The sequence below is a fragment of the Ascaphus truei genome, chromosome 2 (genome assembly GCF_040206685.1).
Source record: "Ascaphus truei isolate aAscTru1 chromosome 2, aAscTru1.hap1, whole genome shotgun sequence".
In the NCBI taxonomy this organism is placed as follows: domain Eukaryota; kingdom Metazoa; phylum Chordata; class Amphibia; order Anura; family Ascaphidae; genus Ascaphus; species Ascaphus truei.
This window is the reverse complement of record NC_134484.1, coordinates 398218215-398362393: the sequence shown is the minus strand read 5'-3', so window position 1 is coordinate 398362393 and position 144179 is coordinate 398218215. Positions and strand designations below refer to the sequence as shown.

At 43.0% G+C, this 144179-nt stretch overlaps 1 protein-coding gene across 4 annotated transcripts; it reads left to right on the top strand.

Annotated features, from left to right (window-relative positions):
• The first annotated feature begins 42312 nt into the window (after positions 1 to 42312).
• SDHAF3 (succinate dehydrogenase complex assembly factor 3) lies at positions 42313 to 134917 on the top strand. Of its 4 annotated transcripts, none has more exons than XM_075587290.1 (4): positions 42372 to 42396; positions 43502 to 43532; positions 43843 to 44035; positions 134301 to 134917. In XM_075587290.1, exons 3-4 carry the CDS (start codon positions 43856 to 43858, stop codon positions 134502 to 134504), a joined length of 384 nt encoding a protein of 127 aa, XP_075443405.1. In that variant the 5' UTR covers positions 42372 to 42396; positions 43502 to 43532; positions 43843 to 43855; the 3' UTR covers positions 134505 to 134917. The 4 variants fall into 4 exon arrangements, with proteins under 4 accessions (XP_075443403.1, XP_075443405.1, XP_075443404.1 ...); XM_075587289.1 differs by lacking the exon at positions 42372 to 42396 and adding an exon at positions 43331 to 43420; XM_075587288.1 differs by lacking the exon at positions 43502 to 43532 and having other exon boundaries at positions 42313 to 42396.
• The last annotated feature ends 9262 nt before the right edge of the window (positions 134918 to 144179 follow it).

The following is a 144179-nucleotide window of genomic DNA, read 5'->3' as shown; positions in this document are numbered from 1 at the left end:
TTCTGATTACATCTTGATTGATACCTGATTGCTGGAGAATTGCTTTTTGATACTTCTTCATTCCAACCCCCTAAGTAAGTGTTTCCTTCTTGTCTTTTAATTGTACTATATTGCTGTGTTCACCTATCTAAGGAATAAATATACTTTATTATATCTAAGCCTCGTTCAGTTCAACCCAGTTATTTGGTGTATATTATATCTTGTCATAAGTTACCGTGACAAGCTCTATAATAACTGGTGTCAATGGGGGGATTGAACTGGACCTGTAATACAGTGTACTGCAGGACTCTGTAATACAGTGGGAACTCGAGGTGAATTGCGAGTTCCTGGGACTAAAGATATTGAACACACAGTAGTGCAAGATTTAACACAAGTGGTAACACCACCTCACTGCTACGACCGAACCTCTACCAACCATGAACCATGAGCGAGGCTGAAGGCTCATCCAATATCCGGACCTGAGCTCTGCTGAAAGACAAGTGCCGTGAATATGGACTGCTCTGGGAGAACCAAGAGGTCGCGCAGATGATAGAGGCAATCAGAGACCATGAAGCCCGGCTTGCAGAGCCTCAGGATACGGCTCAGCTTGCCCTTGTGCAGCTGCCTGGAGATCAGGGAAGGAACCCAGTGCCGGGGCGGCAGAATCCCGGGGAGGGAACGAGCGCACCTCCCGGCAGCAGTGCATCAGGAGGGGTACTCGTTTCTGCGGCTACCAGTCCGTTCACCCCTGAAATTATGGCACTGATTTCTGCGTGGAGTGACAGAGGGACACCAGAGGAGCGGCTGCAGTTTATCACTATGGCAGTGAACAGACCCGCTTATTGCCCCCCTGCACATCACGACAAAGATGCTCTCAAACTGGACCATCACAGTCTCACCAAGTTCGTGGAAGGTACTGATCAGATTGACAGTTTCTTAAAGAACTTTGAAACACAGTGCCGGCGGTACCAAGTACTGCCCCAGCACCGGGTCGCACGCTTGGACCCCTTGCTGTCCGGCTTGGCTAAGCAGACAATGATGGCGCTTCCAGAGGAGTATGCTGATGACTATGATCACCTGAAAGAACTTTTGTTATTTCAATACGGTTTTACCCCTGAAACCTACCGGGGTAAATTCCGCCTGGAATAGAGACAGTCACTGGAGACCTATGTCACCTATGCGACCCGCATGGCTTTGTACGGGATCCGATGGGTGGAGGGCTATGAGGCACAGACTTACCAATGCCTGCTGGACCTCATCTTTCAGGAGCAGCTCATGCAGCAGTGCCCGCCGGCCGTGAGGGCTTGGGTGTATGACAAAAAGCCCAAGACTTACCAGGAGGCGGCGAGGCTCGCAGATGACTATGTGGCCAGCAAAGCACTGATGCCCGCCAAAGCAGTAGCCAAGGCGGCGGCGGCCCCAGCCAAAAAGGCGGCAAGTACTCCCCATTGGACTCAGAAGCCGCCTGCGGGCAGCAGTCCACCAAAGGCGGAAGAGCTCCGACATGAGCGCCGGTGCTACAACTGTAACCGCACTGGTCACATCAGACCAGATTGCCCAGAACTCCTGCGTTCCAGCAGACCCCATCAGAAGCAACGCACCCCAGCTGCGAAGCTGGTAGCCCGCGTGCGGGTGGCTTCCACCAAAGTCTTCGGACCAGTCATGGAAACAGCTCCCAGCGAGACGTCCCATGCAACGCCTGTCCCGGTTTCATCGGTGCCTACAGCCAGGAGCAGAGGATAGATCAGCACAGCTCTGCAGCAGATGGACGGCCGGAGCAGACATCTCACCCCGGTCAAAGTCGGTGACCGGCAAGCCGTCGGCCTGATGGATTCAGGGGCTGCAGTGACCCTGGTCCGAACTGATATGGTCCGGCCAGAGGAATTGCTCCGAGGCCTGGGATGCAGATCACTGTGGCCGATGGAGAGCCACGTTTCTTGCAGATTGCCAGGATCTTTTTGGATTGGGGGGAGGGACAGGGTGTGCGGGAGGTGGGGGTTTTGCCCGGTTTGGATGCTGAGGTTCTTCTAGGCAATGATCTGGAACCGATGACCTGCACCTACGACCGGGTACCCAGACCAGCTGCAGTGGTGCCGGTTACCCGGAGCCAGACAGCGGCAATGGCGGCAGCGCCAGTCCCCCTGCCTTTGGGACCAACGATAGCGGAGGGCACTGAGGAGCCAGGGGAGGTAAGCCAGAATCAGTTGCAACCACAGACTGACTTACTGTTCCCCCTCCCCCTTCCCCATTCTCCTGACAATGACATGCTCGGGGGGTGGCCAGAATTAGGAGCCCAGTTTAGGGAGGCAGTGAAGGCAGACCCTACCCTGGCCGGCGTGATATTCCGAGTGTCCGAGTCTCAGGCAGGGGAGGGCACTGAGCATTGCATATGGCATAAGGGACTTCTGTATTGAGAAGAAGGGAATCCAGGGATAGAGGAGGGATTGACGGTAAGCGACAGCTAGTAGTACCCCAGGGGTACCGACAGCAACTGTTACGGGTAGCTCACTCTATTCCATTAGCGGGGCATCAGGGGGTCAACAGAACGCGAGCCCGGTTATTACAGCGTTACTACTGGCCGGGGGCATCTCAAAATATGGGCACTTTCTGCAGCTCTTGTGATGCCTGCCAGGCAGTAGGTAAGGCGGGTGACCGTGTGAAGGCACCCTTGAAACCCCTACCGGTAATAGGGGAACCCTTCCAGAAAGTAGCGATGGACCTTGTAGGACCCCTTATGATTCCTAGCAGGTCAGGGAAGCGCTACATCCTCACGGTGGTGGATTTTGCCACCCGGTACCCTGAGGCAGTAGCGCTTGGCACTATAGATGCCAAGACAGTAGCAGCAGCGTTGCTGAACATTTTTAGAGTTTCCCTAGTGAGATCCTAACCGATCAAGGGTCGCAGTTCATGAGTGAACTGTTACATTGTCTCTGGGAAGCCTGCGGTGTACAGCACCGGTGCACTACCCCTTACCATCCCCAGACAAACGGATTATGTGAGAGGTTTAACGGTACCCTGAAGCAGATGCTTCGGACCTTTATAGAGGCGGAGGGGAAAGACTGGGAGATTCATTTGCAGCACTTGCTGTTTGCCTACCGAGAGGTAAAACAGGAATCTACAGGCTTCTCCCCCTTTGAGCTACTATATGGCCGCAGGGTAAGTGGACCTCTGGACCTATTCCGTGAGGGATGGGAAGGGGAGGCTACTGCTATTGATGCTTCAGTGATCCAGTATGTAGTAGATCTACGAGACCGGTTAGAGATGCTCATGGGGGTGGCCCAGGACCACCTCAGGGCCGCTCAGACCAAGCAGAAGCAATGGTATGACTGGAATGCCCGTAGCAGAGAATTCATCCCAAGACAGCAGGTGCTTGTTCTCAAACCCACTCGGGAGAACAAGTTGATGGCTGCCTGGTCGGGACCATACCCAGTCATCCGCAAGGTGAATGAGTACAACTATGTTGTACAGGTAGAGCCTGAGAGGCATAAGACATATCAAATTAATATGTTGAAGGAATACAGAGCACCGAGTATTGGAGCAGTAATGGCCATTTGTAGCCTACTGCTGGAGGATCCAGCGAGCAATGCTCTGCCTGAGCTCCTAGGGGAGGCTAGGCAGGGAAACACTGTGGAACAGGTAGAGATAGGGGCACAGTTAAGTGTTAGACAGAAGGGGGAAGCCAGAGACATGCTACCTAGGTACAGGGCTCTCTTTACTGACATGCCAGGGAACACCCATCTCACAAAACCCCCAGTGCACACAGGGGACCTGCAGCCTCTGCATAAGCATGCTTATAGAGTGTCAGCAGAGGTCAAGACCAGTATGGAGAGGGAGATAGAGGAGATGCTGACCCTAGGGGTAATTACTCCATCCCAGAGTCCTTGGGCAAGTCCGGTAGTTCTAGTCCCTAAAAAGGACAAGACCACCCGGTTTTGTGTGGACTACCGCTTGCTCAACGCTGGGACGGTGTCAGATGCCTATCCCATGCCCCGGATGGATGAGTTACGGGATGAACTCGTGGGGGAAAAGTATCTGACCACCATGGATTTGAGCAAAGGCTATTGGCAAATCCCACTGACCCTGGAGGCTAGGGAGAAGTCAGCATTCATCAATCCAAGTGGCCTCTATGAGTTTTTAGTGATGCCATTTGGGATGAAGAATGCCCCGGCTACCTTCCAACTCCTGGTCAATCGGTTACTGGAAGGGATGCAGAGCTATGCCAGGGCTTACTTAGATGACATTGCTGTCTTTAGTAATTCCTGGGAATCCCACTTAGGACATGTAGCTGCGGTGCTGGATAGGATTAGGGAAGCTAGGCTGACCTTGAAACCTACAAAGTGTATGGTAGGGATGGCAGAGGTCCTGTACTTAGGGCACAGGGTGGGTGGAGGGCACCTCAAACCAGAGCCAGTCAAGGCAGAAGCCATAGTTCAGTGACCAGTTCCAAAAACCAAGAAACAGGTCATGGCATTTTTGGGCACCGCAGGGTACTATAGGAAATTTGACCCACAGTACAGCGCCGTGGCCAAACCCCTGACTGATTTGACCAGAAAGCAACTGCCTGTGCTTATTACCTGGACTCCTGCCTGTGAAACTACATTTCCGGCACTGAAAACTGCGCTTGCTGGGGCCCCCATACTGGCTGCCCCGGACTATACCAAACATTTTCTTATACAGACTGATGCCTCGGACTATGGCATTGGGGCTGTGTTGAGCCAGGTGGGGGAAGACGGCAGAGAGCACCCTGTGGTGTACCTTAGCCACAAACTACTCCCCAGGGAGGTGGCATATGCCACCATTGAGGAGTGCTTGGCCATTGTGTGGGCACTCAAAAAGCTCCAGCCCTATGTGTATGGGAGGGCTTTCACGGTCCTCACAGACCACAACCCCCTGAGTTGGCTGCAAAGGGCCTCAGGGGAAAATGCCATGTTTCTAAGGTGGAGCTTGGCCCTGCAAGAATTTGAGTTCACCATTCAGCATAAAAAGGGTAGTGAAAACAGCAATGCTGATGGACTTTCACGTCAGGACTATCCCTCTGAGACTGAATTCATTAATGGTGCCAGCAGTGTCCCACTCCCCGTGAGGGCCAGTGGGCCACAGGCCACCCATTAAGAAGGGGAGGTGTAGAGGGAGAGGGGGATTGGCCCAGTATTAAAGGGGTTGCACCCCATTTGGCCACCCCCTGACCTCACCAGGGAGGCAAGGGGTTAACTGGGCTGCGGTCCAGGAATGTGGTTTTAACCTTGCTATTACATGAAAATGTGTGTTCCCCTGTTCCACTGTATTATCATCATGTAAGTGTCTGCACCACACAAACACTGGGATCCATCCTGGAGGGCAAGTGTTAATAGTTGAATAGTGATTATAGCCCTTTGTTTAATTTTCCCGCCTTTTCAGGCACCATTTTGCAGAGTCCCATAGGCCGCCATTGGAGCTCCATTCATTTCAATGGCAGATCTAGCTGTTTTGGACCTGTTTCCCTCGAAGACCAGCAGGTGGCGTCCGAGAGGAGGAGCGGCGGTTTCCTATTGTAAGTCAATGGGCCCATTGACGTCAATAGAGATTCCTCGACGGCGATCTCCAGGAATAGGTTGGCAGCCGTCCAAACCGCAAAACCGCAAAGCGGATACATTATCTGAAAAAGAGCTTTCATCACTGTTAGTTCAAGTTCAAAGACAAGTGGCGTGGGAATCTTAGGTTCTAGGGCACCCAGGAATAAAATTCTTTTTGCCCCTAGCTCCTAGGCCTCCCCTCACTTGACCACCACCGGGTCCAAGAATCCAGGACCCCTGAAAAGGGTCATGCTGGCTTAGCGGGTCGCACCATAGGTTTCAATGGCGGCAGCAGAAGCAGCACGAGAAAACGGCTAAGTCCGCAATAAGGTAAACCATAAGCCCATATCTCCGGTTCTGGAGGGTTCAGAGGGCCGGGGTTTGGGGTGCCTGCAGTCACTGCTCCGGCATGACCGCAGATCCATTCCCGACCCTCTTGGACCAACTCGACGGAGTATGGACCACCATAAAGGTTCGTAAGTTTTTCCCATAGGCTTCAATGGCGACGATGCCCCATTGAAAGTCAATGGCGGCAGACTCCCATAGCCGCCAATGGCGGAGTTTCACCATTGAAAGCCTATGGCGGCGGAGCCCGTTGTTTTCAATGGGGAATGAGTGAAAAACCAAGATTTATTTTACAGCGGAGAATTTTGTGATAAACTAAGAAACGGTTTATGTGGTGTTTGCATATCTCCGGTTCTGAAAGTCGCAGCGGGCTGAAACTTGGACCCTATAGTGCCCCACTTCCGGCATTAAGGCCTGGGTAGATTGGACCCACTGGACCTAACAGAACTGGTCATTTTAATATGTTTGTGTATTAACAATCATACTGTATTTCAAAGCGGGGACAAATGCCCGCGAAGATTCCTGCCTACTAAGGAATGCAAATGGTCAGGAGAGCGACCAAATGTCTAGGAAGCAGACCCCTGATCAACGACTCAGCCCCTCTAACTGTTTACATGAGGGTGGAGAGGCATGAAGCTGGAGTGGTTTGTGGGTGTTATAACTCACACTTACAAACAAAGAGTATCCTGCCAGATATCCCATCTGGTAGACTGCCCGGCGCCCCTTATTTAGATGTGGGGGCTACAGAAATGAGACCCTCAGAGTCCCAGTACGCATGGGCCAACTAGCTGGGGGGCAGGGGTTAAACTGTGTTCCCATGTTAGAGATTGGGTACAGGTAATTGTTCTCCAATAGCCTGTATTCAATGTTAAGAATAGGGTTACAAAGATATATAAACTGTTGTCAACCCTACAGTCTTTGTCTTCTGATTACATCTTGATTGATACCTGATTGCTGGAGAATTGCTTTTTGATACTTCTTCATTCCAACCCCCTAAGTAAGTGTTACCTTCTTGTCTGTTAATTGTACTATCTTGCTGTGTTCACCTATCTAAGGAATAAATATACTTTATATATCTAAGCCTCGTTCAGTTCAACCCAGTTATTTGGTGTATATTATATCTTGTCATAAGTTACCATGACAACCAGCTCTGGAGATCTCAAGCCCCAGGGTTGAGTCCAGTGACCATCCAGAGGAAGGGACAGAGAGTTGTACCAGTTGTATGCTGATACCCTGTTGGTGTGAGAATAAAGTTCCAGTTCTTTTATATACTCCTACCTGAGACTACAATCTATCAGTGGGCGTATCAGAGGGTTCCCCTGCAGGGATTGACTCCAGCATCTGTGGAGACTGCAAGAGATGGAGGCGCTGACCCACCGAGAAAAGGACTAACCATGACCCTAAAAGCCTTTCCTGTTTTCCCCATACTACCGGTGCAAAGCTCAGCATCCTGTGAACCAGCAGGTAAACAGCACTGCACACCCTGTAATAGGCAGATCTCCAAGAGGGTGGGGGAAAACACGTTACAGTACATAAGGTATAAGACATTTCTAAGAAAATGGACAGCAATATTTTTCTCTGAACAAAAGCTATTTTACATAAATATTTATTCAAATATTTGAGAATTAGTCAGCAAATGATAGGGTGAAAATGAAAATCTAGACGTAATTTCTGCTACAAAAATAAAACGAACCCAACTGAAGATGGGGTTCAGAGAGAGATATTTTTTCCGGCTGTTCACTACAGTTTAGCATGAAGTTGCAATACTGAAACAATATTCTCATTATTTTAGCCCCTTTTTAATAATAAACTTAAAATGTCTCCCTCTGGTATAGGGTGTCTAGACCTCTGACTGAGCAGCTTGTTTACTTCATGGCAAAATAGTTCTTCTTGCATTTGTACTTGTTAATGGAGCGTGATTAGATGACATTCAATAAAATAACTTTACCATAAATGTATTGTAAATGAGATTGCCCACTATAATTTGTGCTGATCACTTTCGGTTGTGCCTTAGCAAATAAAAATATCCCTTATGAGCACTTTCTCATGTATCAGACAGGTCTGCAACCCTGTTTTTTTTTTCATTATCAAGGTTGTACCTTCAAAATTGTTACAAATAAATGTATATATGCAGCAAGTCTATATACAATTGCTCTATATTTTGCTTCCGGTTCTTTGAGGTCAGAATGACAAATAAATGTATCAAGGGACAGGTCACAAACGAACACCCATTTCGATTTGCTGTATCTGGGAAATCAGTTAGTTCAAGAAGCTTGGGAGGACAGAGACAATATTCTGCAAAATTAGGTAAGACATTAAAGGCCTAGAATTCTGACCTCTTGCAAACCCAGATAACGCAAGATAGAGTTAAATGCAGCTATTACAGCTTTCACTAAAGATATGTGCCTTAGGGCTTAAAGAGAACAAAGACCTGATCATCTACAAATGAACTAAAAATAATACATTGCTTAATACTTTCACTAATCTATAATTACATGTAGTCAGGTCCCCCTCTGTGCTCCCCACGCTTTCCCCTAACCTTCGCTGTAGCTGGGGAGAGCGCGACTAGGCAGGGAGGTGAAGGGTGGTTACGCTGGGTGACCGGGTCGCCGGGTGGTTCGCGGCGCACCCGACAGTGGGGACTGCCATGTTGAATTGGCCGCGCATGCGCAGAAGTATTCGCGCATGCGCAGAAGATATTCTGAGTAGCGGCAGCTATCTTGCTCCACCTCGCACAGGAGCTAGTATTGTGGTGGCCATTACACCCAAAGCCCCGTAGGGGAACTACAAGCCCCAGCAGCCCCTGGGGCAAAGACCACATGGCGCGCAACAGCCAATAGGGCTACCAGGATCTCAGCAACCTAGAAAGATACATTTGACGTGCTTCAGGGACCATGACAGTCGGAGCCAGGATATAGAAGGGGAATGTAGGGTCTGAGTGTCAGGGGCACTCAAATAGGCCAGAGACCCCCCCCCACCCGACCCCCCCACCCGACCCCCCCACCCTTAGGTCCCAGATAGGCCCCATTCGCGTGTAGGTTGTGGCTTCTTCAGGGAAAGGCCCCAGATAGGGACATTTCCTCAGTAGTGATAGGCATCAGTGAAGATGCTGTGCTGTGATTCGCGGCCTGTGGTCTGGGACGAGACCACCTACACACAGAGATTCTTAAAGGTGGGACCCTCCTACTGGAGACCACCCAACACAGAGGCGGACGCCATCGTGGACAGTGACATCGCTGGATCAGCGGATCCCGATCGCTAAGTCTGTACTGGAGTACTCGGCAGGTACCTTAACAAAGTGCACCAACAATTCACGGGGTAGCGCTACTCCATACATTTTGGGTGGGCCTGAAATTGGGAGAAGGACATCAGGGTATTGGTGCTTGGCACCCAATGTACTTTGGGGACACTCCATTGGTGTACTGTATGCCGTGACATATACATATATACTGTGTGTTACAGGGTACTTATCCTGCTAAGTTGGGATCCCCCTCAGGTGGAGGCACTGCACCGAAGCGAACAAATTATCACCCCAGGCTCCCAGTGGCTGAGGGTCAGGCCTTCTGTGAGCCAACAGGTAACGGCAGTACCGGTAGCCCCTTTAGTTATGGGGGAACAAGGGCTACATACATTTTTACACACTTGCTACAGTATTAGTACTAACATGCATATTGGTTTTATATGTAGACTAAGTGGTTGTATTGTGCATTAATATTTCATGCACTGATATCTATTTAGAACTATTACTTAACTTACAAGAGATTTGTGTCACAACTGGAACCAATCCCAGTAAAACAACAACAAAAAAATGGATCCAAAAGAAATAACACTGGGGACCATGGGGGCTATTTTCTGTAAAATTGTTGCACAAAATAGCACCAGATATATCAAAGAAGAGAAACATTGCTTATAACAGGGATTTCTACATGGCTAAATCTGGTTCTATTTTTGTACCATAGTTCTGCAGGAGACATTGGCCTAAAGTCATCAAACTTCACTAAGCCCGAGTTAATATAGCAGCAGTTAAAAATATCAGGTGTTTTTACAATTATATGATTAAAGCCATCAACATTGTGGATTTTTTTTTACTGTGTCTGATATTTTAAGGTGAATCCTGATACGATAATTAACTCCCCCAGTATATACGAGCTATTTACCGCATTGCGATACAATGGGAGAGAGAAATATATAAATGATTACAAACTCTATGGCAGAAAATAACTGCCCACGTTTCCTGTCTATCCAAGTCCTTCTGGAGAAAAATTACATCCTGCTCTGATTCTACCACCTTACACAATTTAGTGTCATCAGCAAAGATGGAGACTTAGTTGTCAATGCCAACATCAAGGTCATTTATAAACAAGTTAGAAAGCAGGGGTTCTTTGCCTTTTGATGTCTGTGGCTATCAATGCATAGCCCAGGCACCAAAGAGGTTAATACTTAACTAAAACCACTCGGCCTATCCTCCTTGTCTACCTAAGCGGCTAGTAAATGTTTTACTAACCACTATAGCAAACATGGGGTTAATCCCTACCACCATCCACCCTGGAGGACATAACCACCCACAGCAGGCCCCTGTGTCAGCCTGCGATGGAGGGTACTAGCTTGCTCCCCACTGATTTAAAAGTCTTATTGAGTGAATTTTTCTTCTTCTTTTCGAATCTTCAGACACCGGATGTGGCCTTTCCATTTACTTTCTGTGTTCTACGAGGGCCCTGACCTTTTATAGTGACTAGGGACATTGCAGAACAGTTGTGCCAGAGTCACATGGAACAGCAACCAATCATAGGCCTCAGTTAGCATGTTAAATGTTAAAGTTCATGACAGTACAATTAGAAAAAGACTGAACAAGTATGGTTTGTTTGGAAGGGTTGCCAGGAGAAATTATCTTCTCTCTAAGAAGAACATGGCAGCACAGCTTAGGTTTGCAAAGTTGCATCTGAACAAACCACAAGACTTCTGGAACAATGTCCTTTGGACAGACGAGACCAAAGTGGAGATGTTTGTCCATAATGCACATAGCCACGTTTGGGAAAACCAAACAGAGCATACCTGCACAAACACCTCATAGTAACTGTCAAGAACGGTGGTGGAGGGGTGATGATATGGGCTTGTTTTTGCAGCCACAGGACCTGGGAACCTTGCAGTCATTGAGTCGACCATGAACTCCTCTGTATACCAAAGTATTCTAGCATCAAATGTGAGGCCATCTGTCCGACAGCTAAAGCTTGGCCGAAATTGGGTCATGCAACAGGACAATGATCACAAGCACACCAGTAAATCTACAACAGAATTGCTGAAAAAGAAAAGAATCAAGGTGTTGCAATGGCCCAATCAAAGTCCAGACCTCAACCCGATTGAAATGCTGTGGCGGGACCTTAAGAGTGCTGTGCATAAACAAATGCCCACAAACCTCAATGAACTGATGCAACGTTGTAAAGAAGAGTGGGCCAAAATTCCCCCACAACGATGTGAGAGTGATAAAGTCATACAGAAAATGATTACTTCAAGTTATTGCTGCTAAAGGTGGTTCTACAAGCTATTGAATCATATGGTGTACTTAGTTTTTCACATATGGCTTCTCCATTTTGGCTTTATTTTTGTTAAATAAATCATGACACTGTGTAATATGTCATGTGTTGTTGTTCATCTGAGGTTGTATTTACCTAATTTTAAGACCTGCTAAGGAACAGATGATTGTTATTATGTCTTGATATGTAAAACCATAGAATTCAAAGAGGGTGTACTTTCTTTTTCAAGTGACTGTAGTTCTTGTTGATCACATTCTCTGTTTTGCGGTTTGCTGTTTTGTATTCAGTACATATACAGAACATATCATCTCTGTTCAGCTACATTACATACACTCAGAGTGTCAACCAAATTAAGCAGGGAACTTACATCGTAATTTGAGTGACATTTCTGTACTAAACTAAAGAAAGATTTAGTAAAGATGGGAAGGACAGGAAGTTTCAGTAGCCACAGTCATTAGTATTAATACTGAACGTGGTTTGACAAACTTAAGTGAAAGATAAAACTTTTGGATCTAGGCACCATGCTTCAAACTACAATTAAATTGAGACTCAATTCACAGACATCCCACTTAAGATTAGTATTTAAAGGCATTTTGCAAGTACAGTACATTGTTTGTAAGTGAGCGCTACGGTGAGTGACAGTGGGGGATGTTAGTGAGAAGTTACACAGCACACATATTATGTCTGGATGTATCGACTTATATGTCGTGTGTTATCATTTTCCTCACTTTGTTTACCACAGAAAACTCCCCTAGTTCTGAGGTGGCATAAAAAACTCCTTGGCTAATAGTACTGCTAAAAAAAAACAACACATCAGGGCCAGTTCATTAAAGACTCTTGGCTACAAAACTTGGATAAAACCAACAGGATTTTCTTATTTAATAAATGTGGTGCATTCATTTTTAGTACCGATTTTGCCCCAGTTTTGCATCTGGGCGACTTTGATAAATGACCCTCTTCATTACCTAGTTAGTTACAATTACTATATTATTTAGACACAAGCAAAGCTGCCCTTTTTAGGAGTTTGATACTTTAAACTCTTTATAGTGTAGGGAATATACATCTATTTGATGAAATAATATTTGTACATTTTTTTTGTTCAAGTCTACTATGCTGCTGATTAATATTAATATGTTCTACATCTTGTATTTCTTCCCTTACAAATAACATGCCCTCTTATGATTTTATTCTCATGTACTGCATTATAAAGTCATTTCATGTGTTACCCACCTGGACTCGAACCCACCCCCACCCCCAAGAAATGGGGTTAATGAAACATGCAAGTACCTATATCACCTCAATTTTTTGCTGACATATTTCTAAACACCGCTAACACTTTGCCTTTTTTTCATAAACTATGACTTTGTGTTGATTCTGCTGAGGTTTTATGGGTGGAAACATGCAGAATTATACAAATACAGTGTTCACTCCTCACCACTGTTTGGATCCATACTTAGAGTTCAGTGTGGGTGGTACATGCTTTAATGCCAGAATGAGGGTGGTAGAGGTTTATTACATAGAGAGCTTTCATGGTTTAACATGTAGGTTTTGAAAACTATAATTAAACCACCAATAAACCCTGTTTACATAATTTATTAGCAATTTCATTCCCTCTTTATTATGATTTACAACCCCCCCACAAATTGTGTCTGTACAAAGTATTTTGGAACTTGATTTGTGTTTTTATTAACAGACAAAGGGGTTGGAATAGATAATGAATTTTGTGTTTCGTCTATATCCTGATCAAGTATGGTAACCCATCTCCTGCAGTATCATACAGACAGCCCCAGAAAATAAAGACTATATGCATGGGATGAAAGAGTAATTTAGCTCATAGGACATGTGGAGTCATAAAAGTCATGAGTAGACAAACTGGAAATTGTACAGAATTTGGGTTTACAATGAATTACAAACAGCAAAAGGGTTAGTAATTGTAATAAATGACCTGCTTAATGCAGCATCAGGGGTTAGGGAGTGCATTAGTAGTTAGTTGCAGCATTAGGGTGTGCATTAGTAGTTATTTGCAGTATTAGGGGTTAGGGTGCGCATTAGTAGTTAGTTGCAGCATTAGGGGTTAGGGTGCGCATTAGGGGTTAGGGTGCGCATTAGTAGTTAGTTGCAGCATTAGGGGTTAGGGTGCGCATTAGTAGTTAGTTGCAGCATTAGAGGTTAGGTTGTGCAACGTAGTTAGTTGCAGCATTAGAGGTTAGGGTGTGCATTAGTAGTTAGTTGCAGCATTAGGGGTTAATGTGCGCATTAGTAGTTAGTTGCAGCATTAGAGGTTAGGTTGTGCAAAGTAGTTAGTTGCAGCATTAGAGGTTAGGGTGTGCATTAGTAGTTAGTTGCAGCATTAGGCCGAGCTCACTCTGCCTATCACTCTAACCCTTAATGCTGCAACTAACTACTAATGTACACCTTAACGGGGGGTTGGGTGTACATTACTAGTTATTTGCAGTGTTAGGGTGTGCATTAGTTGTTAGTTGCAGTGTTAGGGTGTGCATTAGTAGTTAGTTGCAGCGATAGGGTGTGCATTAGTAATTAGTTGCAGTGTTAGGGTGTGCATTAGTAGTTAGTTGCAGCGCTAGGGTGTGCATTAGTAGTTAATGGCAGCGTTAGGGTATTGTATTGTATGTCTTTATTTATATAGCGCCAAAAGTGTACTCAGCGCTTCACAGAGAATACAGTACAGGGAATTATAGTTAGTTGCAGCGTTAGGGTGTGTATTAGTAGTTAGTTGCAGCGTTAGGGTGTGCATTAGTAGTTAGTTGCAGCGTTAGGGTGTGCATTAGTAGTTAGTTGTAGCATTAGGGTGTGCATTAGTAGTTAGTTGCAGCGTTAGGGTGTGTATTAGTAGTTAGTTGCAGCGTTAGGGTGTGTATTAGTAGTTAATGGCAGCGTTAGGGTGTGTATTAGTAGTTAGTTGCAGCGTTAGGGTGTGTATTAGTAGTTAGTTGCAGCGTTAGGGTGTGTATTAGTAGTTAGTTGCAGCGTTAGGGTGTGTATTAGTAGTTAGTTGCAGCGTTAGGGTGTGTATTAGTAGTTAGTTGCAGCGTTAGGGTGTGTATTAGTAGTTAGTTGTAGCATTAGGGTGTGCATTAGTTGTTAGTTGCAGCGTTAGGGTGTGTATTAGTAGTTAATGGCAGCGTTAGGGTGTGTATTAGTAGTTAATGGCAGCGTTAGGGTGTGTATTAGTAGTTAGTTGCGGCGTTAGGGTGTGCATTAGTTGTTAGTTGCAGTGTTAGGGTGTGTATTAGTTGTTAGTTGCAGTGTTAGGGTGTGTATTAGTAGTTAGTTGCAGTGTTAGGGTGTGCATTAGTTGTTAGTTGCGGCGTTAGGGTGTGCATTAGTTGTTAGTTGCAGCATTAGGGTGTGCATTAGTTGTTAGTTGCAGTGTTAGGGTGTGCATTAGTTGTTAGTTGCAGTGTTAGGGTGTGCATTAGTTGTTAGTTGCAGTGTTAGGGTGTGTATTAGTAGTTAGTTGCGGCGTTAGGGTGTGCATTAGTTGTTAGTTGCAGTGTTAGGGTGCGTATTAGTAGTTAGTTGCAGTGTTAGGGTGTGTATTAGTTGTTAGTTGCAGTGTTAGGGTGTGCATTAGTTGTTAGTTGCAGTGTTAGGGTGTGTATTAGTAGTTAATGGCAGCGTTAGGGTGTGTATTAGTAGTTAGTTGCGGCGTTAGGGTGTGCATTAGTTGTTAGTTGCAGTGTTAGAGTGTGCATTAGTTGTTAGTTGCAGTGTTAGGGTGTGTATTAGTAGTTAATGGCAGCGTTAGGGTGTGCATTAGTTGTTAGTTGCAGTGTTAGGGTGTGCATTAGTTGTTAGTTGCAGCGTTAGGGTGTGCATTAGTTGTTAGTTGCAGTGTTAGGGTGTGCATTAGTAGTTAGTTGCAGCGTTGGGGTGGGCATTAGTAGTTAGTTGCAGTGTTAGGGTGTGTATTAGTTGTTAGTTGCGGTGTTAGGGTGTGCATTAGTTGTTAGTTGCAGTGTTAGGGTGTGCATTAGTAGTTAGTTGCAGCGTTTGGGTGGGCATTAGTAGTTAGTTGCAGCGTTGGAGTGGGCATTAGTAGTTAGTTGCAGCGTTGGGGTGGGCATTAGTAGTTTGTTGTTGCCTTAGCATGCATTGGTCACGGTCTAGGACATTTGGTTACAGCCATTTTTTCTGCAACCAAATCTCATCCGGCGTTTAGAAGCCACCAACCTGACCATACAGACATCTCTCCGCCGGCCACTAGACCGCCAAGGTAAACCCTAACCTCACCCCTTACCCTAATCCCCTTAATCGTAAAACCTAACACTAACGCTATACCCTACTCCAAAAACATTAACCCCTTACCCTAAATCCCCCTAATACTAACAATACCCATACCCCAAGTACCTTACCCCTTACCCTAAATCATAAACAAAAGATTTTGTATGTATTTGAATAGTAATTCTATGTGATTTAGCTGGAATTATTCCATCACCAATATTAACATTAATATTAATATTATTACTATAATCAATACCCATGTTATATGAGACATTTGGGTTTGTCCGCTATTTTCTCACTTTTATGAGTTTTGACTGATCATGATGTCCCTTAATGTGGTCAATATTACCTGATTAATTGCTATATATCGTTTGCTATACATCGTGTGCTCTGTTTGTTTTATTCATGTTTATGTTTTATGTCTTGTGGGCATTTGCCTGTTGCTTTAAATGTAAACTAATTGGAAGGCTGTGGATGTCATTTCCCAGGCTATAATGTACCGATCCTATTGGTTAGCTGGCTGTACTTAGTGAGAACCAATAGCTAGGATGGCTACCCCCTGACGAAGTGTCCCACGTGACATGAAACGCGTAGGAGTGCCAGTGCATGCTGGGTAGTTGCATGACGACGCGATACGCCCAACAGCTTCACACCAGTGCAGGAATTTTCACACGGAGATGCCGGTCTGGAGACTCCCCTCAGCTTCACCAACTGCTATCCGGAGAGGGGTTTTTCTGCCTTGATTGCGGACGTCGCGTTCGGGGAATACACTAGCTTGATGTGTTAGGATCTACATGATCTATTTTTATTGTAAGTGTGTACTACTTTTTTAACATATGCTCATATAAATTGATATATTTTTTGCACTTTTTAGTGATCATTTCTCTTCTTTTGCGCCCCCATTCTTTTGTTTATGTGTTTGTGAGTGTTCTCTAGCCCCGCTGATCATGGGAGACGGGGAGCAGCACTGAGGAGAGATTGCCATAGGAGATCTGGGATGGCCAGCGTGCACTTACCTTCCCCCTTACCCTAAATCCCCTTATCCTAATGCCTTACTGTAAACCTTATTCTAATCCCCAACCCTAAAAAAACATTAACCCTTTACCCTAATCCCCTACCCTAAAAACATTAACAATTTATCATGATCCCCTTCCCTAAAAACCCAAACCCCTTCCCCTTAAACCTCTATTCTTAACTCCCTACCCTAACAACAAAAACCCTTTAAATTAACTTACTTAACTTGCAAAATGGCCAGTGGCTGAGTATCCAGCGACAGAGTGGCTGTGGCGTAGGGTCTCTCGCGGCCAAACGCTGGCAGAGAGTTGGATGCGACGAGACGGCCATGATCAAATGTCCCATTCCGGCTTGTTCACAGCAAGTACTACCACTTGTATCCTAGCATTATGAAGTGAATTATGAACTAGGTGAGTTTGCCACAGAGGATTTTTGTGCATATTATGGGCCTCATGCACTAAATTCACCAGGGTTTTTAAATCGCCATTTTTGGCAGTGTTGCTATCATGGTATGGTGAAAGCCCCGAATACCAGTGAGAGCAACATTTTCAAAAATGGTGAGTAGCCGGCGCAGAGATGATCTGTCCTCCGAAAAGGGCTCACCCGGTGAGTTCTATCTCCTGCAGAGAGAGATCCGCCTCTCCCTGCGCAAATCTCGCCAGAAAAAAATCTTTTGACATTTTATTACTAGTGTAGATGATCAAGGGGTCTCTGGAGCAGAACCGCATTGATTTGAGGTCCTGGGACCCCCTGCTTTCTTAGATGCATGCCCCGTTATGGGGTGCCGGTATCGCCTATGCATTGAAATGTCCCGGCCACGTGACGCGGGACGTTTACATGCATAGGAGATACCGGAACCCCAAAACGTGGCCTGTATCTCGGGAAGCAGGGGGTCCCCAAACCTGAAAACAACACGTTTTTGCTCTGGAGACCCCCTGCTACAATACACTAGTAATAACATTTAAATTAAAATATGTAAACCACCGAAACAAAACCCACCCCCTTTTCTCCCACATAAAACCATATTTAATTTTTTTACACACACGATTAATACCACAGGCCGGTGGGGGTCACGGGTGGTCCCGACAGGTGTATGCAGGCCCCACAGTGCACCCCGGGGGGTACCCACGAGTAACTGAGGGCCTTCAGGTGATTCCCGCTAGGCTCCGTGGGCCTCCAGGTGGTCCCGCGGGCCCCAACGGGTGTCTGGGGGCCCTCGTGTGGTTCCCACAGGTGTCTGAGGGCTCTCGGGTTGTTCCCATGGGGGTAAGTGGGTCCTCAGGTGGTCCCCGTGGGCGTCCGGGGGTCCTCGGTTGGTCCCCATGTGTGTGCAAGGGTCCTCGGGTGGTCCCCGCTGGCCTGCGGTACATTCCTGTATTTAAAAAAAATAAAACATGGCCTACATTTCAATAAATACATCCCCCCCCCCCAACAAATACATACAGTACAGTAATGGGCAAAATAACTATTATCCAGATATAGATAATAGATTATTTGCCCATTATTAAACACAACATTAGCCAGCCAGCATAAATAAAGTAAATAAAAACCATTCTACTTACCCCTGCCAATGTGAAAGGCGTCCTCGTCAGCATACTGCAGGGCCATGTCCTCCATTGCCAGAAAAATACATAGCAAAATACATACTAATGTCTCCTAACCCCTTAATCACCTTAGCGGTTAATAACTGCTATAGTAATTAAGGGGTTAACCCACCCTGCCCCGCTACCCACCCGGGAGGCCTAAGCACCCACCCCGGAACCACTATACCCACCCTATACCCATTGAGTGGCATAGTGGTACATCATACCCATATAATAATATGAGCATGATAAGCCACAATAGCACTCAATGGGCACCCTAATAAAAATACATAAATGACCAAAAGACACAATAATAAAACATACAAAAACACCTAAACACCCCAATTCACTAAATAAAAACACTAGCCAACAAATGCAATTAATAAAAGCACTAACCAACACAACAATTAATTAATTGAACCATTAACCAACAAAGCAATGAATTAATAAAAAAAAACTAGGCAACGCAACCATTAAAAGCAGGTCCCAACATAAGACATCATTAATAAAATACGAAAATCAGTCGTACAAAAAATTTAAACTAAGGCAGCAAAATGACAAACAACTACATCCACAGAATAAACACAAATAGAAAAAAAATCACACTCAATGCAAAGCAAGCAATTAAAAACAAATGCTTTGGCTAATAATGTATTGATCTGTACCCTAAAGGTGTACAGATGAATACATTATCAGTCAATGGGCAAAGAAAAAAATAAAAAAAATACATATCTAATCGAAAAACCTGTAAAAAAATACATTTACATAAATTCAATATTTTACTTACCCTTAGTAGCGTTGGCCCTCCGACTCCCGGGGAATCAGGAAGCTCACGTACCGAAAAGGCCTGAAACTCTACCCGATGCCATCAGCCATGAAGATCCGGATCAGGTACCCCAATTCTTCTTTCTTTTCTTTTCAATCAGCTTCTTCTATCTTCTTCTGTAATTATTTCTTAATTTTCTTAATCTTCTGTCTTCATCTGTCAATCCAAAAACCCAATGGTAGATCCACAACACGATTTTGTCTCGTCGGCTTCTTGGGCTCAAATGAGTCGTCACGGTTGGTTGTAGTAGACCATGTGACTCCCTTTGGATGACATCACATCCTTTCCCAAAAATTACTCTGTCACATGGTCTACTACAACCAATCAGATTGGGGATTTAGTTCCCACAATCTGATTGGCTGAAATACCATGTGACGCCGGCCGTCTTGGATTTAGGGACGTCTTCTTAAAGGGAAACTAAGCACAGCCATTCTGATTGGCTGGCTTCATTCCCTTTAAATTATGTAATTGAAAAAAAAGGGCACATGGTTTTAACAGCCAATCAGACGGTTGTTGAACCATTTCCCGCCCAAATGTGATGTCACATGTCACAGGCTGTGACACCTCATTTGAGCCCAAGAAGTGAGTTTGAAAAGCTTGCGATCAGTGGCGAAAAGTGGGTTATCGCCGAGTGGTTGGCGTTTTTTTTTCCGGAAAAAATAACCCGGCAATTTTTTGCTCTTATCGCCAGCTTATCCGGGCTTACTGCATAGCAGTAGGCTTTTTTGGCGATAAGCTGGCTATAAGGGGCTTATCGCTGCTTACAGCACGAGGCCCTAAGTCTCTACACAAAATGTGAAGAGTTGGTTTGTCTGTAAATGTAAGGTACCTGTAGATAATGCTTTTCCCTAGTATACTAAAAGATACTGCATTGTTTTTTCATTGTATGTGACATAAAGCCATATTTACTAAATCGTGCTATTCTACAAATTACCTTCCATTGTTGGCAGATATTTAAAAGCCGACTTAAAGCAGCAATACATTCAAAATCCTATGTGTTTTTATTAATAAATAAGTGGTGTAGTATTAGATAATAATTACTGCATTCCCCCTTACCACTAATTATGCTCTTTTTAATGAGTTTTATTGTATTAAGCTTCCTTGGGTTTGTATAGCAACTATTTTACAAATGCCCAGCACTTCCTCTTTTGAAATAGTCGGCCATATTGTGAACCTGGGGAAGTCACATTTTTACCGATTGATCACGGGAGAAGGGATCGATCGGCAGCTTAGGTAATTACATTTCCCTAAAGCTAAGCAACTGCTGCATCTATAAAAACAAAAACAGAAACGGCAAACTGTATTGCCACTTTAATTACGTGAAAGTGCCAAAGGGTATTTTCTGGCGCACAAAGGTGTTTTGTGGAATACCAATGCTAAGTAAATATGGACCATAATGGATACATGCTGATAAATAGCTTTACTAATTATATATAAACATTGGATACATCTGGATGGTTACTATGTGGCTAATTACTATGATGACCAGAAGTGCCATAAGAAGCTGATCTGCTTTCCAAAGATGACAATCTCCCATTATAAAATTGCCATCATGGGCAACTGTGTATAAAGAGCATCGTCTTTGCTAATCACTCTAAAATGATTTTTTTTTTTAGTCTTTCTTGTTTTTTTTCTTTTCATCATAAGAGTTGTTTCTTGCATATTTCTAAAATGTGTTGTAAATCTAACAATTAATCAACCACTTCTAAGGCCTGGGACATAGACAGTTTGCCCGTGCGGAGGCACGCTGAGGCTCAGGGAAAGCGGTGCTTTCCCTGGCCTTAGACAGCGTGCCGTCCGTGGGCGTGTCGGGGGTGTGTCTGGGGGCGGGCCAGTGACATCACGGAGCTGGTTCGCCCTCATTGGGCGAACCGCTCACGTGACCGGCCCTGCGCTCCGGCGAGTGCCAAATCTGAAAACTTGGTGAGACACACGCTTCCGCAAGCGTGCGGAAGCGTGCGTGAGCCCCTGCTAAAGCCGCTCTCATTGCGGCAGCAGGGGCTCAGTGCTGAACATGAGCGCGCCTCAGCACGGATCAGCAAGGCTAATCCCACTATGTCCCAGGTCTAATGTTGGTCATACTGTATATACGGAAACAGAAACAGTAGGAAGCATCAAACTATATATAACTAAGCTTTATATATTGTCGAGTCTTTATGATTTGACATTTTCCTGATGTTTACTACAGCAGAGTAAAATATAACTATTTTACACTTGAATATTTTTTTTTTAATTATAACAGATTATATTCAAAGGTATTGGGAATGCACAGGAAGCAATTTATGATCAAGCATCATAAAAACGGTATGTGTTCCCAACCCTTTACCACGAGCACTGTTGCCAAAACTAGATAAGCCACACAGAGTGCCTCAGAAACCTAAAGCTTAATTAGGGGAAAGAAGGAAAGAAAATAATACTGTAGAGTATTTACTTAGAGGTACAGCACTGCCAGGGAAACCACATACCTTGTATTTATATGTTCACATACAGTATACAACACATTTAATCAAAGTAGGAGACAGGACAACAACATTTTATTCTAAATAGAAGGTTATGTTGTCTCAGAGTATCCTTTTATTGTTGTTAAAAAAACTCTCTAAGCATGTTTATGAAGCAAGATCATTATGTTATGCGCTCCTTTGTGCTAACAGCAAACAGAATGTATTTATTTTGTGTGTTTTTTTTGTCCGGCAGCTATAAAATGTGGCAATAGTTGATACAACTAGGTTAATTCCCTTCTTCGTTTGACAATGTAACTTCAAGCAGTGGAAGGTAGAGGGCAGTAGTGAGCTGGAAGAAATGTAGAATATATAGGTAGCATTAATTTACTGTGGTACTTGCGCTAGAGAAAGCGTTTCATGTCTATGGAAACAAGATGGTGCTGAGTGCAACGTGAACATCTGTACAAAATTCAGTTCAAACAAGTATTTGAAGTGTATATGTTTATATGCACTTAGCCGGCAGTGTTAGATTAGGCATATAAAAACAGCATGATAGAGATCAGTGAATGGAGTGAAACAGAAACTACACTCTGATCCACATCCACAAAGCTTTGCTAACTCAGTGCTAATAACGGAATGGGATGAAAATCATTAACAGACATTATTCTGCCTCAGGTTAACACATATCCACAAAGCAAAAACAACAACAATTGTATATCTTATTAGCATAGGCTTATCATCATGTTTACTTAGCACTACCTCACATTAGCTTGAAGTAACATGAGATGTGTTAACTATCTCTTACCTAAAGGTGGCGTTACTCCCACTCAGACCCTAAAATATAGGTTTTAGGGAAGGGGAAGAGACAAAGACTCTTCTTTGCTAGAGTGTTAAGTTGCTGCTTATATACCACACCTTTATACAACTTGTGGAGAGACAGAGACACGTGCAAAAAAAAGAGCACACCTGAGATATATTCTAATTTGGATGTGCAAAATTAATTTTAATTACTTAAATTAGCATATTTCACAGGCATCCCACATGTGCTCACATTCACATTTTTTCTATTTCCACTTTTGGTATAGAAAGGCCACTGGGGGTGGAAAGGGATAGGTTCATTAGACGCTACTCCTGATCAAAAGTGTCCACTTACTTTAACCCAGGAGGGAGGGGAAACTAGAAAAAGGTCACCTAGCTCAGGGGTGCGCAAAGTTTTGAACCTGAGCATGCTTACCTCCCGGCTCGCGCCCCCCCCCCTCCTGCTCAGCGTCAAAGCCAAATCCCGAACCTTAGGCCTTACCCTAAAACCTCCTAATCCTCACCCCTAATACTAACGCTACCCCCTGCCCTAAAAACCTTAACCCCTTACCCTAACCGCTAAAAGCCCTACAGTTAAGACCCTTCCCTAACCACTAGACCCATAAAGTTAACCCCCTACTCTGGAATTTACCTTGTCATAGAAGCGGCCAGCGGTGGAGGGTCCAGCAGCAGAGTGGCTGTGTTGGAGGGTCCCTCTGGGGCTAAATGGAGACAGGGACTTGGTCGCAGTGAGACGGCCGCAACCAAATATCCTATTCCGCAAGTGGATCTCTCCATTTACAGCATGGGGGGAGATGCCACAAATTATTATTATTTTTTTAATTTCCTTTAATTGGAGAAGAAACAAAGCAGCTTCCTTGGCTGGCTTCTGAAATAGGATGACTGCCTGAAAAGGGGGCAGCTGCCCCCCATGTTCTATAGAGTGGACGTCCATGATTCTGATGATGGTGTCATGGCAGGGTTTGGATACACAACAGTGACCGTGTCTCCACTATAAGAACCCAACGGCTATAGGAAGTGGGGTACCTGTTGATTATAAGATTTTAAAGCAAATGGAGATGCTTTGATCAAAAGTAACATTATTAGATTAAGTTTAAAGGGCAAACTATGGGGCCTATGCAGAGAGCAGCGCTATTTCAAAACTCGCCATTTTTTGGAGAAAATCGCGCAGAAAACAGCAGAAAATGGCGAGTTACGAAAAACGCGCCAATTTTTTTTTTCTATTTATAAAACTCGCCTCGCGGCTGGCGAGAACCTCCATCTCGCCAGTTTTAAAAATATCCGTATGCAGAGAGGCGCGAACGGCATCTAGCGGCTGTTCGCGCCAATAAAATGGCGCGATTGTCTCCTTTTTGCCTCGCCAGAAAAAACTGGCAAGAAGCTGCCGCTCGCGGCCATAGCAAAGGAAAAAAAAAGGCGCGAATTTTTTTTAACACATTTCTACAGCGCGCATCTCGCCAATTTAAACTCGCCACACGCATTCATGTTAAACATAGCAGAATTCGCACATTTCTGCATATGGAGAATAAAACTCTCCAAAAAAGCTACTTTTTATAAAACTCGCCATTTTTAAAATTCGCTGCTCTCTGCATAGGCCCCTATAACTTTATAAAAATCCCATTTTAAAAAGTTCACTTTTAACTGCCACCTATTTATTTTCTTAAAGGTTTCATTGGTTGCCAGGTTTTAACAAACCTGTGATCTTCTGGGTACTATAGAGGCCATAGGGCCCACCACTTCCTGGAACCATGTATTATTTCTCTTAACTCTGTGCCCAGGACATACGTGAAAACGAGAGGTAACTCTCAATGTATTACTTCCTGGTAAAACATTTTATAAATAAATAAATACATTTCCCAATAAAGTCAGAAGAAATGGACTAGCACCAGGAGTAAGGTCATAGAGATAATTTGTAACATGCGAGAAGGATTCCCTGAAATGTCAGAAGACATTAGTGTGTATTATGAAGGACTCCTATTGCCAGTTGTGCCAAGATGAGTAGCAACTTCTGAAAATCTGACATGCAGCTTTAGGCCTACTTGCATCACAGTTTTAGATGGAGACGTTATCTCGAATGCTGGCCATAATCTAATCACACAAGTTTAGATATGTAGTTCTTACTGACACTTCAGCCATAACAGAATTGTTTCTTGCAGGTAAGTTATTACATGTTTTTTTTCCCCCTTTACCGATACTTCCAAACACCATTTCTAAACAGCTCAACCCATGCCAATAACACAGAATATGCGTATGTATGAAGAGGGCATATAACCAGGTTAAAGCACGTGCATGCCTTCCATCATGGTGCTTTAGCAGACTTAACGAGGATCAATACCTCCATCTAATGGTGGAACTTTTCAGAACAGAAAGTCAAGCCAGTGAAATAAATCCTATTTGTTGTATTACTTATAGTACATATCCTGCACTATTCAAACCTCTGATAGGAGGCACGATTTTGATCATTGTAATTAGTAGGTTAACTTTGCATACTAGATATTATTACACTTGAGTGTTTTTTGTCCTAACTAAACAATAACATGTTGTATGTTCCAGTTATGTTTGACCTGTATTCTCTAATTTATGTGTAGCATGACATATTATCCATGTTACAATTACACTTTGTCTAATAATGATCTCCCGGCTAAGAAACTAATTTGGTCTGAATTCGCATTAAGTTTGGTACACTGAAAATTAGAACCATTGAACTCCACTTTAGGATTATTGTGAATTCTGTGCTAGCTATACCATGCGCAGTAAACCTATTTAAATTAATTAGCTTCGTGGCTGCAGTAAAGTGTAAATAATTTTAAAATACAGTGTCAACTGTGATTTGCTGATTTGGAAGTGCAAGATATGCTTGTAGAGCAGGGGTTACACCTTGATAAAGAGCGCACGCTCGAAACATGTCGGTGGGGGCCTGAGGGCTCTATTTTTTCTGTCAACCATGCTCTGACCATAATAAACCTCTCATTTTGGGAAACACTCTCTAGCATTTTTTTGTAGCTGTGCTCCAATTCTCCTTCTTGATATCTGTAGAGCAGGGGTGGGCAACTCCGGCCCTCAAGGGCCACCAACAGTTTAGGATTTCAGGATATCCCTGATTCAGCACAAGTGACTCAATCAGTGGCTCAGTCAAGGACTGGTATATACAGCCACCTGTGCTGAAGCAGGGATATCCTAAAAACCTGACAGGTTGGTGACCCTTGAGGACTGGAGGTGCCCACCCCTGCAGTAGAGTGATTGACTGCGATTTCTTAACAATCTCTGCCAAAATCTTTGAAGGTTTACCTAAGCTTTTAAATCAAAGAGAAAGGGACATTAGCAGAAGCACTGAGTGGGAAGGAACATATCAATGTGAAAATTCCCATTTACTTACAGGGTCTAACAAGTCATGAGGAATGTATGCAATAAAACACAGTGTATTGCTCAAATGTATTACTAGTTCTTTTATATGTCAATGTACGACTGGAATCGAATAATAATAATAATAATAATAATCTTCATAATAATAAAATAGATATATTTAAGATTTGTTTGTTTTGTGTTGTTGAGAGCCATCACATTCAAGGTACTTAACTGTAATTATATGGTAACTGCATTTATAAAAATCCTAGACAGGTTTAATAAAATCTATAATTAACGTAATAAGGGCAGTCCTTAATATACTTAATATAACATTTCCCTGCTTCAGCACAGACCAGAATAGTAAGACCGGGCAGGGGAATGAATTACATTCAGGTGCCCCGATATTTGCCCGAGAACCCCAGAACCCGGGGGGGGGGGAAGGGGGGTTCAGAGTAAAGTCATTTTTAAGATTATGTGTATAACTGTGGCAGTGTTTTCGTGTAAGCGCGTGAAAGGAAAATGGTTTTAAAACAAGCAGCATAGCAGGCGGCTTTTTGCTAAATTTCACTAGGAAGCTCCTAGCGCCGTGAGATTTGCCGTGAGCGCTGTTGGGTAAAATCATGAAAAAGTATATAGCGCAATTTTTATAAAGTTATTTAAAAATTGATGAATTAAAGTCCCCCTATTTTAATTGTATCAACATATTAGGCATATTGGGATTTTCATTCAGACTCCTGGAACAGAGGGAACAGTTAATTTACAAGTACTGTCGTTTAGAAATGTATGGCAGGACATTCCTGCAAGGTAACGGTGCATATTTAACCCCATGACTTCTAAAGCATCCCGCTAGTTCGAGGCTAGGATGTCTGAAAAAAGTCCGTAGTTGAAAGGCTCCCACTCACCCAAGGTGTTAGTCAGGGAAGGGATCCTCAAATACCCCCATCCTAGTGTAAAGTCCAGGCTAGCCCAGACTCAGCGTCGCCAGGTAAGGGGGTTTGGTCTCATATGCTAAGAGGCAAAGGTGTGAGGTTCGCACATGCCCTTAGCAGAATGAGAAGCCCTTCTGCCAGGTTTCGAAAGTATTGACAACTCCAGGATAGGTGGGTGTGACAGTGAAGGGGTGCCCAGGCCAGTAAATAAAGGTATTTGGCTCTAGAGTGAAGAGAGCTTGGTCTTCATGAGTCTGAGATAGCACATGTCCTACTTTCCAGCGCAGTTCAATCCAGAATCCAGGGCCAGTAGGTATTCAGATGTCCACTTCTTGTTTAACTTCTGTTAAACTCCACAGTGTATCCCACCTAAAACTGGGCCACTATAAAGATGGGATGCTGCTCTCCCCTTGTAGAAAGCCAAGGAACAAACAGGGATAGTCCTCAAAGCCAGGGAGCAAATGGGTAAATAAATCAGTTCACAGGCTGAAAAGGGTCAAAGCAAGGGATGACTTTCCCAGCCTCTGGGAAAGTGGAAAGAGTGTCTGTTCTCCTTCAAGTCAGGTTGGAGAAAGATAAGTCTTGGGTTGCCCCAACGGTTCTGGATCTGGAACCAGCTGGATCTGTAGTATAATAAAAGTAAAGTAAATAAACAATACAACAGCAGTTAGAAGGAAAGGTCACGGATTTACTGATAAACACATACACTGTATAGGGTTGTAACTATGGGTTAGCAAGGCTATCCCCAACCATCACACCTCGTTTATGGATAACATAACCCACCTCCAGCTGCCACCTGACAACCAAACCCAGTAGCTCCAAACATGATGCACATACAGAATGACACTTACAGAGGAGGATGCCCTTCAAGTCAGCCAATACAGCTAAGCCTAGAGCCACCTCCCTTCAGGACCACTTGCCTACCATAGTACAAGTTGGCCTCCTCCACATCCCTATAGGACTGTCTGGCAAAACCCCATGCACCCAGATATCCCAAAATAACCGCAATAGACGATGCCATTTTCGACATTCAATTGGTCTCACCTCCACCAATTTGAGGCCCAATTAATACCGTCCTGCAACCTGGAATTTAAAATGTCCAGCCACAAATCAGACAAATGTACACCGTGAAGCTGGTACAAACCTGCACTAGCATCCTTCAACTCCAGTCTTACTGCAATGCCACCACTCTTCCATAGAAAATCAGCCACTTCCTTGTTGACTTTTAACCAATGCCACTCTATGGCTTTCCAGCTATTAGCATGCTTCCATGCCAAATGAGGCAACATCAACCACAGAATCAAACCCCCCTTCAAATAGAAGGAAAATATATGCAACATCCTCTGTATATGGTATACCATATGTAGCACTGTTTCCCCCCCCTCCCCCCAAGTGGGAGATACAGAGCTTCTGCTACCTGTTGTGTGGTGCGGATACCTCTTAGGGTCAGGAGAGCTGAGTTGGATCTGCATTGGTATGGAGATCAGGAGAGGCTTAGGTTCTTTCTCTGTAGTTCTTCTCTTGGTGGGCAGCGCCTCCAGCTGTAGTGGGCACCAGGGTGTCCAGAGATCAGCCCCCACTATTGCACACGTCTCCCTCCTGCCCAAGGACTGATACTTAGACAGGAGTGTAATGAAAAAGGGTCTTTATTGGCAGGCATTCACTGTAGATGGTTCCATACAGTGGAGCAGAGTCTAAGAGGTCCCAGGCCTCTGGATGGTGATTGCCCCAGCTCTCTTACAGGGCATCTGTGGGTTGGATCAGATGTTCCCCCAGCCACAGGGCTTGGGGTGAGCGAACTCATCCCGCGATGGGAGAGACTTACAGCTCTACTGCTCTCTTACTCCTCCAGAGCAGGCCTGACTAAATTTGCCACTCCCTCCTAGGAGGAACCAGAAGGGCCAGGCTCGTGGTCTATACCTATCCATGATAGGCTTACACAGGTCATGAGTCACCACCACACTTCAGTCACTCATAAGAGGAGCATGAGGGGGTCAAGAGCCCATAGATTAGCCTGTTACAGCCAAGACTACTAGTAGTTACATGACAGGGAGGAGAGATATCCCAAAAGATACAGACCATGTTACACATAAAATAAAGAAAAAAATAAATAATTAGCCCCTGCACAAATGACCAGGATATTCAGAGACCTGGCCACACTATTCCATTTCAGAACCTATGTAAGCACCTGCCTCTGCCTAATGACATGGCACCCATTTCAAAGAATGCGTGCTTGCTGTAGCTGGAGTCAAGCTACCTCTCATAGGGGTGAAAGTCCTCTAGCTTCCCCGTCCAATTAACATAGTAGTCACCGTAAATCCATTACCGCTGGAATAAAACCTGGATAACTTAATTTTTTTTTTAAACAGACACAAATGTCCAATGCACATACCCCTGAGAATATAACTAGTACATTGACTCCCAAACTGGAAGGCCTGGGGTGCACAACACCTTTGCAGGGAGTGGGGTGTGCAGTGTTATTGTATTCAAAGCCAGAGATATGGTCAATCGGAGAAGGAGCGAAACAGGGCAAAGGAAGACAGGATCAATCAAGAGTTAGGAGGTGGGACAGAGGAGGGTAAGGACCAATCAGATTGGGAGCTGGGCTGGACAGAGCAGAAGAGTTTAAAAGACCAAAGATAGAATATCTACAGCTAGAATTACTGACAGGAGTAGACAGACTGGGGGAGAGAGGAGAGAAGAGAGACAAGAGGAAGAAAGATAAAAACAAGGTAGGCACAGAGAGGGACACAGGCCAAGACAAGAGAAGCACAGAGAAGGAGACAGACAGACACAAATAGGAGAGAGACAGAGACACAGAGAGAGAGTGGGAAACAGACTAAATACAACAGTGTCATAGCTAGACAGCAAAACAGAAGCAGAGTAGCATCATCATGGTTATTTAAACAAAAATACACAGAGGTGTCATTGTGTATGTGTGAGTGTTATGTCTAGTATGCATGTGTCAGTGTTTGCAAATTGTGTGCAAATACTGATGAAGCGGCCGTTATTCGAACACATCTCGGCGCCGATTTTGAGTTCTCTGTTGTTCCCCACGCAGCATGAAATGTGGCTAATCGCCCCAGGCACCCGCGCTTATTGCGGATGTTTTGTTTGAATTTCATGGCTTCTGTTTCTTTATTTGCAATAAAATGGATGAATTGTAATGTGTACAGTACTGTGCTACTGTGTCAATTTCATGTTTTTAATAGCCAGAACACTAAAATTCGTTTTTCTGCTCTCGCCGTGCTCGCATCTTAGTGTGGGAAGGCTGGAATTCATCCCGCAGTTTCAAATCGTGATTCTGATGTACATGACGCATGAAGTGTTCGAATAACGGCCGCTACATCAGTATGGGCATGTTGTGTACAGTGTGTCTACTATCTATGTGTGTCTATCTGTGTAAATGTGTTTATACTGTATGTAGACTCTTGACAATTTCTGTCAAAACATTCACCTGCGTCACATATCCAAAATAAAGCCTGCTGTCCTATTTTGTTTTCTTTATTTAATTACCACATTCTACCCCCTCCATGCCTGGTTCCCAAAGGATGGTCACATCAAAGTAAATTTATTTATGTACAGGTGCTCAGTGTCTATGGTTACCATTCTCAGGGGGCTGGCATCCGTGCAGGCTGGTGGAGTAAGTATTGTTGGTAAGGAAGGGCGCCAGGAACTTTATTCAGACAAACATTTCATGATTTACATCTTACATTCTTCTTCCCTGGGTGCTCAGGCAGCATCCCCAGGGAGGCACATGGCTTGTCAATGCAACATTTGTGGATTATGGGCAATGCCTTGGTTTTGGATATGAGGCTTGCCAACAGCCTACCGGGACTCTTTGCAGGGGTGCACCTTCAATCAAAGATCCATATTTTGTCACCCTTTGCCGCACGCTATTAGTCCCTGTTCTGGGGCCCCTACTCTTCTCAGTGTTCATTAATGATCTTCCCACAGCTTGTAAGGAAGCCTCAATACACATGTATGCAGATGACACAATCCTATATGCACACAGCCATAGCCTCTCTGACCTTCAACACATACTTCAGTCTGACTTTTTGAGACTCGAAAACTGGATTTCCCAAAACAAACTGTTTTTAAACACTGACAAGACTGTAACAATGGTATTTGGGACCAAGACTACATTTTTAAAGCTTCCAGTGACTGAGCTCCAGATCAGAACCAACGCTAACGCCACCCTAACACCTGTCACTAGTTTTAAATACCTGGGCATATGGTTTGACTCCCACTTAACATTCGGAATTCACATTGATACCCTGACATCCAAAACCTATGCCAAACTAGGTGTACTTTACAGGAACAAATCCTCCCTAAGTCTGCTGGTCAGAAAGCGTATTGCACAGCAGATGCTAATGCCAATTATCGACTATGGAGACATAGTATATGGCTCGGCACCCCAAACGCACCTTGGCAAACTTGACACCCTCTACAATTCAATTTGTCGTTTCGTTCTCCAATGCAACTACAACACACATCACTGCAAAATGCTCAAAGAACTAGATTGGTCATCACTAGAGTCTAGGCGCAAAGTTCACTTTTCCTGTCTTGCCTTCAAATACTTTCTGGGCAAGCTACCCATATATCTGAACAAGCTCCTCACCCCTACCACATGCAGCACTTATCATCTGAGATCTGACTCCAAAAGACTGTTCATGGTCCCAGGGCTCAACAAAGTATCCGGCCGCTCCTCCTTCTCTTACCGTGCACCCCAAAACTGGAACAACCTACCAGAGACTCTCACACCCACCACCAGTTTAAGTTCTTTCAAAACTAAGGCTGTCTCACATTTTAATCTGGTCTGTAACTGTTTCATACGCCCATAATATACATCTTCTCTAACTGTGCATGCAATGTATTGTATACTGCACCGACACACTTTATTCGAGCAAATACCCAGTATGTACCTGGCAGATACCTGGAATGCGCCACTCCTCACCTCTGACAAGCCCCGTTGCATTTGCCTTCCCAGCCTGGGTTCATGCCTGGCTGACGGGCGGCTGATCTGTTAAATGATGATGATTAGGATTTAATAGGCTGCAATGCTTCGCGTGTCTACCAGATGGCATAAATTCATGAATTGTAATGCAGTATATATATATATACTGTGCAGTATTGCAGCCAGCGGGAATAAAATGCTTCAATCCCTGCCTGGAAAATACCTCAATGCACTCGGGCAGAAAACAGTCACAAACCTCAATACACCCGGGTATACCCGAATTCGTGGGACTAGCCGAGCTCGAATAAAGTGTGTCGCCAGTGTATAATGTATACCCTGTTCATTTATGTAACTGTATTTGTAACCATGTATTATTTGTCATATTAACTATGCCCAGGACATACTTGAAAACGAGAGGTAACTCTCAATGTATAACTTCCTGGTAAAACATTTTATAAATAAATAAATAATTAGTTCATAACTCTTACTTTACAGGTCTCTTTCCTGAGGGTTATGTTGAATTCTTGGTTCCAGGGATGTATTCCTTCTATATAAGATGCATTGTAATATCAGCACTTCCAGGGCCACAGACCGCTTTCCTGGGGCCGTAACTAACATTTCCACCTTGGCCCCCCGTGTCAGTGGCCCTGAAAGCCCCCCCCTCTCCTTCTCGTACTCTCCACCCTCTCTCACTCTCCCTTTCTATCCCCCTTCTCATTTTCACACTCTGCCTTTCTCCCCCCCTCTCTCTGCCTCCCATGTATTTCTCCCTCTCACTCTCCCTCCTTCTTTCCCTCACTCCCCCCTCCTCTCTCACTGAACCCCTCTATTTCACTCAAACCACCTCCTCTCCCTCAATCACCCTCCTCTCTTCGTCACTCACTCTTCCCCCGCTTCTCCGATCTGATGCTGTCAGACGAAAGCCTCATTGAAGTCAATGTGTTTTTTTTTGTTCTGCAGCACCAGATCGGCACTATTTACACTTTACAGAATAAGGGCATTAGATAGATATATCAGTTTATTTTTTGTGTCATATTTTATCAATTATTCTAAAAATAACATACTGTAAGGAATCCACACCTCAGTTTACTGCTTACCTTGCCTCACAGACCTGTGCAGTCCTGGAACACTCCCTCTGGTATCTACTGCAGCTGTGCAAGCTATCACAGGAACCTAGCCTTGTACTCACTCATTGGAGCAGTGCCTTCACACCCTCCTCCGGGGATTGGCCCGCTGGCCTTTAAGTACTGCATCCCCACAATCCTTCTCGGCCGAGCATAACCCTTCCTGGTTATCACAAGTGTTCTGCCACAAGCCCTATGGCTTGGCTCTGTTGTGTTCTATTCCCTAGTTCACGCAGAGTTCTGTTCCTGTCTCCTGTGCTGAAGCGGAGTACTCTCCTTGTTGACTTCAGCTCCATGTTTCCTGAGACAGGCTGCTAGTCTCACGCAGCGGTCAGTTCCTGTCTCCTGTGCTGAAGCGGAGTACTCTCCTTGTTGACTTCAGCTCCTTGTTTCCTGAGACCGGCTGCTAGTCTCATGCAGTGGTCTGTTCCTGTCTCCTGTGCTGAAGCGGAGATTTCCCCAGTGTTGTCTTCAGCTCCCTGGTTCCTGGGGCCTGCTGCTCATTCTCTAGTGCAGATGCCGTGTCCTGATTCCTGCGCTGAAGCGGAGGATTCTCCAGCCCGCTCAGGACTCTTGCACTGAAGCACTGATCTACCACTTCTGCCAGGCGGTGTGCCCACTCCGGTCTACCTCCAGTCCACTCTCCCAGCCCTCACTGAGCTTTGGGAACGCACCTAACTCTCACTGCTCTGACAGCTCTCACCTCTCAACGCACTAAACCCTCTCACCTCTCAACGCACTAAACCCTCACCGGCTGCTACCACCAAAAGGAATCAGGTACAGACTCTCTATATATATTGTGTAAGCACCTGAAAACTGCAGGACACAACACAACTCACCTTCAGCCTCATGAGACACACTCCTTCACCGGTAAACAAAGCCCTCCTGTAGCACGCCAAACACTCACAAAACACTCCCGTGCCACGCAACCACCAACAAAACCCTCCCGTCGCCCACAACAATCCCCCCCCCCCAACCCACGTGCACCGAAAATACAACAAACACCTCCCGTAGGTCAAAATAAAATCCCTCCGGAACCAACCGGAACCAACACAACTCTCCTTCAGCCTCATGCGACACACTGCTTCACCGCAAAAATAAAGCCCTCCTGTCGCCCCAAAATAAATACATATACCGTTTGCACACTCAACTAACACTCCGGTGGCACACAAACCCCCCCCCCCAAATAGCCCAACCACCACTCCACGTAGCCCACTCTCGTGACCACAACCCAGCTGCCATCTCCACAAAAAAAACACGTGCACCGACAATAAAACAAACACCTCCCGTAGGACAAAATAAAATCCCTCCGGAACCAACCGGAACCAACACAACTCTCCTTCAGCCTCATGCGACACACTGCTTCACCGCAAAAATAAAGCCTTCCTGTCGGCCCAAAATAAATTAATATACCGTTTGCACACTCAACTAACACTCCGGTGGCCCACAAACCCCCCCCAATAGCCCAAACACCACTCCACGTAGCCCACTCCCGTGACCACAACCAGGCTGGCATCTCCAAAAAATAAACACGTGCACCGACAATAAAACAAACAACTCCCGTAGGACTAAACAAAATCCCTCCGGAACCAACACAACTCTCCTTCAGCCTCATGCGACACACTGCTTCACCGGAAAAATAAAGCCTTCCTGTCGGCCCCAAATACATAAATATACCATGCAACACAACACTCAACAAACACTCCGGTGGCACACAAATCCCCCCCCCCCCCCGACTCACCTTCAACCTCACATCCCGGGCAACGCCGGGTCTCTCAGCTAGTGGTATATAAACCCCATGTTGGCCAGTGATTGGTGAAACATAAAATCCAATCAGCCTATCATCACACATGGCACGTATCTAACACAGGTGTTCTCAAACTACCACAGTTTAATACACAGATGATATTACCTATATTTAAACTACATTAATAAATGTTATTAAAGACACAATTTAAAATTACAATAAAAGCAACATGTAGCAATTTAAAAAGCCATTGAATTGGACACTGAAATGAGAAAGCAGTGTTAGTAATCATATTGTTACATACAAATACATAACAACTCATACCAAAAAAAAGGGCAAGAAAGTAACAACTAATATAAAACAGATAATGGTTTAGACAAAGAACCGAGTACCAATATAAAACTATAAATACAAAAAATAAGATAAAAAACCAATGGATATAAAAATAACAATACCAAACTAATTAAAAAATAAATAGCACAAATATTATTGCATAAATAAATATGATACCTAATATAAAAAATTATTAAGAAAAAAAATTATATATATATATATAATTGTATATGAATTATCTGATGTTAATTATTCAAACTATAAAATGTATATTATATATCAAAGAACAATAAATACTATACGATTAAAATATCAGTCAATATATATATATATGTAGAAGAGTGACCTAGGCGCAAATAAACAGGGAAAGAAGAAACACAAGAAAAGGGATCATAGGGCAGTATATCAATAATTACACAGACTATATAATGGTGAGAGATGCGCTTACTCAGGTAAGTGGTTTTAAAGCCTGTAATCCTCTATGGGACTCGCGAACACAGCTGCTGCAGCTCTTCCTCTTAACCTCAAGATGTCCAGGATTCTTCCACAGGAACACAGCAGCTGGTTACAGTGGTCACAGGGGGTCTCTGGAAGCAGCCCGTCTCTATAGGTTGATCTCAAAAGGAGGGGGTAGAGGAGGGGGGTGGGGAGGGGGGGGAGGAGGGGGGTTTGGGAAGGTAATAAAGGGAGGGACAGTATATGTGTAAAACCTTTTTTAATCTAATAGAATGCTATAAAAACAAGTAATCAACTCACATTTGGTGAGTAAAAAACAGGCAGTAGAGAGTGATTTTCGAGTCTCTCACACTCGTGTAGTCAGACGCCGATTACCAGTCCTTCGCCTCCTCGCTGTTGCTTCCGCATCACGTGACGCGGCGCGGTATGACGTGGCTCAGCTCTCGCGAGAGTTCGTCACCTTCAATGCAGGGAATCACCGCCGCAGCTCCTAGAGAATCCCTCTCTGCTCAGCTGTTCGGCGTATCTCCTCTACTGCTGTGGAAAGTGCTGGCCCTACGCGTTTCTCCACTCAGGGCTTCGTCAGGGGCTGCTAATGGTTAACTGTCCCTACCAGGGTATTTATAGGTACCTCCCCAGAGTGATTGGCTAAAGCATAATTGAATATTGCCACTTCCAAAATTTCAATAACCATGATGGAACATAATAAAGCTTTTGGTGGACATTGGACATAGAGAACAAACAAGAGAAGTTTATACAGTATTATTCACCTAATGTGTATACACTGCGGTATATAGTTACCATATATCCGTTTTTGGGCACATGGACATTTCGAACATTGGTCTTTTAAATCACTTTGTTGGGCTTAGATATAATATGTCCACAACACTATTACGTTTATAGGATATGTTTTTAAAAAAATCTATCTATTCACATTAATCACTATTTACATTAATTGTTATTTTACTAATACTTCACTGGTCTATATATTGGTACTGACTCCTCAATGTTATTGGTATAGTAAGTGCCATTCCCTATGTATATATATACGTTAGTCTGATATAACTAACGGGTGTATCCTTCATTATATATACACACTCTCCCTTTAATAGATCTCAAATAATCTCTCCGACACCTTTCCTTTAAGGAATCCTCTTCTGACCTGTGATATACTTGGATTATAGGTATATACCAGGCCAATTTCCCTATTCTTTATGCAAATAATCACACACTTTAGCCATTCGATGTAGTAAAGTCAGATGACACCTGATCCAATATCTGGGCTATAGTGTAAAAGTCTACACAATTGTGCAAATCTAAATTGTACCACATACGTTATTACCTAAGGTTAACTAATACCTTATGTCCCTTTATGTTAGATAGGTTATAAATACTCTATTCAATTTGTCAGTACACTTGTGTATACAGATTCTTTAATGATGATATATAATCCGTAGCTATATAATGTTAACAAACTGCAATAATACTGACACAATCTGTTAGGTATATCATTGGGACAATTACCAACAGAATGAGCTCATTAAGACCAATGTTCGAAATGTCCATGTCCCCAAAAATGGATATATGGTAACTCTATACCGCAGTGTATACACATTAGGTGAATAATACTGTATAAACTTCTCTTGTTTGTTCTCTATGTCCAATGTCCACCAAAAGCTTTATTATGTTCCATCATGGTTATTGAAATTTTGGAAGTGGCAATATTCAATTATGCTTTAGCCAATCACTCTGGGGAGGTACCTATAAATACCCTGGTAGGGACAGTTAACCATTAGCAGCCCCTGACGAAGCCCTGAGTGGAGAAACGCGTAGGGCCAGCACTTTCCACAGCAGTAGAGGAGATACGCCGAACAGCTGAGCAGAGAGGGATTCTCTAGGAGCTGCGGCGGTGATTCCCTGCATTGAAGGTGCAGTTGGCTGCAGTTTATAGGGACAGTTGTATTCCAGGGTATGTACCTTATTTAATGCTGGTTTGGCTACTGGTGGTGTGTATATTTTCCCCCCACTCAACATTTGTGTAGTTCTGCGCTGTGTGTCTCTTTTCCATATATATATATATATATATATATATATATATATATATATATATATATATATATATATATATATATATATATATATATATATATATATATGTAAATACAACTGTATGCTCATCTGCATGTCTTAGGCAGGTCTGCAACCCCACCTTTCCCCATTATCACCCAGCACACAGCACTTCCACTGCAGCAAGGGATTCTGGGAAATGACATGCAAATGAGCACACAGTGCCACTTTTTGCTTCAAAAAACATTTTTAACATGGTTCCCTATAGGCTTAAGCTTGCTGCATGGTCACAGTTTTGAGCACAGCCAGGGTTAAGGTGCATACCCAGAAAACCACCCACAGACAGTTGTTTCGACCTTAATGGGTCTCATGTTAAAAATGGTTTTTGAAGCAAAAAGTGGCACTGTGTGCTCATTTGCATGTCATTTCCCAGAATCCCTTGGTGCAGTGGAAGTGCTGTGTGCTGGGTGATAATGGGGAAAGGTGGGGTTGCAGACCTGCCTAAGACATGCAGATGAGCATACAGTTGTATTTACATTTGCATATTTGCTTTGCTGTGGAGGGTTTTTGTCACTTTTTTTACTCACCATAACTTAACTCAGTATTATGGTTGGCCCATCCTTTAGCTTCTTTGCATACCCAGTTAATCAACCCCACACTGATGAGACCCATTAAGGTCGAAACAGCTGTCTGTGGGTGGTTTTCTGGGTATGTACCTTAACCCCGGCTGTGCTCAAAGCTGTGACCATGCAGCAAGCTTAAGCCTATAGGGAACCATGTTGAAATGGGTTTTGAAGCAAAAAGTGGCACTGTGTGCTCATTTGCATGTCATTTCCCAGAATCCCTTGCTCCAGTGGAAGTGCTGTGTGCTGGGTGATAATGGGGAAAGGTGGGGTTGCAGACCTGCCTAAGACATGCAGATGAGCATACAGTTGTATTTACATTTGCATATTTGCTTTGCTGTGGAGGGTTTTTGTCACTTTTTTTACTCACCATAACTTAACTCAGTATATATATATACAGTGGTCGACAAATCACCAAAAAATCTACTCGCCGAACAAAAAAATCTACTCGCCACCTAGTACCAAACGTGTGCTGCTTGGGCCAATAGGAGCTCACCACGATGTTAAATCCACTCGCCTGGGGCGAGCAAATGTATAGGTTTGTCGAACACTGTATATATATATATATATATATATATATATATATATATATATATATATATATATTATTAATGGTGAATGCATCATAAAACTAGTGAAGTGACCACACATCAAGCTCTTCATTGAGGCCCCTTTGGGCCAAAGTCTTCCATTGATAAATCCAAAATGTCTCTTATTTGGATAGAGCCTTTGACCTATCACCCCCTCATCTAATTGGGTGTATTACCTGGATAACGTTGTACCTCATCAAACTAGAATCACTTTGGTGAGAAATCTTAAAGTGACGAGGTACACTGTGTTTGTCCATACCGAGTCTAATGTTCCTTGCATGTTCTAGGATTCTAGTCTTTAGAAAGCGTTTCGTGCGGCCTATATATTGGAGTCCACAAGGACATTCCAACATATAGACTACATACAAAGTTTTGCAGGAAATGCAGTCTTCTATAGGGTATTTAATATTAGTGACAGTAGAGGTGATATATTTCCTGTCACTATGTAGAAGACTGCAAGCCCCACATTTACCACAACTAAAGTTGCCCATAGGATTAGAGACCAACCATGATTTATCAACTGTTTTTGTGACACTCGGTTCTATGTCACTAGGGACCACTGTTTTTTTTTTTTTACATTTTTGGCTTTCCTATAAATAAACCTTGGTTTCATATCTAGATGTGGACCTAAGACTGGGTCATTGGACAAAATAATCCAGTGTTTATTAATTATTTTCTGAATTTGTTTACTTCCTGAATTAAAATGAGTAATAAAAGGTACCCTGACGGTGCTGTCATTAGACCCTTTGGGTTCTAAATTCCTATGTTTACATGTTTATGTCAACAGTAGGGATTTTCTGTCCATTCCCCTGACCTTAGTCAAGGCCGAGGAGAGCAAATCAGCACTGTAACATCTTTGGACAAATTTATCAAATAATTGATCAGACTGGATCTTAAAATCTGCATATAGGCCACAATTTCTTTTAAGGCTAATGAATTGACCTAACGGTATGTTGTCAATCAATGACCTTTTGTGGTTACTAGATGCCAATAACAAATTATTTGTATCCACTTCCTTAAAGAAAGTTTTTGTGGTTACAATATTACCAGGTTTGATCTGTAAATGTAAATCCCAAAAATTTATAACAGAGGCATCTGAAGTATACGTAAATTTAAGGTTACATTGGTTATCATTAAGATGATTAAAAAAAGGCTCTAGAAACTCCTCATCACCGTCCCAGATGTATAATATGTCATCTATGAACCATCACCACATTATTATTTTAGAGGCGAACGGGTTATGGAACCAAATACATTCGTGTTCTCAAAATCCCATGTACAGGTTTGCATAACTGGGGGAAAATTGAGTCCCCATAGCAGTCCCGCAAACCTGCACATAGAACTGGGACAGGAACAAAAAATAATTATGTGAGAGGATACTTAATGGATTTTAAAATAAATTCTCCATTCAGTGGGATGATTACAGCACCAGATGTAAGACACTTTTATCTGGAACAGAGGCTATTGTTTGCAAGGGGTTGTCCACGGAGCAAGTCACCGTTATCCATGAGTGGTAACATGTACCCTAATCATACCCTGTGTTCTACGTTAATTCTTTTTCCATATGCTATATTAATATGCAGATAATTGTTTGCCTTTTTTTTTATTCTTAGTGGGAGTGTATATAATGGCTGACATATTAACTCATACTTTAGTAATGATGAATTGCTCTTATGCTATTTCTAAGGCAAAGAAAACAAAAATTACGCTGGTCTGCAATGTTATTCTGAAAAACCTTTTTGGAGGTGAAGCATATTTAAATATAATTATGCATCTCATTACCATCAAAACAAAGGCTACAAAATGGAGAAAAGCTTAAAACATTTGTTTAGTTTAAGAACTAAGAGCAAGTTATGTGTTTTTGCAGAAAATACTTAAATACATTTCTTAATGTTACAAAATGCACAGATCCGTTAGTTAAAAATATTTATATTCTTTCCAGAAAAAGGTTCTGGTGTACACTAGCTAGAATCAGCACAGACTTCCTAGTTCTGATGTTGAAACAGAATGGATATTACACCGGGATAACACATTTAAATGATTGCAGGGATGCCAACTTCCAAGTAGAGATGCGAAAATCTGCTTCCCGGATTTACTTTCATTTCCCCCCCCAAAATCTATTTCGTGGTGTAAAATCCGTTGACGAATTTGGTTGATTTTAATCCGATCGGATAAATCAAAATCCGCCATTGGATACAATCCGTCCATGGGTTGCGGAATCCGCAGTGTATTGGTAATAATAATGAAAAATCTGCAAAATGCCAATCGTCCTGTTTGAGATTGATCTGCAGAAATCTGCGGACCAAAGGAACCGTACGATCCACTGCGGATTCAGATACGCTAAAAAAAATGTGCCCATTTCTACTTCCAAGGACCTAAATAAGTGAGATATTGAAGTTCTGCATCAAAAACAAATGTAATTGAAAAGTACTGCCTAAACGCACTGATTGAGCTACTTGTGCTGAAGCAGGGATATCCTGACCTCTAATTTTGACAGATTTATTATAAATCATTCTTCCTGGTAATGTACAGGTTATTAAGAATCTATTTTAGTGTTAGGACCCTTGAGACGTGGTCTGCCTTGGAGGGGCTCAAGGGCTTACAACACTTTGGCCAAAGAGTTAAACTAAAAGACCATTTTATTCAAAAGATATCTATATATATATATATATATATATTTAGGCACTGTACCGTGTATTAGTGTCTTTGGATGTAGCACTGAGCTCTGTCTGTGTTTCATGTTCTGTATCTGGTTTTAAATATATATTGCATGCTCAGTAGCACTCCTCTTTGACACTTATACGCATATATATATATACACGCATATATATATATACGCATATATATATATATATATATATATATATATATATATATATATATATATGTTGTGGTTATTTTGGGGGTTCAATATGAGCTTATAGGGGTCCTGTATGTTTTGCAATTGTGGTGAGTGGCTGCAGCACTTTTTGGTGCCAACAACCAGCAACAGTGAGACGCCACGTTATAGAGTGTTGACCAGGTGACCTGTCCTGTTTATTCATTTCCAGTAAATGCACTTGTGATACTGTATTTAACTCAAAAGCAAAGTATTCTTTTAAGAGCAGGTACTGTAAACTGTTCCCACATTTTGGACACTTAGCTGTCGTAAACAGCTTGAGTTAGGTAGGATATTACCAATAAATTCAGGACACTAAAGTCTGTGAGTTTTTGTTTTAAGGCAAAAGTGGAGCAATTCTGGGGCAAAACAACTGCACCACATGTATCAAATAAAAAATACTATTGATTTCAATGGGCCTTTATTCTTTAACACATATAATAGTTATTTTGCCAAAGAATTGCACCACTTTTGCATTGTTAAACAAACAGTGGTAAAAGTAGCTTACAAAAAGTAGTACAGTACATCCCTCTCCCCCCCAAACACTATCACACATTGACCACTGTTGTTGCATAAACCCCCTTCAAGCCTCATGCTAAAATTGATGCAACACTTGGCAGGTCTCTGAGTGGGAATATAATAATGCACATACAATCAACAGCTGATTTTAAATACTGAACATTGATCCTGTATACAAAATGTTTTTAAATATTAGCCGACAGCGCACATCAAAACCATTCCCCACCGCTAGAACTGCCAATGTATTTTCTATAACACTGAACGGATTAGATTCACTGCCATTACCACAGCGCCACCTGCAGCTGACAGGCGGAAGTGCACATACCAGTATGTGAATGTGTGCCCGTAACAAAGATGAATTCTTAACTTCATTTCCGGTCTAGGAGCAGCTAATCAGAAGCAAGGACAGCTGACCACCTGATCGTTTACTTCCCAGGCCAGCAGTACAGTGCCTAGTGAGGTACAAATTTTGCATTTGGCGTTTGAATTTCTGGTAAGTGACCCTGCATTGTAAAAAGCTGTCAAATGCGAAATCCTGTGATAAGTGGTCCGCTTATGTCATTTAGCTAATATACACATGATACAATGTTGTTGTTACACAAGTTTGCTTCCGTAGTTTTATTTAGGACTTTCTATGAGTGCTTATATAATTTGACCCTGTCACTCATGGCTCTATATTTTGGTTATATCTATAACTGTGGCCTCTTCAGTGTGCATTTATTTGTAATATTGTTACATAGTAAGTATTATTATTATTATTATTATTATTTTTAGGGTCTTTGTATGAAGAGCAGAGTGTCTGCTTGGCAATGTTTTGCATTTCACCCATTAGCGTCAAATTAGAGAAACCTGTCAATCAAGTGCGTTGGCCCACTCCTATTCTGCTGGGGCAGTCACCACATTGATCTGTAGGCCGTACAGCACTGACAAGCTTAGACCAGAGAGGTCTGCTTACTACAACCCGAAACAGGGATATTTTGGAGTTCTGGTTTAAAATAATGTCATTCCAATTGAATGGTCTTCAGTGAGAGAGAGAGTTGTTATTGATTGGTGCTAAAATTCAGTGACATTGACCTATTAGCCCGAGTTTTTTTTACCATGCAAGAAATTAAGATTGATTTTTTTTTCTTGCACGGCGAATAGAGAAAGATGAGAGAAAGATGATAGAAAGAGATGCAGAACTTGATAAATGCGGCAATCATACAGGTGCATATACACGAGCCCCTATGTGACGCGATGCAGCAAAATACTCTGATACACTGACAATGTCTTTCTGTTAGATTAATGACCAAATTGTAAATTACACATCTTTATAAATAGTTCCTTACTGATGCAGCTGTCTCGAGATATCATCAAGCCTCCTATACTATTAATGTGTTATAAGTCTATTTTAAAGCTGCAGTTTTTTCCATGGCCTCCCCCCAGCCCCCCCTTTTTTTTTACCAGGATGGGAACCGTGTTTTTTTCAGCTCCCGGACCCCCGGCTGCGATCCGTATTGCCGGTAAAAGTAGCTCTGGTACGCCCTGTTTTTTAGATTCTGTTTGATGTTGTGGCCCACATGATGTGTGAGATTTAAACCGCCATTTTGTTTTCCCAGGAGGAGACTGGAACGTGCTACTTTGACACCGGTAAATATCTTGGGAACCAGGAGGTCCACAGAGATAAAAAAAAAAACAGCGTGTTTAAGCCCTGGGGACACCCTGGTTCCCCTCTAGGTAGAAAAAAGGGTGTTAAATAAACGGCTTTTAAAGTTTTATACAGAATTTTCATTGCAATTACAGTACATACAGACTTTGAGAGTGTCAGGGCAGTGTCTGGGTCCTTCTATTACCGTAGATTGACCATCACTGTTAAATAAACTGGTCCTTTAAATACATTGCACGGTTTCTGTTATCTTGCTAGGTCCAGCTGTTCTGATTATGCTATTTCTCTGTGCAGCTCTGGAGCAGAAATGTCCGTTCCCTCCCTTCACCTGTCCCAGGTGAGGTCCCTCTACAGGAAGATCCTGCTGCTTCATCGGACGTTGCCTCTGCACCTAAAGGCCCTAGGAGACCAGTATGTAAAAGATGAGTTCAGAAGACACAAAAATGCCAGCTCTGGGGAAGCCAAGCTCTTCATGGAGGAATGGGAGGTAAGTGTAAAAAGGGCAAATGTAATTATTAAACATAATTAATTTCCTCCTGTTTGTCAGAATCAGCCAACTTTCAAGCTAAAATTAAATGTGAGAAAACAAGGTCCTGATTTTTGTTGTTGACTTAAATATAATTGGACCAACAAACCTGAGAATGCTTTCAGAAAGGTCCATATTTACTAAACAATGCTGCACCAGAAGACCCCTTATGGCTCATTTACTTGAATGTACAGTAAAGTGTCTTATGGAATCGCATGTTAAATATGGACCTAAACCTATGTAGGATGGACCTGCAGTGTATAGCAGTGCATCTGGAAGTACAGAGATGAACTAATGTTGGTGGTCACACTCATACTGTAACATCCCAATATTTCAGAGAAATTATGAAGCGCAAACGGGCACCGTGAATAATATGTGCAGCACAATACCAGTGAAATTAATGTGTTAAACATCTCAAAACAGTGAATGACTCACATTAGGTGGGTAAATGATAAATTAATCCTTAACAGTAGCTTGGTAATGGATATGCAATGATGATCATGATGAATACATGAAAAGAGAGAAGGCATAGTGTGATACTGTATAGAGTTAAAATACACAAGTCTGTACATGTTACACTCACAATTAGCCCACAGGAGAAGCGCAGATACACCACAAAGGGTCTCACAGAAAGCTGACCGCTCCAGTCCTCTCAGTGCTGTGGATGCACGAGTCCTCTGTTTCGGCTTGTAACGTCACTTCCGGCCGTGACAAGGCAACACCCTGGTCTCGGTCTCTTCCGCGTCTCCACAGGCACCAACCTTCAGTCTCTTAAAGAAGCCCAAAGCTGCGATTTGCAGTGTGTGCGACGGTGCGTGCAGTGCAAACAAAATGCAGCAGCTCTATCGGGCCGGCCATAGTGCGCGCAAGCGGTGAAGAGCGACCGCGCGGCAGAATTTTGAGCCGACAAATAATTTTAGTTTTTTCGCGTGTCACGTGAGCTGTTCAGCCAATGAGGGCGAACGAGCCTGGTGACGTCACGGCCACGCATTCCCCATCGGCTCCATCTAGAGTGCACACATCGCTCGGGCGACAGGTGTGTGCGATGCCATGCACTCCATCGCGCGCTTCTACTACAAACGATGCCTAACGCGTTTCCCCCCTCAGAGCTTCATTAGAGGTTGTAGTGTCTGAAATCTTGCATTTTGTCTTATCATGATCATCATGGCATATCCATTACCAAGCTACTGTTAAGGATTTATTTATCGTTTAATTTCTACTCGCCTAATGCGAGTAGGTCGCCATTCACTGTTTTGAGCACCATCTGTGTTTGACACATTCATTTCACTGCTATTATGCTGCACATATTACTCACTGTGCCTGTTTGCGCTCTGTCATATGTTCTCTTTCTGTCGCAGGAGTTGGAAAACAACTCACATCAGCTACACCAGGCAAATTAGGGATAGCCTTTCTCTGCATTAATTTATTCTCACGTATCTATGTCACTTGATAATTAATTGTCACATATAATAGAATTTTTTGTGCTTTTTGCACTAGCTTTTTCTGCTATTCAATATTTCAGACAGCCTGTAATTTGTCATAAGATTTTTTGTGTGTATTTTGCGCTTCTTTTTTTAATTGACTTGCTTCCCTAAGCTTGACATGGACACTTCATTCTTCTTGGTTCACACAAAAAAACGATGTAATGTTTTTGTACTGCATTGTGAATTTACTAAACGTCATTTTATTTTATGCATTAATTGACACACAGGGGGCCTATTCAAGTAGCTTCGATAAATGTAAAGTAGCTTCGATAAATGCACTTAACAAGTGATTTTGCATGTGTATATATTCAGAACGCTTGTAAACGGCTTTTTTACAAGCGTTATCACTCTTGCAAAAACAAACCATGTGGTAGGTAAAAAAATGCGGAAACTTGCATATTTTTTAACCGTGCTATTCAAGCAGCTCCGAGATGCAAATCGCGTCTTAAATACTCCTATTTTTTTTTTGCTCCACCTAAAGTGTGGTGAGATAGGATTAGCGATTTGCATCAGACGGAGTATAATTTATTTTTACTACATAGGATTGAAGCCGGGGGTCTCCGAACCTGAACCGCATTACTTTCTGGTCCAGGGACCCCATGCTTCCTGAGGTACAGGCCCCAGTATGGTGTGTTTGTATCTCCTGCAAGTTTAAATGTCCCGGTTACGTGGGCCGTGATGCAAGGTAACAATCTGTATGTATTTCAGTCAGTGGACATATGCTGGTCACCTGTACTAGATTATCAGTGATCGCCTCTGCCTGCTCTGGTTTTATCTCTCGCATGAAATGAAACAATCTCAACTGTAAGCCTCTAAACCAGGATTGTTTGATTTGGTGATTATCTGAAACTAACTACCTATTCATATTTGAATTAAAGTATAAACCGAACAAGATTCAGGCTCTCATTCACTAAATCAGGGGTGCACAAAGTGGGGGGTGTGGGATATTTTTTGGGGGCCACGGTGGTTGCAGAGGCCCAGCGCTCTTCCCCGAGGCATTTAAATGAAATGCCAGGGAACCGCGCGAGGCCACTGCAACCTCAACTTACCGGGATTCAGCCGGCTTCAGGACGCGTCACCATTGCAACGCAGTGTCAAATTGGTATAGCGCGTCAAATGCCGCTGCGGGGTCATGTTACGTCACATGACGCCAGTTCACCGGCAAGGGGGCGTGTGAGTGCCGTGGCTGACAGGCAGGGGGGCGCTGCGCAGAAACTTTGCGCACCCTTGCACTAAATGGTCGTTGTTTTTAACATGCAATAACATCATTCACTTCAATGGCAATACTGTTGACAAAACCACCACAGTATTTAATCAAAACGAGGTGCTCAATTAATTAATTCTTGCCAATTTTATATCAACGTAACTGTCATTTATAAATGGGAAGGTCCGAGTATGCCGAGTCTCTAGTAATTACCAATATTGAAGTCCTCCTTGCCTCCAAATACCCTTTTAGAAGTAAGATGATAAATGCAATCCTTGGATGTCCTATGTACTGTGATTAGCAGATCAGAGTTGACTTCTCAAATGTGACTACAGAATAAACACAAAAACCAGCATACATAGCACAGTAAGGTTTAAACACCTATAGATACAATATCTCTTGATGAAAATTACTCACACTCAAAAAAGAAGTGTTGTCCATGGAGCAATGTATCAGACTTGTTAATAGGTGATGTAGCTGCTATGATGGCAGTTCCTTTATGGTCCCAAAAAATCAGGGAGATATGTATTTTTTTCGGTTTTCTAATAGATATGCAATATGTTTTTATGTATATTTCAACATATATTTAATATGTACTAACAGGCAATTATTCTAATTGTTTTATTTTATTGCAGCTATGTATATGTTTATGTAATTTGTTTAGCTTTTTCAGGTTTTCTGTAGTCTTGCCTATCATTTGTTTCTACTTCCTAATTGTTTAAATAGCAATTAGCAAAGATGGACTATTTAAACCGGGACTACATTGTGAGTAGCTAATACCCCTGAGGAAGTGACCGAGGCCAGGAAACACATAGGGCGGAGCTAATCTACGTAACAGTGTGCAGACAAAGGTGGAGGCCGATTGGTGACATCATCCAGGAGAGACTCAGTGTCTCCAGTGCGTTTGCGACGCGAGACAGTGTCTTCACTCCAGTAACTGATGCCAACGCTGACCGCTAGTACCTGCGCATGCTGCGAATGGCGTTTTATGAAGGCACCAACCAAATTGTAAGTGTGCATTTAGTTGGAAGTGCATTTTAAATTGTGCTTTAGTTTTTACACTTGCATATCTCTCCCATTTTTTGGGCCATCACGGAACTGCCATTGATGCATCATAGTGGCTACATCACCTATTAACAAGTCTGATACATTGCTCCATGGACAACACTTCTTTTTTGAGTGTGAGTAATTTTCATCAAGATCAAATCCCGTATCTTACACTCAATTCTACTCCTCACTTTTAAAGCTTTACACTCTTCTGCCCCTCCTTACATCTCAGCCCTAATTTCTCTCTATGCACCATCCCGACTCTTACGTTCCTCTCAAGGATGTCTTCTTTCTACCACCTTTGTATCTAAAGCTCTCTCCCGCCTTAAACCTTTCTCACTTTCTGCCCCGCACCTCTGGAATGCCCTTCCCCTCAATACCCGACTAGCACCCTCTCTATCCACCTTTAAGACCCACCTAAAGACACATTTGCTTAAAAAAGCATATGAATAGCACTGTGGATTATCCTGGACACATGATACATAAAGCTTGTCCCCCTGCAGACACACTTACTAGAATTCCCTCCTACTGTCTCTATATGTTCCCCTACCTACCAATTGGATTGTAAGCTCCTCGGAGCAGGGACTCCTCTTCCTTAATGTTACTTTCATGTCTGAAGCACTTATTCCCATGACCTGTTATATATATTATTTGTTATTTATATGATTACAACATGTATTACTACTGTGAAGCGCTATGTACATTTATGGCGCTATATAAATAAAGACATACAATACAATCGCGCTATTATTGTAACTATAGGTGTTTAAACGTTTCTGTCATATTCTCTAGCCTGCTGTACCCATGCTTGGCCACCGGGACTGCTGCCACTCTCAATGTCTTGTTCTAGCCTGCAGTACCTATACTTGTCCACCGGGATTGCTGCTGCTAAACTAAGGAACATTCCAGACTCTGATACCTGACACCTCTGCACCTGTGCTCCACCTCTCAGCCTGCCTATATAAACCTCCCATTCCTGTTCCTCCCTTGCCTCTGTTTCAAGTCAGACTCCTATGCACATGCCTCTGATCCTGATCTGTTCCTGTACCTGTATTTGAGTCTGTTCGCAGTAAGGCCCTTGCTGGTAATCTGGCTTGTCCCTGTTTGTTCCCGTTCTCAGTCCCTGCTCCCAGACCTGTCCCTGCTCGCCTGTCCTGTTCCAGTCTCCTCGTTGCCGACCTCTGCTTGTTACCTGACTTCGCTACCTGCCGCCTGCCTCGGACCCCTGCTTGTTACCTGACTTCGCTATCTGCCGCCTGCCTTTGATCTCTGCTTGTGACCCCTACTACGCTCCTGCTGTTCTGGCCACCGAGATCCTACCCGCCACAGGAGTCTCCCGTGACAGTTTCTGTGCTATGTATGCTTGTTTTTGTGTTCATTCTGCAGCCATATCTGAGAAGTACCAGCAACTCTGATCTGCTAATCACAGCACATTGGACATCTACATCTAAGGATTGCATTTATCATCTTCTAATAGGTTATTTGGCACCAAGGAGGACTTCAATATTGTTAAGTACTTTTGTCTTTTGGGTTTGGGAGAAGAACCGTATAGGTCTCCAGACCACCTTCCCCCCACTAGGGATATTCTGCCCCACCGCAAGTGGACTGGTCTCAGGACTTATTGTCCTCTACGTTAGTAATTTGTATTAGTTTTTGCACTGCCTCTACTGTATATATTTGGTTTAACACATTGTGTTTGTACTTTTCTTCTTTGAGTCTCTCTAGTAATATTCAACTCTGGGATAGCAGATAATCAATACAGAAAACAAAAAGAGGGCGGGGGGGGGGGTGGATTACATCCACTTGGCCTCCACGCAGGGAGCATACAGTCAGTTGTATACATACAAGTACCTATGTTAGCGTCTTTTCAGCCCGTCTGTTGTACCTGTCATATATTAGGCCAGTGAGTCTCTCCATGGTGATTATATGATTCAGTTGAAATAAGAAATTCAGCGCTCGTGCTGCAGATGTAAAGTTTGCTGGAAGCACTAATCCCCTTGCAGCATGTACAGTATGTGGAGCGTCTCCCCAACTGACTCCTAAAGCAAGGTGACCCCCGGAACGGGGACACCTTGTGATGACAAGAAAAGAATGCACACAATGCGCACCAGGGATTAAAATTGGGTAGAAAATATTTATTAATACAAAAGATAACTGAGGAGATCCAACCCCACCTCAGTACACATACACACTATATCCAAGTAAATATAGCAAAAATACCCACACACAAAATAGGATGTATCTACTTAGACTAGATCTAAACACAGTATTACAATAAATAAATAAATAAAAAGACATGAATGTTCAAAAATAAAGGATACATGGACCCAGATATCTGCTAATAATAGAGCTGAACAACTGCCTGAGTCTGAAAGGGGGAGACGGGAACTTACACTGAAGTGCCGAGCGGGTCCCGCTGGTAAGCGTACAAGGGTCCTCCTGACGAAGCACGTAGTGCGAAACGCGTAGAGGTCACGACAGGTCACTGCGCGTATGCTGTCAGGCTGAGACGGCGCTTGCAGGAAGTTCGTGCGGTGGCGACATTTCTGCGGTGGTGTGGTCCGGACCCTTGTACGCTGTAATGTAATGTTGTGTTTAGATCTAGTCTAAGTAGATACATCCTATTCTGTGTGTGGGTATTTCTGCTTTATTTACCCGGATCTAGTGTGTATGTGTACTGAGGTGGGGTTGGATCCCCTCAGTTATCTTTTGTATTAATAAATATTTTCTACCCAATTTTAATCCCTGGTGCGCATTGTGTGCATTTTTTTCTGATTATATGATTTAGTTTGTGCTTTACTGCTATAAAGGGTGGGGGGTCGTTCGGCTTCCAGTGCTTTGCAACTACTGCCTTTGCTGCCGACAGAATTTGTGTTGCTAAAAGGTTCATGTTCCTCTCCATGTCCTCTATTGGTTTTAAAAGTAGCATGGTTTCCATGTCCCATGGCAGGTCTATTCCTAATAGACCTTTTATTAATCTTCTGATCTTTCCCCAGAAAAGGATTATCTTGGGGCAGGACCACCATTAATGCTTGTACGTGTCTAGCTGGCCACCGTTGCACCAGCACATGGGGACAGCTAGTGGGGGAAAAATAATGTAGGTGCGCAGGTGTTTGGTACCATCTGTGCAGTATTTTTAGGTTAGTTTCTCTAACTGCTGAGCATCGAGAGGCTCTGGCTACCCTTTCATATATGTCTCCCCCGTTTTCGTCTTTGGGGGCCTACCGTTTATCCCTTTCCCAGTCTGAGATGTTTTTGCTTGTTTGCCCGCTAAATTGATGTATTAGGATCTGGTAAAATTGGGCAATTGTCCTCTTATGGTTTTCTCCTGATTGATACAAATTCTCAAAAGTAGTAAGGGATCTATTATAAACATCGCTCGGTTGTAACGAGGAAACATAGTGCTTGAGCTGCAAATAATGAAATAGTTGCGAGTTCGGAATTCCATATTCCTCTCTTGGTTCAGGGAATGTCTTTATCTTGCCTACATTTTGCATGTCTCCAATAGAAGGCAGACCTTTTTGGCCCAACTCTTATAAACATTTGAGTGGTATGCTGGGGGGGAAATCAGGATTGAATCTGATCGGAGTCAGTGGTGATGGAATAGACAAGACCTGTTTATGTTTACAGCTTTTGTCCCAGATGTGTAGGGAGTGTGCTAAGACTGGATGTTCCCTATAGTGTGTTAGCCTGTTTTTCCTTTTTTAGCCACAGAAGTGTTATGTCTCTGGTCCGGGCTTTCAACCTCAATATCCACCCACGGTTTGTACTCAGTGCTACGACCAATAGATTAGTGAACTCATCCTGGCTGCTTCATCGTGTTTAGCCAAGTCCCAGACCCACCTGAGTCAGAGGAAGCACCTTTAACTTTTTCTTGATTCTGAGTTTCCTTCCATTCCAGATAAACGTAGTTATCTCTCTCTCTCTAAATTTCTGATGACTTGTATTGGGACTGTTACTGGTAGTACTTGGAAGAGGTACAGCAGTCTAGGTAATAGATTAATTTTAACCGAAGTGATCCTGCCTGACCATGAAATCTGGTGCCCTGACCAGGTCTATAGATCTTTTTTCAAAGTTTTAATGAGATTTGGGTAGGCTGCGCCAAAGATGCCCTCATGTTTTTGTGATAGACGCTCCAAGATACTTTATCTTGTCTAGCTTCCATTTAATAGGGAATTTCTTTTTCAGATCGTTCTCTATTTCTTTGGGTATATGGAGGTTTAGAGCCTCCGATTTGGTATGGTTAATTTAAAAATTTGACACCTTCCCGAATTCATCTAGTGTTGCAAACAGGCTCTGTAGAGATGTTTTGCGGCTAGTCAGGGGCAGTAAAATGTTGTTTGCGAAAAGGGATACTTTGTATATTTTATCTCCTATGGGGGCTCCCTGTATCTCTGCGTTTGATCTAATTTTTGAGGCCAATGCTTCTATGCAGAGAGCAAGTAGCAGGGGGGATAGTGGGCATCCCTGGCGGGTGCCCTTTGTGACTTTGGGCTGTTGGGTTGGAGTATAGCGCTTTAATGCCATTGATAAAATTTTCATGAAGGCCCACCTCCCTGAGTACCCAGAACATAAAAGGCCAAGCTACTCTGTCGAATTCCTTTTCTGCATCCAACCCCAAGACCAACGTGGGTCTTTGGTTCGTGTTGCTATTGTGTATAATGTTAATGACTCTGCGTATATTGTCTGAGGCTTGATGCTCTGGGGTGAAGCCCACCTGGTCTGGGTGAACAAGAGTGTTTAATTTCCTGTTTAGTCTGTACACCAGAATTTTAGCGAAAAGTTTTATGTTTGTGTATTTCAGGGAAATGGGTCTGTAACAAGGGCATAGCGAGGGGTCTTTCCCTTCTTTCATGATTACAATAGAGTGTCACGAGTGCTCACCACAAACAAGGCGGGACCGCGAGGCTGAGGTGGGGATATTGATAGTTACCGACCAACAACCGAGCAGACACGTCCGGAGTGCAGAGTGGTAGTCGTGAAGCCAGGTCAAGGTAGGAGAGGTCGGGTTAGTTGAGGTACTTGCCATGGTCGAGGAGAGGAGGAGGTTGGATGGTCGTTGATGCAGTGCCGGGGTCCAGGGATAGAGAGATCAGAATAGTCCAGTCCGTAGCCGTGCTCCAAGGGTCAGAGAAGTCAGGAGTCCGGGCGCAAGCAGGGCCCAAAGGAACTGGAAGCAAGACAAGGCAAGGCAGGATATCCTGAGGTTTCCCCTGACAGTTTTGGAGGGTGTTTTCTGTAGACCTGACGTCACCGGAAGCAAGCAGATGCTTAAGTAATCGGAGTGCGGGCGGAAGAGCGGTGTAGCGGTGAGGTCGTGACTTGCTAGAAGCTTACACCATGTCATATTCTCTAGCCTGCTGTACCCATGCTTGGCCACCGGGACTGCTGCCACTCTCAATGTCTTGTTCTAGCGTGCAGTACCTATACTTGTCCACCGGGATTGCTGCTGCTAAACTAAGGAACATTCCAGACTCTGATACCTGACACCTCTGCACCTGTGCTCCACCTCTCAGCCTGCCTATATAAACCTCCCTTTCCTGTTCCTCCTTGCCTGTTTATACTGGTTCCTTAGCTCCTGCAAGGTTCCTGTGTTTACTGCTGTGCTAGCTATTGCTATCATCCTGTTCCAGTTTCCTCGTTGCCGACCTCTGCTTGTTTCCTGACTTCGCTACCTGCCGCCTGCCTCGGACCCCTGCTTGTTTCCTGACTTCGCTACCTGCCCGCCTGCCTCTGATCTCGGCTTGTGACCCCTACTTCGTTCCCTGCTGTTCCTGCCACTGGGATCCACTTCAGCCGAAGTCCAATCCTTGACACACCATACACTTACAGTGCCCTTGATTGACTGCCATACTGTAAGCAAGTGATTCCCAACCAGGGTTCCAGTGATTCCCACCTGGGGCTCCTTTAAGCAGTCTCAGGTGTTCCTCCTATGGACCACATACCCCCTCTGGGGGTGTTTTTTTTGGTATGTATTTTGTAGGGTGTATTGAGAGAGAGTGGTATAATTGACGGAAGGTAGGGGCGAGTGAGAGAAGGGGGGGGGGCAGGAGGGAGTGAGTGAGGAAAAGAGGGCGTAAGAGTGAGACGCAAGGGATAAATACATGCGAGGTGGGAGGGGGGAGAGTTAGTGAGATGGATGGGAGAGAAATACATGGGTAGAGGGTGGGAAATAGAGGTGGCTCGTGAGGTGTGAAATGTTGTGACTGACCCCTGTCTAACTTAATATGTGTCAGCCAGATAGGGGTACCCCGAGATTTTTCTAAATACTTCAAGGGTTCCTCCAAACAAAAAAGGTTGGAAATCACTGCTATAAGCCTTAATTTGTGATTTATCATAGTTTTTATAAATGTTTGTGTGATCTGCACTATGGCTTGTGTATCTTTCTAATTTTGAGATCTGCTGAATCTAGCATATCCTGAATCCAGCGACATCATTGCCACTGACTAGATTTGTGTTACTTTACTACTATTCAAGTGTGAGTAGTCATTTTGGAGCCCCCTTTTTTTTATTTTTTACCTTCACTGTTGTAGCATTATTGCACTATAAATTGTTTTTTTCTTTTCATGGCCGACTACATCGCTCCCCTGGGATTTGGAGGAAAATGTGTGTGATAAGACTGTGAGACAGTCTATACTAAGGGTTGAGAAGACGTTTGTTTGCCTTTTATTACTATCTTTCACATCAGCACGTGGTGGTGTATGGTTATTATATTGTACATCTATATATATTCACGTTTAGTGATTTCACATCATCATTTATAAATTCACTATTCATTATTGGTTTATACATTCACCATTTATTATTGGTATTTACACACTGTATTAAACATAGCGTTAGGCCTGGGACATGGTAGCACAGACCCCGCTGAGCCCCCTGAGCAGGTGAACTTACCCCCTTCATCTGTAATCAGTGCGGCTTTAGTATCCCCTTCCGCACGCTTCCGCATGCATGCGGAGGCTCAGCAAATTGAAGGAGACAGCCAGATTTAAAATTTCGCCGCTGAGGGGAGCGGAGGAGCAGTCACGTGACCGCAACCATCCAATGGGAACAAGGGACTAGCCCTGCCTCCCGCCACGCCTTCGCCCCACCCCCAAAGCACGTTCACTGAGTCGCCTGCTGGGACGCAAAAAAGCACCAGCTTGAGCAGGCGAGGCAGAGCAGGAGCACGACTCAGCGCGGCCCGAGGCACTATGCCCGCGGCCTAAGAGTGTTAGAGCACCATCCAGTGTTTCTATCCGAATATAAGGCAGGATACCAGGAAACTTGAGGTAAGCACACACTGACGAGTTTATGCTCAGCCAGTTTGGAGGAGGGCTGACTTAGCATTTAAAGAGCAGGCAGCCAATGAAAAGGCAACACACAGCTGTAGTGTAATGAATGCAGGGCAGCCCACAGCTGCAGGGTAAGGAGTAATCACAGGTATGATGTGTACCAATATGCAGGGACGGAGTCAGTAGCAACTGTCGGATAATGGATAGCATTAAACCCTTGAGTGCCTGTGTTCGTGCGGCGTATGTGCATAGTCACCTCCATCGGGACAGGGAGCGCGGCCACCCGATTGCTCAGTCGGCACCTCAGCTGGGCCTCGGGACAAGACGGCCGTCTTCCGCCGCCCCCAGCCTCCCCTCTTTGACCTCTCCGGCCGGCGCTCAGTGGCTGTCAGCCCTCCTGAGCTCCGGGGTGGGTGATCCACTGGCGTCTCTCCCTCCGTTCTCATGCCGTGTCCTGCACCCAGCTGCCGCTATTGCTGCTGGGGGCGCTTCACTCCCGCTCGGCAGCCATCTTGAGTGCACAGCCTCATGCGTTTGGGGGAACTGAAGACCTGGCAGTCTTCCCTCGGGTTACTACCTCTTGCTGTTGCTTTTAATTTTTTTTGCGCCTATCAATGTCTGGGGTGGGTCTTTCCCCAACTCTGCACTATTTTTTCCAACTTGTATTTTTTTTAATATAAATGTCTATATAATACTTTATATGGCTAGCACTCTGCATGCTCATTTGCATGCAATTTCACAGAATCCCTGGCCGCAGAGGAAGCATTTGTATGTCAAGAGATAATGGGGAAAGGCAGGGTTGCAGACCTGTTTTAGACATGTGAATGTGCTCACAAGTGACATTTAAATTTGCTGTACGGTGGTGGTTTTTACTTATGCATAATAACTTTAGTGTCTGGTTATGGCTAGCAGAAACAGAATTACATTTAACTGTAATCACCTTATGTTTCCACAAGGTGGAGGTAAAGACCTATTTTTAATCATCTTTTGCTGTGGTTTGCAACATTATTTGTATTGTGAGCTCGTTATGGAGTTATACTGTATGTGCAATAAGGGAAAACAGAAATGTGTATTCTTTCAACCTACAGTAAATGATGTAGCGTTTATTGGTTCATTTATACGTGTTGGTAAACAAGAACACAGTTCTTACGGTCTTTTCACATGATGACATTTAGTAGATAGTACACTATAAAAATGAATTCCTTCAGACAATCTCGTATGAGTGGCTGTGAAAATTGCACTTTTGAGTAGTGGTTTCCAAGCAAAATAATCCCCATAGCATTGCAAATTAAAGATCTCTGAAGGGGGGACTTTTTTTATTTATTTTTATTGGTTTTTACCTATCTCATTAATACACATAGTTTTAATAATTTTCTTCTTGATTCAATATATTTCATAACACATTCGAGATAAAAAGGAGGTCGTAGAAGGATTGCATGTGGCACGAGACTAGAATGAAAGGGAGAGGAGATGTAGGTTTGGTAATCATCAGTGAAAACCGTTATAGTTTACCAAGGGAAGAAGTGTAAATGAAGAAGAGTAGGGGTCCTAGAATAGAGCCCCAGGGTACACCAACGGTGAGTGGGAGTGAGGAGGAGGAGGATGTACCGGCAAAAGAAGCACAAAGTGTAGTAAGAGAGTTCAACCAGGAGAGGGCAGTATCGTGCAGCAGAAATGTCCAAAAGACTAAATAAAGAGAACGAATATATACAAACGTGTAAGTGGCATACATTTATTAAGTTACTTCATTTTTTGGTTTGTGGTATTTGTGTTCTTTTTTCCCCTTTTGGTTTGTCAAGTAGCAGAGATTAGAATTATGTTTTTTTTTTATAACATTATTGGATTATTTAATTGGAGCTTTTTTATTGTTGGGCCTAAACCTATTGGATTATCCTTTAGCGGTAGTTCCAGGGAGTCATTGACCCTGAAGATCACGGAGGACCACATTTTTCATAGGGTAAGAAGTACGCACACACACACACTAACATTCAGGGACCATTTAACACCTTAAATCATACATTGCATACTGCACATGGGGGAGGGACAGGCTTCAGTCACAGATACGTTCCAGGATGCACTGTTTTTAAGTAAAAAACCTTTCTTGCTTTATCCTTTGTAACACCGCCGGAAGAAGATATCAATGTATCTCAAATGCTCGAAAAAATAAAAGCATTTCGTTAGCCACATAACGGTATCGTTTTTGATTATTAAGCTTGGTTAACATGACACAGATTTGATATATATATATATATATATATATATATATGTACACATATACAGTACAGCTCAACCCCTTTATAGTGCGATACGCTTATAACTCAGTGTGAGCGTAGCTCCCGTTTTTTTTTTCCAAAGCTTTATTGCTGACGGACGGACAAACACACTCTCCAATCCAGAGGGCCTCATGTATGTAAAGTGTTAAATACCTGTGGATTCATTTGGCCCTCTCCTCCCCTGCGGGGGGGTGCCGCCGTGTTCCCTCATCGCGGCGGCCATTTTTTTTCTCTCCTATTCAATGCTTTATTGTTACCTACACACGGAGACAGACAGATTTTCACCTTGATTTAAGAAGTTCCTCCTCAGAATATGGTCCCTGGAGTATCTTATGGCTTGGCCATAAATTATAACATGTTTCTTGTGTCTTGTTTCTTAGGTATGTACAGTAGATCGGTCTGTGTGTGTGTGATATAGGGATATCTGTATTTTCTTGTCCTTTTATGTAGTTTATGGTGCCGAGGAAATTAATGTCTATGAGAATGGTAAAATACTGTTGGAATGAATTTAACTAAGCCTTTCATGAAATTGGATGATATGCTGTTCACTAGCAGTCCAAACAATCAGGATATAATCTACATACAGAATATTTGGCCATTGAACAATCTAGCTGCTATTGGTCCTTTACTGGAAGGAACCATTTTAGCTACTGTACAATGGACGTGTAATCCCTCTACACCAAAATTCCCCACAAAAATAGTCTAGCAGTATACCAAGAAAACCTTGACCAACAAGATCATCCCACAGAGACTATTATACAATTAAACAAATTCATACTTACAATTACTTCTCGTATGGTGAGGACATCTACTTACAAAAGATGGAGAGAGCCATGGACACAAGAATGGCACCTCAATATTCAAATCTGTTCATGGCAAAAGTTAGAAAACAATTTCTTGTCCACCTGCAGCATCAAACTGGCTTATTTCCCCTACGTAGATGATATCCTCATTAATTGGACTGCCAATTAACAGGATCTCATCCAATTCCATAAAAGGTTTAATTAATTCCATTGCACTATTAACCTAAAACTCCCCTACGTGGGGGTGCCGCCGGGTTCCCTGATTGCGGCAGCCATTTTTTCCCTCTACTATTCAATGCTTTATTGTTACCTACACACGGAGGGAGACAGACGCACACAGAGGGAGACAGACGCACATGGAGGGAGATGCAGAGACGCAGACGGAGGGAGATGCGGAGACGCGGACGGAGGGGGACACACACGGAGACAGACACCACCACCCCCGCGCACAATGGCTGACCTGTGGTGTCGGATCCCCAGCACCCTGCTCCAGGTAAGTCCTGCGTGGGGGTGCCACCGGGTCCCCTGATCGCGGCAGCCATTTATTTATTTTTTATTTTTTCGCGGGCCCGGTTATAACGCAGTCGTATCGAGTGGACCCCGAGCACCTTTTTATAACGGGGTTCAGCTGTGTGTGTGTGTATATGTATATATATTTATATTAGAGAGCGAGAGATATACACACACTGTACCTGGCATCTTCAATATTAAAGAATAGAAAACAATTTAAAAATGCAAGCCCTTTTGCACTTTTCAGTGCATTTTATCTAGTTTTCGCAATATTTTTAGCTGTCTGTGCCCCTGAAAAAAGTCAGCTTTTTTTATTTTTTATTTATTATTATTGAATTAGGTGAAGACCACGGCAGAAGTCCAATATTTTGTTGCTGAATCATAAATTTCAGAGTATATTGAATAGGGCTCTAAATAGCAAGAACTATTTCACCTAATGTAGGTTTTCAGCTTCCCACTCCATAACATTACTGTTCCACTTGTTACACAGTTTCTACTCGGATAGCTTTTGGTGCTAAGCGTAATATTGATGAATACAATGAGCATACTGTAGGTACACAGTTACATATTGTTGTAGCATTTGCTGCATAGATTTTTTTTTTAAAGTCTTTTCAGTTGTATGTGTATAATGAGTATGAGGGCTGTTCTATGCTACACAGGGGTCTTTGATGTTTGTGTGTGGGTGTCAGGTTCTAAACTACAAAATGACTATACTGTAGTTATCAATAAAACATGTATTATTCTATACTTCTGGCATTTAGCTAAGGTAGAATAAAGGCTGTATGAAATTGACATACATATACATGAACTGATAAAATTGACATTCAAAGTAGAGAAGTAGGCATGATAGAATTGCAAACAACTAAATATGAAATACTAATACATTAAATGAATGAACAATATACTGTAAATGAATAGTAATCAACACCAAGACATACAAGCATATATTTTACTTTATTAATAATTAGATGATAATGTTCCGTAAATAGCAAAACTAGAAGAATTTTATATAAATGTATTGTTTCTATATACATTGTGTTAAAGGTATAACAGGATTACTCAGAATTGTATTTTTGGTAAGCAGTAGCAGCAAAGTGAATTGCTTCAATTATTGGTGGTGGTTTTCTTTCAATATTATCAGTGGTAAACAAACTGCATTTAATAAAAAGTTATTCCCTACTGAAAAAAAAAAAAATCCATGTTTAAACAGCGTTTTTCCCTTCCTAACTCTCTAATCTAATGTCTGATTGCTGTCCATGTTTTTCTCTCTGTGGATATGATTTTTTTTTTATCCTATTTTCTCTGATTTGTGATGGATGACGTCCTGAAAGATCATTTCCAAGACAGGAGAAGAAGCCAAGAAAGGATTGGTAAATAGGACTTGTGCGCACAAGGATAATGCAAGTAAATACTGTACATGTGGATGTACAGGAAATTGGCTTGATTTGTACTGAAGCAAGAGAGTGGACACATATTTGGTATAAACTAACAATCACTAAGAACACAGATGGCACTATCCAGACAACAACTTGCAGGAAAAGTACTGCCACCAATCATTATCTCCAGGCAGATAGCCACCACCGTGAACCCCTTAAAAAAGGTATAACAGTGGGTCAATATTTGCACGTAAGACGAAACTGCTCTAATGAAAATGAATTTAAAATACAGACAGATCTTATGCGGGAAAGATTTTTGTAGCGTGTATTATGCTCCTTAAGAGAGCATAACAAAGAGCTCTAACTGCCTGCCGGGACGCAATTCTACAGCCGAACACCAACGCACAATCTGAAGAAAAAGTAATCTGATTTATTGGCACCTGTAATGACAGTTGGAAAGAGATGAAAACAAGCATTCGAAGGCATTGGCATATTCTGTTGAATGATGAAGATCTAGAAAATTCAAAACCCAAATAACTGTCTCATAAATCAGACCAAAGGTTCCTATAAATGTGGGTGCTCTAAGGCCTGCCAGTATATGATCACAAGTTTAAAAAAAAAAAATCAACAACCCGAATGATATAAAAAAAATCTTTGCTCAACCAATTTATCAACAGTAAAACAGCTGGCGTGATCTAAATTGCAACATGTAAATGTGGAGAAGACCCGCAAGCAACTGCGATGTAGGGTTCTCGAACACATAGGGCCCATAAAGAATTATCTTGGTACACCAATTTCCAGGCATGTAAGTGACAATATTCGGGTAATGTGAATGTACTTTCTTTTCAAGGCATCAATCGCTTGGTCCCCCAGCATAAGAAGAGGCGGCTGGGATAAAGGGCTCTTACAAAGAAAGACCAAATTAGTTTTTAATTTACAAACATTGTCACCCAGGGGCCTTAATGAGGGGTTTATGTACTCCCCCTTTATCAATTGAAAAGTATCAGCCTTCTAGTTTTGATCGTGGTTATATCAGTTACAACCTTGCTATAGTACCATATAGGCAAAAGTCAAATCTTTGGTCAAATGGCAATTTATATACTGTACTATTGCCAAAATAGAAATGCCTATTTACTATCAGGATAAATGTATCTAAATAAGTACGTGTCCTCAGATGCCAAATCAAGCTATTAAAGGTAGTACACTACACCATAAAAGTCACTATGTGAGGTCACTGCCATCAGTCCTCATTTTACATTTGTATGCATTTATTATTGGCGTTTGGCAACAGAGCATCTGTTGTCACCATGGCAACTGAGCGCTATAAAACACCGCCTCCCTACGCCATGACGTAACCTCTGAAGAAGCCGCAGAGACAGCGAAACAGCTGTAGGGAAAGTCTTTTCACCGGAGGGTCCGTTTATTATCAGGGGAGATTTGATTTAACGTTCCTGCAAGACACGGTAACCCTTTGATATGCGGCATTGCTAAAGAGATATAGCAGGAATGTTTTGATTTCATCAGCGGACACATTGGTAGTTCAGTGCACGATTGTATGCCTACAGCCCATGATCTCAGTCCTGACTTAACAGGCTTCCACTGTAAGCTCGCATCAATAGCGCAAGCAGAGGAGAGATTAAGCTCTTATATGGCAATCCGTTTAGAAGATATTCATCTCAGGTGCCCTAATACTTAGGCATACCTACTGCTACAACTGTGTCTTTTGAAATAAAAAAAAGCTGGCAGGTAACTACACCTTGCCACTGTGTTAATTCAAACACATGGAATAGCCTTGTAGCAAAATCATGCATCTAACCTTTGACATCCTCTGGACAGACCACAAACTGCCATCAGATTGTGCCTGAGCACTCAGCAATTCTTTGAATGAGTCATCAGCTGCTTCATATACTGTCCTTAAATGCATAATTCTCTGTTGGCCTTTGTTTATAGCCACATTAGTAGCCAAATACCAAAGGGCTAATTTGTCTAAACATTTGGGGGTGAGATAGTGATTACTATTTACATACAATTCATAGCTACATGTGTTCAAATATTTGCTAAATGGCAGAGATACAATTCTGCACAGAAACCACTATGAACTTTATTTGGTTGAAATAATCCACGTAATTACACTGGACTAGCCGCACACAGTTTACTGCGACCCTCGTTTTTTTTTATTGTACTATTTGAGTTTGATTTATTTTTATGTATTAAAACCATTTTAAATCATACTACAGTATATAGATACTGTATTTATAAGTACACACACGCCAATTATTAACGTAATAGTTTGATATACACCACACCCAGTCTGGCTAATCTGGTATCAACAAGGTCTATCTGACCCTCTGCTGGTATTCTATTTTCACTTGGTCCTTTTGATACAGTATGTAATAGGGTTTCCTAAACTCTTACTGTCTTAGATGGGTTAATTCACACCTGAGGGATTTCTGCACGAGTGCACCCACTCTCTAGGATTTTCTCTTTCTCTCCTACCTCAGTTAGTTCTTCATAGCTTCCTTGGAAGCATCAATCCTTGGGTAGCACCCTCTCAGTTTAGAGTGAGCGACAATTGTATATACTATTTCCCGTTATTTTGTTGCCAAGGTAAGGTAAGAAGGCAGCTGCCCACAGTGGTGCAAGGTCGAGATCTGGTCAAGATCCCATGTCTGCAATGCTCTGGTCAAGATCCCATGTCTGCTAGAAAAGATTAGAAGCTCAAGGTCTGGAGCAAATATGAAATACTGCCCACTAAAACAAGATTTGCAAGTGCAAGTTTGAGGACCAAGTTTGGAAGGGCATGTTTAGTGAATCTTCGTTACAGGTGCACAGGACTAGCTTTGCAATTGCAGATTTGTGGGACTAAATGTGCAGAGTAAAATCACTGGAACACGAGAGTTGCATGGTAAATTGGAGCAAGACAAATACAGGAGCATCATGGGAAGCAAGAAACCAGAAGTGTTTTTTTAGGATAGGGAAAACTTCCTTGGAAAACATTTTATAAATAAATAAACTGGAACAGGATTCATTAGTATGTTAACCCTAATTTCATCCTTTTCCTTATTCAAAAGGTGTTCTTTAGGTGAGTCATTTACAAAATACCTGGCTTAATGTTGCAACCTGGCTTGTAATTGTGGTGCCTGGATCCTTGACCAGATCATGAGCATGACATTTAAGCTAGTGTACATTAGTTACATATGAGTAGATGTGTTGTTCAATCTCTAACAGTGAAAGATTCAGTTAATCATACTGTACACTATTACCAGTAGTAATCGCATGATTGATCAGTCCATTACTGTAAATTCACTATTACCAGTAGCTATTCAAGGATTAGGTTCGATTTTTTTATTTGTTATATTACTAGTATTTGCTGTTTGGTAACCTTACCTACAGTAGTACAAATATTGATTTCAAACATCATAGTGTCTAAAGAAGTGTTTTGATGTGGCCTTCAAAGCTTACTTAATGCTGCACAAAATACTGTCATCATCATAGAGTATCATTGGTAAAGCCTGCAATTCAATATTATTATCTCTTGTATTTCGTAGTTCTAAAGCAGGGTTATGTTTAGGTTTGATGAGACCATACAAAAATCCCACTTTCTTTTTCAAAGAAAAAGGGGCTTATTTGATAAGACTCCCTTTCTGTTTTAGAGAATATAATTAGGCAATTTTGAAGGTATCTTTGAGCCAAGATACACCACCACTAAAACCCAGGCTAGGTATATCACTGCAGTGTTTCATTTCTGTTTTTGTTTATAACAAATGTATAGCCTAGAAATACATTAATGTTTTGGGTGATTTTGTTTATCTAGAGTAAAATAAATTGCAATGCAGTCCACCTTCTAAAATAAAAGTTCATCCCCCTTCATCACTCACTGATTGGATGCGGTGCAGGAAAACCTAATTGCTGTAGCAATAGTGGTACCACTTCACACAACCATTTTCCATCCAACCATTCATCCACACACAAAGTCAAACATGCAAGGAATGTACCTATCGGATGAAAAGACAGCACAAACTCTAGTATTTAATACAGTGCCAAGCATAAATAATTATCACTTAGTGGTAATACGTTGGGGGACAAAAATTGACTTCTCACATATTCCTCAATGTAACAAGATGGATTAAATTAAACAGGCTCCATTATAACGGTGAATTACAGTACATTAAAGCTGAATGCACTACCATTTGCTATATCATTACATTTCCATATTTGTCATTATCGGATGTGGTTTGCGATAAGTGCATTTTTAAAAAATAAATATATATGTTTTTGTGGTTGTGCTGATGCATGATATCTAAAACACTGTAAATAACACTTTTGGATGTAATTTAGGAGATTACAATTTCCCTTAAAGAATGTACATACTTTTTAGTGGTGTTTTAACGGCAGCACTATTGAAGATGATTTGGTAACCAGTAAATATTTTAAGAGAAGTATTATTCTGCTTTTAAAATGTCCATAAAAGTTTTGATTTAGATATTAATATTGCCTTTTCAACTAGGGGCAGGGGGGAGGGAGAGAGAGAGACCAGTGAAAACTAATTTTGTTTCAGTCAAGTATGAGAAATAGAATCTGACTACCTTTTAAGTTTTTCTCTTATTTTATCTATTTTCTCCTTTTGTCCATGGCAAATTTAAGAAACATAACCAAGTTGCTTGCATTTAACACAGGTATCTATAGACTGCCTCACCATGTGGGAAATATAATTGCATATTTCCTGTTGCAGTGTACAGACAATGTTTAACTCCTGTTTCCCCAACTTCTGTCACAAATCATAAAGAATGAAACTTTTTTAATCTATAGTAAAAAAAATGATAGATCCGGAACTGTAGCATTCATCACCGTGAAATTGTTGCTAAAATACCATTACAATGCAGACTAAATTACCATTTTTATTCCTTAGGATTTAAACAATTCTAGTTGGTAAATCTACTAAAATACCTTAGCAATTTGCATACCTCAGCACAAACTTATTCAAAAAGGTCTTATGTGATCACCTGAAAACTGCTATTCATCCTTTATTGAGTAAGACCCATAATACTTACCGCCTAAGATTATCCTTCAGCAATCTAATTACTAGCTTTAGGTTTCCTTAAAAAGTTGGTGGGTCTTCATTTTCAAACAGAAACATCACAGTACAGGCATACCCCGGTTTAAGGACACTCACTTTAAGTACACTCGCGAGTAAGTACATATCGCCCAATAGGCAAACGGCAGCTCACGCATGCGCCTGTCAGCACGTCCTTAACAGCAATACCAGCTCCCTACCTGTACCGAAGCTGTGCGCAAGCGGGGAGACTATAGAGCCTGTTACAAATGGGTTATTTACATCAGTTATGCACGTATATGACGATTGCAGTACAGTACATGCATCGATAAGTGGAAAAAAAGTAGTGCTTCACTTTAAGTACATTTTCGCTTTACATGCTCCGGTCCCATTGCGTACGTTAATGCCTGTATTGGAATCATCTAATTCAGGGGTGCACAAAGATTCTGACATGCGCCTCCTGTCTCCACTGCCCTCCGGCTCGCACCCCCCCTCCCTACACAGCCCCGGCATGATTTGACGCCGGGTTTCCATGGAGATGCGTCACTGGAAGGTAAGTAAAAGTTACAGAAGCCTCACGCGATTCCCGGCATTTATTTTAAATGCTTTAGGGGAAGCGCTGGGCCTCTTTAACAGCCGTGCTCCCCCCCCCCCAGAAAATCTCACGCTCCCCCCCCCCCCGATGGGTGCACCCTCCACTTTGCGCACCCCTGTTCTAATTGATCAACACAATGTGGAGATTTAGATCTCTTCAGGTTAAACATTGGTTATTACAGCTGCAGTTCAAGCAATATCCTACATATGTTTTTTTTATAAATCGGTTCTACTATGAGAAAATACGTGTAGCGTTTTTTTAAGTACATTTTTAATGTATTTTCAAGTAGCAAGAATTTTGGTTTCTTTAGAAACCATTTACAAAGTCGCATCCCCTTCCTCTTCTGAAACAGGCTCTGGCTCTTGAGCCCTGCCCTCTCTATAGCAGTGCACCAATTGTATCTAGTAACTGCCTGGTCACATAATCTTCCATATAAACACAAATAAAATGTAACCTAGTAAGGGCACTCAATCATAACCTGGATGTATTGTGATTAAATTAAAAATGAATGTCTTTATTAATATCCATTTAAAATAAAGGTGGTTAAAACGATCATTAAACATAAGTGTGTATCCTGTAATTCAAACCCTACATAAGTGTCCAGGATACAAAAAGTGAAGGGGTATTATAAGCCCTATAAATAAAGGGTCCACTGTCCTTACAATAAGAACAATTAATGGTATCTGATCAGTGCCGAGCTATTGCAGCATGTTCCCTACAGAGGGTTAGTAAATCCTGTATAAGGGATTTATACGGGATAAGGGATTTATAAGGAATGTATGGAGTAAAGGACTATCTTTTTCCCCAACTGCCAACATGGATATTTTTGAATGTGTCAAAGATGTTAACCTCTTTGCCCGTAAGCTTAAACTGCATAAATTCTTTTAAGCGGAGAGAGAATAGGGATTTGGCTGAAGGTAGAGACCCACTCGACCAAGCCAATGGCAAGAACCTTGTTGCATTATTGGAAGATGCTAATAGAACAAAGGGGGAAGGCCCTTATACAGACCTCAAACTTAAATCAAAATTCCTCCCATACAGTGAGAATTTTAACCACATTGATGTGTTCGTGAATCTTGTCACTAAGGATCTAGAGAGGCAACCCACGGCTAAACAAAACAGTAACTTAAGTGTCAAGGAAAGGAGCGCTTTAAAAGAATTGGAGATTAACACCAACATAGGCATTAAACCGTCCGATAAAGGAGGTAATCTGGTAATCATGAAAGAGATGACTATAAGAATGAGAACTTGCATCTCTTTTCTGGCATCACGTGTTACGAGATATGGGAGAGTGACCCCACCATGTCCTACAATAAACAACTCTTGGGGATTCTCAATAGAGGGCTAACACAGAAGGTCATATCTCAATCTGAGTTCGACTATATACTTATTAAAAACACCTAGGGTAGCAATGTTTTATAGTTTGCCCAAAATTCACAAGGATAGACTGTCACCACCAGGACGACCCATTGTATCTGGCGTGGGGAGCCTCACTGAACATGCTAGCTCCTATATACAGTAGATCAAGTCCTACTGTCGTTTGTGGTTGCATTACCCTTGTATCTGAAGGACACCAAGGATGTGCTCAATAGATTAGAGGGTGTGACTATCACCCAAGACAGCATTCTGGTGAGCTTGGATGTCGAGGGATTTTACACAAGTATCCTACATGAGTATGGCCTCAAATTTGTTGACTATTATCTATCAATGAAAATCCATTGGCATACAAAACATAAGGCTTTTGTGTTAGATTTATTGGAGTTTGTGTTAACTAAAAACTATTTCTTGTTTAACAACAAATACTACCACCAGACACAAGGGACAGCAATGGGGACAAAATGTGCACCCTCTTACGCCAATCTGTATTTAGGCTGGTTGGAGTCTGAAGTAGTATTAGATGAATCCCCAGAGGAGTACACCAGTCACATAGAAATGTGGGTTAGATTTATAGACAACGTGCTCCTACTATGTCAAGGCACTGTGGCACAATTAAAATAATTAATTAATATTTTAAACACCAACAATAAAAACCTTAAACTTACCTTGGAGTGCGATACTCAAAATATTTGCTTCTTGGACCTCAGGATCTCAATGGGTCCAGGAGGGGTTTTGGAGACCGCGTGTCGGCAACAGGTGCACGCGCAGGAGTCCCATGCCTCCAGCTGGGAACTAGCCCAAATTACTTTTGTTGGCACCTGCTTGCGTGCTACAGTTCTATGTTTATGTACATTAGTACTATAATGACGGTTTAAGGGCGCATATAGGGCTAGTATCTATCATTGCTTATTGCAGCAAGTGTTCTCACGCATACAGTGCCTGGACCCACAACACATCCTACTGTCTGCAGGGATTTTACACCACTTCATACGAGTCTATTAGGCAACAGAACATTACATCAGGACACGGGAGGTTGTTCATGAGCGCATATACCCGACATCAGAGGGATTTGGTTTGGGAGAACAGCAGCTCGCTTGGGATCACTACAGGTTATGTACACCAAGTTATTACAGTTTTTGTTTGTACTTTGTTCCTTGCGCATTACAGCAACGTGCTTGGAGCAATAGGACACACATTACTACACTAGTAGATTGAATCCAGGATGCCACCACATTGTATACATAGCACTATCTATGAGTATATCTGTCATCTGCAGCTATCGATTTCAATTCAAATAGGTGCTTTACTACTTGAATACACCAGTTACATTTACTCAGTGGACAACTATATCATCTGTCTTGTTTGTATGCTGGTTATTAATCATACCTAATGGTGTGAATTTAACAGTAATTGTACTGTAGAGTGTCACAATTAGGCAGACATGGCAAGGGTCCCTTTATACAGGATTTACCAACCCTCTTTAGCTCGGCACTGATCAGATACCATTAATTGTTCTTATTGTAAGACAGTGGACATTTAGTACCGCTTTGTTAGTCTCTGGGTATATTTTCCATACACAGCAAGTGATAATACCCCTTCACGCTTCTTTGTAACCTGGACGTGTGTGTGTGTGTGTGTGTGTGTGTGTGTGTGTGTGTGTGTATATATATAAATAATATATATATATATGTGTGTGTGTGTGTATATATATATATGTTTGCTTCAATACAGTTTATTTTGGATTACTCCTTGCTGGTTGCTGTCTCTTTACTGGTCTTTGGGCTGGTTCATATGCTATGTGGATTCCTATGGGACTAGCAACTGCCTTTTGCCCTACATTAGAGTGCTGACTGCTTGTTTTGTATACAGGCATACCCCGCTTTAAGTACACTCACTTTAAGTACACTCGCGAGTAAGTACATATCGCCCAATAGGCAAACAGCAGCTCACGCATGCGCCTGTCATCACGTCCTGAACAGCAATACTGGCTCCCTACCTGTACCGAAGCTGTGCGCAAGCGGGGAGACTATAGAGCCTGTTACAAATGCGTTATTTACATCAGTTATGCACGTATATAACGATTGCAGTACAGTACATGCATCGATAAGTAGGAAAAGGTAGTGCTTCACTTTAAGTACATTTTCGCTTTACATACATGCTTCGGTCCCATTGCGTACGTTAATGCGGGGTATGCCTGTATATGTATGTATGTATGTATGTATGTATGTATGTGTGTGTGCATATATATATAATATATATGTGTGTGTATAATATATATGTGTGTATATATATATATATGTGTATGTGTGTATATATATATATATATATATATATATATATATATATATATAATGTGTGTGTGTATGTATATATATATATATATGTGTGTGTATATATATATATATATATATATGTGTATGTATGTACTGTATGTTTTTTGTTTCATCCTTAATTTGCATGACAAACTCATTATAAACTCTTTCTTTTCTGGCAGACTTATGCTGGCTAAATTTTTAAAATGTAGAAATATTGAGACGTTAAATTTATTAAAGATATAGCTACAACAAAAATGTTTGTCTAATATATTATATTATAATATTAATAATAATATATTATATTATATATTTGTACAAACACACACACAAGTTTGTGAACCCCATAGGATTTTCACATGTCATGTTTCAACTCATGAATGGCCTGACATTCTCCTCTAGAATCTTCTGATCCATGAATTCTGCATTGTTTGTGTCAATGTAGGCAAGCCGTCCAGGTCCTGAGGCTGTAAAACAGCCGCAAACTATCACACTCCCACCACCATGTTTGATGGTTGGGATGAGGTTCTTCTGTTCAGACGCAGTATTTGGTTTCTCATTGAGGCCAAAAAGTTCTACCTTGACTCGTCTGTCCAGGGAACATTGTTCCAGAAGTCTTCTGGATCATCTATGTGCACTTTGACGAACTTTAGATGGGCAGCAATGTTCCTTTTAGAGAGCAGTGGTTTCCTCCTGGCTATCCTTCCATGAACACCATTCTTGTTCGGTCTTTTTCTGATAGTTGAGTCATGATCACTTACATTAGCCAAGGGGAGAGTGACGTGCAGATCCTTGGATGTTACTCTGTGGTTCTTTGTGACTTCCTGGATAATTTGCCGGTGTGTAGAGACTGTAGAGACTTTGGTTGGACGACCGCTCCTGGGTAAAGTGACTGTGGTCTTGAACTTTCTCCATTTGTCTGACAGTGGATTGGTAGAAGGTTTTGCAATCCTTTTCTAGACTGATGAGGATCAATAACTGCTTTTCTGGGGTCATCAGAGATTTCTTTTGATCGTGGCATGATGTGTTTCCACACACCTGTATGATAAATACCAAACTGACACAGTTTCTGATATTTATATTGGGTGGGGCCTCAAAAACTCACACCTGAAGATATACCTAATTATTTAAACACTAGATTCTAATTATCCCCTTTTAATTTAGCTGATAAAAACAGGGGTTCACTTACTTTTGCAGATACCCTGACTCTTAGTTACTCATTGTTTGTCTAATTAATTCAAAATACATGGAATTGGTTAATATAAACCCTATTGGATATTTGAGAAAAGACTGGTTTTGATTCAAGAAGGTGATCATGTAAAGACTATGGAATTTCTGTAATTATCATTGGGGTTCACAAACTTTTTCTCGTCACTGTAACGCAGCATTATTGTGCTTTGAGGATGCACATTAAAAGCATAATGCGACGGTAACATCACGCTAAGTCACATGACGGCGCTCTGTGTAGCTGGGCCATTGTCTCTCTTTCCTGTGACATGCACCATCCCATCTTAATTCTTATATTGATTTCATTTGAAAGGTTGATTTATTTATAAAATGTTTTACAAAGAAGTAATGCATTGAGAGTAACCTCTCGTTTTTAAGTATGTCTTGGGCACATAGTTTTGATAACAATACATGTTACAATAAAGGGACAGGTTTATACATTATATTTAAAGAAATTGCATGAACAATTACAGATATGTTATAGGCGTATGTAACAGCTGCACACCAGATTAAAATGAGACGGCTTTAGTTTTGAAAGGACTTAGATTGGTGGCGGCTTTGAGAGTCTCGGGTAGATTGTTCGAGTTGTGAGGTGCATGGTAAGAGGAAGAGGAGCGACAGGATTCTTTGTTGAATCTTGCGACCGTGAACAGCCTTTGGAGTCAAATCTCAGGTGATAAGTGCTGCATGTGGTAGGGTTGTGGAGCTTGTTCAAATAGGGAGGTAGTTTGCCCAGAAAGTATTTGAAGGCAAGAGGAACTTTGTGCATAAACTCTAGTGATAGTCAATCAAATCTTCTTTGAACATTTCACAGTGATGTGTGTTGTAGTTACATTGGAGGTTGCCCTCCATTGATACTTGCTGCCCAAGGTACAGTAGTCAAAGTTTAACAAATTCTAGTTCTATCCCAATATTCAGATCTCTGTAAAGTTGACATATTTTATTTAACATCACTTTGGTCTTTCTAAGATTCATATGGAGATCCATAACCTAACCTGCTTAGGCAAGTCCTGTTTTTTTACTAGAGGTCTTCTGTACAGTAATTGTGGCAAAAACAATGTTGCCTGCAAATTGTAGGTGATTCAAGTATTCGCTGTTGATTTGTTTATTCCTTTTTCCTCCCTTGTATAAAATATTTTTCTTATTGGGCGCTGCATTATACACAGCACTGTACATTGAATTTTATGGGCACAGATCCCTAACTCATAAAGCTTACAATCTTTTTTTGTTTTTGGTACCTGAGGCACAGGAAGATACTGGGATTTCATGCGGGAATTTGCTTGCTTGCAGTATGATTGTGACAAATCTAATACAGAGTGATTTTCCTGGTAATGTACAGGTTAATAAAAGCTTCAATCAGACTTTGAACTATGCAACTAATTTTGACAGATTTATTATAAACATTCTTCCTGGTAATGTACAGGTTATTAATAATTTATATTAGTGTTAGGGACCCTTGAGATGTGGTCTGCCGTGTAGTGGCTCAGGGGCTTACAACAATTTGGCCAAAATGTTAAACTAAAAGACCATTTTATTTAATAGATATCTATACATATATATTTAGGCACTGTACCGTGTATGAGTTTCACTGGATGTGCACTGAGCTCTGTCTGTGTTTTATGTCTGTCTCTGGTTTTAAATATATATTGCCATGCTCAGTAGCACTCCTCTGTGACACTTATATGCTTATATATATATGTTGTGGTTATTTTGGGGGTTCAATATGAGCTTGTAGGTGTCCTGTATGTTTTAGAGTTCCTGTATAGGCAGATGTGGTGCCAGGTAAAAAGGGGATAACTGTAAATCTATATGGATCACAGCCGTGATCCAGATTACCAGCACAGCACAGAAGTAGAAACAATAATAATAATAATAATAGATGTATTACTGTAAGTCCAAACAAGCAAACATTTAGCCCCTTCAGGGGTTTTGACTTGCACTATCCCTTTTTTGCTAAATTATATTCATATATAACATTATCATATTTACAAAATCTTTGTTTGTTTAGTAATTCAATACATGATATATTTATATTAAAAAATGATTGTATACAGTGGCGACCGCCTTTAGTCTAAATCGGCTAGATCCGCGATTTTCAGATTATCCCGGTTATGTGCGGTTTTGTGTCGTTTTCGCCCGGAGTGAACTGCGTTATTTTTGCGCTCGTGATATTAGCATTTTATTCTTGCTGTCTGCAATACTGCAATGCCGTGTAAAAACTCAGGGGGGCGTTTGCGAGCTGTTGTTTTGGAAGTCTAATACCTTCGCGGTTTAACCTACGTCAGTACACAGTCTGTGTGTGCGCGCGCAGTAATTGTAAATTTGCATATTTAAAGTTTACATGCATTTGCAGTGCTATGCTGCTCTACGGTATGTCTCATTTGAAAATTGTTGAAACGCATACTGTAACAGTGTCACATTTCGGCATATACTGCGCTCTCCCCTCGCTCAGGATAATTAACTGCACTGCGGGGTATTACAACTTCTTATCTTCTGTGCAATGCAGTACATCTCTCCCACACCATTCCTTTGAATATGTGTCTGGTTTGAATCACATTCCTGTTTGACAGCAGGAATTTACTGTGCATGCGCCTGTAACTTCGCCCACCACTGCTTGCTTGCCTGAGAGAGTGACCAAAAAAAAAATGAAAATTTTTTTTTTATTGTAATTTTTTTATTTTTATTTTCTCCACAAGCCTGCAAAAACCATCTTACTGTATTACGATATTCAATCTGTGCTGTACAGTAGCTTTTGACTGCGACCCTGTACGTTTGACTGCACATGGTTGATTTGTGTGCTTTTTACGTACTGTATTTGGGGAGTATTATTATGATGAACTGCCTTTTGAAATTAAATTATGTCTTTAGCTTTGAACTTCATGCGCCTGTCTTTAATTTTTGGAATCTTGCCATTGTGTTTTGTATCCATCCATAGCCAAGCTTGAAAGCCTCACTGCGCCTGTGTGTACTCTAAGCCTCTTTGAGATGGGAGCTAGCTGCTTACTGCGCATGAGTCAAACAACCACTCCCCTCTCCACAGAGTCATTCAACAGACACCTCCACAGAGTCATTCATTTTCTGAAGTTAGTCATTGTGTTTTAAATCCGTCCCTAGCCGAGCGTCAATCGCCTCACTGCGCCTGCGTGTACTCTAAGCCTCTTCGAGATGGGAGCTAGCTGCTTACTGCGCATGAGTCACCCAACCCCCCCCCCTCTCCACAGTGTCGTTAATTTTCTGAATCTTGCCTTTGTGTTCTTAATCCGTCCATAGCCGAGCTTCAAAGCCTCACTGCGCCTGTGTGTGATCCTTTTTCAGATGGGAGCTATTTAGCTGCTTAGCTGCTTACTGCGCATGAGTCACCCAACCCCCCCTCTCCACAGTCGTTAAAATTAACCTGTCCATAGCCGAGCTACAGTCACTGCGCCTGCGTGTAATTCTCTTTGAGACGGGAGCTTTGAGGCTTCGTTTACGGCAACGTTTTGAAAAATCCCTTGTCGAATTTGATTTGCACAGAGCATCACCTTGATATTATAATAATATTAATAGCATGTTTTTGTATAGCGCTGTTAGTTACAGTATATTGTACGTAGCGCTTTGCAGAGACATTTTGCAGGCACAGGTCCCTCCCGGTCCGGTGGAGCTCACAATCTACTGTATGTTTTTGGTGCCTGAGGCACAGGGAGATAAAGTGACTTGCTTTTTATGTACTGTATTTGGGGGTTGTATTTGGGGGTTTATTGATCAAATTATTATGATGAACTGCCTTTTGAAATGACTGTACTCTACTCTACAGTGTGTCATTTCTTTGAACTGCAGCACAACTAATCCTTCATCCCTCCCCCACGCACACACAAACTATTATCGACAGACACCTCCACAGAGTCATTCATTTTCTGAAGTTAGTCATTGTGTTTTTAATCCGTCCCTATCCGAGCGTCAATCGCCTCACTGCGCCTGCGTGTACTCTAAGCCTCTTTGAGATGGGAGCTAGCTGATTACTGCACATGACTCCCCCATCCCCCCCAAACCCTTTGATGCTTTGTTTATGGTAACGCTTTGGAAAATCCCTTCTCGAATTTGAAATGTAAATCTGATGTGCACAGCATTGTGAAAATTGAGAGTAAAAAAAAACCATTAACTGATTCATGTTGTTTTGTCAATCATTCTTATACTGTAGGGGTGGAGGGGGGGTGTTGTTGTTGTCAATGATTATGATTACCAGGAATGTGAATAAATATTTATTTTATTTCATCAGGAACAAAAAAATACAAATATAAAAATAATCATGAATAATACATAATGCAGTCTTTATTAAGTTTTTCTGGCAGATTTAAATTGGATAAACATTTACAAAACATTTGTAAAACATGGAGAAACATGAATTATGCACATTTATAAGAATATTATTTAATAATATATATACTGTAATGTATAATATATATATATATATATATATATATATATATATATATATATATATATATATACTGTGTGTATGTGTGTATATATATATATATATATATATATATATATATAATATATATACAGTATACATAGTAATATTATTTTTTCTGCCTTTATCTTATTCCTCATTCCGTGTACAGTACAGTAGATCATTGAGAGAGGAGAGGTTTTGTGTACATCAATACTGCTGTTTATATACTGTACATTTTACTGTACAAAACAGATTAGACTGGACACAAAACCCCACCTCCCCCAGGCCACCTTTTTTTCCTGAAACGACAAGAAAACAAAAAATTAGTGCAGTTACAGTATGTGTGTACTGTATTATGGCATTGTGTGATGTGTAGTACTACTGGAGATGGCTGGTGCTGCTTTCTCTGGAAAGAAAAAAATTGAGCTGTTAGTGGGCAGTTACTGTAGTACTGTCAAACTAGTCTATACTGTACTAGTCTGGAACTACTGTATACTCTGACTACTGTTAAATACTGTGTACTGTAACCTGATGGCTGGGGCTGCTCTCTCTGTAAAGAAAAAACTGTAACTACTGTATACTCTGACTATTGGGAAAGAAAAAATCTGTGCCATACTTACCTGTATCATACTGTACTTACAATACTACAGCACAGTACTACTTTCCTGATGCTTGCCCATTAGGCGTGATGACAATTGGCAACACAGTGGCAATATGGTCTATATATTTATTGCAGCGTTCCACGGTGAGTACATCGTTCCAAAAACTCATTATGCCTTTCAACAACTCGTACTTTTTGGAGGGTTTCGCCACTTTCTGGATATGGTCCTTCAGCTGATGCCAGACAATTTCGATCGGATTGAAGTCTGGTGATCTGTCATTGGAAAAAAAGGACAATTCGTTTAAGAGATACAGAACACAGTAAAAACAGTAGGGGAAATAATGAGACACGGTCTACTGCACTTACTCCGCTGGCGTCTTCACCCAGTTCATAACGCGCTCAAGGATATGCGCTGTTGACGCGGTGTGCTTCGGATCGTTGTCCTGGTAGAAGCGGTGACCATTGGGGAACTCGCGTGTTATATATTGTATCTCAGGGACAATGTTGTCTTGGAAGAAAGCTTTATTCATTATTCCTATAGCAAGAAAAGAAAAGTCCTCAAAAAACTGCACAATAGTACAGTACAGTGCATACAGTAAGGTTACACTAGTCAAGTACAGTGCATAAGGCTACATTATATTTAATATAGTTTACATTCAAAGATGACAATGCATCCTGGTCCACGCCTAGAGATGGCACCCCACACATGCAGCTTCACGGGGTGTTTTGGCCGCGGCTTCAAAGATATGCAGCCTTTTTTGTGGAACGCAAAGCTTGCAAATCTCTCCAGCGACACAGTTGACTCATCAGTGAAGATGCAATCCTGGAAAGTCTCCCCACTGTCGATCCATGCCTGGGCCTGGACCACTCTTTAGATTTTGTTTGCGTCCCGTATCATGGGGTACGCTCTGTAATGACGAGGAATAAATAATTTTAGCGGTACAGTACAGTTTCCTAAACAACACTTTTACCTCCTGTACTGTCCAGTACTAACCTCACACGTCCATATTTCCATCCAATGCTGCGTCTCATCTTCTTTATGCTGCTCTCGGATACAGTCAGATTGTGCTTTTCCTGCAGAGTGTTTTTGACCCTTAATGCACTCTTCTCATCATTCTCCTCACTTATTTTGTCCACCAGAAGAGTTGTCTCCCTACAATGTAAAGAAAATATATTGTTTTATTAATATGCAGCAATATAACATTTATATATAAATATACAAAATATATATACTGTTGTACTATATACTGTATATACAAAATATATATACTGTTGTAATATAAATATAAATATATAAAATATATATACTGTTGTAATATAAATATACAAAATATATATACTGTTGTAATATAAATATAAATATACAAAATATATATAATGTTGTAATATAAATATAAATATACAAAATATATATAATGTTGTAATATAAATATAAATATACAAAATATATATACTGTTGTAATATAAATATAAATATACAAAATATATATACTGTTGTAATATAAATATAAACATACAAAATATATATATACTGTTGTAATATAAATATAAACATACAAAATATATATATACTGTTGTAATATAAATATAAATATACAAAATATATAATGTTGTAATATAAATATACAAAATATATATACTGTTGTAATATAAATATACAAAATATATATACTGTTGTAATATAAATCAACAGAAATAACAAAATTATTAGATTTCAATTAAAATTCATTTTATTTTAAAGTTGTATAAATATACTTACGCGTTAGTTACCCTTGGTGCCCTTTTGCGGTCTCTGTTTTTTCCGTGTGCATGATAGCTCACGGTGGTTGCTGGCACAACGATGCCAGAAGTAGCTAACCAGCGTTGGATAGCAGCAATTCGGTGTCCGCTCGTGTACATGTCCTTAATTCGCATGCTGAGCTCCTTGGAAATCTTTTTAACAGGCATTGCTGCGAGTAGAAAGAAATACAAACACAAGAATGTATATTCGATGTTTAGTCGATGTGTATTCAATGTGCAGTCAATACACAAAATGGATGGTGTATTTATACGGTAATGACTCACATTAGAGTCCGCCCACTTTCAACACCTGTACCTGGTCGCCATGCATAACAGGTTACACACTTTGCATAGCCCACCACTCGATGATCTGTATCTGAACTTGCCCTTGTCCAGATACTACATTGTGCCACCTGCTTCCATGGAGCAACCCCGATTCTATGGACGCAGGAACCCACTCGCCTCTGCCGTGCCTATCAAGCAGAAAAAGCAAAAAGCAGTTGCCGTTTCCACGCCAAGGCAAAAGCGACAGGCTAAGGCCAATAAAGAAAACCTTCTGCGGACCCCAAAGGCTAAGGGTTTTCATAGACGTCAGCCTTATATGTCAAGAAGATATACGGTGATGTACTCTCGACGCAAAACGATTGGCAGCCAACCCATCGTACCCGCAGACCACTTCCTCACATACGCTTCGATGACTCTGCCGACGCTGTCCCGGAAATCTTCAGCCCGTCTTCTCCAACCCTCGTCCTTGACGCTGCCGCCGCCCTCACGGAAACCCACAGGCCATCTTCTCCAGTTCTATCCGATGACGCTGCCTCTGAAATCCACGGGTCACTTTCTCCTTTGCTCTTAGACGACTCTGCTTCTCGCCCAGAAATCCAAAGGTTACTTTCCCCATCCCTCTTCGACGACGCTGCCGCTTCTCCTCTACCGGATATCCACAGGTCACCTCCTCCACTCTTCTTCGATGTCGCTTCTCTCCATGGAACCCCCATGTCATCCTCCGTTGCACCCATCCCCCCAGATGTTCACACGCCATGCACAAGAAGCAGCTCGTTAGACCGGATGCTGAATGGGATAACTGTGGATCTCCCCGGGAATTCTATTGTACTAGCAAAGATAGATCTGCTTCTGGAGACAATGCTAAATGTGGATCAACGGATGCTAGATATGGATCAATGGATGGATCGACGGATGGAGGCTGACATAGCGGGCATACATTATTTGCTCGGTGTTAATGCCCCTGTTTCCCCGACGCTGGAACAGGGGGGTGACATGGATGTGATGAATGGGACCTTCGACCCCCTTCCATCACAAAGCGCACCCCCTCCACCAGAAGATGCAGTGTACATGTATGCCGTTGAGGAGGACATGACAACCCCCGTCAAGACCACGCCAGGAGACAACACGGCGACCAAGACCGGAGGAAAGCTTCCTCCCAGACAACCTACCATCGCCCATCGCCTCAAGCACACCCGCTCCCAAAAGACATACAGTCGCTCGCATCGATACGGTGCCCGACATCACCCTGTGTGATCTGCCACCGGCGCTCAGGGAGAAGTATAGGGTGAAGAGTGCTGGTGCACCCCACAAGTATGCCTTGTTACTTTTTAAGCACCATGTTCCCTACTCGTTGTACTGCAACTGGGCCTTCAAAGTGAACTACGACGGAAATCGCGTAAAAAAGGCGCTTCCTGCCAATTTAAGACGGAACATTCGGGATGAAATGCGGCGCTTTTATCCAATTACAGATCCTGTAATGAAAGGCGTTCGAGACTGCATTAATGGTGTTTTGCGCCATGCAAGTAATCGGCCATGGACGGACAATGCGGAGGACTTTCTGAAAGACCATACTGTTGTGCTGAACTGTATTGTACTGTACATGATTTGACCTGATGTACTTAAATAAAGGAGATGTTGTTGTGTGTTTTTTTACTTGTATTTATACAGAAATGTTTTAACTTGCTGTCCACACACACAGGACATGCACAATTCCAGTCCCTGAGGGCCGCAAACAGGCACGGTTTTCAAGGTTGTCCTGAAAACCTGCCCTGTTTGCTGCCCTCGAGGACTGTACTGGTGCAGACTGTTTTGCACACCATCCCACTGTACACTGTTTTGACTTGTCGTTCTTTAATAAAGGAGATGTTGCTTTTTGCTTATTTTATGAATAAAGAATTTGTTTTTAAAACATGTGACTGTAAACCATACTGACTGATATAAATGTTTTCACACATGTAGCAGTAAACCATACACCTGTTGATGTTTTGAATTGCTGCGCACTTAAAATGTTTCTACATTGTACAGTATTTGTAAATATATGTTTTTGTACTTACTCCACCAATAAAAGAACATGTTGATTTGTCTTACATTGTTTCCATTTGCTCCTTTGCTACTGTAACAAAATACAGTGTTTCTAGAATGTCGAGGCATACTGCACTGTATACTGTAGGCATGCTCAGTATAAGAGTATTAAAAAAAATAGAAGACACAAACTGTACTGTACTGTATGTACTGGTACTGTATACTGTAGAAGACACATAATGTATGTGATACATGTAGAATAAATGCATAGTTTTTATTTTTTTGGGTTTATTACACAGTATACTGTACTGTATATAAAAAAGTATTGTACAGTATACTGTACGGCCGGAAAACATCAGCATACTGTTTCAGGTACAGTATTCTATCCTAATCATAACAACGGCAACTAAACTGTAGACTCCGGTACGTGGGTTTTTAAATCCGATTCAGCAATGTGCAGGCATTGTTACACAAAGCGATAATATCCATCGAAATCCCTCCATTAGCCGTTTTCTTTTCTGAGGAAAAAAAAAAAGAAAAGTTTTACTGTAATGGTCAGCCCCCTAAAGACGTTCCCAGCCAGTCCCACCAATACTTTTCTCGGGGGGCGTCTCCTGTTCACATGCGCATGCGCCTACCTTCGATGCGAATACACGCATATGCGTTTCAAGAAGGCTCCAATGCGCATGCGCCTAGCGTTCCACCAATTGTTCAGTATCTGCAGTACTGTAGAAGCCGCTCAGCCAATGATATTGCTTACAGGAGAATCGCTTGACTTTTGAATCGCACCGATATTGATACTGTATTGTCAAAATAAAAAAAAACTCAGAAAATAATACGGCAACAATACTCACCATAGTATTTCCCATTCAGCTGGCGCCGGCGCCGGTCCACTGCCAGTCCAGCGTTCTTGATCATCCACGTCAATAGTTTGCAGCGGGACTAGTCCACCTGTAGTCAGCTGATGAGGTTGGAAATTGCTTAGGTACATGCAAGCTTGATCGAAACTGCACGCGAAATCCGGCTCAGGCTCAGGGTTGTCACTGACGGCGGGGCCGTCATTGGAAGCTGGTGCTGGTGCATTGCTTGGCAGCGACTGTCGTTTCTTAGTTGGTTTTAACACGACCCTTTGCCTTTTGCCGTCTGCATGATCATAGATACAGGAAAAAGCCAGTGATACACACCAATACCCTCCAACAAATTGTGGCTCAATACGATAAAAACAGGGATCGCTACATAACCTTTTCCTTATTGCACGCTTCCAGGAGTTGGCGAAAATTTGTAAAAGTCATAGTTTTCGATAAAATACTGATAAATTTGAACAACTGTTGCCATCTTATCCTCTGTTGCATTAATCGCGGCCCATATCAAATACGCGTAACTTCTGTCGGGTTTTTGGAAAGCGGGCTGCACTTGAACACTCATGGCGGGCGGGTCTCTGGAGAATACTGTAACCGAAACTGGTCTTTGTCTTTCTTTAATATGAAAAGACTAAATTGATACATTTTTGCAACCTCTTCCTTCAGTCTCAAGGCCAAGTTACAATAGCACACTGTGGTATCTTTTTTAAATGAAACACCTGCAAGTCGACACATTACTGAAGCGCATGCGCATTACAATTCATGAATATCTGCCATCTGGCGGACACGCGAAGAATTGCAACCTATTAAATCCGAACCATTCTCAATAAACGCATCAACCGCGTGTCAGCCACGCATGACCCGTGGCTGGGAACGCAAAATGAACGCGGCATGCGTCAAGTGAAGTGCGTCGCATTCCAGGAAAAAGCCAGGGAAAAACCGGCGATTTGTTAGAATAAAAGCTGCCGCAGCAGTATGCTTTCAATTCAGAAATAGTTAATCAAAGTTTTCTAAAATCGTTCCATATGTATAAATAATGGATCAGTGTAATCATATTTAATTAAAAAGTTAAATGATTTTATTTATTATTATTATACAGTTAATAACATTTGTTATAGGGTAATGACCTTCATTCCCCTCCCTGTTATTGTACCTCTCCCTGTGCTGTCTTCTTGTGTCTCATTTTATTCTTTCAATAAAATATTTTACAAAAAAAACATAGAACAAGAATGTACATTTCAAGGTATCTTTGGTAAAATAGATTTAAATAAGAAGCTACGATATCATGTGGTGTTTTATTAAAGTAGGAGATGTATACTATATAGCCTATATTCCTTCATTGCTGCAATAGTATTCATAGCAGGGTAAATCATAGTTGGTGACTAGCACTACCTTTGGCAATATAATGAGATACAAAATGATAATCGCCATGGGTATCCAAGACATTTCTATGCTTGCTGTGTTCATTTCACAGACACTATGGTGTCTAGCCAATATGATAAACCGATTTAATTATCTGTAGGCTTATTACGTAGAGAAGTGATGCAATGTGTTCTGGGGAGCGGTGTTTAATCACATTGCCTAACAGGTTTCCTTTAGACTTTTCTCTCCTGGGCTTTCTGAATAGTATGATTCAAGATATTTATTTTCTCAGTCCAGTCGTACATTTTTTACTTCTTTCTAAAACAAAATGGTTTAAAAATTAGTGTTAGATGAAGAGAATACAGTAAATGACATGGTTTTTAATTGCTCCCTTGGTGTGTTTACACAGGGATGTTATATGTATTGTAGTGTTTACTGACTGCGTGGTACAGATAAAATACACACACTTATTCATACTCGTAAATATTTTTTATACGCATGGCTTTAAAATGGTCTCTAGTGTGCCATTTCAATAACATGCGTGAAACTTATGGAAGCTTGTATTTGCATGCTAATTTAGGCTCCAGAGCCCTGCACTGGGTCGCCTCCGTTCTTTTCTGCTTACCCTGTCAGTTTTCTCTTTACAGGAGCTTTGCCAGTCCCTGTCAGCACTCTGAGCTCTCTCCAGGATAACTAACATGAGGATGGGGAGGAGTAGTTATTCTCCAGTCCCTATCAGGGAGATGCCAGCCAGTCTGGGTAGGAACAATAGTCCTGGTCTCTGCACACAACCCCAGGCCCGGTTGATAAGATTACTAGGGTTGAAGGTGGGCCAGGAAGAACAAAAGGGCACACCCAATTATGGTCATCCCTATCCTTTGCATAGTCCACAGGATGTAGGCAGGTGCATGATAATGCCCATACATGGGCTCACCCCTCCACATGCATGCAATACAGATACAGCCCCAGGACTTACAGCTTTCTTGCAGAGCAAGTCCCCTCAGAAGGTGGTCAACCTCTTCCTGGTTACTCAATAATGGGCCTCATACCATCACAGTGTCCAGGTCTACAATACCAAACTCTGATGTAATTACAAATCCTTTTGCAAGAGAGAGTTAACTCCTGCAGGCCCATATTGTACAGAACTGTACATCACTGTTTTACATAGTGTAAGTATAACAGATATGCATGTTCATATATATTAGGATAAAGTAGTACTACTGCTTTCACAGACTGCAAAGATAACATAGATTACAGTACATACAATATACATTGAAAGCAAGCAGGATCACTGCTTTCATATATTGCACAACACAAGGTACATTGAAATAGTGTCAAAACCAAATTGCGCTAGGGTTTCCTACAGTACCTGTTGAGAATAGGCAACCGAGCAGAGCTTCCTGGAGTTTTTAGGAAGCTTGGTTGTCAATTTCGTCACACTAGTGTTTTCTCTATGTACTCGTTCTAACGCCGAATCTCAACTGAATGAATAGCAGCTGTGTTTCATAAATACGTGTTTGTTGAGAACACAATCAAGAACTTGTTGGATTGGCAACCTGGAAGAATCATTCCAGCCTGCTTGATGCACAGTATTCAAAGCTTTGTGTTTCTGCAATTGTTCTCAACCATATTCTCCACCCTCATTACATCTACTCTACATTATATTTCTCCTTTCCTTTACTTATTGAATATCAAGGAGGATGCACAGATAACTTCAGTTATGAGGAACATATACAATTACTGTGTGCATCAGTCTCAGCTGCTGATTTCTATTTTTTACCAGATAATTGTCATTGATGTATCTAGGAAAAATATATATATATCTATTAATGTCTTTTAAATTCATAGCAGCAACTGTGTATGCAGCATTCCATTTACATAAGGATTAATAAGACCTAATCCTAGGTAATATAATAAACATGCATCAAAAACAAGTTTGTTTCTAGTCCAACACAGGCATTCACTACCATAAATTTGATTCAGTGTTAACTGAGATTGACTTGTATGGAAGCTAACATGGGCTCGAGCTCTGATACCCCTTATAGTAGCTTAGTAATTCCCCCCCTATAAGTGGTGAGTTGGGAGTCATACAGAAACAAAAGTACCCTGTTCACAGAAAGTAACTGTTATGCCGGTGCTGCCCGCAGACCAGACTCGTCCGTTATACTGAGGTGGGGACGTATATGTGCACGCACCCGCAGCTGAAGGAACATGTCCGGATGTGGTGTTTTGGCGTTGCCAGGCCAGGTGTGAATAGGTGTAGCAATACTTGCCGGTACCGGTACAGAAGAGACGAAGTCGTTGCCGTTAGCCAAGGTCAGGGAGGGAGAGATCCGGGATGTCGAGGTCCAAGGAGTAGTCGAGGGATGAGAGAAGCTGCAAGGTCAAGTGGGAGCCGGGGTCCAGAGCCAGAGAGGAATGTCTGCCAAGCCGGGTCGCAACCTGAATAACGAAGAGCAAAGGGAGAGCCAGAATAGACGTCCGTAAGCAGAGGCTATGTCGAGCAATGTGGGAATGGCAAGACAGGCATTTTATACTGCGGCTGGCAAATAGGAAGAGGAGGCAGACCTGGAGGAGTGTATGGAGCTGTCCTGGATAGGCTGCCAAGAGAAGAATGCAGGTGAGCAGTGTTAGGGCATGATTGTAGGCTGTGTGTGTGTTGGGGGCGGGGCCTCACTGCAGGAGCAGTGAATAAATTAATTGGATCCGGCGCGCGCTCCGTAACGAGGGGGAGCGCGCGCCCGTGAGCAGTGGCAGCCGTCATAGCCCCAGCCGCCTGCGGAACAGCGGCCGCCCGCCGGGGACGAGGAGGGAGTCCCCTAACCACGGGGATCAGATAGGACCGGCGAGGGGGACGCCCTGCAGCAGCGGGCGCAGCATGAGGTGAGGGAAGGTCACGATGCGGCCGTCGTGACCTCCGAATCCTCACAGTAACTGAAGCGATTTAACATACAGTGCAGGTGTGTTTTGTAGTTATTGAAATGCATCATTAACAAAGCACATTTTCAAATGGGTCTTCAATGTACTCAGAGAGAATAATCTTTGAGAATATTGAGAGGAAGGGAATTACACAGAGAGCTGTAAATTAGGTCTCGGATATAAGAGAGATGTAGATACTGTAGAAGAGGGGAACGAGGATATAGCATAGAGCAGAGACATAAAAGATTAGAGATGATATTTCATAGTTGCATAGAAGATGAGGTTGAAAAAAGTCATACGTCCATCAAGTTCAACCTATACTAAATCTAGACGACAGATCCTTATCCTATATTTGTATTTACAGTATTTTGATCCAGAGAAAGGCAAACAAAAAAACCCCTGCTATAATGGTAAGCTTAATGAAATAAGATAACACTACAGAAAGTAACAATACATAGAGAAAAATGACAGACAAATACAATGAACTGAATAAAATACATATTTTAAAAAAATAAGTAAATTAAAAACCATAATGAAAATAAATGAATTCAATGATGTGGAGTAGGGAGTTAAGGTTACTAAGGTAAGATAACCTGAAGCTAATATGATAATGTGTACAGCATACTGTTTATAATGAATGTACAGTATATAAAAAAGTAAGTAAAATGAGTTAAGAAATGTAGTAAATGGTACCACTATACTAATGAAAAAGTGAGTGATGAGATCAAACATGGAGGCTAAAAATGTTTATCAAAGATGATGACACAATGAAAAGAAGAATGAGTCTAGAACACAAAGCAACAGTGGGAAAATGCATACTTAAACCAGGGTGCTGGTATCTATGCACATATTCAAACCCAGAGGTGTAAGTGTACCCATATTATATATCCAGAACGATTCTTTGACACAAAGGGGCTTGAATCTGTCCCCTCCCAGCTTGGAAATAGATACAGTATGTGCTCAAGTCCCATTATACTGTACTAAGACTTACCGGATCCTTGGAGTGTTTAGCTAAACAGTGCCTATGAACACTACAATATGCGTGGGGGTCCTTTTTAGAATGGCACGTCAGTGTTCACAGAACCCAACACATAGGGGACGTTTAGTCCACCCAATATATTGCATTCTACATGAGCAAACTATGCGTGCTGTTAGACCAGCATTTCCCAAATGGTGGGTTGCGACCCGGCACCGGGCCACGGCACCAAAATTGCCGGGTCGCAGCGAGGCTGGCCGCGCGGTGTCTCCCGTCCCACCCGCTCAAGTTAAAAAAAAATGGCGGCGATTCCCCCCGCGGTCCCGCGCGCTTGCGCAGGGCAAGCAGGACCCGCTCCCTTCCTCCTCCCCGCTCCCAACGTGGGACGGAGGAGGAAGTACCAGCTCCTCTGCGGCCCGCACGTTACATGGGGAGGGTGGAAGTACAAGCTCCTACTGCGGCCCGCTTTCCCCCGCGGCCAGCTTCCCGAGCTCACCTCCCGTGGCACCCCCTCCCGAGCCCACCTCCCGTGCCCCCAAGCCCACCTCCCGTCCCGGGCAGCAGGGGATATCGGGGGCAGCAGGGTAAAGCGTCCGGCGGCAATGTAAGTCACCCCACCCAGTCACTGCCTCCCACCCAAGTGTCCCTGGCCCCCTCCCACCCACCCAAGTGTCCCTGGCCCCCTCCCTCCCACCCAAGTGTCCCTGGCCCCCTCCCCCCTCCAGTCACTCACATCCGTCGTTGCCTGTAATTCACTGTTTGTGTCTGTGTGCGTATAGGGGAGAGCGAGTATGTGTGTGTGTGTATCAGTGTCTGCGTATCAGTGTTTGTGTGTGTGTGTGTAGCAGTGTCTCTGTGTGTGTAGCAGTGTCTCTGTGTGTGTATCAGTGTGTGTGTGTATCAGTGTGTGTGTGTGTGTGTGTGTGTAGCCGTGTGTGTGTCAGTGGCTGGGTGTGTGTGTCAGTGGCTGCGTGTGTATCAGTGTCTCTGTGTGTGTATCAGTGCGTGTGTGTGTGTGTAGCAGTGTGTGTGTCAGTGGCTGCGTGTGTCAGTGGCTGTGTGTGTGTGTGTGTGTATCAGTGGCTGTGTATGTGTGTGTATCAGTGGCTGTGTGTGTGTGTCTATCAGCGGCTGTGTGTGTGGCTGTGTGTGTGTGTGTATATATATATATCAGTGGCTGTGTGTGTGTCTGTGCAGACCCTATAGGCCAGTATAGGCAATAAAATTTTTAGTGGGTCATGAAAAAGAAGTTAAAAAATAACCAGGTCACGGAAAAAAAAAGTTTGGGAAGCTGTGTTAGACAATTGATGTTACTTCTAACTGGATAACCAATTCCCTTAGAATAAGAGAAAAACGAGTCTCTGGGAATGATGTTTACACATTTTTTTAAAATATTATATGAGCTATAATATGTTCGTTTCAGTATATGTTTACACACATATGTTTACACACACTCACTCACTCTACAAGACAGCTCTGTTGGTGATAAAACAAAAATCTAAATGGATTAATAACCAGTCCCAGGCAACTAAGCCCAAATGGAACTGATTTACTGGGACAAGCCAGATGGTGGCTGCCATAGCTCTCAGAAATGATGTCCCAGAAGGGAATGTGAAGGCGGTGCACTGTTACGAAAAACGTGGCTGGGTCGCTAAAAAACTTGACTTTATTGAATCTACTGCAACATGCTAGCAGACATGAATCTTGAGGAACCTCTGAAACGTTTCGCGCATGAGTGCCTTTTGACAAATGGTGCCATGACTCTGCCTATTAAATATACTGTTCAATTAAGTTCAGTAATATAATAAAATATATAGTAACGTGTGGGGATTTGGGGCACACACAAATCACGTAACACCATAGTACTGGAATAGGTGCTACTATCAAAGTACCAAACAATTACAGTACAGAAAAAAGATAAAGATAGGCACACCAAAAAGTATACGTAAAATGTGTCTGTTATTGACTCAAAATTTCGACTACCTTCTGGAGCCAACTGAAACAACTATTGAAAACACTCACTAGTGAAAATAATAGGTGCAAAAAATTAGCACATGAGCAATGACGTCATATGGATGACATCATCCTGGCACCTTGTGAGGAAAAACATCTACTATCATACCGTATCACATGAGGAATGTAAAGGGGAGCTGCTGAGTTACACTGACTGAAGGATTGATTGAAACTGAAGGCAGCCATTTAGTGAACTCTGGGAAGCAGGATCTTTACTGAGCGATCACAGGAGAATGAATCAATCGGCTGCTTAGGTAATTAGTTTTCATTAAATGTAATGTAAATGTAAAATGTAAATGTAAAGGCTGCATATATTAAAATAAAAAACGGATTTTTTTGTTTAAGTGCTGCTTGGTCTGTCTCTTTAATAGATATTATTACATGCAAATTGACATTTAATATTATATAAAGGTATAGTAAAGTGACACTTTGCCTCTTTAAACACAATATATGCAGTAAAACTATATGTGTAATAAGACAGCCGAAGTATTGAATACAGATAGATGAATGGAATTAATGCTGCCCAGAGTAACCACGACCCACCTTATTTAAAAGGGTCAAAGTCCAGCGAGAACGAGGAGATTACTCGAGCGACACCCACTCACACTGAAGTAATCATGGCCCAATATAAAGGTGTCAGGGAAAAACTATCACATGCAGAACAATACAATGGGGTAAACCCTTTAGATACAGATGAGTAAACATCCAAAGGGGGAAACATTGGTATAACACAGCATGTATTGAGTAGAAGCTACACACCTATTAGTCTCCAGGTAGGCACAGTATGCTGTGCTGGTTATTAGGGTGATAGGAACCCGCAATTACCCAACCAGAAAACTGCTGGCCAAGTGTTGAGGTACACGGGTCATCGTGTAGGTTGAAAACATGATAAATGTAAGGCTGGCATTGAGGCCTCGGGGGTGGATCGTGTTCAACTCATGGATACATTCCCTATTTAAAAGCAAAAGGTCAACATTGCTCCCACGAGGTGGTCTGCTGACATGATCAATTGGCATACATCTCAGAGAGGATATGGGGTGGCCTAGAGCAAGCAAATGTTTTGCGACTCTTTGATCAGACTGTCCTGAGCGAATGGCTAGCCGAATGCTGGATCTATGGTTTGCCCTTTTAAAGAGGTATTACTGGTGGCACTTTAACAAAAAAAAATTATTATTATTATATGCAGAATTTGATTACCTTTATTGAAAACTAATTACTTACGCTGCCTATCGATTCGGTCTCCCATGATCAATCGGCAAAGATCCTGCTTCACCCAGTTCCCCCAGCCGCCTTTCAGTTTCTATCAATCCTTTAGTCCGTGTAACTCAGCAGCTACAATGTATTCATATATTACTAAGGAAACATTGACTATTGTTACAGTTTGCAGCTGAAACTGCAGGGAACATTGTAAACAGATTATCACAAACAGGAAAGTGTTGCAAAGATCTTGCACTGCTAGGGGGTGTGCTAAAACCTGCTATACAAATCAAAGGATGCTCAGTATATTAAAACTAATTAAAAAGGGCATTAAGAGTCCATTAATATCTCTGTATTTAATACATACAGTAGGCTGTCTTTATAGTCTTATTGCAAAAAAGTTTAAACTTATTTTGTACTTTGCCTGCATACATTTATTGTTTACTGCTTGCCAAGAGTCCTGTGCTTATGCTGCTACTTGTGTAGTCAACTAGCATCTGCTTCTACCTTAAGTCATGTCTTGATGCCTTGTAAGCACAACATTGTGGCTAATTGCTAGCTGTTGGTAATGCTCTGCTACAATGTCAGGCACTATTGGAATGTTGCCAATTCTTATGATTGCCTGCAAGTGCCTCTATGTGCTTCAGGGCTTCTGCCAGGTCTGATTTTCCTCCTACACGACAGACTGTTCGTGGGAGTTTTGCTACAGGTACTCAGCTGGGACTTTTGATAATCCTGATGGCCGGTCCCTCGGTGATCCGCCATCTTTTTAGTGGCATGCTCAGCTCTGAATGTTTCATAATGTATTTGATTATTGATTGCGTACAGTGATTAAGTAATAATCCCCAAAGAACAGGGCATTACTGACCAATAATGCCCTTGCTGGAAGAGTTGAAGGCCTGAGACGAAGCCGAGGTAACCCAGCCAGGTCATTATTGGCCAGTAATGCCCTGTTCTGAGGGTATATATTATTTTTCTCTCCCTCTCCCAAAAATACTGGACACAATGGTGAAAAATGCAGCACGCTCAAAGTCAGTGGGGAGGTATGTTATTTATAAATTCTCAGGCCATTACGTAATTTTTTCTAAATGTCACTCCACGTATGCACCAATTTGCACTATTTCATATTCTATTTCGTAAAAAATTCTGGGAGGGGTTTTGGGATTGAGCGCCCCTCCAGCATATTTTACGAAATTGAATATGAAATAGTGCAAATTGGTGCATACGTGGAGTGACATTTAGAAAAAAATGACATAACGGTCAGATAATTTATAAATAACATACCTGCAGTACTACATGGCGAGCTATATACTGATCTTAATGCTTCTCTCCCACTGCTTCCAAGATTGTTGAACCCCCTCATCCTGTCATCTCCTAACCCCCACTCATCCTCTCACCCCCCTCATCCTCCCCTCACCATCACCCTCCTCTTTCTTCACCCCTCCGCTTCCCTCGCCACCACCCCCTCCTCCTCCTTCTTCCTCACCACAACCCCCTCCTTCTTCCTCACCACAACCCCCTCCTTCTTCCTCACCACAACCCCCTCCTCCTCTTTCCTCCCCACCCCTTCTTCTTATTCATTCCTCCCTCGTTCTCTCCACCTCCTGGTATCTTACTTGTGGACCTCCTGGCAGACAGGGACACATTGGAGCTCTTCTCGCCTCTCACACATGTAAAGCTGGAAGGAAACTACATTTCCCAGCATGCATATTGGGGAGCTATGCACATGCCTTAACAATGAGGAACCCTCCCATTGGTCAGTCTTCTCCTTGGCTGGAGGGAGATGATACCACCCGTTGCACTGGTTACCAGACGCTGCAGCCTGCAGGAGACTCACGCTGCCGCTTCTGCTTCTAAATCAGAGGTAGGAGCGGGGACCCTGCACCCGGCCACTCTTCACTCGCACTGCCCATTCAGAGAGGGAGAATATTGGACACATACATGTCCTGTATTACCTATATTTTTTTTACCGGACAGAGGGACAAATGGACACTTGGCAACCCTATGCACACACACACAATCTGAACCCCTCCTCAATATATACACATACTCTGGAAACCCCTCCATCTTCACAAACACTGCTGTTCTCTATCTACATAGATACACACTGCAACATGTGTCTCTCTCCTGCTCTATATTCAGGCAGTAACTCTCCTTTCTCCTTACTGACTTCTGTGCTGGAGCGTATCAAATCGGCTCCCTGTCAGAGAGCTGTTCTCACTCACTGCGTGACAAGGGAAAGCTGATTGGTTGGAAATGAACGTTGGCAAGGTGCTACAAATTCCAGGCATCAATGAATAATACGCGTCATTTTGACCTATCAGACTGCAGGGATTTCAATAATGTCCTGAATTCTACAATTAAGTCATAATACCACAAGAACAGGGCATTATTTGCCAGTAATGTCCTGTTCTGAGGGGATTATTACTATTATAGGATAAATCTAGGCACTTTTTAAATTATTTTTTCTATTTTTACATTTTCAATAACAAGTATTTTGTATGGTGATGATATTCTGCATTTTCTTATGCTTGTACTGTACTTGTTTCTAAAAATGAAATTGTAAATACACCAAAACCCATCGACACACACACACACACACACACACACACACACACACACACACACACACACACACACACACACACACACACACACACACACACACACCATCCCCCCTCCATACCCGCAATGCAAAATTTGGCGAGGTGCCAAAAATGTCAGGCTATTACTGAATGGAGAATGCCTGGATTTTTTAATAATTTTTTTTCCAGCTTAAAATTTTGAGTTTTTCCATAAGGCATAACATATACTCATACATTTTGTCACCTGAGCTCGCTTGAATAAATGCCAGTGTCTTGCCTCATGACACAAAAACACACAAAAACGTCACCACAGGGAGGGCGGGGGGAGGAAACAAGCTGCTAAATTGTTGGTTCTTGGTCCCCTTATGGACTCTGCTTTTTGCCACATTCTGACCGGCAGTTCCTCGGCGTATCCCTAAATGTGATAACCGATTATCTAACCCTGCAGGATAACTAATTACCTATCACTGCGTGATTTTTAGACGAGACATTCCAACTGATTCCTAAACCCTTTGCCATCAATCAAAGGAGAACGCACCTAATCCTATCAGAGCCAAACAGTGGCATTGCTCACCCCGTGGATGTTCGTCTGTGTCAACCATCTGTGTCAACCATGGCAGCCAGACCTTTTGGAAATTTGAGCCAGTGTCATTAACTAAACTCGTCAACTTCTCCATCTGGCAGACAAACCAAATTCTGTTCCGAATCTTATCAATAGATGGAATTGTGTTTTGCTTCCACAATGCTGCGATCTCGCACCTCCTCGTGACTGTTGCAAAATGCGCAACTAATTTATTTTCCGCTCTGGCTAATTCGTGCGCTGGCTTGTTTAGCAAGAAGAACCAGGGATCCAACTGAATTTCAACGTCCAAAAGCCTCTGAAGCTAAATCCTCATTTGTTCCCACAAAGGGGCTACTCGAGGGCAGGACCACAGCATGTGCAACTAGTCCGCCAGATCTCCACATTGCTTAGGACACATGGGGGAGTAACCTGGGACATTTAGACAGTTTTACTGGAGTGAGGTACTGTACCACCTCATTAATACCTTATATGCATTCTCCTTCAATGTCATGCATATGGAACTTTTGGCTGCTGCATTGAATATCTCATTCCAGTCCTCGTCCTCTAAAGTTGCGTCCAAATCCGACTCCCATTGGGTCATGAAATTTCATTTCTGTGAATAGTCTTTACCCGGATCGATTTCTTCTCTGTACATTCTAGATGTTGGTCCCCGTGTGTCATTACCCAACACACAGAGCGTTTCGAAATTCATCAGCGTTGGACGTGCCGTGTGTTTGGTATAAAATGCCCAGATTTTGGAGGTACCTTATAAAAAATTCTGTGTTAGGAATGTCTTTTTCTGACTTAATCTGTTCAAATGTCTTAATGGTGATTCTATCCTCCAAATCCTTCAATCTCCCAAACCCCTGTTGTCACCATACACTAAAATTCTTACTACAGTATCTAGCTGTGGAACAAAGTCAGGGTTGCCATATAGAGGGCTCATCAGGGAATTCCTAGAAGTCAGCGGGCATTTAAATTTGGAGGCCTCCCAGATTGCGAGTGAATTGAGCATCGAGGATAGCGGTTTGTTTAATGCTATTAGACTATATTTGGGGTACCAGATTAGGTTGCACAGTTACAATGGGGCGCATACTTCACTTTCTAAAGCCACCCATCTACGCATGCCAGGATCCATGTGCCACTGTATAATTTGACATAATTGAGCCGCTTTGTAATATGAAAGCAAGCAAGGTACCGCTAACCCACCATCCACTTTAGGTCTTTGAAGAATTTTCGCTTTAATACGTGGATTCTTATGCCAGATAAATTTTGATAGCTGAGATTACAAGGACAACATTTCAGTGTTAACTACAGGGATTGGAAGAGTCTGAAACAAATATAGGATTCAAGGTAGAAGGTTCATTTTGACGCTGTAAATTCTTCCAATCCAAGAGAATCCGAACGAGCACCACTCCCTCAGATCTCCTCTCAAGGACTGCAAGAGTTTCAGATAATTTGCCTTATATGGTGACTTAACACTTTTTGTGATATTTACCCCTAAATATTTGATAGTCTTGGGCTCCAAATTGAAATTAAAGTTAATCTCTATGACTTTTTCCATATCTCTTGGGATATTTATACTAAGGGCTTCAGATTTGGATTGGTTAATTTTAAATCCCGATACCTTGTTGAATTTCCCCAGCAGGTTGAAGAGGTTTGGTAGAGAGGTAATAGGTTGCAATAATGTCAGAATAACATCATCCACGTACAATGCCACTTTGTGGGTTTGCGACTGAATTTGAATTCCCGTTATGTCCTGATTGCTCCTGATTTGGGTGGCTAGTAGCTCCATGCATAAGGCAAACAACAGGGGCGAGAGTGGGTAGCCCTGTCTCATGCCACTTTTGATTCTGAAAAGCTCAGAGGGAAAGCCTTGGTGGAGGACCCTTGCTGCTGGATTAATATATAATGCTTTGATTGCCCTTAAGATTCTACCCCCGAACTCAAAAGCCCCAAGCGTGGCATCTAGATAAGGCCAATCTATTCTGTCAAAGGCTTTTTCAGCGTCTAAGCTTAACACTATCCCCAGGATCTTGTTGGCATTAATAAGCTCAATTAATCAATAATTCTCCTAGTATTGTCGGCCGCTTGTCTATCTCTAATAAATCCAACTTGATCCGGGTGAATCAGCCTAGGCAGTATAGAGCTCCATCTGTTGGCCAATAATTTTGAATAGATTTTAATGTCTGAATTTATTAATGTAACTTTGACAATTTGTGGGGTCTTTACCCTTTTTTTTATAAATGAATGAGATGGAAGCCTGGAGCATCTGATCCGGGAACGGAGCTCCTGCTAGGACTGAATTGAACATCCTTAGAATGTGAGGGGCTAGGATCCCAATACATTTTTTTGTAATATAGGTTAGAGAACCCATCCGCTCCTGGAGCTTTAGAGGGTTTAAGAGTCTTTACTACCTCTACTAACTCTTCAACTGTAAAATCTTTTTGTAGACACACTCGCTCCAACCCACTCAATCTCGGCAGTGCCGAACCTGCCAAGAAATTCTCCAGAGCTTGATTCGTATTTGTATTATGTATCACCTTCTCCCCATTGTACAGCTTTTCATAGTATGTCTTAAACTCTTCCACTATGAGTTTTGGGGTTAGATGTCCCGTCTCCCTTGTGGGTCCTAATGGAGTGACAATTATAATTTGGTTGCCTGTTACGGAGTTTGTTAGCTAGCATGGTATCTGGCTTGTTTGCATTTTCAATTTTTTTTCTCTTTGACCAACTCAACGTTTTCTCAGCCTGGGAGGTCAGGAGTAAGTTAAGTGCAATTCTTACATCTTTTAACTCCTGCAGGGTCTCCTCTCTACCATTTCTGCTATGTAGGACAGAGAGCTCGTGAAGCTTCGTTTTTAACTGATTTAATTTTGCATCTCTCTTCTTCCTACCGGCCGCTATGTTAATTAAAGTGCCTCTGAGTAGCTTTGTGAGCCTCCCATAAGGTTATGTGAGAGTTAACGCTATCTCTATTAATCTTGAAAAATTGCACTAATTCTTCTTTAAGGGTTTGTATTATCTCAAGGATCTTTATAATTGATTCATTGAGTTTCCAAATTGCTCCTGGACTATCTAGTCTAATTTGTGAGCACCGTAGCTCTATGGGTGCATGATCAGACAATGAAATATCATGGATCCTAGAGTAGGCGATCTGCGGAACCAGTCTATTAGATACAAAGAAGTAACCAATTCTACTGTAACTATTGTGCGGGTGTGAGTAAAAAGTGAAACCTCTTTCCCCGGGATGCTGTTCTCTCCATATGTCAAAATTGTCTGTCTCTGAGTACTGTGAGAAGCGCCAAAGTCCCTTCATTCTTACCCCTATTTTTCTGAGATGATTTGTCGAGTGATGGGTTTTGTTGAAATCCCCCGCCAAAACAATGTTACCCTCCGCTATCTTATTCAGTATTGTGAAAAACATATTGAAAAATTGCGGATCATTCTCACAAGGGGCGTAGATATTCGCCAGTGTGAGGTAACTACCTTGCAATATACCTACTACAGCTCAACCCCGTTATAGCGCGATCCGCTACAATGCAAATCCACTTATAACGCATTCTGAGCGTGACTCCCGAGATTTGAAAACCTATTTTGCCGCGTAAGGACTTACCGGCGAGGATGCAGAATTTCGAGCGCCGAAATTTTAACGTGATCCTGGTTATAACGCGGTCTCATTCTGTGGCCCCCAAGGACTGCGTTATAACGGAGTTCAGCTGTATTATCAAAAATCTGCCTTTCTTGTCTCTCCTGATTTTATCTACTATAAAGGGTAATTTATTATGAATCAATATAGCTACACCTCTCTTTTTATCTTTGGCAGATGCTAGGTGGAAATGTCTAAAGCTTTTGTCTAAAAATGTAGGGGAGTTTGTTTCACAAAAGTGCATCTCCTGCAGGAGCAGTATATCCACTTTCCTCTTTTTGTATTCCGAGAAAGCTGTGCACCTTTTGTGTGGGCTATTAAAGCCCTTAACTTTGTGGGAAATAAAATGTACTGCCATTTGTGTTTACTATGCATCTCTCTTGCCCAATTCCCACTCACCCGTTAATGCCGCCTGGAACTCCGGATCCATTTTTTCTTAGCACTTCTCGTCACACCCTCACCCTCTCGACCGGGACGGGGGAAGGGAAAAGGATCCTCCACAAGGGTGGACAGGGGAGAAAAGACAAACAAGCAAAATACAAAACTAAATGAGCCTCTGTTGGTCATGCAAGACCTAGGCTCAAGTGCCCTAGGGAAACCAACATTTCTAGGCCCTCATGACAAAGGGCCCAAAGACATGGGCTACATATGAGCCCATGATCCCTTGGGACTTTAATAGCAAGCCGGGTTAAGCCCGTCTCACTGGGCTGCCAGCCCATGCCGACTGTCCGGGTGGCGACATTCCTGCCTAACCCTCGGTGCATCTCTCGTTATCAACAGTATAAAACACCCACTCCACAACCCCCCCCCTCAAACTGAAAAACTATAGTGAACCCTGTTTACTCCATGTTATCAGTTCCAATTATCTTAACTATAACACCACTAAATCCTAGAGTGAACTCACCTCAGGTCCCTGTACCTCCCTCTACCTCCCTCTAGCCTGAGAACCACGTTCCAACATTTTGTTAACCTAATGACTCTCTTTGAACCCACAGACTCTAACCTCTTGCCCCCAGATACCCTGCCTTATGATTCTTCCTGCCACTTTGTGACCATGTCTTTTGCTCCCTCTCTCCTTTGTACCATACCCCGCCTCTACTCTTCCTTCTGTCCCTCACCCCCCCTTACCTTTCTCACATCTCCCCAACCTATACCCCCTCTTCCATATGCCGCGGCCCATTCTCCCCTAGTCTGTGCCCATCTAACCCTCCCCCTCGCCCTCTCCCTCCTCTGCCGTTCTTTCATCTCTGCCTAATCTACACTTTCTCTCCTGTCCTTCCTCACTAATCCTCCCCCTCTTGGAACTGTTCCCCTCAACCTCCGATGCCATCCTTATTAGCCCCCCATCCCGCACAGCTTCCCCTCACCCCCCTCGTCACCTGACAGAAGAGTATACGAACCCCCGGATCAGAAGGTCCGCATCCTCTTAGTCTCTTCACTCCGGATGCTCACCAATCTTCTTCTTGGCGTGGCTTGCCTTCCTTATACGCTTCACCGGCTTCTCCCCTCCTCCTCAGTGTCCTGCCGGGAAGTCCGCAGTCTGCCAGGGAGTCCGTGTCACATGCACTCACATTTACTCATACATACACGCATACAGATCTGCGCGCTCTCACACACACACACCCACGCACATGCACACACTCCACCATTGGCTGCCTCTGGGACATAGACTTGCTCCGCTGCTCTCTCCTTCCGGGGTCTTGAAGCTCCGCCAACTTTGAGCTTGGGTCACTGCATCTCTTCTGCTGGTTTCCCGCCGAGCTGCTATGTGGAACCGCCATCTTCTTTTTTACATTTTTCTTTGTTGAATTTTAAGGCGAAAATAAGGAAAACAAAGTCTTTGGAAGAACCGTACCGGAGTCAATCTTGGATTGATCCACCCCAATCACAACTGGTCATCAATGACAACTGGTGTAGCCCTTTTTAGAGCCAAAACTATATACAGCATAAAAGTGGACATGGCCTTTTAAGTGTTTAATTGAAAATTTGAAATCAATCAGCAGCTTTGTCTTTCCGTTCTCTTGCAGGGCTACTCACTTTTCTCCAACTCTCATGGAGGAAGCGTCTCTGTTCGGGTTGGTGAGTAAATTCCTTATTGACTACTAGGGCTTTCAGGAACATTGCACCGCCAGATATGTCTTTGAGAGTATGTGCCCTACCATTTTTTATGGCCAGCAGACTGAAAGGGAATGCCCACCTATACTTTCTCCCATAGGATCTTTGTAATAAGTTGAAGGGCCTTTCTCCTTCTCTGCGTGACCGGAGAAATGTCATGAAAAATTAACATTTTTATTCCCTCAAAAGTAGTTGTAGAAGATGCCCTTGTGATCTGTTATATTTCTTCCTTTATTTGGAAATAATGCAGTCGTATTATGACATCCCTTGGTGGGTTATTTGGAAGGGGGTTTAGAGCGTAAAGCCCTGTGGCACTGGTCCATAACTAACTCTGCATCAGACTTGTCGGGTAGCATAGCAGACAGCCATTTTCCCACCCACTCCTCAACATCTAGGCTATCCCTATTTTCTATGTCCTCCTGTCTTTCCGCTATCTCCTGTACCTTTTCCTTAAGGGTGGCCAGCTCACGTTCCGTGTCTTGTGCACTTTAATAGAGGAATCCATTTTTTCCTCCAGTGCATCAGTGCGTTCACCAATACTGTTCAGGTCTTTACGTAGGCTCTCCATTTCTCCATGAAAGCAAGTTTTTAAAATCCTGGAACAGTCTGGTCATATCTTTTTTTTAATAACAAGATGCATTTCAGGGTTATCCTGCACAGAGTCTGTGTCCGATCCGCCACCGGGTGACAACTCTACCTCTTCTCCTTACCGCGCCATCTCATCGCTGGCAAAAAACACTTTTATATCTAAAGTCTGCCATATTTTTGGCGACCTACTTGTCATCCTCCGTTCCAAGTGTAATCAAGTGCACTTTTGGGGTCTTTAATTCCGGTGTTTATACCTTTAATTTTTGCTAATGCACCGGGCTTTAGCGGAGCAGCGGAATTATGCGCTCACTCCCTTCAAATGCATGGGCCCCCTAATGCCTGGAATTTTGATCAGAGAACAGGGATTTCAATAATACCTGAAATTTATAACAGTTTAGTCTATAATTAAATTCCCTCTGAATCTCTGCCCCACTCTGCCCATTTCTTTACTCCGTGCCAACCTCCGCATAGACTTCAACCCTCCCTTCTCCTGCTGACCCCAACATAAAATGGTGGCAGGGGAAGGGAGGTGTGGCTTTAGAGTAAGGGGAAAATACCATATGATCCGAGCTGAGTGGAAAACAAAATCAGTTTGTCTCGTTTTCGGTCCAGACTCAGCACGCATATCTGAGCCACAAGCTACATTTTGATTGGATCGACAAACTTCTGGAGTTTTTTGGATTTCAACAATCTGGACTCGCTCATCTTGAATAGAAACCATGTCTGCTTAGGAAAATGTACCACTCATGCATACATGTACAAAAGTAGCAGAAAACTGAATTCTTGTGTAGAATGCGCAAAGATGAGAATATGCATCTGTTTGCAAAAATATGACGCTCTAAATAATAACTACATGTTCATGAAATAGCATTGCTGCCACTTAATAACAAAAGTTAGAGATGTCGTTTTTACTAAGGGAAGGGGTTAAATACTACAGAGCTGTACCATACATACATAACATTGTTATTCATTAATCTGCAAGTGTGCCGATTGGGGCGCTATTGCATGAAAATTCCCATTGTAGTTTGTACCATTGCAGTTTAATAAATAACCCATTCATTTTTTCTACGTGATCGGAACTTACACACTTACAATTTGTAAAATATACATTGCTACAAGTATGCTGAGTTATTATTCTTCCATTTAATTAGTAGTCAGGTATCAGACTGTTCCTTTCTAATTGCTTTAATTGCAGTTTTGATGATCACTTTAACTCTGGATTGATTTTTCCTCTTGTATGTCTTTGGCCTGCACCGGTTTAAATGTGCTTAGTTGGCAGAAGCAGTCTGATTTTCCATGACCTTGTTCTTATTATCATATTCACTTTAGTAATTGAAACCATCCAGACACTCCTGTATTACATGAAACGTGCTGTTTCTTCAAAAGCTATTTAAAGTTACATTGGACACCCGGGTAAATCTTATTTGATTCTGGTAGGTGGCCAGATGAACATTTGAAATAATATAGCATATTTGAGAGTGGAAATGTGTACCCTCCCTTAAAGAAGCAATCCAAGTATCTTAAAAATAAATAAAAAATAAACATTTGTTGTTGTAATATATGCAACATTTGATTACCTTTATTGAAAACCAATTACCTAAACGGCCAATTGATTGGTGCTCCCGGGATCGAGCTGCAAAACCCTGTTTCCCAGGGTTCACTAAATGGCAGCCTCTCCGTCTCATCAATCCTTCAGTCAGTGTAACTCAGCAGCTCCAATATATTACTGTATTACTAAGGTAGCATGATCTATTAGTGCAGTTTGCAGCTCAAACGGCTGGGAATATTGGCAACAAATTATCCCAAACAAGAAAGTGTTGCAAAGATCTTGCACTGCTGGGGAGGTGGGCTAAAACCTGCTATAGAAATCAAAAGATACTCAGTATATTAAAACTCATTAAAAAAAACAAAAAAAACCAGAAAATAAGCTCTTCTGTTGGTCCATAAAAGCTAACACAACCTACAATGAAACTGTATGAAAATACATAATCCATATCCATGTTTCCAAAGCTTACATTCACCAATACATAGGGGAATCATCTTTACTGGCACACTTCTTGCATACGTTGTAGAAACCTTTAGTGACCATGTATATTCTTTGGAGCATTAGCTTTGTAGGTGCTTAGCAATACATTTGCAAAATTATCCAGCACTGCGAGACTGAAGCAATGCGCTCTCAAATTAAGTTTCAAGTAGAAAATAATAGTGGATACCTTACTTCTTTCAACATTGTGTCCTGCCATACATCCAAAATATAATGATAACAATAAAAAATAATTTTCTGCTCAATTCTATGTGTAATGAAACATCTAGTCCCTGTTCTGCTCAATGTTTTTTGTGTGTAACTTTTTTCTTTTTTTTTTTCTTTCTGTTTTCACATTGTTTAAACCAGGTGAATTACCAAGTTTGGAAGCCACTTCCCATAAAGTTTATCCATGTCGGGTGTTCTAGTGGACGTTAGCCATTCACAGGATGGCTATCCGTAGGAAGCAGTAGGTGGGCCAGTCATTAAGGGCCACCAGGGCCTTACTGATATTTTACCAAAAGTAGCCGTCCTTGGTCCATCTTGGAAGAGAGCAAATGCTTTTGTCGAAAAATATGAGTATACATTTTCCAACCAAAGGTTCTCCTGATTTATCACTTAATACACATTGAGACCCCTCATTCTGATGCTTGTAAAAGTGCTTTTCAACTTCATCTATGCTTTTTTTTTTTTACTGTGTTCACTGCAATGATAGAAATATTGTTAACAGTCCTTTCCATCATTTCCATCATTTCTGTAATCTTTTGTTACACCTGAAAACTTGAAGCTGTGAGTGTCACAGTCAGGGCCGCCGAGAGGGGGGGGACAGTCGGGGCTGGTGTTCCGGGCTGGGGGGGCCCTGCCGGCGCTGCAAATTTCCCCCGACTTCTGGCCAGGCCCTGCTGCTAGTCGCGCCCGGGCCCCGGCTCTCTGCTGCCTGCAGGACCTTTCCTCTCTGTCCCACGCCGCCGAGCTTCCACTGCCGGCAGGCAATAGGGCTTTCTGACATCAGCGCGCCGGAAGTAAGCTTGGCCCAGCTTCTGGTATGCCGCGCACTGACCTCAGAGAGCCCTGTCGCGCTCCAGCAGTGGAAGCTCGGCGCCATGGGACAGAGAGAGGAAAGGTGCTGCAGGCAGCTGAGAGTCGGGGCCTGGCCACAACCAGCAGCAGGCCCTGTCCAGAGGTCGGGGGAAATTTGCAGTGCTGGCCAAGACCCCCCCACCCCCCCAGCCAGTGGACCCCCACAGACACCGGGCCCGGCCTAACCCAAGATAAGTCTGTATTTTTATATGTACTGGGGGGGCTTGTGGGTATTTTTATATGGGTTGCGGTATTTTTTATATGTATTGGGGAGGGTTGTTTGTTATATATATTGTTTTATTTTTTTAATGGATTGGGCTCTTTTTTAGATGTATTGAGGTCTTTTGTAGATGCATTGGGGTCTTTTTTTACATTTATTGGGGTCTTTTTTTAAATACATTGGGGTGTTTTTTTAAATGAATTGGGGTCTTTTATATGTATTGTTTCTTTTTTAATATGTATTGTATGTATGGGGGGGGTTATATGTATTGTTTTTTTATTTTATATATGTATTGGGTAGGTGGTTTTTTGTATGTATTTGGTGGGGTGGGTGGAGGTTGTATATATTTTGTGGGGGGATTTCTTTGTATGCATTTGGGGGTGGGAAGCTTTTTGCATTGGGATGGGAAGTTGTTTGGTATATATTTTGTGGGGGGAGGGAATGAGTGAACGTTGGGTAATTGATGGATGGGGTAGAGTGAGAGGTGAGACGGAGAGAAATATATGGGAAGAGAGAGGGAAATAGAGGGGGCTTGTGAGGTGTGAAATGGGTCTCGCAACACAGCCGACAGGGGGAGGGCGGGGGCGGTCAGAACTGTAGTCTTGGGCCTCGGGAAATCTGTCTGCGGCCCTAGTCACAGTTGTACTGCATTTCACTCACATTTTATGCTGATTGGAATAACCCTAAAAGGTTTACCGGGCCTTCCTAACACGTTATCATCATAGCTGTATGTGGCCACAACTGCTTCACGGAGCAGCTTTTCTCTCCTGCCGCTGCCCTTTCTTGACATTATAATGCTTCCATTGATTTGCAATCCAAGGTATAGAACATGAGATTATACTGTATGTGTGTGCTGCTTATCACTTTTAGCAACACTTAGGGGTTTATATTTTGTTGCAACTAGTAAGGGTCAGAACTACAGGAGATATAATTGTCTGCCGCAGTGTTAGATGTCAGTGCTTCAGAGGAAAATGGAAAGGAAAAATATTTAATTTCACTGATCAGTCTTTTTATGTGTGGTATTTGTGAAATTGTCTATAAAGTCAATGTGATGGAACCTTTATGGTGTTGAAACTACAGTAATAATTTACATTGCTGAGCAAAATTGGCCTTGGCAATTACAGGTAGGTGGTGATGCATATTAATGTTTACTGTTCTGACATGAAGAATAGCTTACATTTTGGGGGCTTTGGAGGCTTAGATGTCTGATACTACTTACCGTGTATTGTAACATCCTTAGCATAGGAACTCTTTTTTTCCTATTGTTTACTTTTATGTTTGCAGCGTTTGTTCCTATGATGTAGTACATCTCGTTTATTTTTTTGTAGCCATTACCAGCGCCAATTTTAGAACCTTTCGTCCCACAGGCACTTAACGTTTGGCCACCTTCTCTTTCAGCGTCTGGGCGTCATGTGGCGACAAGTTTCCATGACAACGTGCCACCATGTGAAGTCACGTTGTCATGGCAACGTATTGCCACGTGATGTTGCGGCGTCATTTGATGCCACGACACTTGAGAAGGAGGATGGTGACACTGCAGGAGGAGGTAAGGGACGTTAACAGAGGCCCCACGCTTTCCCCGGCAATCAGTTTAAGTGTTGTGGGGAAGAAAGTGGTGTTTCTGTAACCGCAGCACCACCCTCCCTTGCCCCCTGAAATTTGCTACCCTAAGCCTGTGCCTAGTAGACCTCTGCCTAAATACGGACCTGCCTATTAGTGCTGTGATGTGCTATTTAAATGAATGGCATCCTACAAATAAAGATTTACTAACATACATACAGTACTATAATTTTGTTTTAGCCAACACAGTTCAGACTTCAGACAGTAGTTAATATGCAGGATATTAAAATAGCATTCCTTCTGCATAGATTTACAGTTAATTTTGGTTACTATTTGCCCACAATTTCTGCCTCAGACTCTAGTTAACAAAAGATTAAGAAAGCCCCCATGCTACTTCCAACATGACAAATTATTACATTAAATACTATCAGTTGTTCTCATAAGTAAGGCTCATTAGTCAATCCTTTGGCCAAAGCATTATAAGCCTGCATACCACATCAAGGTTAACACTTTACTGCAGGTCCTACAGTGTCTGCACACCTCTCTACTGGAGGGAAAAGTCTCTTAATTGGCTGTCATCACAAGTATATATCAGGGACTGAGTTGATTATTGGGTCAGAAATCTCCAAATAGTTGTTTCCAAACTACATTTAAACACACACACACACACACACACACACACACACACACACACACACACACACACACACACACACACACACACACACACACACACACACACACACACACACACACAGTCCCTGCAAGCTCAAAACCCCACTACACTAATGTATATCTGTATATCTGATAACAGGCACTGCAATTATGTATCCAGTCACTATATGGCTAGTGCATGCATCAAACAGCAAATCAAAAGGTTGATACATACTCCACCAGATTTAGATGAAATAGACACAGCACTGCAAGGTTGTATATCAAAATGTAATCTTTATCATCCAAAGTACAGAAACCAACGTTTCTGTTGCCTCTGGGACCTTCTTCAGGGTGCTATAAAGCCATGTGTGTATGTACTGGGTAGTGCTACTGGGTAGTGACCCCAGTCCTAATGTAAACAACAAAAGACAAGAAAGTCTAACTACTGTAGTTGCAACAATGGATTTTATCTAACTAATCTTCTCTTTTAGCACCACCAGTATAGTGTTAATACTAGGATTATTCCTGATTAGCCATGCTGTCACAGGATTGAGAACTCTTTGTACAGTGCAATCGCTTGCCTTTCCTGAAGGGAGTTTTCAAACCTTGGTTCATACTAAGGTGGTGGAAAAAATGATTTCTAGTTTCATACAAATGATGCAGTGTCAAAATGGCCACCAAATTAATCAACAGGAAATTCCCAGTGCTGTCATTTAGTATTTACTTTTAAATAATGCTTCATATTACGTTACAAACAAAAACATTGTTCTTACAGGCGGCAGCATGTATAAAATATGCATGAGATTTTGGCAGCACCTCACTCTTGAGAACAGATGGACGCAATCATCTGCATTGCACTTCTTTTTTTTTTTTTTTTTTTTTATGCTCCACATTTTCTAAATATGCTTTTGTTTTGATGGATCGGTGCCTTGGGTGCAGTAAGTAAATAGAAATGTTTGTCATGAGCCAGGGAAAATAATTAGATTTTTTTTTTTCTTCAACGCTTCTTCAGCAAAAACACTTCTGAGCATTTCTTGTGTGTATCTCTACTTAAATACCAAAATTAGGAGGGAAAACAAATAACACATTTCAGGTTTATGTAAAGTATTTGACTATATCTGGCTTCAGTTCTGGGCAACTTTAGTTTTTGTCTGACTCCATCCTGCTGCACTATTTATGGAGCATGGCTGTGAAATGTCACAACACAAAGTGGATAGCTTGTCCAGGACCCCGCCCTCCTCCAGTGACTGACTGTAGTGATACCAGGTAACCCTTGTAAGTCCACCAAATCATTGGGGCTAATGTCTGTATTGTTCTGTGTATGCATTAGATATTAAGAAGACCCACTAGATTTTATTGCCCTAAAAGATTAATTAGACTGTGTGTAGAGAACAGTGGGCGATAAGAGGTTAGACATACAGTATCTAGGAGAACAGGGGAAAGAAACCCAAAGGATGCACTCACTGGGAATGGAACTCAAAATAAATAAATTTTAATGATATCAAGAACAAACAAATTTCTATTAAAACCTAACACAAGGAGCGCATGTTTGTCTCAGTGAGGTATGGAGTGCTAACTACAAGCCTATTCCCAGATATGAACACTGTATTAGTGATCCAGGCAAAAGGCTAGGTAGTGAGAACCTGGTGGTGATAATAGTGGAGAGTGGTATCTGCACAGGTAAGTATGGAAACTATCATCAGGTATATTTGCACTTAGTCAAAAAATGAGACAGGAGCACAGAGCCGGATATGGTGCTGGTGTGCCACATTCCCCTCAAGGAAAGAGGGGGGGTGGGGGGTTGTTTTTGGCCTTTGTGCAGCTCTGTTCAAATGGAGGGCAGGATATTACGTGGGTTTGGCTGACGTTGTAGCCGTAGTGATGCTGTAATCTGTTGCCTATTAGTAGTTTAGGCGTCTGATTCTGCTGCATGCAGGTCAGACAAGGTTAAGAGAGCTCTCACTAGTTTCCAGTTCCCTCGTGGGAAATAACACTGACCATAAAGGCCACGGTTAGACAGAGGCAGTTGGTCATATAACCCCTCATACCCCAGGACATATCACTGGCAGAGTACCTGAAAATGCTGAGTAGTATCCACAGAAATCCTTCACCAGGTGGTAACGCAGATAGTGCTGTATCTAACTAGTGGGATCCGCATTTGGCCCACATCAAATTTAGCTAGAGTAGAAAATTGCACTCCATGCTGTGATTACAAACTGACCGGACTACTACCTAGTCGATCACGCTGATGATGTCACACGGGACGTCGCACCCAGTGACTATACAGAATCTAACAGGATATTAAAATGGCTTCCTACAGCTTTTTTTAACGGTTTATTTAAGAGGGTATCTAAGAGAGGGGTACAGTACAATAATGGGAGAATGTCCAGGGCAGGGATTTCCTTTCCAATTGTCTGATTTGGTGTGTTGCACTTATTGTATTATAATTTTGTTGTATTGTCTCTTTTGTAAAGTGTTGAGTACACTGTGAGTGCTACAGTATAGAAATAAAGATATACATACATATGTTGTCAGTGGAGCAGTGCACGTAAACCAACAAATACACTGATATAATAAATCCACAATACAAACTTAAGCTACCAGTACAGAAAGTACGCTTGTGAGGAATACAAGGGGACCAATATTTCTTTTCACTATTTTCTGCAGACACCAGGAAAGAAAATACACATGACAAATAGATTTCTGAGGTCTCAAATGCTTCTGTATAATTATCAATGGATCTTGTGTAGCTCCATTTAAAAGGTGCATGTATACTGTATATTTTAGCAATCCATTGTGTTTAATATTGAAGGGGAAATATGTTAAAATCTGTGTTTGCAGCAGCAATCACACAAAACACGGTTCTGTACATGTATGAGTTTATCAAACTGTAAAAATAAAATTAAAAGTAGTACTGTACTGTTAGGCTCTCCTTTCACACAGATAAAATAAGGTAGGGCATGCACCGAACAAGCCCAAAGCAAGCACTTTATCAACATGAATGTTATGTTTGTGGTTGGTAATGCTGTATAAGTGATGAGAAATTAAATGCAACTGGCAATAGTGTTGACGATCGGGGTGGAGGTGGACACTGGTAGCAGTACTGGTGGCAGCTCAGGAAGCAGCAGCTTAGCTTTTACATCTCCCAGGCTCTCACTTCTCATTCAGTTTCTAGCACTTGACCCTGCTGCTATGGCAGCAGGCACATACAATACAATGTGCAATCTGTACATGTATAATTTATTTATTTATTTATTTATAAAATATTTTACCAGGAAGTAATACATTGAGAGTTACCTCTCGTTTTCAAGTATGTCCTGGGCACAGAGTAAAACAAATAGTACATGGTTACAAGTACAGTTACATAAATGAACAGGGTATACATTATATACAAGACATTGCGTGCACAGTTAAAGAAAATATATATTATGAGCGTATGAAACAGTTACAGACCAGGTTAAAGTGTGAGACAGCCTTAGATTTGAAAGAACTTAAACTGGTGGTGGATATGAGAGTCTCTGGTAGGTTGTTCCAGTTTTGGGGTGCACGGAAGGAGAAGGAGGAACGTCCGGATACTTTGTTGAGTCTTGGGACCATGAATAGTCTTTTGGAGTCTGATCTCAGGTGATAGGTACTGCATGTGGTAGGGGTGAGGAGCTTGTTCAGGTAGCTGGGTAGCTTGCCCAGAAAGTATTTGAGGGTGAGACAGGAAAGGTGAACTTTGCGCCTAGACTCTAGTGATGACCAGTCTAGTTCTTTGAGCATTTCGCAGTGATGTGTGTTGTAGTTGCATTGGAGAACAAAACGACAAATTGAATTGTAGAGGGTGTCAAGTTTGCTAAGGTGGGTTTGAGGAGCCGAGCCATATACTATGTCTCCATAGTCAAGATAGTATCCTACACGGCTCCCATATCCAATGCCACTGGTTAGGCAATAAGTATGCCCCTCTACAAGCCTGGAGTTCTTCAGGATGTAATGATTCACTGGTTTGTACTGCTAATAGAGCCACTCTTGCATGTTTAGTGTTGAGTTCCATTGAGCTGGTACCTCTGTTTTGAGCAGGTAGGGTAGTAGGATGTAAGAAAGCTGCAGGCGACAGAGGGAATTGTGCTGTGTGTCTAAAGTGAGCACAGAGTATATTGGCAAAGCACGGAACAGGAATAAGGATTCTAGTTTATACATGTACAGATTACACTGTCTTGTATGTGCCGATTTGGTACACCATATTAAAATATATAAAAATAAAACAATAGTAAACAATAACTGGTGTGTTGAAGTGAATAAATGAAATCAACATTTAAAATAGAGATATTCTCTTTTTTTCTTCATAAACAGCAAGCAACCAAGTTCTTCCCCCAGGGTTCATAGGAAAAGAGAAATAATATCCGATGGTATAGATAGTACAAATTGTATTTTCTCAAAAAGGTAAAAAGCTTCAATGGTTACACTCACATTATAAATGTTCATCATAGGCAATGTACTGTAGTGCCCACTGTTATTCTAACACAAACCAGTGGCAAACACCAAAAAGACCCAGGTACATGCTGGATACATGCCTTAAACTAGACCCAGCATTTCTGCATTGATGAATGGCCCATCAGATTAACAGCGGGGGTCCCTGGCAGTCCAATTCAAACTGAATGGGACTGCCAGGGACCCCTGCTGTGTTAATCCTATGGGTCATTAGTCAATGCAGAAATGCCTTAAACTTGCCTTAAACTAGCCAGGTTACACCCAGCACATACCCAGAATGTAACCGGGCTAGTTTAAGGCAAGCTTTAGAATACTCATGGTCTTGTCTGTACAGGGGTCTTTAGAGGGTGGTCCTACGCAGTCCCAGATATTCTGTATCTCTCTCCCCCTCTCAAGAGACGCTGGGGAGTACCGGCTCACTCACCCAGCTTTTACTTCCGGATAGTGACGACACGGGTCTCGCGACTCTTGGGGCTGCAATGATTTGGGCTCCTCTCTGGATCTCCGGTTACCTTCCTCTCCCGTGTAGTGGGTATCTGGCTCACCAACTCTATTCGTTTCACCATGTTGCTTCGTCAGGAGTCTATTGTCCCTGCCCTCATAGGCTACATATCCCCTAATTTCAGTTAATCTCAATCTGTCCCTTATAACAATTAATCTGTTTAAAACACATTTATTAAATACAGATGAAGATAAAACAATGCTAAAGGGTACAGCCATGGAAATAAACTGGGGCGCTCTCTTTACACAGCTCCTGCACCAAAAATTATAAAAATGCACGAAATCAAAGTATAAAATATACCATACAAATAGTAGTGATCAGTATCTGCTGCTCAGCCCCAAAGAGAGGATCTTCCCACGATCCTCAAAATGATATGTGGAAGAGAGAAAATAGGGGGCGCAGACGAGGGTCAATATCAGACAAATTAAAACACATACATTAACACAGCGGTGAAAGGGGATATACAGAAAAAATGTACTCACACGGGCCTGTGTGGTACTGGGTGTTGCTATAAGTATCTTTAAGCTGCTCCTCCTTGGCAGTCAGTCCCACTCTTGCTCCCTCCGTTCATCAGAGCACATAAAGTGGGAAACCGCGCCACACACAATGATTTAAAAAGCATTTATTTGAAATAAAAGTGAGGTAACATGAAACTCACACATTGAATAACTGCTTCAGGCACACAACACCAGCCTCCCGCTCTCCGGTGCAGTGTGTTCCTGCTCACCGCGTCCAGTGTGCAGGGCTGCTATCCCTTGATGCAGGTGCCAGCTACGGTGTCCTTGTGCAGACAAACAGCACTTCCGGTCCAGGTCTCTGCATGCACAACGCGTTTCGGATTGATTGATCAATCGCACACTGCACCGGAGAACAGATACAGTACACATGCTGCTCTGTGTATAATACACACGCTACTCTGTGTATAATACAGATACAGTACACACGCTGCTCTGTGTATAATACAGATACAGTATACACGCTGCTCTGTGTATAAGACAGATACAGTGCACACGCTGCTCTGTGTATAATACACATGCTGCTCTGTGTATAATACAGATACAGTACACACGCTGCTCTGTGTATAAAACAGATACAGTACACACGCTGCTCCGTGTATAATACAGATGCACACGCTACTCTGTGTATAATACGGCTTATCGCACTTGCGCATGCGTGGCAGGCAGTTCAGCCGATTTTAGTCAACATGTTAATCGTGAATTGCTATTGGATTTTTATGACAACAACTCGCGATTGCCCACTTTAGTTTCTTGACGGTATTGCAGACAACGCTAAAATGCCATTTTCTGATCCGGACAAAACGATAAACAACTCCCGTGTTTAAGTCGGCACGATTCAAAAAAAATTGCGTGCCATCGCATGGGTATTCCGATCTACACACTGCGCGAAGTGTTCGAATAACGGCCGCTGCATCAGTATCTCTCCATGTGTAGGTTGGAATATATACTTTTTAATTGGTTGATCCTTATTCTTTTTCTCTATTTTTCTGTTAGGACTAGTTTGTCATTCACAGCAGTCGGAAACGCAGATAGCTTTCCCAGTGCCCAAGCCTTGCGGGAACCCACCTTTCCACCTGTTTTCTCTTACACTCCCCCATTCTCACATACCACCTCGCTCTCTCCCCCTCCCACTTCCCCATCACCCTTTCCCCCCCCCCTCTGTCTCGCTTTCTCCCCTCCCTCTCTTACAACCCCACTTCACACGACCCTCTTACACCCCGGTCTCTCAAACGTTCCCCTCTCATCCAGGCCCTCCCCCACATCCCACACACACACATTTAATAAGCCCTCCTCCCCAACCCTCCTCCCCAAATACACACAATAAGCCTCCTTTCCAAATACACACACACAGCAAGCACCCCCCCCCCCCAAATACACATGCGCGCGCGCACACACAATAAGCCCCCCTACACACACACCTTGGGGGGGATAAGGTGCCTGGGATGGTGGTATAAGCGGGCCTTGGGAATGTGGGCATACCTGGGGCCCTTGGATGGGTCTGTTGGAGCAGCATGGCCGGTGCACATAAGGGCGTGGTTGACCTGGGGAAGGGAGGGACAGATGTGCGGTGGCCAGCAAAGGTCAGGGCTCTTCAGTCCTGCAGGAGAGGAGAGACAGATGGGATCGGCAGCCAGAAAAGGGAAGGGCACTTTGTCGCTGCAGGAAGTGAACTGTTTGGTTGCCGGCAGAGAGGCCTGACCCCTTGACAGGCTGGGCCCAGGACAGCAGTCCAGACTGTACCCCCCTGTCGGCGTCCTTGATAGCAAGAGTATTTCGCTAATATGTCTGAGATGAGATGAAAAATATAAAAATTGTGATGATGAGTAAAGCATCATGGGCATTGGCCGGAGCAGAAAGCAAAGTCAATATTGTCAGCTGCTTCCCATCCATTGAACAGGCGGGTGTTCTCAAGATATGTTAAGAACACAGGCAGATGGAGTCTGATTCAGGAAGTACCTGGATATGTTTGCTAATATTTGGAACAGATTGTGTACCATAACAATTGTACTTCCATATCTGTATGTAAGCACTGAGCCAGATTGGTGGTGGGTCAAGTAACATAGGACTTCAAATGTAAAAGTATTTTCTTTAGTATTACTGTGTTTTTAAAGTACAAAGTCATGGATGCACTAAGCTCGATTGGGCTACTTAACATGACGATGTATCCACATAGGACAATAACATTAAAACATGTTTTCCTCTATAAAGAGCATAGCATTAACGATATTGGACCTTAGTCAATGGGGCATTATCATATGACCACTGCCCACTTCAAAAGATTACAGTGGATAAAGGATACGAACGGGTTTGCAAAAAAACTGCCTCTACATACATTTTATACCAAGGAAAAATGAGACAAAAGAGTATACAAATAGACGAATTGGACCATAATGATCTAAGAAAATGAGAGCATTCTGGAGGAGGGATCCCTTACTGCTATGAGGCACAAATCCACTTTTACACCGCATTTTGATTTAAATTTTTGTTCAGCTGGTTACCGAAGTCCTTGAGAGGTTATCAAGGTCACAATCTATTGAAATTTTGAGTAACAGAAAAGAAAGCATTAAATAAACTTCAAAAGGAACCCAATATTGTAATTAAACCCTCTGGCAATGTTGTTGATCTGGTCATTCTAAATTAGGAAGACTATATCCGAGAGACTCTTAGATTACTTGCAGACAAAACCTGCTACAAAATCTTAGACACTGACCCGACAATAGCATTCCAAAATGAACTGATCAACATATTATGAGAAGACCTGAGTAGTAAGGTAATTTCTAAATAGGAATACCCCTTTATTCGGTGTGATACCCCAAGGTTGGTTAAATTGTATAGCCTTCCAAAGGTCCACATATGTTAGATTCCACCTCCAGGATGACCAATTGCTGCTGGGTGCCCCCTTTTGCTTTTTGAGCCATGACTCTGGAAACAGTAAGTGTTGCTAAAGCTCTACAGTCTACACCAAAAGACCAATTGAGTTGATGGCCTACTGACCTATAGTATATGCAGTACTTCTAAATAGATTAACCTATGCTCCATGTAAAGAGAGAGCTGGAAAATATGCTAATTTAAAGTGTTTGTTTTACTCATTAGCATTCACCCTCTGCAGTATTCTAAAAAGAGATGTCAGGTTTTTTTTTTCTTTCTGGGTGACAGAAAAATATGTCATACAATAGTATTAAAAATATTATTTTGCCTCAGTATTTACACAAGCAAAACGGTTGATAAAGCGCCATGCCATTATAGCATACACTTAAGGATTTTTAAGGTTCAGTCATAGCTTCACTGTTTCTACATTATCATAAGAGTGGCGTAAAACATATGTGGTGCATTCATTTGAATAAGAATCAGGATGTTGTAACAGGCAATCTATTTACATTTTAATTAAGGGCTACTTTTCAGGAATGTCTTTTGCAAAATAAAATAATTCGCAATAATCAGCATGGTTTCACAAGAGAGATATGCTAAACTAGCCTTGCATGTTTCTTTGACCAGAACTTTGCCTTGTAGGAATCAAGATCAAGACAATCTTATGGGGTGCTCAAACTTCCTGCGCTGGGCCCCCCCTGTGTCGTGCCCCCTCCTTACCTCTAATGCGGAGGCAAATGATGTCACGCCATGTGACCCGTCGGGTCTTCATCGCAACGGGCCAACGGGTCAAATTATGCCACCAGGTCATGTAACGTCACATGACCCTGCGGGGTCATTTGACGCCTGTGGCATGGAGACGCTTGGACTGAAGCCAGTTAAGTGAATTACAGAGGCTTCACGTCTCAGCGCGGGGCCTCTGTAAACAACACACACCCCTGTTTGCGCACCCTTTATCTTATAGAAGTTATACTGTATATTTAGACTTTGAACTGGCTTTTCATGCAGTTTGATGCTACATTGCTGTACAAAATAAAGGCAATCCTGGATGCCAATATTTACACAGTCTGTTTAAACATTTACATATTTACACACTCTCCAGCTTTTGATTTTGACACTCAACAATGTGGAGATTTAAAAATCAAAGTAGGATGTAATTTCTGTTTAAAATGGACTATGAAAGTTAATAGCAATTGTGGGTTAAGTTACATAATTGCATAGTTACATAGTAGATGGGGTTGAAAAAAGACGTACGTCCATCAAGTTCAACCTACAGTATGCTTAATTTAGACAACAGATACTTTATCCTATATCTATACTTGCTTATTGATCCAGAGGAAGGCAAACAAAAAACCCCAGTGTCATATCGTCCAATGATATCTAATAAGCGGAAAAATAAATTCCTTCCTATCTCCAAGAATTGGCAATCGGATTAATCCCTGGATCAACATCCTTCCCATGTTTACTTATTTGGCATATCCTTGTATACCTTTCTTTTCTAAAAAGATGTCCAACCTTTTTTTGAACAAATTTATTGTATCTGCCATCACAGTCTCCATGGGTTATGAATTCCACATTTTAACTGCCCTTACTGTAAAGAACCCTTTCCTTTGTTGCTGGTGAAATCTCCTTTCCTCCAACCTAAAGGGATGCCTCTGAGTCCTTTGTACTGCTCTTGGGATAATAGTTCAGTTGAAAGCTTCTTGTACTGTCCCCAAATATATTTGTATATAGTTATCATATCCCCTCTTAGACGCTTCTTTTCTAATGTAAATAAATCTAACTTAGCTAGCCTCTCCTCATAAGTTAATTGTCCATCCCCTTTATTAATGTGGTGGCTCTTCTCTGCACTCTCTCTAGTTCCATAATGTCTTTTTTTAGGATTGGTGCCCAAAATTGTACTCCATATTCAAGGTGTGGTCTTACTAATGCTTTATAAAGGTGCATAATTATGTTTACTTCCCTTCCATCCATTGCCCGTTTAATGCAAGATAAGATCTTGTTTGCCTTTGCAGCTACTGCATGACTTTGGGCACTATTGCTAAGCCTGCTGTCTACAAGCACTCCTAAATCATTCTCCATAAAGTATTCACGTAGAATTGGAGCTGCCTTGTAAGGAAAAATGGAGACCGGACTGCTGTCTTCTTAGTACAAAAAAGTTTTAATGGCACATAAAATGTAGCAATAAAGAACTTATGCATTTCGCGCTGTGCACAGCGCTTTATCAAAGAGTATAGCCCACTAACAGGTTAGACATATAAAAACCCACAATCCCTCCCTTCTCCGTGATGTATCGGCACTCTAAACCAATAAGGAAAAAACACCCCGCCCCTAGTAAGTCAATAACCTCTCAATTTACATTGCAGGTGTGGAAGTGCAACACAGAGCCAGGTGATTCTGGGCGTGTTTAAGACAGAAAAAAATACACAAATGGATAGAAAGTGCAATTATCAAAGCATATGACAACCCATGTTTGAAAAAAAAAAAAAAAAAAAACAATCTGTTAACTCATTGCACTATCCCCTGTGCATGATAGAACTTAAAAACATAATTTGTCATTTAAAAACAATCAATCGCTACAAACTAAATCTTGACTTAAATATATAACGAAATGATAAACAAAATAACCAAAACACAACAGCACTAAAAACTTTGAAAAATCAATGAACATAAACATTTATTTTTGTATCTAATGTCTCCCTACACCTATTAGTACAAATATAACTAGAATTGAATATAACTAGATACTCTATTCATTAATATATAGATATGGGAGAAACGCATAAGAGTTCTTTCTTGCTACTTTTTATGTGCCTGTAGAACAATCTCCCTTCCTGTCTCAAAAGACAGGCTTTTCTAAGAAGCTAATCAGGCAGGTGGTGTTGGATAATTGACTACCAGCAGTTAACCACCACACTGCTGGATTAGAGGCACATTTCCTGTACAGGGATAACTCCCCTGTTACATACCTCCCCTGTTTGTGGGAAACTCGGGCTTGCCACGGCCAAAGCCCATCCTTCCACTCTCATTCTAGATATCTCTGTGACTTGAATGAGAGTGGATGGAGGAAGAGAACCCTCAGTCCCGCTGGGATCGGAGCCCTTTCTCCAGTTCATTCATGTCTCCTCCCAAAGGTGCTTGAGATCAGCACTCAGTCGCTCGAGGAGGACTTTTTCTAAGTATAGTCTTTTTGCTACGTGCGCGGTCATGAGATTTCCCTCGCGTCGGGTGCTCATTTTATTGTAGGCAGACTGTATGTCAGCAGTTGCAGAGCGTTTAAAAACAGCCCTTTCAGTTTTCCGCTCTTGAAGCTGTCTCTCTGCACTTTTTCTACTTAATGGAGTTGCTAGTTCAGCCTCTTTGGGTTTAAGTTGCAAATCCATATCCACTTCCAGAGAATGTCCCATCTTTTCAGCTTCATCAGCTAAGGATTCTTCTGGTTTTGATTCAGCACGTGTACCTTCTTTTATTGCCTGTTGGGTGGCTGAAGGTTTTGATAGTGCTTGTTTAGGTGGTTCAAATTTTGCAACCTTGTTTTTCAGACGAGCGGTATTCCCAGCTCTCACTGTACCCTTGTCTTCATGGGTTTTTGTGGCTGTGGGATACTGACGCTTAGTCAGGGTCAATACTTGTCCTTGTAGAACTGTAATCTCATCCGTGAGATATCCCTGTTTTTTGAGTGCGTCTTGCAAGTCTCTTCTCAGGGAATTTATCTGCTCCCTTTGTTTTCTCTGAGCTTGCTTCCACATTTTCACTGCATTTTGAAGCACTATGAATTTCTTTGCTCGGGCCACCGTTACTTGTTTCAGTTTCTGGACCTTCTTGTGCTCCCTTTTGTGCCGGGTCACCTGGGTTCTAAGCTTGGCCTCTAGCGATGCTTTGGTGAGGCTCAGGGTAGCCTTCAGTTTCTCATGCTGCTTTGCGGGGACATACTGGGTAATCAGATGTTACTGTAGCACTTGTATTTCTTTAACAGCCTGCAGATTGTCTTCCTGCAGAGTTCGCTGCTTCTCCTCTGCCATCTGGAGGTGCGTACGCAGACCTTGCAGTTGGTTCTGCAGTCGGTGCTCTGCTTCAAACTTCTCACCTTCCAAAAGTCTATTTATTTCTTTAAGCTCGTGCAGCTTTTCATTCTTTTCCTTGATGTCGTCTGTCAAATGAAAATTTTCTTCTTTCAGTTTTAAGTTTTCTCTTTTTAATCTAAATTTTCTCCTTTTTCAGTCTCTGTACAATTCAGGGCCTCCTTGCAGTCCTCCTTCCATTTACGCACATCTGCTTTGAGAATGACAGTCTCCTGGCGTGAGACTTCCTTCTCTAGGTTGAGGGTCTGAAGCTCCTTCTGAGAGACTTTGAAATCTGTATTATTTTGGCAATCGTTTCTTTAGAAATGTCCAGCTCCTCAGTGAGACTGTGTAGTTCCTTTCTGGAGACTTCCAGGTCTGTGCGGCAGCTGTTGGTCTCATGATGTGAGGCATCCAGTGCTCTGCGGAGTGTCTGAACCTCTTTCTGAGATACGTCCACCTCTGTCCGGACACTGTTGACCTCCTGTTGTGAGGCATTCAGCTCTACACGAAGAGTGTGAAACTCTTGCTGAAAGACCGTCATCTGCTTCAGTGCCTCCTCATACTTCCGCTTCAGCTTAGCCATCATTTTATCAGATTGGCTCTACTTTTCATCCATGGCGGAAATAGTAGCATTTGCAGTATCTAGCTCAGTCTTGAGATCGTCCAATTCTGTCCTGACCAAAGAGTAAATTGTGAGCACATCTTTCTGTAGGGGAAAGACACCTCCTGTGGCGCTGAGGAATGGTTTAATTGTGATTGTAGACAAAGTTCTTTTCTTGATGGATTCCTCAAGAGAAAAAGAGAAAACAAGCATACACACTGCAATAGTGCATTTCCCAGGGACAACTAGGATGTAGAAAGAGAGCAATTTTAATACAATAATAAAATACACTATAAAATACAATATAAAAATTGATTACACTAAAAATACAAAGATTTATACTAAAAAGAACTATCTGTGCCTTGGCATAGGAACCAGATGTCTTGAAACTTGCTCCGTTTGGTGTAAAATTGGAAACCTACTCACCAAAAGTGACTAGGACATAAGCGTAATTGAAATGGTCTTATCAGCATATGGGACCGCTTGCTGCGAGGTGAAATTGCGTCAATCCACTGAAGAGGATCTCCTTCTCTGCTCGGGTGTCTGCTTGCTGCACACTGCTTGCTGCTTTCTCCCAGAGTTCAGCCGATCAACTCCTCCTATGACGTCACCACTTGTTCTCCACAGCTACAGTGTCTCAGTGATGCCAAAAGACCTCCTACATGTTTCGAAACTCCTAATAGTGGGTTTCTTCCTCAGGGATCATCTTTCTGTAGCTTCACGTTATTTTTCTGTAGCTCTGTGTAACCATCTTTCTTTTGTTTCAATTGTTGACGGAGCATATCACAGTCATGCCTGGCATTTTTCAGGGCATCTTCAGGGCTGGTCAAGGGATCGCTTCCCTGGGATATTTGGTTAAGGGTTACTCACTGTTGGCACCGGACAGACACTTCTTTGGGGTACACGACTTCTGCCTTGGGCCCTCTGAATATTCGGTTAACCGCGGGACGAATTCTCCATTTTCTCTAGGCTGCAGGGTAACTCGGCCCCCCTTTTTCTCCACAGGTTCTGCGGACGTGTCTGTTCCTTCCACAGTAAGTGAAGAACCGCTTTTCTTTTTCTGTCTTTTTGTTTTGGATGACTCCGTCCCATCAGGAATACTGGGTTCTCCTTCTTTATTTGATACTTCAGCAGCTTCATTATATACGCCAGTCTTTTCTTGCAGTTGCTTTAGCTGACAGAAATATTGGGTGATCTGCTGCTCCCGCTCTCTCTCTTGTCGACCATATTCGTCATCATAGAGAGCGGTCTTTTCTGTTCGTGCCGAGTTCAGGCACCCCCACCATTCTTGGGGTGTTTTGTGGGTGTGACTCGGTTCGGGTTCCCCGTAAGAGATGTCTTCCTCTTTATTGGACTGAAAGGGCCACTCTTCCGTGGGGTAGGGTTCATTACAGGAACGCTGCATCTTGTCCTCCATTTTGGGGCTATCAGGTGTAGTTTTCTTCCTGACCTCAGGAGGCGCTATTGCAGCTGTTGCCACTGTATTTGCTAGAACCCCAATTGTGGTAGTCCTACAGGTGGGCATATTTTGCTTGTAGAGGTCGTGGCTCTCACAGGCATCTCTGTAGACTTTTCTTTTTCTTGGGTAAGTTTTACAATATCAGCAGTACTGTGCATGCATTCTCTCTCTTTAGGTATACTGGATATGCAGTTGCTAGGTAAAAATTTCTGTTTGCTTTACACCATTTACTTGCTAGGTGCAATCCCTCCGCTTCAGCCAAATAATGTGGTTTTCTGCTTGAGTTCAGTCTCAACTTTGGGTATTATGGCATTCACTCTTCACACTTTGGGATACGTTTTACACGGCTCAGCAATTCCTTTTTCCCCAGTAGGGCATTTTGACCCTCAGCACTTGTTTACTGAAAATTCCCCTGCTTCAGCACAGTCTTGCATCAATTTTCACACTTTTCTGCATATACTCCATTCACAACTGATAGTCCTATGCGGTGTGGCAGCCTTTACTTGCAGAATCAGTACTGCTCGCGTGTCACCATCTGTATTCACTGCTTCAGCGAAACATTTGAAAACAACAAACGCCTATCCCTTTTAAGGGCTAACTTACTTCTTGAACCCTGACTATAGCTGGAAGGAGAAACCCCTATTTCAATGACCATATTACACTTTATTTGTGATAGGCAAATAAGGTTTACCTGCTTCAGCACGGTCTCTCTCTCTCCTCTTAGAATCAGGGAAAAGAGTCCATCTGTGGTTTTGTAAGTTTTAGTGCACTGTAGATTTCCTGCCTGGGTGTGTCCCTTTAACTGGTCTCTGCTGCATGAGATCTTTGTTTCTGTTGCTCAAGCTGTTTGTAGGCAAAAAGCACAAAAAAAATTTCACAGGCAAACTCCGGGCCCCTTTTATCTTCAAGGACCACCTCTCGTCCCACTTCTGACGACCATATGTAGGAGGACGTGCATAGAGGTATGCAAGGGAGACTTGATAAGGTGAAATTAAATAAGGCTTTTATTGCGCCTGTTTCGTTAACACAGCAAAACATATGCAAATAAGCCAAACAAAAACCTATCTCCGCTTTGGAGACTATCTACACATGTAGCTCGGCCCTCTCTGACTGGGTTGGTTAGCTAAGCTATTCACCAGCCCCAAAATATAAACATATATACAGATACATAACAGTTCCAAAAGAAAGTCTTATCTGTCTCTCTGGTAGCTGTAGTGGGGAAGGCTTCTCTCTTTCCTGGGTTGCTGCCTTTTCTCAGGTTCTGTCAGCATTCAGGTTTAGATGTGTTTTCCCCTGTGTCTTGCAAGCAGCTCTGCTGTTTCTTTCTGGCAGGCTCAAGCCATCTGTCCCCATGGTCAGTCTCACACGTTTTGAGACTCAGGAACAATCTCCCTTCCTGTCTCAAAAGACAGGCTTTTCTAAGAAGCTAATCAGGCAGGTGGTGTTGGATAATTGACTACCACACTACTGGATTAGACGCACATTTCCTGCACAGGGATAACTCACCTGTTACAGTGCCATTAAAACTTTTTTGTACTAAGAAGACAGCAGTCCAGACTCCATTTTTCCTTACAAGGCAGCTGCACAGCCTCTTACACTCCAATTCTACGTTGATCTTACCTGGTAGGCAGGGCCGCTTATACATTAGGCCAACTAGGCACAGTGCCTAGGGCCTACGAACCTTTTAGGGCCTACAATATTTCACTTGAAAAAATACCTAAACAAAAAAAATCACAAAATAAGAGAAAACAGCAAATTTTAATTTAAAATGCCTTCGAAGTATCGATACCTTTTAAATATCGAAACAAAAGTATGGATGCCATATATTGCTAGTATTGAAAGAAATAAGCAAACGATGAAATTAGCATAAAAATTTGTAATAATATTGGACACACAGGCCTCGAGAAATAAGTGCCTAGGGCCTACGAAGGTCTTAAAACGGCTCTGCTGGTTGGAGCACGCCAACAGCGCTCGGGATCTCACCGTGTACTGAGTGAGTAATCCATTCATTCATTTGTACACATATCCTCTTTGCCTTTGTTATTATTGGCTATCAAGGTTTATATTCACCACTGCATGTTCATCTAAGATCTACCTTACTTACAAGTCTATTGAACAGGCGAATTAAGTGGTATCTTTCTATTGGTTGGATTCTACAACATCATATGCTTCATTGTCTACGTGGGATTTTGTTGCAACAGGTTTATCAAGCTGTCCACAAGCAAGGAAAAGGAGACATTATGTGCCTTATATTGCATGTATATGCATGGTCATCAATCTGGTTAGCATCGCTGGGGGTTTGTTCTCCCATCCATTTTTGTTTCCCCCAATTTATCTTCATTTAATTTGTAAGTCGCCTGTTTATTCTTGCAACCTAAATGCATAACCTTACATTTATCTGTATTAAACCTCATCTGCCATTTACCTGCCCACATTTCCAGTCTCTCGAAGTCCTTCTGGAGAGAAATTACATCCTGCTCTGATTCTACTATCTTACACAATTTAGTGTCATCTGCAAAGATGGAGACTTTGCTCTCGATCCCAACCTCAAGGTCATTAATAAACAAGTTAAAAAGTAGGGGTCCCAGTACCGATCCATGAGGTACTCCACTCACGAACTTAGCCCAACCTGAAAAAGTTCCATTTATGACAACCCTCTGTTGTCTATCCTTCAACCAGTTTTCAATCCAGGTGCATATATTTGTACTGAGTCCAATTTTCTTTATTTTGTACACCAACCTCTTGTTTGAAACAGTATCAAAAGGTTTTGCAAAATCTAAGTAGACCACATCAACTGCATTACCCTGGTCTGAATTCCTGCTTACCTCCTCAAATAAACAAATAAGGTTAGTTTGGCATGATCTATCCTTCATAAATCCATGCTGACTTACTAATAATTTTGTTTTCCATTAGGCATTCCTGAATATTATCCCGTATTAAACCTTCAAGTAGTTTTCCCACTATTGAAGTCAGGTTTACAGGTCTGTAATTCCCCGGTTGGAATCTAGCTCCCTTTTTAAATATAGGCACCACATCTGCTTTATGCCAATCTTGCGGTACTGAGCCTGTGGAAATGGACCCCTTGAATATTAAATGTAATGGTTTGGCTATTACTGAACTTAACTCCTTGAGAACTCTTGGATGTATGCCATCGGGACCAGGTGCCTTATTTACTTACATTTTTTCAAGCCACTTATGAACTTCTTCCTCAGTTAACCAATTGTTCATTAATATGGAGGTTGTGGCTTCCTCCTGCGGCGCTACAGAGGCAAATAATTTGTTTAATACCTCTGCTTTTTCCTTATCTCCAATAATCTGCCTACCCATCTCACACTGAAAGGGTCCTATATTTTCTTTTCTCATTTTTTTTGTTATTAAAGAACTTTTTTTAGGGTTGATCTTACTTTCTAATTCAATCCTTTTTTTATTATCCATTTTTGCTAATTTGATTGCCCTTTTGCAATTTTTGTTCCATTCCTTATAATTCTGATATGATGTCTCCGTCCCTTCTGACTTTAAAGAATCTAAACGCCTCACCTACCTGTTTATTTAGCCACATTGGATTTGACTTATTTATTTTATACTTATTACCCAAGAATATACACTAAGTGTGCTTTTCTAACAATGGTTTAAAGACTGCCCATTTATCTTCTACTTTTGTCCCTGCAGAAACATCATCCCAATGTATTACTTGTAGATTAGACCTCAGTTTATTATAATCTGCCTTTCTAAAGTTTAAGGTCTTTGTTGAACCCAAGTAATCTGTTTTTTGATAATTTATTTCAAATGAGACCATGTTATGATCACTGTTATCCAAATGTTCCAGGGCTTGAATATTTGTTATTACTTCTACATTGTTTGATATGACCAAATCCAGTATTGCCCCTCTCCTGGTTGGTTCCTCAATAATTTGGGTCATATAATTGTCTTTAAGCACCCCCAAAAACCTGTTTCCTTTTGTTGTAATGCTAATCCCATTGCCCAAGTCTATGTCTGGATAATTAAAACCACCCATTATTCAAACATGACCCAGTTTTGATGCCTTCTCCATTTACAAAAGTATTTTAGCTTCCTCAGTCTCACCGATATTTGGTGGTTTATAGCATATCCCTACAAACATTTTCTTTATACTTTTACTTCCACTGCTAATTTCTATCCACAAAGTCTGTACATTTTCATCATTCCCTGCATAAACATCGTCCCTTATATGTTTTAGACCCGGTTTAAGATTTAAACATACTCCACCTCCTCTTCTATTTGCTCAATCCTTCCGAAAAATGGAATAACCCTCTAAATTAACTGCCCAGTCATAAGTTTCATCCCACCATGTTTCGGTAATGCCTATATCATATCATACTGCTCCCTTGCAGCTATTAATTCAAGCTCCCCCATTTTATCTGTCAGACTTCTTGCATTAGCAAGCATTTCAGGTTTTTTTCAGCCTGTACTATTATCTTTTCTGCTCCTTCCTTTCTGCGCCAACTTGGTTTAGTCTTTAGAAGTTTTCTAGTATTATCTATATGTACTATAGGTGTCTCACTGCTTGTCAAACTTGCACTTGCCCCCATTCTACCTCCATAATCCCTTGTTTCCTCTTCTATTCTATTTAGTTCATTACCCTCCCCCCTCCATCCTAGTTTAAACTCTCCTCCAACCTTTTTGACATTCTTCCCCTTAGCACAGAAGATCCCTCTTCATTGAGGTGCAATCCGTCCCTAGAATATAGATGCACCTCTCAAAAGGAATCCCAGTGCTCTAAAAACCCAAAACCCTCCTTCCTACACCACGTTCTTAGCCATGCATTAACCTCCCTAATCTCTGACTGTCTCTCTGCGGTAGAGCATGGCATTGGTAGTATTTCAGAAAATACAACCTTGGAGGTCCTTGCCTTAAGCTTTTGGCCTAGATCCCTGAAATCATTTTTTAGGACCTGCCATCTTTGTCTAACTTTGTCATTGGTGCCAACATGTACCAAGACCGCCGGGTCAATCCCATCCCCTCCTTCCACCCCTCTCCACCCCCCCTGCCCCCCCAACAATCTGCCGAACCCAAGCACCCGGAAGACAACAAACTGTTCGGTTCATGCGGTCATGGCAACAGATTTCCCTATCTACCTTCCTAATAATGGAGTCCCCTACCACAACAATCTTTCTTGGTATAAGAGTATCCTGAGTCCCCTCTGGGCTGGAGGAACTATTCCCCTGGCTGCTAGAGGAATTAGTCTCCCCCAGCCTTGCCATTTTTGCCCTGACACTCACAATATCTTCACTCAATATGGCAAATCTATTGGGATGGGTCAGCTCAGAATTGACCTGTCTCTCCCTATTGCCCCTGCTTCCACTTCTAACTGTTACCCAGCTACATACCTGCTCCTCACTAACAGCTCCACTAGTCGAAGCAAGGGCCTGCTCAGTGAGCTCTAAACCCCTTTCAAGATTGCCAATGTCCCTCAATATTGCAAGTTGCCTCTTCAGATCAGCAATCTCTGACTTTAAAGAGATCACCCACTCACACTTCTCAGAGCTGTATGCTCCTTGGAACAGCTGCTCCAAGTGCACATAGATATGGCAAGATGTGCATTGAGTGGCATTTTCAATCCTGCTCATTATAGCAACTATGAAGTTTATAAGTATTAACAATAACTGTACTTCAATATACTATACCTTGTTTAACCGCTTCCTTGTTCAAACTGCTTCTGGATCTAACTGCACACTTCAAACAACCAGCACTTAAATCAACCACACAGATCAGTATACACAATCTCAAAATTCATTAGAAGCCTCTGTTTAAATAGGGACACCCACCAGGTGTGTTAGGTTAGTAATCAACTAACCACACCCACTGCAGGTGTGTTAGGTTAGCAATTTACTAACCACACCCACTCTGCCTCAGGCAGGAGAAAGGGGAAAAATTACCACACACTTTAAAAATAAATTAACCCACCTCACACTCCCCAAACTCAACCACCCCTGCTAGTATACACTAGTATACACAGCACTTCCCTTTCCTTCTGGATCTAACTGCACACTTCAAACAACCAGTTAGATATATGCATTAGGTAGCAACAGTAAGCAGGATACTTACAAATGTAATGGAACAACATGTCAATCTTTAATTAGAAGGCTTTTGGAATGGTTGTGTATATTAGGTTTTGTAATGGTGCAATTGTGCTTAGTCTTGGAAGCAATTAATTAGATGCTAGGGCACTAAATGGGGCAGCTATCAGAGAGCACACTGCATATTTTGCTCTGTGTACAGTGGCGGCCGGGCTGACTCTCATGCGGGGGCAGCCGCAGTGCCCCCGCAGATTAAAAATAGCGCGGGCAGCGCGCGGGCGGTCTTCGGCCGAAACCGGCCAGTTTTCCCGCGCCTCGGGCGCTTTCAATAGTAAGCGCCATTAGCGCTTATCTATTGAAGCGGCCGCCGCGCGGGAAACTCCATTTTTAAACGGAGAGCAGACCCGCAGCTAGCCCGCCATGCTCCCGGCCAGCTCCCGGCAAGCTTTAGAATGAGCTTAGCCGGGACAGTAAATCAAGTCAGACCTTACCTTGAATATAGAGAACAGTTTAGGGCTTTTTATATAATAAAAAAGACATTATTCAACTGGAGAAAGTGTGGATGGAAGGTCGGATTTGTGAAGAAAGACCATCCATGAAGGATTGTTAGAATTAAAAAAATTTTTTATAGAAAAGGAGGTATGTCTAAGAGGGGATGAAAGTACTAGTTACTAATAATATATTCAAGATCAATACAGATAACTTGCAAGGGAGCTGTACTGTTACCATTAGGTTTTCCACTGAGATTAGCACAAAGAAAACTACTAAATAGTAAGGGCTGTGAAAATAACTACCTGCTGAGATACTGCAAAACTATGTTGAAGACAACACAGGATATATAGTATTTTATAAGAAGTACACGTGTATGCTGATTCAGATTATAATATATGCAGAGGAGGAATCGGGAAGGAATATTTTTCCCCTTTCAAACTAGAATTGGCATTAGGTTATTTTTTTTTTTTTTTTTCAACTTTTTATTTTCTTCCTTTTTCAAGCATACAGCAGTGTGAAGACATTTTTTGACCCGTGTTAGCTGAAGCTGCCACATTTACTTACTCATACAGATACAAATTGAACGTAGACTCGGGGGGGGGGGGAGGAGAGTGACACACTAGGGGAGACACATGTGGGAGGGGGGGGGGGGTAACACAGAAGGGGGGCAGAGGTGGGGTAGGGGGGGTGGGTAGGGGGATTGACCCTTATTCCACATCTTCTGGCATCTCGTAGGGCCGTTCGGCTCGTACTGTGCAACCCTGTGTTGGGCGTTTCCATCCACGTCAACTCTATGTTTTGTATATGGGGCTCTTACCTACTGCACTAGCTTCTGGTATGCGTTAAAGGCAAACTCACCTTCCACTATTACAGCCAAATGGTGGCATTGCTCACCCCTACAATGTCAGTCTGTGCCAGCCAGGGGAACCAGACTTTTTGAAAATTTGAGCCAGTGTCATTGACCAAACTTGTCAATTTCTCCATCTGGCAGACGAACCAAATTCTGTTCCAAATCTTTTCTAACGATGGGGTTGTATTTTGCTTCCACAATGCTGCCGTCTCACACCTCACCGCTGTCGCAAAATGAGCGACCAATTTGTTTCCTGCTCTCGACAGGCCCTTTTTATTTAGGAGAAATAACCAAGGATCTAGAGGAATTTCGAGGCCCAAGATCCTCTCCAGCCAACTCTGAACCTGTTCCCATGTTGGGCGCAGTCAAGGGCAAGACCACAGCATGTGCAGCAGGTCTCTGGGCTCTCCACATTGTCTAGGGCACAAGGGGGAGTAACCCGTGACAAATTTCAATAACCTAACTGGAGTGAGATACCACCTCATTAACACCTTATATGAGTTCTCCTTCAACGTCGTACAAATCGAGGTTTTTGCTGTCGCCTCAAGTATGTCTGTCCAGTCCTCGTCCTCCAATGTCTTCCCCAAGTCCCTCTCCCATTGGGTCATGTAGTCAAGACGTGGCTTGGGTCCAACCCCAGGATCGATTACTTCTCTATACAGTCTAGATTTAAGTCCCGAAGTGTTGTGCCCACGTGCACAGAGCGATTCGAAATTCGTCACTTTAGGACGGTTCTTGTATTTGGTGTAAAATGCCCGGATCTGGAGATATCTAAAAAATTCTGTGTTGGGGATGCCTTTGTCGGCCTGAATTTGCGTGAATGTTTGAATAGTGCTTATGCCTTCCAGATCCCTCAGCCTCCCGTACCCTCTCTGCTTCCAGAGTATAAAGTGTCCCTCGTCCAGCCCCGGAGCAAAATCAGGGTTGCCGAATAGTGGTGTCATCAGCGAGTTCCGCTTGGTTAAGGCACATTTAAATTTGGTGGCCTCCCAAACCGAGAGTGAGGTAGTCATTGAGGAGAGCGGTCTCGAGATTTTCTTTAGTCTAAGTTTTGGATTCCAAATCAGGTTCTGAATGTCCAATGGGGCACACAGCTCACTCTCCAGCTCCACCCATCTACGCCGTTTTGGATCTGTGTGCCATTGGATAATTTGGCTCAATTGTGCCGCTCTATAATACGAGAACAAGCAAGGTACCGCCAGTCTGCCTGCTGTTTTGGGTTTTATCAGTGTTGTTGCTGGTATCCTAGCTTTCTTGTTGTTCCAGATAAATTTGAAGATCTGGGCCTGTAAGTCCCTTATGTCCGCTCTATCTATGGGTATGGGGAGTGTCTGAAAAAGGTATAAGAGTCTGGGCAGAAAATTCTTCCAATCCCGGAGATACCGTATGTCGTCCATTCCTTCAGCTCCCTTCTCAAAGATTGTAAGAGTTTGGGGTAGTTTGCTTTATATAATAATTTAACCTCCTTTGTGAGATTCACTCCCAGATATTTAATCATCTTGGGTTGCCAATTTAGATTGAAGTTAATCTCTATTAGTTTTTCGGTAGTTTTAGGGAGGTTCAGGTTCAGCGCCTCCGATTTTGTTTGATTAATCTTGAACACTGAGACCGAATTGAATTTATCCAGGAGGTCAAAAAGGTTGGGTAGGGAGACCAGGGGCTTTGACAATGTCAGGATAACATCGTCTCCGTATAACGCGGTTTTGTACTCCTGAGATTGGATTTGGATTCCTGTGATGTCTTTATTACTGCGAATATGGTTTGCTAGTGGTTCCATGCATAGGGCGAACAACAGAGGCGAAAGTGGGCAGCCCTGTCTTGTACCACTTTTAATTTGCAGCGAGTCTGACGGGTACCCCTGATGGATTACCCGCGCTGTTGGATTAGTGTACAGCGCTTTGATTGCCCATGCTACCGTGTCCCCCATTCCAAATGCTGCAAGCGTGGCATCCAGGTAGGGCCAATCAATTCTGTCAAAGGCTTTTTCTGCGTCTAAGCTTACAATTATTCCCGGGATCTTGCTGGCATTTATATAGTCTATAGTATCAATTATCCTTCTAGTGTTATCGGCTGCTTGCCTACCTGCGATGAAGCCAACTTGATCTGGGTGAATCAGCCTAGCCAGAATTGAACTCAATCTATTGGCCAGTAATTTGGAGTAAATTTTAATATCTGAGTTAATCAAAGATATCGGCCGATAGCTTGGACAATTGGTGGAATCTTTGCCCTGCTTATGAATCACTGAGATGGACGCCTGCAACATCATGTCTGAGAAGGAGCCCCCTGTTAGAATATGGTTGAACATCCTCAGTAAGTGCAGGGACAGGATTCCTATATATTTTTTATAGTACAAGTTAGAAAATCCATCGGGGCCTGGAGCTTTTGCAGGTTTAAGGTTAGCAACTACTTCTTGTAGTTCCTCCGCTGTAAACTCCGTTCCAAGGAACTCCCGCTCCAACCTTGTTAATTTTGGTAGTTCTGCTTTTTCTAAAAATTCGCCTAAAGCCTTACTTGTTTTAGCGTTGTGTCTTACCTTCTGGCCATCGTATAACCCAGCGTAGTAATCTCTAAACTCCTCGATTATGTGCTTCGGATTGGCTGTTAACTCTCCCGTTCTAGTCTTAATCGCATGGATTGTGTAGTTGTGTTGTTTATTGCGAATTTTCCTAGCTAACATGGTATCTGGCTTGTTCGATTTTTCAAAAAATTTCCTCTTTGTCCAACTCAGTGCTTTCTCAGCCTTGGAAGTGAGGAGGAGGTTAAGTTCTATTCTCATGTCCTTCAACTCCTTCAATGTGTCGGCTCTGCCAGATTGGGTATGCTGGATAGAGAGCTCATGGAGCCTCTCCCTTAGTAGCTTTGTTTTAGCTTCCCTTGCCTTTTTCTTACCCGCTGCTATATTAATCAGGACCCCTCGCATAGTGGCCTTGTGAGCCTCCCACAAGGTGATGTGGGACTCCACACTGCCGGTGTTAGTTTTAAAGAATTGTGAGATCTCATCTTTAACTTGTTGCGCTGTCTCTGGGATCTTGAGTAAAGACTCATTTAGTTTCCAATTTGCTCCCGGGCTGGCCAGTTTGATCTGGGAGCACCTCAGCACAATTAGTGCGTGATCTGACCATGAAATATCATGGATTCCTGAGTAGGTGATCTGGGGGACCAATCTAGCTGACACCAAAAAATAATCGATCCTGCTGTAGCTGTCGTGTGGGTTTGAGTAGAATGTGTAACTCAGCTCCCCAGGGTGTTGTTCCCTCCAAATGTCCACCAGTTGATTCTCTCTGATCCCCTGTCGGAGTGCTGTGACCCCCTCTGCTCTGTCTCTATGTTTCGTCTGTGTTCTGTCCATGTGCGGGTCTAGTCGTTTATTAAGGTCCCCTGCGAGCACTGTGCTGCCCTCTGCGACCCTATTTAGGAGTGCAAAGAAAGATCGAAAGAACTGTGGGTCATTCTCGCATGGGGCATAGACCGAGGCCAAGGTCAGACTACTATTTTGTATTGTCCCCATCAGAATAAGATATCTGCCCTCCACATCTCTTTTAATTTTATCTATTTTGAATGGGAAACTATTATGTAGAAGTATAGCTACCCCTTTTTTTTTCTCTCTTGCTGATGCTAGATAAAACTGTCGGTACTGGGCATCTAAAAACCTGGGGTTGTGTCTGGCTCTAAAGTGGGTTTCCTGCAGAAACAAAACATCTATCTTTTTTTTCTTGTATTCAGAAAAGGCAACTCTCCGCTTCTGCGGGCTGTTAAAGCCTTTCACATTTTGAGATAACCAGTTTACAGACATTGTGGTATGTGGATAGATCTGCTTACCCCATTCTGTGCACTGGTACGGGTGACCTTGCCGGTCGGTGGCTGAGTTGCCGCTAGGACGCGTAGCTCCAGTCGATCCAATGATCGGTCCATGTGGGGGGTCGGGATAGGGGGGGGGGGACACTCACAAATACATACCAGGGAGACAGCACAACATGTAGTATAGACATCATCATAAACAGCATAAACAACAACTGTTTTGAGCTCTTGCTAGACCTTGCAGGTCTGAGCTCATGCGCCCGGGGACTCCGTGCCCTTGCATCCAACGCACAGCTCCTCCATGCAAGGCTCCATTTCTGTAGGAGGTCCACATTCCCCGGGACTTTTCCCACTGACCTCGATGTTCCCTTATCAGTGTTGTCTAGGCCCATGCCTACTGCCAGGAGAGCGGGGCTGCCGCCCAACCCCCTGCGCTATGGATAATTATAGTGATCAAAACTAAATACTGCTATTATGTATGCAATTGCGTAGTCCTTACACCCAGCTATCCTGGAAAACCCTATTTTGTAACTTTATGCCCTATACCCAAACTTGTAACCTTGTGTGGGATAACTAACCTGCTGCGCTAACCATTTGTAATTCTGTTTGACTATGTATCCTCCTTTGTTATATTTTTGTTTCTCATTTTTGCTTTCTTCCCCCCCCCCCCATTCTCCCCTCCTTGTTATCGTTAACCTTCCTGTGTTCCCCCTGATCCCTTACTCTTCCTCCCCCTTCTACTTGCACCTCGCCTTACCCTCCCTCCCCTCGTACGCCCCCCCCCCTCTTCCTTTCCCTCTCTACCCTCTGCTATCCCCTCTTACCGTTTCCCTCCCCTCCCTCATTCTCCTCTTCCCCCCTCATTCCTATCTCCCCCCGCACCTCTATCCATTCTCCGCCCGCTAGTTATGGTACCTGGTGCTCTGTGCCGTATCTTTGTCTGAGCCTTGTACCTCCCCCCTCCGTTCAGTTCTCCTGGGTCGCCCCCACCCAATCGTCCACTTGCTGCCCCCCTCCCCTGTTTCGAGAGGTCAGGTCTCTCGGCAGAGGAATTCACGTACCTCTGCCTCGAGACTTCAACGTTCCCCCTCTCCACTTCCTGGTTGAGCTGCCGGTTACGTCATTTCCGGGCGCCCGGCCCCTGACTCTGACATCAGATCCTCTTGTCCTCGGATCGGGTAAGTGGGACCTCCCTCTTCCTCCTCTCCTCCCGTGGCTCCTCCTCTGCATCCTCCCTTACCGCCCACTTGTCTCCGCAGCATTCCATTCGCGCCTTTTGCAGAGGCGCCATGTTAGCCCGCGCAGAGTCCCCGCTTCTTCTTCGGCACCACGATGTCTCCTCAGGCAGGTCCAAGAGTCTCCATCTTTTGTCCATTGTCTCTGGATTTAAACCAGGCATTTTTTTGTTTTCCCTGGAGTTCCTGTAGTGGTAAATTTTCCTGGAGACAGCGCAGCAAACAACTTTAAACTGTGGTAACAGGATTTAATCATGAACTTTTTCCTGCACCCAGTACCTGTGGCATCCCAGGGGGCAACGTGCTGCCCGACCAGCCAGGAGCGCCGGGAGTACAACTGGGGGGCATTAACCAAGCAGATTCTCCATCCAGGACTCGGGGTTTATTTTTATTTTTGGCTTTCTTGTTCTCGGCCGCCCTGTTCACTCTTGTCCAGGTTGTCTCTGCTGACGGGCGCTGCTCTGTTTGCGGCGGAAGCGTGTCCTTTACTCCTAAGGTTTTTAGGAGCGCTGCCCCTTCTTCCAGATGCCGCAGGCTGTGAGCCTTACCATCTTTAATAACGAGGAGTCCAAAGGGGAAGACCCATCTGTAACGTATGCCCCTATCCCTCAGCACCTTTGTTAGGGGTTGTAGGGAACGTCTTTTATTGAGTGTAGTGGGGGATATGTCTTGGTAGACTGACAGTCTCACTCCATCGAATTGAAGTGTAGGGGATGCCCTGGTGATTTTGCATATCTAAACTTTTATTTTAAAGTAGTGTATGCGCATGATGACATCCCATGGGGGGTTGTTGGGAAGAGGCTTCGCCCGCAAGGCACGGTGGCATCTGTCCAGCTGGAGCTCTGAAGGGGATTTATCAGGCAGCAGGGACTCCATCCACCTCCCCACGAAGTCCTCAACGTCAGGACCTCCTCAGGTATGCCTCTCAGCCGTATATTATTTCTTCTGTCCCGATTTTCTCCATCCTCCTTCTTCTCTTCTAGTTCCAACAACCTTTGTTTTATTTGGGTTCATTCTTGCCCTGTGTGCTGGTGACACTCCATAGAGATGTCCATCTGCTGCTCCAAATTGTGGGTGCGTTCTCCTATCCCCTCTATATCTTTGCGCAGCCCATCCATTTCACTACGGAAAAAGTCTTTTATTTCTTTTAAAAATGTTGTCATGTCCTTCCGTAGGACAGGCTGCATCTCCGCTTCTTCCTCTGGGTCTCCCCTTTCTTGCGTGGAGTCCGTATCGGAGCTCCCGCCCGCTGACATGGCCGTCTCGTCCCTGTTCTTTGCCTGCTCAGTATGCCAGAAGTAGGATCTCAGGTCTAGGGATTTTCGCTTTGTGCTTTTTGTGGTGGCCCGGGTTATTGGCATAGCCGCCGCTTCAGCGCTTCGTAGGGTGTATTTTGCGCCGTGTTAAAACGGGTGTTTATGGTATTTATTTATTTAATTGCGCCGGGGACTGGCGGAGCCTTCAAATTAAGCCGCCATCTCCTGATCCGTCGCGCATGCGCCTCGGCATTAGGTTATTTTGTTTGCCCTCACATGATCTATTAAAAGTAGGGTATCAGCATATCCTCTTTATCAACAGGTGGAATTTTAGAGCAATACAGTACTGTATATCATTTATTTTTTTTCAACCTGTAACCACAAAGTTGCTACGGGGTCTATGTATCAAGGCAATAGTGCAGATATTGTGAGACAAAAAAACTGCACAAGATGCATCCAAGAAATAAATCCTATTTATTTCAATGCGACGTATTTGTTGCATACGGTGCAGTTATTTTACCCCAGAATTGCTCCACTTTTTCCCTGGTACATAAGCTCCTATGAAACTCGTAGACTACTAAGAAAAAAACTGATTCTGTATGGTTTTTACTCTCATGAAATATTGTAATGTTAGCACTGCCCACTCACACATGTGGGATGTAAAGCTCAAGTGAACTGCAGGTGATTAGACCTTTTAGACAATGTGCCTGTAGTTTCTAGAATTCAACAGTGATTAAGTACCTATTTTAATTGTAAGTTTTTAAGTGATTTATTAGACTGCTGGAGGGGGCAATCGATCACTTTTTTTTTTTTTTTTTTTAGCAAGCGGGCTTCCCAAAGGTTTCGCAGCGCAGGTCAAAATGCTTCAGTAAATAAGTGGGTCTGAAGTGATTGCTTGAAAGCTTGTAAAGTAGGGGCTTTCCTGATTGAGAGGTTGTTTCAAAGTTTGGCCTTTCAGCTGAGAAGGCTCTTTTCCCGATATCAGTGGAATTGAATTGAGGCAGTGTGTTGCTGGTTGATCTGAGTAGTCTTGTTTACTGATATGGTGTAATGCGATCTGTGATGTATGTTGGAGCTAGGCCATGAGTGGCCTTATAGAATGTAGAGTGGACGTTAAACTTCACTGACTGCCAACTAGATGGTACATTTTCTCAGGACTCTACGGCTGTGTTTGTGTCTGCATCGCTGTCTGATAGTTCTAACTGCGGTACTCTAACTTTTTTGCAAATAATTGATCTGGTTGTGTGGCAAGATAATATAGGGAGAGTGAGTTTCCATAGTCAAAACTGGATGTGACAATGGATTGGTGACCTTCTGCATGTTTTGTTCCCCAATGAGAGGCTCGAGTCTCTTGGAGTGGTACCCTTTAGCATGTTATACTATTTTAAGTAAAGGTAGAAAGTTGGTGAGTCACATTTCTCAGTAATATACTGTGTATATTTTTTTTTTCCTTCGGGGCTACATATACAGTACTTACTGTACTGTACATTATCATAGAACAGGAATATGGAGTGGGTCAAGCCAGTCAAATATATTTTATCTTCCTATTTTGACCTAATTCTGATAATTTCTTCTGGTGATTTTAGGTTTTCCGCAAGAGGATTTAAAGCAGCTTAAACATGCACAAAATAGTGTTGTGGTATGGTGAAATTTTTTACTTCTGTGCATACCCAAACAGTTTTGTTTTAATATAAGAAGGCTCAACACAAACTATTTCCAAGAGACCAACGTACAAAGAGGCGCTAAAATGGGACCTACAGAATGCTATGAAAAGACTACTGGTGACATCGGCCTGACATTGTTTTTTCCAAATTTGACCAAAAGAAAATTAAGCTCTCCGCAAAACTGCCATCTTGTTCGGGTGAGGGAGGGGATGAATTGAGGGACACAGGAAAGACAAGTGTAATATGTACATTAACCTTGTGTACCTTTTTGTACTTAATTTAAAGCAAAATACTGGTAGTTGAAAATAGAAATAAATGTCACCGAAAACGTAGCTTCTTATTCATTTCCACTATCTTGTTTCTTTTTCAGGCATATTCCACAGTTTTATGGAAACAAGCTAAGGCGGGTGTGAGAATTCCGGGTGTGAAAGGAAACTTTGGAACTGTGCTGTCGGAAGACAAACTTAATTCTCTTCGTGAAGAGCAGATTGGACAATTACATGAACTGATGCAAGAAACTAGTAAACCTAAAACGCAATTTGATGTGGTGGAAGATAACGGGCAGAAGAGCTAGATTGTCAAAACCTTATTTTTTTTCCTTGTGTATTTCAGCCATAAACACCTGGATTTAAATCATTGATGGAAATACTTTGTGCACAAAATTAGTTTATTGCAGTGAAAGTAAAATTTAAAATAGTAGCTGACACTATTATAACTCAAGTATTGACCATTTTAAAGCAAAGACAACAGACTCGTAGTAAAAAGAAAGCAAAACATTTATATTTTTCAGTATGCAGATGGGTTATCTGCTTTTTAACAATGTATTTTGTGGTGCTGTGGTTGTTAATTATAGAATCATTTTACTTTCAATTGTGTTTCACTTTCTTTTTTTGTTGGACCTCAAGAGATAGTAAACGGGGAGCATGGTATTCCTGAATCTTCATTTCAATGGTAATAAAATCCAACAAGGAATTCTGAACTACAGTACACAGTGGTTAAGTTCTATGTGTGAACTACATTCAATCTTCAGCTCATACTGTATATACTGTACAACTGTCACAGCAGTAACAGCTAAGATCAGAGTTAAACTAGCCCCATGCTTGCCAGCAATGCATTCAACTGTGCATTCAACTTGGCCACTGTCTTGGGTCTATTACGCTTTGTCTTGATTAGAAGAATGTTTTGTATATGGAAGTGAGGGAACTAATTGTTAAAAACTTGGAATTACATATTTTAACAATTTTTTTTTATTAAAAAGATACTTTAAAAAAAAAAATCAAATAAAAATATCACTTGTAATCATATTCACGTGTCAGACAGGTCTGCAAAACTGCTTTTCACCATTATCTCCTGGCATACTGTACAATGTTTCCACTGCAGCTAGGGATTCTGGGAAATTACATGCAAAAGAGCTCCACCGTTTGCTTCAAATCCATTTTAACATGGACTCCAATTAGCAGATTTACAGCACAGCCTGGGTTAAAGAAGTGCATAGCCAGTAAACCTACTCACAGACAGTTATTTCAACCTTTCGGGACTCATCAGTGTGAGATACTGGCTATGCAATGTGAAACTGGGATAGGTTTCAACCACACATTAAATAAGTTAAATAATTAAATCAACAGTTTTATTTTCAACAGGACCTTTACTAAGACAAACAGACCAGCAGAACAATAAACTCTCAACCTGTGAAAACGGAGAGTAAGGCTACGGCCTTAGTGCCTGCACTGCACGCGCGCCTGCGAGGCTGGCAGCCGAGCACCCCGGTTTGCAGAGAGCTGCAGGGGGAAAGACAGGGGGGGCGTGATGGGGGCGCAGCCATGACGTCACCCTGCAGGTTTGCCCTCATTGGCTGAACCGTGGGGGGCGTGGCCTAGTGCTCCGTTGCGACCCCTGCTCTCAATTTTCTTGAGAGCAGGAGTTTCTGTCGCCGCAGCACGGCGGCCAACCCTCGCAGCGGGCCCGGCCTCATTGTGGGGCGGCTCTTGTGTGGCGGACGCTGCAGTAGCCAGCGGGAACCTGGCCTATGCCAATTGGTGTGAGGAAACACCATTTGATGTACATAAGTGTGGAAACAAATACATAGCAAAGAAAATATATAAAATAAGGTTATACTGTAAGTAAAACAAAAGGTGGCATGGAGAAAGAAACAGAAGTATATGTAATTACTATAAATAAAAAAAAGTATAAATCAACCACAATGAATTGAAAAATGATAACAAAATAACAAAAGTAGAAGGAAAGAAACTAAAAATGGAACGGGCATGGTATTGCATATAGAGATCTGCATTGTTCATATTATGATAAAGCAGAATGGTGAGCTTGGCCACTGTTCATGCTCACACACTCCTTTTTTTGTATTGTTCCTTTAAAAGCCCAATCATTTTGTTTTTAAGATATATTTATAAAATGGTTTATTGATTTGTCAGAATGTGATCAGCTTACAAGACTAGATTCCACATTACCGTATGTAACGGGTTTTGTGAACCGGCCTGACCCACCCAATCTCACATTGGCCCCTGAGGTCTAACCAGTCCCCATTACAGTGTAGTAGTGTCTGGTGGTGCACCTGTTGGCTACAGGACTCCTGAGTCTCCCGCATGATGGTGTATGGGGAGGACCCGTCCAGACAGGCAGCTGAGGTAGTGTGCTTGAGTCCTACCTAGGTCCAGTGCAGCGCCTCCACCTCATCAGGGTCCCTTCGGTCACTTGGGGATGGTCCTGGCGAGGAATTCCTCTGCGGTGCTCCTCTCTGTACAATCACTCCACACATGTACACGAGAGGGTTTGTAATTAAGAGCATCTTTATTGGACTGTGGGCCATGCTGCCCTCCACAATGGGGTGTATTAGCCCTCCATTGTTACAGCACTTCCCTTTACAAGGTGTAGTTCTCCTTAAATTAGGGATTCCCTATCCCAGCCGGGATGTCTTTACTCTGTGCCAGGTCCCTGGACACAGTCTTCCTATTCAGCTACTATAACATAACTCTTACTCCTCTCAGAACTCTGGCAGAACTAACTCTTAGACACAGTGCTGTGCCTTATGTACACTCTGGAAGCTGACACACCTCTGACATCACTAACCATGGAGTCAGCGCCTGTGACCACTCCCATCCATACATAGGGCACCTCACCAGGGTGTGAGGGCAAACCTCCATAATTACTGCTGGCATGCCCACAACTTACCAGGCCTTACTGTCAGCAGGAGAGATGACTGTAGCCATTTTACATGACCGCTACACGTACAATGGAGAAATAAAGTAAATTGCACTAAAAAACATTAAACAAATATTTGTCACTGATGTTATAGCGAAGTCATTGCCTGGAACAGCTTACAAGCTGAAGGGAGAGCAGAAACACAACGTATAGGGCCTGATTCAATATTGTCAGAAGCAGCCGATAGTACAGGGGTGGGAAACTCCAGGGCCACCAACAGGACAGGTTTTTAGTCGAAGACTGAGCCACTGATTGAGCCACTTGTACTGAATCAGGTGTAGCGGTCATGTAAAATGCCTACAGTCATCTCTCCTGTTGGCAGTAAGGCCTGGTAAGTGTGGGCATGCCAGCAGTAATTATGGAGGTTTCCCCTCACACCCTGGTGGGGTGCCCTGTGTATGGCTGGGACTGGTCACATGCTCTGACTCCATGGTTAGTGATGTCAGAGGTGTGTCAGCCTCAGAAGCTTACATAAGGCACAGCACTGTGTCTAAAAGTTAGTTGTTAGTAGTTCTGCTGAGAGGAGGAAGGAGTTCCAGCTCTTGTCAGAGCTGAGGAAGGAGTTCAAGTTCTATCAGAGTGTCAGTTATGTTATAGTAACTCCATGGGAGGCTGTGTCCAGGGACCTGGCACAGGACAGTGATTCCTGCGGGAATAAGTGAATCCCTGATCTAGGTGATATACCTATCTAAAGGGAGCACGGGCGAGATGATCGGCTGAATATACCCATTGTGGAGGGCAGCTATGCCCACCGTGACAATAAAGATGGAGCTGATCAGAGAAACCCCTGTGTGTGAGAGTCCAATGATTACACAGGAGGTTGCACCACCGAGGAGTTCCTCGTCAGGATCATCCCCATGCGGACGCAGGGACCCTGGTGAGGTGGAGGCGCTGCACTGGAACTAGGTGAGACTCAGCACACTACCTCAGCTGCCTTTCTGACGGGTCCTCCCCACACACCATCATGCGGGAGACTCAGGAGTCCTGTAGCCAACAGGTGCACCATCAGGCATATCTACACTGTAATGGGGTCCGGTTAGACCACAGGGGCCAATGTGAGATTGGGTGGATCAGTCAGGGGGCCAGAAACACCGTTACATTTGGAGGCGAGCTGCTGAGATCAGATCTGTCATCAGGACAGGCTTTTAGCTAGGTCACTTGGAAACAGGGAGAGTGTCTGCTGCCACTTTGTGCTGTGTAGGGACGGACCTAGGGGTGGTCAGGGGGCTGACGGGATATTGACAGTTCGCAGGGACAACCTAGGGGCCTGAAGGGAGTGAGGGGTCTGGAGCCGGGTTATAGCTGACCGAGTCACCCTGAGGCAGTGCTAGTTGGTAGGATGCCAGAAGGGATAGCCTGTTAACTTGGTCAGGAGTCCTGGAGAGGGTCTGCGCTAGACTGACCAAGACAGGTAGACGCCCCAAGTACTGCATGGCAGAGCCAGAGTACCTAGCCCATTCCAGACACTCACCGTAGGGAGCACAGACTGGGAGGAAGGAGCCACAGCAGACACTGAGAGAGTGAGCCTAGCCTGAGGTAGTGCAACACTGGGTCACACCTAGATAAGGTACACATGTGGTGGTGCATCTGAAGCTGATCTATATTGTACCGGTGTGGTGGCTGCCCCGCAGAGTGGAGCCCCATGTACGACAACTGTTACGAGAGAGTGGAGGATCCGCGTGGTGCGGAGAACATGAAATGGCGGACAGAGGCTGATGGGGAGGGCACCCGTGGCGTGCAACCCACTGAAGAGCAGACTGTCGCCGAGTTGTCATTGACCAGGCTGCTCTGGAGCGGAGCGAAGGCTATGGCTGCCCCGTTTTTATCCTGTATGGGACAGCGAGGGGCCACCCTTGAAGAGTGTGAAGAAATTGTTATAATTGGGGGAGAACCCCGTGAGGAGAGCCAACAGATGGACTTTTTGGGCTCAAAAGTCAACCAAAATGGCGGTTCCCGCTTGCTAGGGAAACCGCATGGGACAGTTACAGAAAATGTGGCTGGTGCAGGACTTGCAAAAAGCTGGCCGGGAATGGCGCGAACAGCATAGCCCCGCCCTGAAGGGGGGCATGGCGCGAAAGCTATGGCTGCGCCGGGATGGACAGTGACTAATTCAGCCCCTGTGCTGAGTCAACCGCTGAGTTTATGGGACCCTCCCCTGATTTCTACCAGGGGGAGTGACTTTCAACTATGGCCTGTGGGGATGCACCCACTGGGCCCAGGGACTGATATTCAGACGGCGCCACTACAAAAAGTAGTTCCGGCCGTGGAAGAGCCGTGCAAAAAGGATGGCTATCTTGCACGAAGGGCGGCTGCCAGGAGAAGGCAGGAACTAGCCGCGGGAAAAGACCCCCACCCTTGTGGGGAAATTGGCGCGAAAACGCTAACCGCGCCCACCAGGACTGAGAGAGGTGCGGCCTTAATTAAGGGGCATGATATTCCCCTGTGGGACCCGCCCATTATTGCAACCCCTGGGGGCGGGTTCCAGCTCTGTCAGAGAAGGGAGGAGCCGAAGCAGGGAGTGGCGGATCCAGCAACTTCTATCAGTCAGTTGCGAGGAACCACTGAGAAGGAGAGACCTGTACAGGAAGTGGCTCCTGTAAAGAGAATGGCCTGCTCCTCCACTGTGGGCACAATGGTCTCTACACAGCCCTACTCAGTGCCCGGCGGGGTGCTAGTAGTGAGGGTGGCCAATACCGAGACGGTGGTTGGGCTATGTCTACAATGCGGGCTGCCCGGAGGCACGGTCAACACGGCGGCACGTTGCCCTCATTGCGGGACTTTGTACCTGTGGCCTATGCCCACATTTATTCCTATACAGCCTGCTGACCCTCCGGTGGACGTGACAAGGCGCTCCGCCGAGTCCCCGGGCGCGCTATGGATCAACCGCGCGAGTCCCGGAAACAAGGGACTGGAGCCGGTCAAGTCGGCTGGGTCACTGGCGATTGAGGCGGCTGAATCAACCCCCGCGTTCGGGGAAAAGAGACTGTCACCCCGCCCGGAGACCCCTAAGTCCGGGCGAGGGGATTACTCAGATGAGGACCTCCGTGAGCTGGCGGTAGTAAAAGCGGAGCTGAAACGGCATACCGGGAGAACGACACCCCGTGGGGTGAGTGGCAGGACGTCCCCCGCAGATCGGCGATCCGACCGACGGAGTCCCGCCATCCCAGGACCTGGCGGAGACGGGAGAGAGACGCCTACACCCCTGCGGACGGGTAAGCCAAGCAGCCCTATTACTTACTTGGTTGCAGCCGACGGCGAAGCGCTGGAAGGGCCGCGCCAGGCCCAAAGCGCACGTGGAGAGACGGCATCACTTCCGGTGGCGACGGCGGAGCAACCGGATGTCGTCATAGAGGAAGAGATCCCGCATGGGGGTCCCACGCGAGATGGCGACGCTTCCGGTTCCGGGGAGGACTTCACTTCCGGTGGCGACGGCGGAACCCAGGAAGAGAAAGCAGCGACGCTTCGGCGATCGGGGGAAGGTCCCCGATCACTTACAAGGCCCAGAAATTGGAGAGACGATCTCAGGACTGAGGAGGGTGAGACATCATCCTTGGACCAGTCTACGGACAGCCAGGAGCGGGTCGTAACCCCGTGGGGTCCCGTTCCGTGCCCCTATGCCCAAACCCCCGCCATAGTTAATACCCCTACCCCCATCACACGGTCACCGGGTTCACCGCCTAGCCTGGAGTACGTGGACAATTCACCAGGGGGAGAGGGAAGACGGACTGGGGAAAGACAGCGCAGTGGCGCTACGGAGGGCGATTCACGGGGAGGGGGAGAATTGAGGGTAGCAGATACAGCACCCCAACCGGCAGTAAAGGCTCCGGGGTCCTCGAGGTGGTTCAACTCGCGATCCACAAGGTCGTCAGGGGTATTTTCATTTGACGACGACAGGGAACCAGGGCCTAACCCATTTAAGGAGACCCGGTGGTGGGCCCCGCTATTTGAAGGGTACTCCGCGTGGATGGACCGTACTCGGTTCCTCATCCGGCGGGAGGACGTGGTAGATTTCTGGTGGAAAGAGGGAGAGTTTACACCCGAGCAGAGGGACAGGGAATTACAGGAGAGGTGGTTCCAGCTGGAGCGTAGAGACATAGCGCCCATGGGTCCTGACACACTGTCAGATCCAGTCGATCCTGATGAGCCCCTATCATGGGTGTTACCTGGGAGGGCAGGTAATGCTGATCTGACCAGGGTCAGTAGGGCGGAGAGGGCAATAATAGTCAAATATAAAAAATCCCATGGGTTGGAGTATCCCTATGTTCCGGAGCCCCTGATGGATGAAATTGAGGACAATAGGGAAACGTGGCTCCAAGAGACTATAGAGCTGTATTTAGTCAATAGGGGGAGCGCCATTGTAGGTAAGAAGGCGGAAGAAAGGATAGACACCCTGATGCGAGTGTGGAGCATAGGGAGAAATGTTCACAAACATAGGGTGACCTATGTGCCAGAGAGAGGATCGCCTAGGCATTACTATGTCACGGTCCTGGATATGGGTAACAGGGAGGTGAGGAAACCCGACCCAGATCACTATTTTTAGGGGGTACTAACGCATCACGCGGGTCTGTGGCTGCTGGTCGGGGCGGGCTTGGCGGATGACTGTATTCATGTGTGATGTTAATTATGTTTTCCGTTACAGTGCTTCCTGGAAAGAGGTATACAAATTTAGGTCCCAGCGAGGACGATGGGATTCACCAGGGGGAGAATGTAGCGGTCATGTAAAATGCCTACAGTCATCTCTCCTGTTGGCAGTAAGGCCTGGTAAGTGTGGGCATGCCAGCAGTAATTATGGAGGTTTCCCCTCACACCCTGGTGGGGTGCCCTGTGTATGGCTGGGACTGGTCACATGCTCTGACTCCATGGTTAGTGATGTCAGAGGTGTGTCAGCCTCAGAAGCTTACATAAGGCACAGCACTGTGTCTAAAAGTTAGTTGTTAGTAGTTCTGCTGAGAGGAGGAAGGAGTTCCAGCTCTTGTCAGAGCTGAGGAAGGAGTTCAAGTTCTATCAGAGTGTCAGTTATGTTATAGTAACTCCATGGGAGGCTGTGTCCAGGGACCTGGCACAGGACAGTGATTCCTGCGGGAATAAGTGAATCCCTGATCTAGGTGATATACCTATCTAAAGGGAGCACGGGCGAGATGATCGGCTGAATATACCCATTGTGGAGAGCAGCTATGCCCACCGTGACAATAAAGATGGAGCTGATCAGAGAAACCCCTGTGTGTGAGAGTCCAATGATTACACAGGAGGTTGCACCACCGAGGAGTTCCTCGTCAGGATCATCCCCATGCGGACGCAGGGACCCTGGTGAGGTGGAGGCGCTGCACTGGAACTAGGTGAGACTCAGCACACTACCTCAGCTGCCTGTCTGACGGGTCCTCCCCACACACCATCATGCGGGAGACTCAGGAGTCCTGTAGCCAACAGGTGCACCATCAGGCATATCTACACTGTAATGGGGTCCGGTTAGACCACAGGGGCCAATGTGAGATTGGGTGGGTCAGGCCGGGCCAGAAATACCGTTACACAGGTATATCCTTAAAACCGGACCTGTTGGTGGCCCTTGAGGACTGGAGTTGCCCACACCTGTGATAGCACTATCATGACTCAGACTCATGGTAGTGGTGTAAAGATTAGGGGACAATTCTATATAGTGACCATTAGGGCAGATATTTTGTTGAAATCCCCCATAGATTTCAATGGGGATCTTCATCTGAAAGCGGCTACTTCGGACTATATAGAATATACACCTAATTGATGTACAGTTGCTGTATGCAATGATCCTAGCATCATAAATGTAAGCATTTTCTTTGGCACTGTCCGGTTTAATTGCTTTATCTGTTTTTTTTTTCTGATTTTTAAAACTGATGTCAATTTCCAATCAATATTTGTTAAGGTTCAAAAGCTAAAATGCAACCTTACATAGTAGATCAGGTTGAAAAAAGACATCCGCCATCAAATTAAACCTATGCTAAATTTAGACGACAGATACTTATCCTATATTTGTATTTAAAGTATATTGATCCAGAGGAAGGAAAACAAAACCCCAGTGAAATATCATCTAATTATATCTCATAAAAAGACAAATTCATTCCTTCTTGACTCTAAATATTGGCAATCAGATTACTCCCTGGATTAACATCCTTCCCATGTTTACTAATTTGGTATATCCCTGTATACCTTTCCTTTCTAAAAAAAAAATATATCCAACCTTTTTTTTTAAATATATCTATTGTATCTGGCATCACATTCTCCATGGGTAATGAATTCCACATTTTAACTGCCCTTACTGTAAAGAACCCTTTCCTTTGTTGCTGGTGAAATCACCTTTCCACCAACCGTAAGGGATGACCATGTGTCCTTTGTACTGCCCGTGGGATTAATAGTTATTTTGAAAGCTCCTTGTATTGTCCCTGAATATATTTGTATATCGTTATCATATCCCCTCTTAGACGCCCCTTTTCTAATATAAATAAATCTAATTTCGCTAGCCTCTCCTCATAAGTTAAATTGTCCATCCCCTTTCTTAATTTGGTGGCTCTTCTCTGCACTCTCTCTAGTTCCATAATGTCTTTTTTATGGAGTGGTGCCCAAAACTGTAGTCCATATTCAAGGTGTGGTCTTACTAATGCTTTATAAAGGGGCACAATTACAGTATGTTTACTTCCCTTCCATCCATTCCCCATTTAATGCAAGATAAGATCTTGTTTGCCTTTGCAGCTACTGCATGACATTGAACACTATTGCTAAGCCTGCTGTCTACAGGCACTCCTAAATCCTTCTCCATCAAGGATTCTCCTAATTTATCCCCATTTAATAGGTAAGTTGCCGTTTATTCTTGTTTCCCAAATGTATAACCTTATATTTATCCGTATTAAACCGCATCTTCCATTTACCTGCCCAAGTTTCCAGTCTATCCAAGTCCTTATGAAGAGAAATTACATCCTGATCTAATTCTACTAAGTACCTTACATGAATAACTTAAGTAAAATTATACATTTCTATAGGACTTTTTATAGTTAAAACATTGCTG

Bases quoted from the DNA above. Each gene is read 5' to 3' on its own strand.
- SDHAF3 (XM_075587288.1), top strand. From the start codon at position 43,856: ATGTCCGTTCCCTCCCTTCACCTGTCCCAGGTGAGGTCCCTCTACAGG. The intron at 44,036-134,300 runs GTAAGTGTAAAA...TTTCTTTTTCAG, and splicing joins TCTTCATGGAGGAATGGGAG to GCATATTCCACAGTTTTATG.